The sequence below is a fragment of the Histomonas meleagridis genome (genome assembly GCF_020186115.1).
Source record: "Histomonas meleagridis strain 2922-C6/04-10x chromosome Unknown contig_4, whole genome shotgun sequence".
In the NCBI taxonomy this organism is placed as follows: Eukaryota; Parabasalia; order Tritrichomonadida; family Dientamoebidae; genus Histomonas; species Histomonas meleagridis.
In genome coordinates this window covers 739,726-883,904 of record NW_027150883.1, presented here as the reverse complement: position 1 = coordinate 883,904, position 144,179 = coordinate 739,726, and the positions used below count along the sequence as shown (strand labels likewise).

The following is a 144,179-nucleotide window of genomic DNA, read 5'->3' as shown; positions in this document are numbered from 1 at the left end:
TGAATGGCTCCATCCCATTGAGAAAGCTTTCCAAGGCCATCGTGGGGAGCATATTTGATTTGCTTTTCTGAGAATAAATTATCACATCCTTTTTGATCTAAAAAGATTCCTGTATACTCAACAAACTTAAGACCGCACCACATTTGAGGGTTGTGTGATGCTGTAACGATGATTCCACCTGCTGCGTTCCTATCTTGAACAATTAATTGAACAGTTGGAGTTGGAACAACGCCAATATCAAGAACATCGACGCCATAGGCAAGAAGAGTTCCCATAACAATGTGTTTGATCCATTCTACGGCAGGGCGTGTGTCGTAGCCAAGGATGAATAATTTTCCTTTATTCTTGGTTAACTGTAATTCAGCAAAAGAAGCGACATAGCGAGTAACAATTTCTGGTGTAAGGGAATCGCCGACAATACCACGGATACCGGAAATAGAAAGCATAAGGGTTCCTGCAGGAGCAGTCATCGAACAAAAAAGTGTCAGACATAACCGTCATGTCAGAACTGCTATCGGCGGATTAAATTCTGTTCTACAACCAATCGTTGGGAGTTTCAGAGTGACGATATCTTTTTTCTGTGGTAACAGTTTCCTGGTAACATCAAAAATTATAATGGCTTTCTTCAAGGTCGTGTATGTTATAACCTGTTTTCATTATAATTGAAAACATTTGAGCAAAACATTTTGCAATTTATGAAATTTGGTATATGCAAAAAATGTTATAAAATTTTTTTAACATTACATTTATATTGGTATAATATAAACAAATACATAGATAACTAGAAAAGATATTATCTTGGCAAATCAAATAAAAGCTAAAATGCATTTGCTTCAACATTTCGTTTGCATCTCTGTTAATTATATTTTCAGTTTTCTCTATGAGTTCATGCTATGTTAAATTTAGTCAAAAAATTGATATTTATTTAAAAAATGATTTTGGATATGTTGACAGTTGATGGAATTTTTGGGCTTCATCACCAATTCCGAAGCATTCCAGCGGCAATTTTGGCACAGCCGCCAAGTAATCGTTACTAAACATTTCTGTAGCAGAAGGTATAAACTTTGAATCATCAATATCTACCAACTGATGACACATTTGTTGTTTTCTGTTTCCCGGTCTTTGGAATGCCATTAATGTGTTAATTCTTTCATTGAAGACAGTCTTATCAGGGAACTGTTGTTGTCCCATACTATAAATCTTCTGTGCGGTTGCGAAATCGCCTCTTCGCTCATATGTCAGTCCAAAGTTTAGCATTCCTTCAATCGATCCATTATTTATATTAATCGCCTTTTGGAACGCTACACTCGCATCATCAATTTGATCATTCCGATAATATAAAACGCCTAATCCGCACCAAAATGATGATGAGTCGTTACAAAAGTCAATGCAATACTTAAAATGTTCATATGCCGTTGCAATGTCATCACATCGCATAGCTATACGAGCAGCAATAAGTAAAAGAGTAATGTCATTGGGATATAATGAAAGAGCATGACTAAGATATGGATAAAGTTGACTAAAATCTGTGCCATTAGATTGCAAAAATAGAAACAAACAATACTGCTGAAGAAATGGTTGACTGTTAGGATACTCAGCATTGATGCTCTGATAGATTTCTTGGGCTTGTGTAGGATTTCGATTGAGTTGATGTGTATATGCTATTTGCATAAGAACATCTTGGGCTGTAAGGCCATTGGGTGAATATTGAATGGCTTTCTGAAAATAAACTATGGAATGGTCATATTGACCTTTTGAACGATATAATATTCCGAGTCGAAAATTAATGTCGTTAATGTAAACAAAACCAGGAGAGGTTTGAATGACTTTGACAAAGGCATCACGGGAATGATCTATGTATTTGTAATGTCCATAAACTATACCCATTGCATACCAAAAATTAGGATCTGTTTGATCTGGTAAAACACGCTTTGCATGTGAGTAAAGTGCAAAGGCGTTGGGAAAATCACCAAGGGTCAAATAACAGCATCCTAAAGTTGTCCAGATATCAGGGTTTTTCGAATCTTCTTTAAGTTTATTTCCGTATTCGCCAACTAACTTTGTAATTCCTTCTATTATTGGTGCAAATTGTGGAAATAAATCTAGGATAAATTCTGAGTTTGGATTATAATTAAAAACACGTTTGGCGCCTTTAAGGCTTTCATCATAACACCCCATTTCATTCGCAATCTCTGATGCAATAGCAAAGCTGCGTTCAAACTCAGAGTTAACGCGCTCTAGAAAGTTGATTGTATCAGACATTTTCGATTAAATTTGGTCCCTACAAAAGAATACGTTAATTACGATATGGCGGCATTTGACTGAAAATATTTTGAATGGATTTATGGAAAGATTTTTTGAAAACCATTCTCTTTAGTTTTTATCCAATGAAAAACGATTTTAATATTCCGTTTTAAATATTAATTTTTTGACGCAGAAATTCTCATCAAACTTATTCGATTTTGAAAGAAAATTAAAAAGAATATAAGCAAAATTATGGGGAAAAAATATTTCAAATTCACATTATGATTTTTTGAATAATTTTTATTGAAAATCAAATCAGAAAGCAAATTATAATAACACCAAATTATAGTTTATTTTGAATAAATATTTTTGCTTGGTATTTGTGCATTTAATGCATTTTTTGCCAAAAATTAATGAAGGCAAAAAAATAAAAAGTATAAAATGGCGCCAAATCTTTTACAACATTTTTGAAAAGTTTATGCAATGTCAATAAACGGCACCCTAAAGCTTGTTAACAACAAAAAATTCTTTTCGCTTTTTATGGCAATCTTTTATATCATCAAATTATTGTAAGTCATTTAAAGGATTTTGTATAAGGAATGAGTTCATGGGAAAATATTTAATTAAGTATTTGTTATAATATTTATGTAAACCAAAAAAATATAAGTAATGATTAACTTAAGCAAACATTTTTACTGTTCCAATATGTATTTGGAAAATTTATTGGATCCACATTCATGGATTCAATTTAAATTTTAATTAAAATGAAATATCTCTAAAACTGTCAAAGGGATTTAATTTTAGTTGTGGGTAATTATTATTCATATAATTTATTGCAAAAATTATTTAAATCAGAAAAATACTCGGATTGATACATATATACTTTTTGAAATGTTTACTTGCGGTTAATCCCAAAAGAGAGTCTTCACCTTTTCAATTTCATCTTGGATGTTTTCTGGAGAGGGGCCATAATTATTGTGTTTTACTTGGCCATCACTCATGTCCCATCCGCACATAAAGTCAGTGGTAAACATATCTTTTTCGACTGTGATATATTTTTTTTGGGAGAAATCATTATTCAGAAGAATATAAACTCTACGACAATGTGGCATCTTCAACGGCTCAGGCATTGTTAGCGTTACAAAAAATTTATCATCAGAAACTTGGGTGCGAGTAACATCATAATCGTTAGGTGAATAAGGCATTTCAATGCCTTTAACTTGGCAAAGCTCAGACATCAAATGGTATAAGATTTGACCCTGGAGTTCAAGAAGGCTTTTTATAAACTTCCCGTCCTCGTCTTGCTCAACTAACATCGGAAGCATTCGATGCTCAAAAGCATACCGAACATGGTCCGACGCTTCCCTGTTCTGAGTAAAGTCGTTGATCATTTTCGAGATCAAATCATTTTCATTTTCGCCCATTTTCTACAAAAAAGTGAAGTGATTTTTGAAAACGACTGAATTGAATTTTTCTGAAATGTCATTTTATGTTGTAAATTTATTTGAGTTCAAATTTATCGTTAACCCCCAATCACAGTTTGATGCTGAGATAAAAAATCAAAATTAACAATTGTTAATGACAGTCCTATGCTCTAACCATTTTTTCGGATTTCTTCTCATTTGTTAACAATTTTTATTTTAAGAATCCTTTTTGAGGCTATCTTTGTTTGACATTCAAAATCGATCGGTCTCATATTACAGATTCATATTATAAGATCAAAATTTGAAGAAGAATCGTAAACCTTCGTAGCTCAACGGTTAGAGCATAGGACTTTTAATCCTGGGGTTGCGGGTTCGAATCCCGTCGAAGGTGGATTTTTTTTTTGATGGGGAGTTCTATTTTTGCTGAGGATTCGCCTTTAGCTCCGTTACATGGAGAGAAATCGAATGATATACTTTTCTCAAAATTCGAATTTTCATAAGATAGATTATTTGGAAATTCAAAACTTCAGACGAACAATTTTACAGGAATAGAGGATCATACATTTGAATTATGATCAACAGAAAACGAATCTTTAATTACGAATAATTATGAAGATATTTATATTCTAAAGTTCGACCATGTATTACAAGATAAGACTAATAAATGAAATATTAATGAAAATTATCACAGAAATAACAAAGAAATTATTACAGATCGAACATTACAAAACTTTTTACAAAATTATATAATTAATGAAGATTTTCCCAACAAAGTAGAAATTAAAAGAATTATTAGCAAAGCAATCAAGAAACAAATACCAAAGCCTAACATTTGGTTACAACAAAATTTATTAATTTATAATTTTTTAAATTCCCCAATTTTTCAATTATTCAAATTAAATGAATTTCGTGAAATTCCATTACCCGAACCATTTTGTTGTTCATTAGTTCCAGAATGTAATTTTTTCACAGAAGATTTTCAAATACTATCAGAACATTTTTCAGATGAACATGGTATTGACCCTAATCAAGAATTACTCTTTCACGGAAGAATCATACAAAGATTATTGACTAAAAACAAATATATCATGAAATCAAAATATTATAAAAGATTCTGTCCGTTTCCAAATCGTTATAAAATTATTTCTGACAATTTTGAATTAATCAACCATATAAATCGAGACCACAGTTTAGAAATAATTATAAATTTTTTACAAACCGTCGGGTTATTTTGGACGTTAATCTTTTCATGGACAAAAACTTACGGAAAATTACCGACAGCATTAAATTTATTAAAAACACAAGTTGATTTTGGAATATTCGATAATATTAATCCAGATGCTCGGAGAGAAATTTATTTGATTAATAAACATTATGAAAACAAAGATTTTACTGGAATTGATTTTTTATATTCGATATTAATTATCGAACAAAATAACATTAATATTGAGATCCCAAATATATGTTTTTATCGAGGTTTAATTTTACCACCAGATACTTTCCGAATTATAAATAGAACATTATCAATCAGACCTGACACATTATAATTCTTGAATAATAAAATTAGACCAAATAAAAACATTTCTCATGTTACACAAGTTAAACAATATCCAGTTAATGTTAATGTTTTTAATTTCTCTATTACACAGAAAAACATAAATTGTGATTTACCAGTAGTAAAAGTTGAAAAAAAAATTATTGATATTCCAGACTTCAAAATCAATAATGAAGAAATTAATGTCGTTATACCTTATTACAATAAAGAAGACATGTTAATTACAATTCCTGATTTTGAAATTAATAAAGAAAATTATTTAATACCAATTCCTAAATTTAAGAAAGAATTGGTACCTATTAAAATACCAGAGTATGAGAAACAAACAAAAAACTATGTAATTCCAATACCTAATTATTAACAAATAGATTACAAAATAGACATACCGAATTACCAACAAAATTCACATAATTATACAATACCAATATCTCAATACAATCAAGAAAATTTTTTAGTTAATATTCCAAATTATCAAAATCAAATACAAAATATTAATATTTTAATACCAAATAATCAAAATCAAGTACAAAATATTAATATTTCTATTCCGTATTACAATAAAGAAATTGTACCATTTAATATTCCACAAATTAGAGTTAATGAACAAATTATAGAAATACCAAAAATTAAATTTGTAGAAAAAGATATCAATTTTTTAATATCAAACTATAGTTTACCAAATATTAATATCAATATGAATCTAAATAATAACGAAACTCAAAATCAAAATAACAATAATAATCAAAATCAACTAAACTCAAATATTACATTATTAGGATTCAATAACAATAATATACCACAAGAAAATCAAATTCAAAATCAAATCAATAACATCAATTTAAATAATAATAATAATCACAATAATGGAAATAATAATAATATTAATGATGAAGAAGATTTAACACCAGAAAATTTATTAAATGATATTAGATATGCGAATACTAGAGAAGAAATTAAATTAATAATTAATAAATGAAAGAATAAAGATTTAAACGAGAACTTATTCATGTGCAATAATAATAGATTCGAAATACCAATTTCAAATATTATAGCATTCGAAAAAATTTGGCCAGGTTTAGGACCTTTTGTATGTACACAAGGAGATGGAGAAGCATTTACATGTGTACCTCATTTGAAATATCATGAGAAACAAGTACATAATAAAACATTTCCAGGTTGTACAATGTTAGAATTTTTAAACTTTTTAAGTATAAGAGAAAGTTATTGGGAACAAGTTAATTTACAAGACCAACATCAGAGTTATCATAAGAATCTTTATTTTTGATTCTGTCCAAATTGTGATTATTTTACTATGAATCAGGGTTCATTTTCTTCACATATGAAAACCAAACACAAATATATAGTTGATAAAAAATCAGAAATAGGATGGGTTTGGGCGACTATTAAAAAATATTGGATAAATCAAGTTAATAGAACACCAAATATTAAAGAATTAATGAAAGAAAGAAATGGTTTATTATGTGGTTATTGCAAAAAGACAATTACAGCTAATGAAGGAAACTTAAAATTACATGCATCTTCAATGCATAGTGATTCAAGAATAAAAGGAACAATTATCCCAAAACAAAAGATTAAAATTAAATCCACAAAATTTAGAATCCTGTTACAAGAACAAATTGATGAGATTGAGAATGAAATTAAAGTTCAAGAACAATCAACAGATGATAACAATAATAATCACTTCAATTATAGAAATATTATTATTAATCAACAAATTAATGGAGAAATTAATAGAAATAATAATATTATTATACAAAATCAAGATCAAAGAGTCATTCAACAAGAACAACCAAATAATCAAGAGGTACAACAAAATAAATATCTAGAACAACAAAATAATAATCAAGAAGAACAACGAGAAGAACAAATAAATAATAATCATAAAGAACAACAAAATAATAAACAGGAACAACAACAAATAGAAAATACAGGAATGACTCAAGAAGAACAACAAATAATTTTAGAAGAAAGAAATAATTTACTAATAAAATGTAGAAAATGGTTAAATAGGGTAGAAATAGAAGAACAAAATGAGATTCATTTACCTAAACTTACTAAAAACTTTAGACTTTTTGGTTGATGCATTATTAATATCGGATTTTTTAATAATTCTTAAAATGGAATTTTCTCAAAATTATTAAAAAATTTATTTTAATTGTGCCATTAGATTGCGCTCACAATAGCAGTCACACATAAATTATGAATTTGCTTGAAGAATACCAAAATAATACAAGAACTTGACAAAACAACATAACGATCAATAAAGTTCAAAAGTTGTCAAAGAAACGACAATAAGTGATCAAAGCGAAAACACGCAAATGATTCAAAATAAGACCAACACGAATACAACGAAAGATATAACAGCCCTTTCTTCATTGGAAACTTTATGTTCAAGTTCAGTTACTGCTGTAAATTTTAAATGTATTCACAAATCATATGATGCGCTATAGATTGCATCTGCATTCAACTTAATTTGTGACAGTATTTCCATATTGCAACAAACGTGTGCAAACTCCAAAAGTTTCGTGTAAATTCGATATTTCATATTAAAAACTTATCGTTAAGTTTGAGATAAAAAAATCAAAAATAACAATTGCTAATTGTTTAGAAGCACTTGCGGTGAACAATTCCTGGACCAGCTTCGTTGTATTCGTCACGTGTGATAACCATTTGTGGGAATGTGGCAAGGGAGGCAAGGATGGAGCCACCGATCCAAACTGCGTACTTACGTTCTGGTGGGGCGACGACTTTGATCTTCATTGTTGGTGGTGCGAGGCGGACCATTTCCTTCTCCATACGCTCTGGGAGACCTTCGAACATTGTGGTACCACCAGAGAGAACAATGTTAGCGTAGAGATCCTTTACGGACATCGATATCGCATGCCATGATGGAGTTGAAGAGGGTTTGGTCAATACCTTCGAATTCGAAGCCATTGAAGTGTGGCTTGAAAAGAAGTTCTGGGCACCTGAAGCGCTCGTTGGCGATGGTGATGACGTTACCATCTGGAAGTGTGTATGAGATGTCGCATTCGGATGTTGTAGCGGCCTTGTTCATTTCTTCGTCGAAATCAAGTGCAACATATGCATGCTTCTCCTTGATATCACGAACAATTTCCTTTTCGGCGGATGTTGTGAAGGTGTAACCACGTTCGTTGAGGATCTTTTGGAGGTAGGCTGTGAGATCACGACCGGCGAGGTTGATACGCATGATGGCGTGTGGAAGGGAGTAACCTTCGTAGATTGGAACTGTGTGGGAAACGCCATCACCTGCATCGAAAACGATACCGGTTGTACGACCTGATGAGTAAAGGGAAAGAACGGCTTGGATACCAACATAGAATGCTGGAACGTTGAATGTTTCGAATTGGAGTTGGATCATCTTTTCACGGTTGGCCTTTGGGTTCATTGGGGCTTCTGTAAGAAGAACTGGGTGTTCAGCTGGGTCAACACGTAATTCGTTGTAGAATGTGTGGTGCCAGATCTTTTCCATATCGTCCCAGTTGGTAACGATACCGTGTTCAATTGGGTACTTAAGGATAAGGATACCTGCCTTAGCGCATGCTTCATCACCAACATATGTATCCTTGTTTTGACCACCAGCGATTGTTTGTACATACTTTGGACGACCAACAATGGATGGGAAAACTGAGCGTGGTGCTTCATCACCAGCGAAACCAGCCTTGCACATACCGGAACCATTATCAATAACTAATGTTTGAACTTCGTCTTCAGCCATTAGATGAAAGTGAAATGAAATTTAATCGGTGGACTTGCGGACAAATGCAGCATTCAACGATAGAATATTTGAGATATAATTAATTGAAAAAGTGCTTCAACTTTTGAATCAAATTTTCTCAAAAAGTGGAACTAGTTAACATATATAATATATTCTATGAGATAATTGAAAAAGTGTATGTGCTTAATAAACTACTGAATACATAAACATACCTTCATTAAATGTGAAATATTTGTTAACTCATTAATGTATGACTAATATTGATGTCTAACTAAACAAAAATTTTTTTTGATTTTTTTGAAGCGTTGAAGTTAACCATATAAACAGCATATATGTATGCATTTAAAACTGGTAACACAACAATAGTGGTATCTTGAAAAAGAATAAATGATATTAATGTTACAGATATTAAATTTTTTAATCAGAAATAAATTTATTTTTATAATTTCTGATTTCAGAATTCAGGTGGATATCATTTGAACAGCACTTATGTTGATATGTTGAAATGGTTAAACTACTTATGAGCCAAGAAGGTATTAATATTAATATTCATGCGTTTTATTTGTTATTTATATTATAATTTGATGTTTCAATATGATATTTGGGAATTATTTAAGTTATTTGATACATCACTTGATTTGACAATTCGAATCAATTATTGTGCAAGTCCTTCTGAGTTAACATTATTTATAAAATACTGTTATATTATTGTAAGACCCTATGAAACAGTTCAGTTTCTCAGAACTGCCAAAATGTTGATTTTTTTAATGTATTTTATTGTCGTTATGCAATTTATAAAAATAATGACTGAAAATCATTCATTTATTAATGAAAATTAACATAATGAATATGCTGTAAAAAATAATAAATCATCAATAATCCAGTATTATATGAATATTTTATGAAATCACAATAAACATATAATTATCGGAATTTTTAGTCCAGTCGCAAGACGATATCTTTAAACGTTCATCCCCGTTCAAATTCAAGACAATGATACCACTTTTTGTGGTAAACTGTAATCGGTCCATAAGCCATTCAAATGAACTCCTTCATCAAAACAGGGATTGTTCTCGCGCTTTTAGCATTAGTTACAAGCCTTCTTAACTCTCTTGTTCTCTCAATATTTTATGCAAGTAAAGGCCATGTATTTGGAATTATTGCTCTCATTTTAACATTAATTATTGCAGGCGTTCTTTTATTCTTTGCATTTTTCCACAATGATGACAGCAAGAAAAGGTGGGTATTCGTTTTTACAGCAATATTTTGTATTGTTGGTGGTATAATCTTCATTTCAATCCCAACAAGATTCCACAATACAAAATCTACTCTTGATAGAGCAGTTATTTACATGATACCTAGCATTGGTGTTTCCTCTGCTCTTTCCATTTGTTGGGTTTACGTAACAGGTCTTATCATCAGAGATATTCTTGATTCTGCTAAAATTGATACCTCCCAGGAAAGGCTACTCTATATCACTGCTAACCTTGTGCAAGCATTTCTTGTTGCTTTCATGATTGCCTGTACCAAACAAACCTTTGATCTTATTGAAATTCCAAATATGGGGGTCTATGGTCAAGGATTTGTATACTCCATTCCCATTTGGATACTTAATGCAATCGTATTCTTTGGACTGGCATACTTCATAACCAAGAACAACGTTGAAATTGCAGCAGATTATAACTCTGTTCCAGAGCCGATTCCACAAGGAAACTACGACAACACTCCATAAATAGTATGAGTTATTCCTTTTTTATTCTAAAATCAAATATCAAATTTTGAGCATGAGATTGTACAAGAAATTCTCTTTTTTATGTGCTAAGAAAACATAAATGGTTCTGTTGAAAAAAAAAAATAAACAGAAAAACTTCATCTAAAATACCATCTTTGTGTGATACATAATAATTTAAATGCACTCAAACAATTACCAGGATATCAAACACTGTATTCAACTTCAATAATTCCTTTTAATACATAAAGAAGTCTTAGTGATCATTTCAATAAGAACAAGATATCAAAAAATTGTATTAAATTTCAGTACATTGAGAAGAAGTATTCAAATAAATTTCAATTTTCATGATTATAAAATAAACATTTAGAATTAAAAAGGAGATTTTACTAATTCAGCAAAGGTGAACCTTCTTGCATACGTTAAGGTTAGAAAGTCCATTTCCGATCCACTTGATGAGGCTTGGGAGAGCGCTTCCGACGAGTTGCTTGCAGATGCCTTGTGCGATAGCTGGGACCTTGTTGCAGAGCTTAGCAGCAGCCTTAGCGATTTGTGATGTGACCTTGGTGTTCTTCATGATTGAGACGACGCCAGAAACGACTGTCTTGCAGACTGAGCAAGCTGATGCGTTGTCGAGGCCTTCTGGGATTTCGATGTAGATTAATTCGTCATCGTCTTCTTCTTCGATTTCGAAGTCGAGTTCTTCGACATCGTTACCCTTGCAGTAGCCGAGTTTGGAGCAGATCTTTGATTGTGAAAGCTTCTGGCCGAGCCATGTCATGATTGGGCCGACTGATACCTTGACGATTGTCTTGCAGAGAGCTGCGCCAACACCACTTGTGATAGCGCCGCATGCTGCTGTGGCTGCTGCCTTGACGATTGCTTGGACAATGCTGTTCTTCATTGCTGCTGAGACAAATCCGACAGCCTTCTTGCAGATGGCGCAGTTGTCAGCGTTTGTAAGACCTAATGGAAGTTCGATTTCGGTGACATAGTCATCATCGTCCATCTCAAGATAAAGTTGAAGATATGCATCATCATCAAAGTCGTTGGAGTTGCATGACTTGAGCTTGTTGCAGATTGTGGAGGCGGCGACCTTTTGGCTGAGCCAGTTCATGATCTTTGGAAGATACTTGGAAATAAGGCTGTTGCAGAAGTCACGTCCAGCTTTTGGTAACTTGTCGCAAATCTTCTTGGCTTCAGAAGAAACCTTGGATTGAACTTTGGTGTTAGCAAGAATCTTGGCAACAGCAGCAACAAGGTGCTTGCAGACTGAGCAGGCGATACCATTTTCAAGACCTTCTGGGATTTCGATGTATTCGATTTCGTCTTCATCATAAAGATCAAGATCATTACCCTTGCAAAGACCAAGCTTGCCACAGATGTTAGCCTTGGAAATACCTTTGGAAATGTAGGAGATAACCTTTGGAAGATATTCGCCAACAATTGTCTTGCAAAGATTTTGGGCAGCATCATTCTTGAATTTCTTGCAAAGTTCGGATGCTAATTGAGCAATAGCGGATTGGACTTTGGTGTTGTCCATGATGTCTGTGATTCCGGCAATGACGGTCTTGCAAACTGAGCATCCGTCGGCATTGGAAAGACCTTCTGGAATTTCGATTGGTTCGATATAACCTAATGCGCTAATCAAAAGAAGAGCAAACATTTTTGTGATATGAAAACGATAGGTTTTCAGCCGCTTTACGGCACATTCAATTGGTGGCAAACTGACATTCGACCATATAATTGAGAGCACAGATATTTGTGTCATATCGAACAATTGCATTGAAAATTGAAATAATGTTAAATTTTGTGTGAATTGACTATACTGTGAATTGACTAAATTTTCCTCAGAATTTTCAATGATTTGTTCGTAGAATAAGGCCCCCCAAGAGTTTCCAGACTTAAGTCGTTGATTCAAGAAAATAATCAAAAATACTGCCTCATGACATATCATTTTTTAAAACATGTTTTAAAATTAGCGTACTTTTTTTGTTTGAATATGAATATTTTGGTCAACTTATAAAATTTCATAAATCAAATTTATATTGTTAAAACATCCAATTAATCCATAGAACTTTATGTATTTGATCTTACACAATGAGCAACAAATGAACTTTACTTATTTGTTTTTATATTATATATTTTAAATTTCATCTGATGGAGTTTATTGCGTTTGTTGGGAAACTAATTCTTGCTTTCACAATTTAGTTCTAACGATGTTTTAATGATGTCTTAAATACTTCATCATATTATGTTTTTCAACTTATTATATATATTTCATCCCATTACCCTGATTATTTTTTCTCAAAAATATTATAGAAATTAATAAATGTTTAGCAGAGATGCAAATTCAGACATATTTGTTCGTTTGAGGTTCCGTTATCAATCCACTTTATGAGTTTCACAATTAAATTACTCACAATTGCTTTGCACATTTCGTTTGCAGTTTTTGGTAATTTGTAGCAAAAGTTGGATGACAAAGATACAACTTGAGCTTCGACCTTTGACTTATTTCTTATCGAACTAACTCCTTCCACAATGCTCTTACACACTGAACAACCTGAACTTGCATCGAGGCCTTGTGGAACCTTAACGAAAACGAGTTCTTTTTCTTCTTGTTCTGTTACATTTTGTGTTTGTTCCAAACCATTCGAAGAATCGCATTCGTTGATTTTGCTGCATACAACAGAAGGTGAAAGTCCCATAGCGATGGATGCGGCCATCTGTTCGAAGTATTTGTTTACAAATCTTCTGCAACTTTGAACGTACCAATCTCTCGGTTCCATCTTATCAAATTTATCGCATTGACGATGAGCAAGCGAAGTTGAAACAATTATTACCAATCCACTTGACTGGAAAAGTGGTTCAAGTAAAGGAATTATATTCATGCATAAATTACATCTATTTAGATTAATATTTGGAATTTCGACTTCTTCTCCGATGCTATTCGAAGCTTGGCATATGTCAAGGAGTGTGCATATTTTTTCCTTGGAAAATCCTTTTACGATAGCTGTTAAGATTTGTGCAAGAGATTTTTCAATAATAGCCAGACAAAGTTTTTGAGATGAATCTACTTTGAAATTACATATTTTATTAACCATATCATCATAAGGTAATTGTCCATTATTGTTAATTAATGTAATATCAATCGAAGAAATTACTGTTTTACATACAGCGCAAGCATCATCATTTGATATTCCTATTGGTATTTCAATTGGCTGTAAGTCGGCACAACTTAATATATTAACCAGAAGGAGAGCGAACATTATTATTGATGGAAGGTCACATCCATTTCAAATGCATTCAAACAATTCAATTCATATTCAAATAATTGATCAATCATTTGACAAAGTCTGTTCGCATTGACTCAACATCACTTCACGAGGCAAAACATGAAAATTTTTTTAATTATTTACAGCTGTTTACAAAAGTAAATGTACGAAATTGAGTTCCACAGCTGTATCAAACGAAAAAAAAATATTTTTAAGATCCAATCAATTTATTAAGCCTGTAAAAGTTGTTGAAAGTTCATTCTTAAATAGTTTCCTATTCTTAAATCGTCTGCCTTAAATAATATATTTGCGTTACCATTCCCATCTTCGACAATTTCTGCCATTACTAATACATTTGGCGGCACCATGAATGAAATATACGTTTTGTTATTATTTTGAGCGATGACGAAAACATTTCTTTCTCTAAGCGCATCTTCGTTAGCGATGTTATCAATTTGTATTACACAGTTTTGCGATTGGTTCATATTTGCCCATTTCATTCTAAACTCTTCTTTATCGATTCTTCCAGTTTGTAAAATGACATTTTTCAGTGGAACATTTATATTAGCGAACACAGTATTCGTTGGCGATATACGTAATGCCACATCTAAAAGTCCGGATTCGAAGTTACCCAATTTATCACTCGAATATATTATTGGGATTTCTATTTCAGTTGTTTCATTTGGTTTTAATTCTGATGGAAATGATGGCGTCGTAGCGAATGTTAATCCAATTGGATTTTTATTTAATGCTATCGCCAAATCCTTTAACGATACGTTTGACAAGTTCACAATTTTGATAAACATTGAATTTTGATCAAAGTCTATGTAAAGTTCTATCGGCGTCGCTTCATATGAATTTGGACTTTTCAGTGGCACTTTCACGTAATGTTTGGAATCGTCAAAGTTAAGGAATGAACTGTTTATATTATCTTCGACTGTATTACAGATTCTATTCACGAAATCACTTGGTACAATATGTAATACACCTGAAACGGTTCCCATATTCCTAATTAATTCTGATAATACGTTATCGTCGAATTTAATTCCTGAATCTTCCACATCAATTTTATCGAATATTATAACATCTTTTGCTATGTTACCATTTGAAGATAACAATCTCCAATAGATAAATCCTCGATTTCTTACGTCAGGATTTACGTCATTTTTTGTCGCTTCATTTAATATACATTGTAATAAATCTTTAGTTTGTTCAGGCTTATATAAATATAACTTAACAAAAGCTGTTAACAATTGTAATTGGACAACTGATGGCTCTTCAATGAATGTGTCCAAAAACGGATCCAAAATCACATCGACGTTATTAATAACATTACAATATTCGCCTAATATCCAAATTGCCGCTGCTTTAGATTCAGCAGAGTTTAATTGATCAATGTTTTGGCAAACTGCTGCAATCACTGATTCAAATGATCCTGGAAAACGTCGTAATATATCTGAGACAACAATCACTGATTCTTCAATTGCATATTCAGCTTTACCATTAACTAATGTAACTAAAATGTCGACGCAAAGATTCGCAGCTTTTGGTATACGTATTGCGATTTGTCCAATGGAACGAACTGACTTACGTACAAATGATACATCAACGCCATTACAATATTCGGATAACTCATCAAGTACAATTTGCGCTGTTTCTTCAGTACATATTGTAACTATGATGTCGAGTTTCTCCATTTTAACATATGATGGATCATTATACTTACAAAAGAAAATACAAATCTCTTTGGAAAGTGCTCTTTTGTACTTTTGGACAAATAATGATAATGTCCTTAACACTAAATATTGGATTTCATATTCGGATGATGTAATTAAAGTGATAAATGGAGGTAATATGATGGGGAATAATTCGCGTGGTTTACGAGTGTCATAATCCATAAATAAGAATATGCATTTAAAGGCTCCGACAACTACGGCGGGATTAGTGTTCTTTAACATGGGAATTAACCGATCAATGAGAAAACTGGCATCTTCTTGTGAACTTGGAACACTCTTAGAAAGAGCATCAAGAAGAAGTGCTTGACACCATTCTGTGGATGAGGTTAAGGCAGCTAATATGGGAGATACTGTATCTTGTGTAAGTCGAAATATAGGACTGGATCGATGTTCATTGATCTCTAATAGAGCTGCCGTGGTATTGGATACAACCATTGGATTCTCATCATGAAGTAATTTGATGAGTTCTGGAAATATATTGGAATTCTCAATGGCTTCAGGAATTATCTCATATAGCTTTACTACACTAATAGCAGCAGTTTTACGAACATATGGATGTTCATCTTGAAGAGCTTTTTTAAGAGGAACAATCATATGTTCAGCAACGCTTTCAATCTTGATACGGCACATGGTACGAACTGCAAGAGCACGAACTAATGGATTTTCATCAACTGCATCTTGAATAAAAGTATTAACTATCATAATTGACTGTTCAGGTTCTGTGGAAGAATAACTAACAAGATAAAGATATACAAGCTTTTTGAGTTCAAGATCATTTGTTTTGGCGCAACATAACATATCTGAAAAAAGTGGTTGGACATTTTCGCCTGCACGCATTTTAGAGATTACAGCAGAAACAGCTTCCTTTCGTTCTTTTGGGTAACTACTTGTGAGTTTATCGCGTAATAAAAGAATATCGTTTTTAGTTGTTTTGGCGAAACTCATTTTGATCCAACCCGATGAAATGTCACGTGAAAATATAGACTTGTCAGCTTTTTTTTTGAATTAATATTGATCGGAATATAGCACATTTTGCATAGTTGTATAAAAATGTTGATATGTGTGAAATTATGAATTTATTAGGTGTTTTTAGGCAAACCAATGAAATTAATTCCATAGTTCATATTTAATTCGTTGATAATTTCCCAAGGATAAAAGAGTCTGACGTCACACCTCCTGTCTATAAACATGGAATTGGGTTTCCGCGTTTATGCATTCTAGGAAATTAAGATTCACACAGTCATTAACATCATCACGAACATGATCATAAACAAAAGAAAAAAAAAATCTTGAAAAAGAAGACACACTCAAGCGACAAGAGCTACGAAAATGAAGCTATATCAGCTGAGGCAAGTTCTGAAGCAAATGACAGCAACACAATTTCTTCAATTGAAGCTTAAAATAATTTATTTATATCATATTTTTGATTAATTTTCTTTTAAATTTATGATTTAGCTTAACCCTTTGAAACAATAGAATTATATCCGACAAATTATGATTAAATATGCAAATGGTGATGATATCATTGAAATGACATATGTATTTATTATAAATGAATAATTGATAATGGTATTCATATAAGATAAAGAATATTTTACTGTTATTGAACATGATACTGTTGTATAAATTCCAATAGATTATTTATAAATGTATTTGAGTTTGTAAAAACATATGATTTGATGCTGTATGCTTAAATTGAAGTGTAAGCATTATAGAGAGACCAGAAACTGGATCAGTAAATAAGTTAAATCCTCCAAATGTATTGCATTGATATGAGTAAAATACCATGTCTTCGATACTAAATGAAATATAAAAAGCTTATATTTTCTCATCCACTAAATGCAAAAATATCAAAACTAATAATAATATTTTCACTATTGATAATTGTGAAGATATTATCTTCCAAATAGTTACATCTTGAAATGCACCCCTTTTTACAGTCGTAACTAAATGTCGAATTTCATATTTTGTATCCCTTTATACAATATTGTATAATTGTAAAAAGTTGCACTTTTATATCAATAAATACACCATCATCATTAAATTACAAAAATTGTTTTCTTCTACTTTATAAAATTCTATATTATGATAACCATTTTAAGCAGAATTACCAATTGAATCAATTGTAGCTGGAATGGTTATGTTCCTCAAAGCATTAAAACTCTGAAATGAACTGACATCATCAAATAAAGCTCTCTCTTTTTTTTAACAATAATAATAATAATCGATGCAACATTTTGATAATATATATGTCAAACCTGTTGCTTTTAATTTGGATATTCCAAATATCTAAACAAAGATTTTAAATCAATAAGTGAAAATGAATCTGATCTAAGAACTTAATTCACTGCCTTCATACATGTGTAAAAATTCTTCAGATTATCTAATTCGAACAATATGCGCATTAAAGATTTATATGTTACAACATTATTTTTATTTTATTTTTTACAACCAAACAATCTGAATTACCCACATTTAAAAAACATAGGTCAAATCGAACTTAGTTCCCTTTGCATAGTCAAACAAATTTTATCCAATTCTTCGCAAGTTGAACCATCTGTAGCGATTGATACCAAGCAATTATCTGTGCGATCTTCTACGTCATACTGAATATGTATATCATCATCAGGTGTATTTAGAACGGCTTTGTGAATTCCATTTGGTGAGTCCGAAACACAAAACTTTTCATTCATTAACACTTGGCGTACATCATCCATTACTTGTCTTCCTTCAACTTTAGTTAATGTAAATGACTTTCGATGCATACATTGTGGTGACACTGGTATTAATGGTGTTTCCATCATTGGACATGAAGATACTTCGATGATTGCATCATTTTCGGGTATATCTTCTTTACCATATAATCTGGTATAATTCATTATATAAAATATTTTTTCTTCTGAGATACCATATGATCCAAGTTTAAAGGCAATACTACTGATGTCTTCTTGGAGAAGTTCTGACATACGACGAAGAATATTGCAATCCGAATTTGATATTGGTTCATCAAAATCTTCAGTGGAATTTTGAATACGGTTGTGTAAAGTTGAGAAAAGTGGATTTCGGCGAAGTTCACTGGCGGTTGGTCGTTTGTTTGGGTCAATTTGAAGAAGTGATCGAATGATAGGACGCACATCTTCAGGAATGCGTGAGTAGTTAATGCTATTTTCATTAAACTTGGAAAAATCTTGGGAATCTGGAAAAGGGCAATGATTTGAATAAAGTCGATAGATAAGAACGCCTAAACTCCACATATCTGCTTTAAGACCATCGTACTCATCATTAAGAAGGACTTCTGGAGCAGAATAACCAATTGACCCTACTTTTTCATGGCAAGGATTAACAGCAAAACAGGCAAAACCAAAGTCACATAGGTATATATTTTTGTCATCATCAACTAATATGTTATCAAGCTTGATATCGCGATGACAAATGTAATGTGTATGGAGATATTCAACTGCTGAAAGGATATCATCAATAATCTTGATGTAAGCTCTCGGAGGGAGTTTAGCTCGCCTGAGATAATAAATTAAATTGGTTTTAGCAAGCTTCATGACTTGAAATATTTGCCTTTGACTTTCAAAAGTTTCAAAAATTGGAACAAGATGAGGGTGGTTAAGAAGAGGAGCTAGATCTTCCTCTGCAAAGAGCATTTGCTTATAATTTGTGTTCTTTATAATTTTCCGTTTTGAAATTAACTTGATTGCGACAGGGCTTAAGTTATCTTGTCTGTAAGCGCTTCGGATGGTGCTGAATGTTCCTGAGGCGATTGTTTCGCCAACAAAGAAGTTGTACACTTTGTAGAAGGTCATTTACTGGCTCTGCTTTCTCAAACTTTGTTTGTGCTTGAATTTACGGTTTTTTCACACTTGTTGTCAATTTTGATATAAGCGATAAAAATGAAACCGTCGTTTTAATTTTAACTCTGAAAAAGTGGGTTGCGTCGATTTCAAATGACATTTTTTAAATTCAAACAAAACGAAAATTTGCACTTTTCAAACAATGGAAAATTTTGGGCCCAGAAAACCTCGGAAAACAAAAATGTATTATACCTTAAAAACAAACTAATTGTACATTTAGTGTTCCTCAACATTTTAATCTGTTTTCAAATGAAGGAAGAGATATTCTTTTTTTGTTGGATTCAAGAACCGCGCCGTTTACACTTTTCATTTGTGTTAAATTTTTGGTACTTGAATAACGATGGTTTTTATCTTGACTTTTTGAAATATTTACCACTTTTTGAAACAAATAAATTCGACTTTTCAAGTGATTATTTGGTCAAAATAGGACAAAGAACTGTGGGTTGGGGCAGTGACCGTTTAGGGGACCGTGTGTTATCCATGGGAAAAGTGTCACCATTGAAATGGATGGCCTTCCTTTTTGAAAAATGTCTCACAGAACAGAGATTGACGGATTCTCAGGACACCAATTTCACCCAGGGCATGGAATTATTTATGTTCGTGAAGATAAACATATGATGGCATTCGAATCTAAAAAAACTTTCCGTATGTGGGAACGTAAGAGAAACCCAAGAAAGATCAGCTGGACTGAGCATTACCGTTTTGATCATAAGAAGTCCAACACTGATCAAGTCGAAAAGAAAGGACGTGTTCAAAGATCAAAGAAGGTTACACGTGGATATGCAGGCGTTTCAGTAGATGCAAATGCTAAAATTGCCACTACAAGTGTTAAAAGGCGTGTACAACAAGCTAAGAAAGGTGGAAAGAAGTAATTTCAATAAATGAATAAATATCTCATTTCGAGATTTGAACAATGTTTTTCAATAATGATGTTGTTGAGTGGAAAGATTGCCTTTGTTAATAAAGATATGTAAGCTTCCAATTAGAAGCTAAGAATTGAAAAGTGACATATAATACGTTATTTATATCTAACCAAATGTCTGAAGTTGATCAGATCCTCAGAAGAATTGAAGGAAATAAAAGCGTTATTGGAACACTTGTTCTGGATGGTAAAAATAATGTAATTCATAGTGCTTTTAAGGATGTTGATCCATCTCGTTATGCCAAAACATTACCACCTCTTGTTGAAAGAGCTCGCTTTATGGTCCGTGATCTTGACCCTACAGATGATCTCACGTTTCTTAGAATTCGTGCTGACAAAACCGAAATTATGATTGCTCCAGGAGATGATTACACACTCATTGTTATACAAAATGTTGTTCTTATTGATCAGTAAATAAGTTTTTATTTTGAAACAGAAATCATTTTTTGATCAAAAAGAAATTAGGTAAACTATATTTCCAAATTCATTTACATTTCTCTTTTAAATTTTGTTTACCACTACATTTAACATATTAAATGATATCAAATGTATAACTTTGAAACTAATGATCAAAATGCAGGTTAAGTGAAACTTATAAAAAAAATTTGCTGCAAATTTTAAAATTACGAAGATGATTTATACAATGAAATAAGGAAAATTACATTAAAAAATTCTTTTATGAAAATTCTAATTTTAACTTTCACATCACATGTCATGACTGAAGCTCTAATTTCCTCTATATTTTGTAATTCTATGAGAAGCAGCACGTAATAACCTATCACGTAATGAGCCAACTAACTCCTGATCATGTTGGTCATTTTCCAAACCACTGTTTTTGATATCTGCAATAATGCAAAACTTTGCATTTGGTGTTACTTCGGCCTCTCTTAGGATGTCATATACTTTGTTGATTGCTTCTGCTACGCATCCGCATGGTGACAGATCAAAATATCTAATTGACTTTGATGCAATTGGTGCAAATTGCCTATGGAAATCAATGATTACTGTTCCTTTTGGAATTTCTTTTTCTGCATCTTCATCATCGGAAATATAACCTAAAACAGTTTCAAGGTTGGGTGAATAATGTTTAAGCTCGTGGCCTGGTGATGCAAGTTGCATAGTTTTGTTTGTGATTCCACTAACATTTCCAGGAGATATCTCTTCAAGTTGTCCTGCAGTAACAAAACCGGGTCGTAAGACAGTAATTGTTTTTCCTTTAAGACGAATAACTGTAGATTCAATACCAATAGTAGCTTTACCGCCTGAAACAATTAACAATCCTTCTGTATTTCCAAGATCTTTGTAAACATGATCAACTGTGGTTGGTGAAACATGCCCAAAAAGGTTGGCTGAGGGTGCTGCAACTGGTTCGCCACAAAGCTCAAGAAATCGATGACAAATTGGATGAGAAGGAACACGAACTCCTACACAACCAGTACCAGCCATAACCAAAGGAGGCACAGCTGATGTTGCTGGTGCTACAATTGTGAGTGGACCAGGCCAAAACTTTTTTGCGATTTTATCAAAAATTTCTGACTCTTCATCAGTAAGTAAAAGATATTTTTTGGCATGCTCTGGTGTATCAAAGTGAGTGATTAAAGGATCACTATAAGGACGATGTTTTGCTGCAAAAATTTCTGCTAATGATTTTTCTTCAAGGTGTGCCCCTAAACCATAAACTGTTTCTGTTGGAAATGCTACAAGGCCACCGTTTTGAATCTGTTTAGCTGCAATAATTAAATCTTCTTCAGATGTTCCAATGATTTTGGCCATTGGAGTTTTGTAAAATTTTCGGTTTTGTTGCAAACATTCAAATTTTCAGAACGAAATTCGCCTGACCAACATTAAACGGTCGCAAAAGTTTCACACAAAACGTTCGTTTTTTTCTTCTCTGCGAATAAAATCATAATTTCATTTGAAATGCACAACAAAAGAATAACAACATGATACCCGATTTATATAAATTATCATTGAATATCACAACATCCGCCACCACCACCATTATTATTATTAGAGTCATCACCATAATTGGATTCTGTTTCTCTGGCTGCACTTTCTTGCGCGTGTTGTATCAAAAGCTTATGAAAATCAGCAAGAATCTGTCCAACAGTTACAAAAAGCTCTTTCACCCCTTCGCCTGTCTTAGCAGATACACTTGTTACAATTGTGTCTTCTGTTTGTTTAATTTTTTCTATTTCTTCATCTGTAATTTTTTTCTTTTTGCGTTTATCAATTTTATTAATTACAATTATTATTTTCGATAATGATGTGGGTGATTTTTCTTTTGCAAGTTTGATCCAATAAGGTAACGAATCATAAGAATTATGATTCGTTATATCAATAACGATAATAACAATATCAACATTATTCATATATATTTCGGCCAAATTTCGCATCAGAGGATCCCCACCTACATCCCATATGTTTATTTTAAATTGAAAACCTTGGTCAGTGAGATCGATTGGATAATAACTTGCAATATGAGTTGTTCGCAAAAAGTCTTTGAATTCGAGTCCTCTAATATATCTAAAGATAGAAGTTTTGCCTGTTTTAGAATCCCCACAAAGAATAACCCTATCTTTGAGCATAATCTGAAAACGATAAGATTATTTAACTTTTTCAATGAGATCCTGTGTTATAAAACAGTTTTTTTCTTCCCCAAATATTTAATGAAAACTCAATATTGTAAAAAACATATTTCTTCTATAAAATTCCTTTTTTACTTTTACATGAGCCTTTAAACATTTTCTAAATATTTTATATATCTTGCTAAAATAAACACATGTGTTTATTTTATGGCAAATATAATTGCATCATTTGGCGTTAATATGTGGTCTGGCCAGACTAAAAAGTGGCAGTGTGGGTGTGTTGACTGTGCTGCTAAAAAATTCACAACCTTCAAATGGACCTGCAAAAAACAGCTAACATCAAAGCAAACTCACGGTTAAGACCAGCAAAAGATTTGCACACAATTTACTCAGAAATGCTAGCAAATAAGGATCCAGAGCAACTTCAAAAACTTAAAGCAAAGATGCTATGCATGATTGATTCTGCTGAAATCGAATATAAAATTCTCACAGATGAAGTTAACAAAATGGATAATATTTTTGGCAAATGGGAAAAGGAGCTTGAAAATTATGACAATCAATTTCAAATATTAGAAGAAGAATTAGCATATTTAAACCAAGAAAAAGACGAAATTGCATCTCCAAGAACGCAAGCAAAAAGAGGCGATCTTATAGAAATGAAAATCAAATTAGAAGATAAGAAAAATTTCGAGTATGAAGCAAAGACAGCTAAAACTATAGCCGATAATGCAAAAATCATGCAAGAAATTCAAGACATAGATGCTGCAAATGTTCAAAGGAAAGAAGGTTTTGATATGATTATTCAAGGATTTCAGAAATTCATGCTTGTTGATTCTCCATCAGAAGAGAATCTTACAGAATAGGAAATATAATAATATCCTCTGTTGTTTATTCATAAAATATAATTTGTACATAAATATTATAATATTTTTTAAAATATATTTTTATAATTCTTTAAAATGTATTCAGTTTAACAATTTTGCTTTATAAAGACACCATGAAAAACTGTCTGCTTCCATACAACTAAGAAGAACTGCTTGAAAAAATATATATAATGATCTTATGTCAAAAGATATTTATTGCCTAACACTAATACATTCATATGGTCAATTTTTTGTTTGAATGTTTTTTCTTCATCTGCTTGAAATCAAATATCACCAATTCTTGGAAATTTAGAAAAAATTATACATTAATTACTTCCATTAAATGATATTTCTATTTAATAAATGTTTTCCTTATTTATAAGTATACTATAAAAATTGGTATTTAAAATGATTAATATACTTTAAGATGGTTCAAACCAGAAATAACCATACAAATTAATTTTACATAAGATCATTCAAAGAAAACAAACACAAACACAAAAATTTGCTTTACAATGAATAAATTGTTTTGTTCTCTTATTTCTCTCTATAAACAAGAAACATTCTTTAATATGAAAAAGAACATTTATTCTTCGTCATCAGGTGAACGCGCAGATTGATAAGTTGGAATCATATATTGAATGTTAATGAATGCTTCAGGTCCACCATTTAGCTCTAAAACTTCCAATGTCTCATTAATGAGGTCTCCAATATTTTGTCTTTTCCTTTGTCCATATTCAATTTGGTCTCCTAAGTTCTTGTTGCACATTATAAACTCATTTAACACAGGAAGAAGCTGTCGGTAATGTGGAATGAGTGCTTCCCCTGCTAGATCACATGATTTTACAATCTTTTGCATTGTACGAAGTGCAACAGGAAGAATTTCTAAGTCGCGAGTATCTAATGCTTTTTTCAATGGGATGACTATTTGTGGCAAAACTTGTAAAACTCGTGTACCACCTTGTTTCAGGAGTTCCCATGTTCCTTTTCGTGCAAAGAATTTATATGGTTCTTCTTTTTCACGAAGTCCATCTACAAATAAAGGTAAGTAATGTTGATAATCCAGAAGTGATGGTTCTACTGACCAAGCTATAGCATTTTTATATGTAGTATGAACAAGGCGAACAGGAATATCACCGCGATCATAAAAACGTCTAAATTCTGTATGTGCATTTTTTGGTGCTACTTTACTAAGTTTCCTTTTTGGTCTTCTCACAGGCTTTGTATCAGGTGGTCTTTTTGCTGGTGTTGGTTGAACTAATCTTGGCGGACGTGTTATGGGAAAACGAGGCAATTTTCCACTCATTTATAAATAACGGATTTCGAATAACGTATTTGTGAGGGTTACATAATGGGGTGCCCTTAATTTTTATCTTTCTGGGGCACTCCAAAATGGATTCCCATGCAAGAAGGAATTTTTATTCTACCTGATCATTTGGGTAATGGGGGAATTACTTTATTTTCGGGTGCTCAAGAGGTAGGGAATCCAATTGAAATCAATGGATTTTCTTTAGCTCTTTTAACAAACCGTCTTGATAATAATTTTTTTCCGTTTTACACAGTTTTCATTGAAGACACACAAAAAACAACAAAAGGAATTCCAGTACGATTTGTCTCAGATCCGCCTGATTTTTTTTCATATGGTTTAAGTACAAAACAAACTAATGATGGAATTGTAATCTATATGACTTCATTATCATTTAGTTTACTAAATGGAAATGAACCTCAAGTTATTATTAAAGAAAATGATTGGATTGAAAACAAAGAAAAATATCACAATCTTGGAAAATTATATCATTTGGGAATTTTACAAGATCTTCCAAGTGTTATACGACCACATAAATTTGAGTTCGAAAAGTACATCACAGTTCTCAATCAAACATATGGAACAAATGGTTCTCTTGAAGAATCATTTTCAACAATTTTTGAACGAGTTAAATTTGCCTCTTTTTTTTTCTGTCTTGACGAAGCATCTTCTGCAATTAGGCAATTACAAAAGTTTGATACGATTTACTTTGGTTCTCTTTTATCCCCAATATCAAATTCCATGAAAACATCAGGCTTTCAAAGACTTCTTCCATCATTTCAAGAAACTGCGTCCCCCGTATTCACACTTCTTAGCTTATTCAAGTATATTTTTTCTGCAATCAAATTTCTTGATTCATCGATCAAAAATATTGAATCAAATCAACAAATTATTAATTTTGTTCATGCGTTTCAACGCTCAAATAACTTTAATATCGGTAATTGTGATTTAAAGACAGCATCAAAGATAATTGAAAAGGCAAAAATGGCAAAATCGCAACAATTGCCATTGTTTAGAATGGCCGAAATCGATATTTCTGATTGTATTGAACCAGATTTTCCACAAATGCCATTAATCAAACTCAAAGAAGACACCAACGACGATACAGAAAAGATAATCAAAAGCTTAAACGATGTAATTATGTCAAACAATGACCCTATATCAAAGATAAAATGGATGAAAGAAGAAATCGAAGAAGGAAGAAAAGAAACCGTCCAAAAGGCCATTGAAATATTTCAGAAGGTTCAGAATATTGAAAGGAGAATAGAGGTTTTGGCTCAAAAAGTTCGGGAAAACAAAGAAAATTTAAACGGCGCATCATTAGTGGTGAAAGATGCAGCAAAAAATTTAGAGGTTGTTCATATGTGTCAAATAAATATACAGAATAAGTACGGCGAATTAAAGAGATCATTAAATGAGGAACAAAAAAGAACTCGAAGAATATTAATTGTCGGATTGATTTTTTTGTTACCACTTTTGTGTATACAAATTTTTGTTAATAAATTATAATAACTTTGTTTTTACTTTGGTGCTTCATATTTATATTGATTTTGGTGAAATAAAGAAATAATATTACTGTTTCAAAAATAATTGAAATCGCTTCATGTTCTCCATCAAATAATGAACTATTATGTTTACATAAATAAATAATTTCATGACTTCCTTTTGTAATTACATATATACTTAAAATATTTACATTAGAACCATTTTATTGAATGTCTAACCCATTTAATTGATCGAAAACTGAATTTTGTTTAAATTAGCTGATAATAGTAATTACTCAAGTAATGTAATTGTAATAATTTTTTTCCTTTTGTTAATCCTATAGATTGTTGCTTCACACTAAAATATTATTAACGATATTTATCCGTTCCATAATTATTTGACATTAAATTATATGGAAAATGTTTTTTAATGCAAAATATTAAAAAAATAAGTTTATTTTGCAAAATTTTCCCAAACTTATTTATTAGCAAAACAACCAACAAAACCATTTATTACTTCTTTTTTACGCTTTGTGGATTTAATCAAAATCTCCCCACAAAGAAGATAAACTTATTCAGCCATAAACTATAAAAATCCAAAGTTTTTGCATTAGATTTTACAGGAAATTTATTATACCATCGTGAACATGTTCCAAACAAAGCGTTTTCATTTCCTTCTGCTGGCGCATTTACATTTTAAACAGATAAACACATCGACATTCCAAACAAATCGTTTTCATTTCCTCATTCACATTTCAAACAGTTAAACACATCGACATTCCAAACAAATCGTTTTCATTTCCTCATTCACATTTCAAACAGTTAAACACATCGACATTCCAAACAAATCGTTTTCATTTCCTCATTCACATTTCAAACAGTTAAACACATCGACATTCCAAACAAATCGTTTTCATTTCCTCATTCACATTTCAAACAGTTAAACACATCGACATTCCAAACAAATCGTTTTCATTTCCTCATTCACATTTCAAACAGTTAAACACATCGACATTCCAAACAAATCGTTTTCATTTCCTCATTCACATTTCAAACAGTTAAACATTTCGACATTCCAAACAAATCGTTTTCATTTCCTCATTCACATTTCAAACAGTTAAACACATCGACATTCCAAACAAATCGTTTTCATTTCCTTCTTCCGGCGCATTTACATTTCAAAAATATAAAATTTCGATATCAAAGTTTTCTTTAGTCGTTAACCGCGACCTGCTTCAGCTTCATTGAGAAGCTTGCGAACGACGGCTCATCTGTACCCAAACTATCAGCTCCTCTGAATCCTCCGTCGTACGAACTTGACGAAGAAGGCACGCACCTCACCAACAGGTATCTTTCTAGCCCGGAGTCCTGGTCGCATTTCACCAACAGCGGCGTTGGGAATCTTTCGCTGATCAGCGCCTTTGCTTCTTCAAGTGGCTCCTCGAGGATTGCCTTCAAGTTTGCGTACTCGGGCTGGTTCTGGTATCCTGCGTTTCTCCATGCAGCGATGTCCTTTCCGTGCCACACCAACACTCTGAAGTAAGTATCCAACAATAGGACGCAATTCCTTTGTAAGTTTGATACGTCCAAGACGACAGCGCGTGGACTATTATCTAAAGTATATTGCATCAAAGTTGGCTGAATCATAAACAATGAGTTCGTCATATCTTCAGTAAGTAATGCATGTCGAAGTGACGTAGTGTTATCAGGCGAAAAGTTAAATGTTGACATGAATGGCGATCTTCTAAAGTGATACATAAATTGTGGAAAGACTGAGAACGATGAGCCTAATGAAAATGATGTAGGATCGCCTTTGTTATATGTGCCGAATTTTCGACAGAATCGAATTAATGTTCGATCAAGTGAATGGACGACATCGACGAGATCTTCATTACGAACTTTCCACATAGCATAACGAGCTAAGATAACTGTTGCTGCTTCTTGATCAAATGATTGAGCTATTAAATGACTACCAGTAGCTAAATCATTAAATCGAATAGCAACTGTAGTTACACGAATTCGATATGTGCCAGTCATAAAGTGTCGATACTTTGTGACAAATTGGATAAAAGCTGTGGATCCGGATGGTATTGGATCTGCTTTAGACGCTGCTATTTCGATGAAAAAGGCTAATGTAGTCGATGGTAATAATCCACATAATTTCCATTCTGTTGTGCCGCCATTACCAATGACTTTCTCACTGACCATATCATTGGAATGATTTAATGATGAGCATGGGCCAATACAACCTGATAACTTAAAGTTCTTTGTGAAATTAACAGATAATGTACAATCATTACCTGCAACTTCATAGATGGTGGTAAAGAACTTCTCAAAAGTTTCAATGATATTAGAATCAGTCCATGATTCACATGATTGCATCCAGCCACCTGTCTTAAGGATACATGGCTCCATTTCATAAATTCCAGTCTCTTCAAATGACGCTGGAATATAGTTAATGACAATGTTGGACTCAGACGCTTTGTTGCCTAATTCAGTGAAGAATTGAACAGCGGATGTAGTAAGTGGAGCTTTGTCTTTTTCGATGTCAGAATGTTGACGAATTGGCTCAATAACTTTGGGAGTGGCCATAGTACCCGGTCCTTTGGTGATTGGTCCGGATGATAATAATATGATTTGTCCACCAGTGGTCGGGTATAAACAGCTTAATAGGGTTGTGGCAATGTGAAGAGCTGTGCCGGTACAACGTGGTGAACGAATTGAATGATCAGTATTACTTGTATCTCGTTCCATCTTCTCAATGACCGTGTTAAGCATAAGCTCGGCACTGTCAACAGTCATAATAAATGGATTTGTGGAATCTTCGACTTGACGTGTAAGATTTAACATTTGTTGAAGTGCTGATGGTTCATAGGTTTTGTTGCCTGAAAAAACATAAGAACGTGAAAATTCAGAGAAATTAAGTTCATGAACATAAACATAATTGCCATATGTAATAAAACCAACATAGGCATCTGATGGTAAAAGAGCTACAACTTGAAGAAGAAGATCTTTGAGTGGTTGGAATTCTTTTTCTGTGGTACATGTATCAACAACAAATAAAAATATGGGTGGATGTGAACGTGAATCAGTAGTGCGTTGAAGTTCATATTCAACAGTTGTGTAGTCAGGATGAAGTTCAGCTGGTAAATTCGTCTCAGTCATTTGGTGATAAGACTGTGGAAGTGGATTACGTCCTTGACAAATTGGACAAGTCCAAACTTTTGTGTTAAAGTCAACATGAGAATAACTATTAAGAACACAACGACAGTTACGACATAAAACTGGTTCGTATTGAAGAGGAGTACGATCTGGGATTTGTTTAAGTGGTGTATAAAGACAGCCAATTGGGACGCTACAAGTTACAGCATCGATTCGATTGGTAGGCCAAACATTCCATGAAAACCTAATTCCATTGAGATCTTCTCTTTGGTTGAAATCCATCAAATGTCACTTTTTTGTTCATTTGGTCAGATAACAACTTTTTGAATATTTTAAATCATGTTTTTGAAAAAGAGTTCTAAATAAAGTAATTCTTATTATATAAGATATTTATCTTAACACTTTAATCAACATTGCATTAGGGGCTTATCAAATTGGAATATCCAAAAATTAATATATATATATATAAAATTGAAATTATCAGAAATTTATTTTTACAAATGTTGTGATATAACAAGATGTTTTCATTTGAAAAGAGTTGACCTCTCTATTATACTAATCATCTTGAATTTTATGTTTTTAAGTGAATTCATTCATTTATTTATTTTTTGGATATTCTTGTTTTTTAATTTCAAAATAATATTTTATAAAAAGGGGAACTTCAATTCTAAATTCCTCAATAGTTTTTTGTTGAAATTCATATAAGCAACTTCTGGCATTGAGTTTATATATACATTTCTTGTAAGTTCGACAGCTGTGTTTTGATATCTGGATCTGATCAATTTTAGTTCGTATTTTTTTCAAGAAGTAAATTTACTATTTTTGTATATCCTTCTTGTTCTGCAATTTGAATTGCAGTTAAATATTGTTAAAACATATTATAAATTATTCAAATAAATATTTTCTGTAATAACATCAATTCCTTTATCTAAAAGTAATTTTACTATTTCTATATTATTATTTCTAACTGCTATATGAAGTGCTGTTTCAAATTATTAAAACATATTCTAAATTATTAAAACATATTCTAAATTATTAAAACATATTTCAAATTATTAAAACATATTTCAAATTATTAAAACATATTTCAAATTATTAAAAAATATTCCAAATTATTCAAATAAATATTTTTTGCATTAACATCAATTCCTTTTTGTTCTAAAACATATTTCACAAGTTCAATATTTCCTGATTCTGAAGCATATTACAAAATATTTTTTGGAACTTGATTATTATGAAGGAAGCATTTAACGAGATATAAATTTCCTTTTCTTGCTGATTCGTTTATATTATCAGCATTAATATTAATTCCTTTTTCTTCCAAAAATGCTAAAATTTCATAATTATCTTTTTTAATACAAAAACTTACCAAATCATTTGTTTTATCTTTAGACATTTTCGGTATTGATTGTATTTTTTTTATTTCGTTCTCAAAAATATATTTAAAGATATCATTTCGATGGAATTCAATTGTTGCCTCATACTCACCTTCAAATGATGAATGATATTGTTCACATAAATGAATGATTTCTTCATTTCCACATGCAACGAATATTTACCTGTATTTTCTATACTTGCACCATTCATAAGTAAATATTTAAAACATTTAACTGATCCAAAAAATGCTGCATAATCAATTAATGTAACATTCTTTTGATTAATGAATGAACATCTTTCATAAATTGATGGCTCAATTATTTGATTAAAATCGAAGTTTGATTGTGATGATATTTCTTGAAGTTTTTCTATTTCATCATTTCGAATTATTTTCGCAATTTCATTTGGATTATGTCCTTCTTTAATTAACTTCTTATGAAGCTCCCAATCATTCTTTGAAAGTTCTTCATAATGATCCATAAAGTATCTTTCTATTGGATCATTTCTTGCCAGTTGGGTTTGTCTTTGGTTTTCTTCTTTTGCTTTATAATGAGAAAAATATTTTGAATTAATATTTTTAGTGATATTTTTATTAATTAAATTTTGTTCAATTAGTTTCTCGATTAAATAATATGATTCTTGTGTGTTCATTGTAGAGATACGTTTGATAAATATTGATATTAGTTTAACGATATTTTGATTAATTTCTTCTTCTTTCGTTTGAAGTGTTTTTAAAAAATTTAAGTAAACATCAATTACTTGTTTTCGTGACGAAAATGAATTGTAAACGATGTTACTTATAATAGTATTAAATGTATAGGGATAATTTAGATCAAAAAATCCCAATACTTTTTTAAAAGAAGACTGAAGGCTTTCTTCAGTTAAACTAAAAATAGTTTTTTCAAGTTTAATTAGGGATTTCAAGCATGTTGATGAATGATTCAAATTTTGATCTCCTGTGTTTATGGTAGTAATATCATCATTATGTATGTGATTTGACATTACAGTGTTTTCAACTAATGCACAGTTTCCCAGCTTTTTAAAGAGCGAACGACGGTTTATTTTTTAACTGCCATTTTGACGGTTAAATTCTAATCGTTTTTACCTTCATAACCGTTGAAAAAAGGGTAATTTTACCATATAACCACTACGATAGAAAAGAAGCTCGGCTAGTTAAATATGTTTTCACGAATTTAAATATCTCACTAAAAATCGAATATAATTCATCAAAAACGTCTTGAAAAATGATTTTTTCGATATTCTTTTTAAATTTACAAAATATTATAATAAAACCATATATTCGAATAGGAATTCGATTAATTATGATAATTTTCCACCAATACAAGTACTTGGACTTCTTTTGAGCTTCCCTAAAAAAGTGTCTCCATCATCTTACTAACTTTTTTAATATTAATGAATGATGTAATTTACATGTTGATCTTCATTAACTTAGAAAAAAACAATAATTAATAAAATATTATTAACTTATAAAACATAAACTTTTAACTATTTATAATATGTATGATTTTTGTGAGAGATATAATAAATAATGTAGGAAGAAATGTTAAGACATATATAGGGACTGATTAAAAATAACATTTATAATTATTATTTTGTCAATTAACAGAAAAATCATCTTGTGCATATATTTATAATGGGAGGTAAATCATTAAACTAAAATAATCATAATGCTTTTGATTTATATTTTTATAATATTGAAGGGGAATGATTTTTCAGGAATATTCGAAATAATGAATTTAATAAAAATTAATTAGTAAAAGTATGTAAATTAATAAGTAAAAAAAAAATTTTATTTTAAAATAAAAGAATAAAGGATAATAAAAAAATTAAGAGTGAAGAAAAGAGAAAAAAGAAAGAAAAAAAAATAAAAAAGAGAATATTAGTATATGTGGGATCTCGCAGCGTGATCGACCTGTTGACATGATATAGGAAAAAAGTGCACAAGTAAACCATTAAATTTGAAGAGTTTTAATCAGTACACGTAAAGAATAAATATCAGAAAAAATAACCGAAAATTTACAGGAAAAACTGGAAGTTTCTCCGATAGATAAAATTGAATGATTTTTTGAGAATGAACTACGGTTAAAGTGTCAGCCGTCTGTTTTGTTCTTGTATATCATAATAAAATGGATGAACAACAAAGTGATATAATTTTACGTTTAAAAATACTTCATGATATTATTTCCCGACTCAGTTATTTCAATATTCGTCCATCTGTTGAATCAACTATTGAAATATTTGAACATGATTATCCTTTATCTTTCAACTACACAATTTGTCATATAATATGTGTTTATTCTATGACTCAAAAAAAAGACCCAGATGTATATTTTCAATATATGAAGGAACTTGAATCCAAAGAAAGAGAAAAAAAACTTATTGATTGTGATTTAAGCAAAATTCTTTTACACATTATCAATTTAATGAATTCAATGGGAACAGATTTTCTTCTTGAAAGAATGATTGAACAAGGGATAATCCTTTCTCATATAGTTCGCAAGAAAAGTTCCTTATATTTTGCACATTATAAAACAAATGAAGATATCATAAAATTGAAAGATGGACCTTTCTTAAATCAATTTTCACCCAAAATTGAAATTTTATCAGCCGATAATTGGAAACTTCAAAGGTTGTTAGCTCATTTTGGAGTCAATCATAAAAAAATTGCAGTTATTATACGGAATGATGATTTAGATAAATTAAGTGAAATTTCCAAAAAACATAATTTCAATATTAACCAAAAAATTCCTTCTCTTTATGAAAGGTTTTATGAAGGTAAATTTGATTGTGTTTCTTTAATTGATTATGCTGCTTTATATGGGTCATTAAAATGCTTTAAATTTTTATTATTTAATGGCGCTGATACATCTATTGTTACAAAATATGCTGTTGCAGGTGGAAACTTAGAAATTATTGATCTTTGTCGTAAATACAATTTGTCTTTTGATCATACACTTAAAATAGCAATATATTTCCACCAAAATGAAGTTTTTAAAAGTATTTTTAAAAGTGAAATAGGAAAATTTAAAAATTTAACTTCGTTGGGAAAGAGATGTATTATATCTAATAATTACGAAATTTTTTTCTATTTACTTAATAAAGGAATGAAATTAAATAATGTTCTATTGCATAGTGCAGCAATCATTGGAAACACTCCACTTATTTCATATATACTAAACAAAGGAATTGAATTACCAAAAGATATTTTTTTATCAGCTGCAATGTCTGATAATATAGAACTTGCACAATACGTTTTTAATAATATTGAAGTTGATATAAATGCAAAAGATATTTCTATTTTGATATTAATGTTTATTTTTATAGTTCAATATTTTTTGGTTTTATTTGGAATTTACCAAATTAATTTCATACTGCACTTATAAAGGCATCAGGCAAAGGTAATACTGAAATAGTCAGGCTAATTCTTTCTCATAAAGATGTAAACATAAATGAAAAATCCGTTTTTTTATATTTTATGTTAATGTCTATAATATTCATTAGAAGTTTTTGCTTAATATTTGGATTTTTTTGTTTCATTTACAACTGCACTTTTATGTGCATCTAGTTCAGGGAATACTGAAATTGTGAGATTACTTCTTAATCAAAATGAAATTGATGTAAATCTAAAAGACAATGAAATATAATTATGATATTAATTCCTAATTTATATTCAAGATCTACTTAAATTTTATGCTGCTCCTCTCATGTTTGCAGCACAAAATAACCACATAGAAATTGCTAAATTGCTTCTTAATCATTCGGAAATTGATGTTAACGTTAAGAATATTTTCCAGTTTTATTTGATGTTTATGTAAAGATATTATTGTTTTACCATTTTATTTGGACTTATTAGATAATATTTGAAACTCCATTAATGTATGCATGCGAAAGAGGTAATGTTGAAATTGTTAAGTTACTTCTTAATCATCCAAAAATTGATATAAATGCCAAAAGTATATTTGGAATTCTTTTGAAACATATATAACTGGACTTTTATTGGCTGTTCGATTTGATTTTGTACGAATAGTTGAAATGCTACTTTCACAAGAGAAAATTGATGTTAATGCTACGAACCTTCAATTTCTTTATTTAAAGTTTTTTTCATGTATTTTATGTTTAGGTCGTATTTTTGATATTTCGTTAAAAAATTTATGCCAGCTCTTATGATGGGTTGTATATATGGGTGTACTGATTCTGTTAAGCGACTTCTTTCACACAAAGCCATAGAAATAAATTATATTAATATTTAGTTTATATATATAGAGATGATTAAAAACATCTTATAGATTTTATTCACAATATTTAATACTGCACTTATATATGCATCTAATTTTGGGTATCAAAAAATTGTTGAATTACTTCTTAAAAAGAAAAATTTAAAAATCAATGTTAGAAATATTTTCAGGCTGTTATCAATTTCTCTATTTTTAATTTGATGTCTTATTAAAACTATTGGATTTTATTATTCAAATTTGACACAGCATTGACTTTGGCATGCATAAACAGAAACAAAGAAATTGCACAATTACTTTTGAACCAAGAAGGAATAAAGTTGAGTGAAAATGATATTTGTTTACTTCAATTAAAAATTCAATTGATATTTTAGAGTTTTTTTGAAGCTTTTTTGGTTAATTCCATCTTTAACTTCCTTTAATGTTGCAATAGTTATAAATTTAATTATCAATAAAAAAATTATATATAAATTTATATTATCTGAAAATATTTTTAAAAAATCAAATATATGCCATTTCTCATCAATTTACTTTTTTATTAAAATAATTATAAATTTAAGAAAAAAATGGTAACAATTTTTTCACATTGCAAGCATAATACGAATAGCATTCTCTTTGATGTATCTTTTATAATTTTGAAAATAGACTTCGAATTAATCTTTAATGTTAAAAATGCATTTTTGGATATAAACACTCAATTTCATAATAAAGATAACAATATTTTATTTATTAGTTTATTATAATTTTGATTAAATATTGATCAAACAACAATTATAATACAACGACTTATGTTGATATAAATTTAAGAATCCCGATTTTAAATTTGATTTATGATATCATAAATTATTAATTTATCTTTGGAATTAAGGAATTAAGCCAAAGATTTGATTATTCAACTCGGAGAGCAACAAGACACATAAACATGTAAGTTTGGTTATTTAAATCTTACTAATGAAATATTAAACACATTCACTCTATGACTTAAATAATAAATATATGTTTAAAAATAAGATATGAAATGATGAAAAGTAGCTTTAATATCGAATTTATTATTTTTATTGATATGTTTCATAACAAGTAAATTTATGTTTGTTCAATAAATTTATCTTTTTGAAAATCTTCTGCAAAAGGATCTTCTTGGATGCCAGACATAGACTTTCCTGTTGTAAATGTATTTGTGGTTTATTTATCATTACTATTCTTATTTTCTTCTATATTTTCATTGAAATTATTACCTGTTGTTTTATTCCGGAATATAAAAAAAAATGAAGTGTAAATGACAATTGCTTAATGAAAAAAAATTCTGTTTCAAGATATGAAATCGTTGAATCACTTAAATATAATGAAAATTATTTCTTTGTATTTCATAAATAGTTAAGAATGAAAGTGAAAGCCAAACCACTATGAAGTGATATTGTAAATGAATTATATATTGTGAGTGTAATAGAATTTGAAATTGATAATGATTTTGTTGGAAATTATGCACAAACATCTGCATTATATACATGATTGACTGAAAATATATCAAATGTTGTTTATTCATATGTTAAATAATCATAACATTAACTGATGAAAACATAGTTTCTCCGATGTTTGGTTCTAAATTATCATAATAATAAATACACTGAATGTAACTATAATTTTATAGATAAACATCATTATATGAATAGAAAATGCTTATCCTCATAATAAGAATATTATAGTATGTCCCACATTATCGTAGAATCTCAATGAATAAACAATATTAAAATAATCGTTAATTATCATTATTTTATTCAGCATGAAAATATTCACCATTGTGCTCAATTATCCAGTTGCATCTTATCTCCCATTCTTTAACAACTTGAATCAAAGTTTCGTGTGAAATTTGAGTTGAAATTTCGGTATCGCTTCGAAAAGATTATCTGGGGTATCGAATGAATGCCCTTTGAGCTTTTCTTTTACATACCCAAATAAGAAGAAGTTGGATGGGGCAATATCTGGGGAATGAGATGGGTGAGGGGTTATTTTATATGGAGATTTGTTGATAAAAGTTTTTGTACGTCGAGAATTGTTAACTTCACGATTATCGAGATGGAGCCATATTTTATGTTTTACCCTCCCTGGCCAGATTATATTACTTTTTTCATTCAATGGCACCATAATATCATCAATGAAATATTGGTCATAATATGAAGTACCATTTGGAGTCATGTTTACGATGTGAAATCCCCAAACATCCCAAATTATTGTGAACATAATTTTTGAAATATTAATATCAAAATTGTCTTTAATTGGTTTCTCCTTTCAGAATTAATTTTGATATATATATATAAAAACCACGATTGATCCCCTGTTATAAGGTTATCGAAAGAATTGCGATTGCATGAATTGATTATGCTTAAAAGTTTTTTGCACTTTTGGATTCTTACATTTTTTTGATCAATATTTAAAAAGTGGGTAAGCCAACGTGTATGCCTATATACTAGCTTAAGATGTACTGTCATGTAGCGATGAATTGTGCATTTGGGTGTGTTAAGAACTGATGCAATACTTCGTATTGATGAAAAAGGCTTATCTTCTAATATTTGCTGAATTCTTAATAAAAGTTGTTCGTCTATGGTATTTTTATCTTCTTCTTCATCGAGACGACAATTTGCAAGTGGGAGATTGAACTTCGCTTCTTTCATCCATATATATATTGTGGATGACTTGTAGGCACTCTCACCAAACTTCATTTTATATATGTCTGAAATTTGTTGATGATTGCACCCTTGTTTGTATAGATTAATGATGATATCCTTTGACTAATATTTTTTTTTACCCTCAACGGTCTTCGTACTAAATTTAAAAACACATTTTCTCAATATATAATAAAAATAATTAAATAATATTTATAGCATTTTAAAGATAATTCATTCAAAAATTATTTGATATAACGTCGTGATTTTACTGTTTTCTTTTATGCATTGAGATTCTACGAAAAAGTGGGACCCCCTATTATAACATAAATATGTTGCATATATATAAATTTTAATAGAATAAACAGTAAATATTGTTTTTAGAGTATTTCTCACTCTTCAAAATAAATTTTTTGCGTTTCAAAATGATTTCAATTAAAAAACATTTCTATTTATGATAACATGAATTCTATTAATTTATTCTAAAACATTAATATTGAAAACACGATCCTTTGTTATATTTGATTGAAACATTTTTCAATTTTTATTGGTTTATTAATCTCATTTTTAATTTTCATACAAGCTTTTTCTAAATATGATACAATGTTATGGCTATGATATTTAACAGATACTTTTTTGGTATAAACGATATGTATATCATTTGATCGCCATTTAAGTTAATATATTTATTTAATAAACTTGTTGGTGATCACCGAAATTAATCAATTTTATTAAATATTATATTACTTAATTGACAAAATGGTCTTCCATTCATTTCGATTTCGTATAGAATATTTTTCTTTCATGAAATGAAATAAAATGAGGCATAACAGCTTCATATTGATGACAAAATTTATTATTTTATTTTCCAATCATTTTAGTACATTTATAATTTTATGTTGCTTTCTTCTTTTCTTTTTTTCACCAAACTTCGGGAACAAAAGGAATTGTAGAGTCAAACATTCAAATTTTCATTGGTTTACATTTTGTTCACAAGTTTACAGAAAATCGAATTCACTCATTAGTTGATAAAAGAATGGAAAACCCGCTTGATATTGTGTAAAATTTAATCGTATTTAGGGGGTCTCAAAACAAAAACGTTTTTGAAGTTGTTTCCACAAAAATGCAAATTCACAAAAAATCCACTCATTAAAAGATAACAAAAAATATTTTAATAAATTTGGAGTGTTATTTTACAAAGGTTTTTATAGTTCCATTTTGGAAACAAAAGAATTTGATTTTGGAATTGTATCTTCTCTTATCAAATTTTCTTTGCTCATTTTCATTTCTTCAATCAGTTTTTTTGTTTTCCTGGCAGATTTTAAAAATCTTTCGTTCATAATTTTTGTATTAAGTTCAATTTCATTAATTTCATTTCGAGATTGTTCCGAAGCAAAATCCAATAATGCCTTAGTACTCTTGTCATAATCATTTATTTCGGAATCAGATGAACATTTAAGTAAATTCAGGCCAATATCAAAAGGTATTATGCCTTCATTTATTGGCAAATGAAAACCCGAGTTATTATTCTTTGTTTCACTAATTTTCTGATGTAAGCTTCTGATGATTTCGATAAGGGAAATACATATCAGTTTTCCATTCGATTTTAAATCATTTCCATTTAAATTTTGAATTTTATCTGTTAATTCGTTCGCCCATTTGTCATCACACTTTTCACAGTCTTCACATATCAAATCTGTAATGTCATTAAGTAATATTTCTGATGTTTCTTTTTTTTCAGGAATATCCTTAATTATAGCTGAAGATCCTTTTTGCAAATATACTCCAAAAATAGCTTCACCAATTTCAGCTAATGGAATCCCGTCGAAATTGTTTACTTCTTCGTTTTCAGTCATACTCCAGTTTCTTTTTTGATGTGCATTCCCGTTCCATACGGAAAAGTGCATCAACACACGGGCATACAGAACTTGTATTAAACATAATTTTAAGAATTGTTTTTAGTGCAACATAACGAAGTGCGTGCACATTTTTTTTTATCTATCATTCTCTCATATATTTTTCATTTGTAAATTTTGATATACCCTAAAAATGAATTTCTTTTAAGAATAAACAATGTTTCCTTTGATGATTTGGATTAATTAATTAAGCTATGAAATTTTAGAACTTTTCACATATTTAATTAAATTATTAAGAAGAAAAAAATTAAACATTTTATTTAAGCATTTCTCGAATTGCATAATTAATTTCTTGATATTCTTTTCCCATAAAGTGACCATATCCATCTAACTCGTGATATTCGAAGTTAGGTTTGTCACCAAGTTTTTGCTTGATCAATATTTGATGTTCTTCTTTGATTATTGGATCATCTTTACTATACATAAGTACAAATTGAATTGGTAAAGAATGAACATTATCCCATTTAATATCTTCATCGTAAAATTGCATGTATTCTGGTCGTTTTGTTGACGAAGATCCTACTAAAATAACTCCTTTGATTGTAGTTACCCATTCTTCATTTGCAAAGTTTCCAAGAAATCTAAGGAGAAAATATCCTCCCATTGAGTGGGTTACAAAATATAATTCATTTCCTTCCCAATTTTCTTTTAATATTGGCAAAAGCATGCTTTCCCATTCATCATATTTAGGATCTTTAGGATTTGGAAAAGAAGGAGAAATGACTTCAGCCCCCATAGATTCTGCAACAGGTATTGCAGTTTTGAACCATACATTTGTTCCAAATCCATTTTTCCCGTGTAGAAAGATTAAAACTTTAGGCATGAAAATTAGCACTTTTTAGAGCCAACAACTTTTTGAATTAATTTCGATCGTCAGCATAAACAAAAAATTTCTTTTACGACAAATTTATAAATTTATTCATTTAAATATTTTTAAAATTCATCAAATTCTTCATCTTCAAAGTGATCTGTATCATCAGAATTTGATTTTTCGCTTGTATCTTTTTCTGATTTATCACTCTGTTCATTTTCATCTGATTTATTACTTTGTTGATGATCATTATCTGATAATTCTTCATTCTGTTCATTTTCCATTTTATTATTTGTATCACTTGATATACTTTTTTCACTATTTTGTTCATCATTTTTTTCTTTCTTTGATGATGAACTTGATTTACTTGAACTTTCACTTTTTTTATCATCATTTGATTCATTACTTTTATTTTCATCTTTATTCGATTCACTATTTTCATTTTCATCTTTATTTGAATCACTTTTAATACTTTTATTATCACTTGAATGATAATTTTCTTTGTTTGAATCGCTTTTATCATCATACTCATTATTATTGTTACTATTATCTGAATAAGAAGTTGAACTATCTTCACTTTCACTTGAATCTTCTTCTTCAACATCTTCAATATTTTCATATTTCTGTTTAAGATCATCAGCATATTGATCCATTCCAAGGTTTTCATATATCTCAGAAGCTCTTTTATAATTTTCTTTTGCCTTTTTCATCTTTTCAGCAAATTCACATGCTTCGCTCAATTCCTCGAACAATTGCGCAGTTTCTTCTTTCTCTTCTCCATTATTTGCTTCATCAAGTGCATTCCATGCTTCTTCATATGAGTTAATCGCATCATCGAAATGTCCGCGCGTTGCATATATTCGGGCTTTAGATATATCTCTTTTATAACGAAGCATTGGATTTTCGATGTCGCAATCTTTGTATTTGGAAATAGCTCTCTCCGCAAGGTTAGCGCGCTTAATAGAGTTACTTTGCTGGTTATTACGTAATGCAAGATGCGCTATGGCTGTTTCAACTGCAATAACAATCGATTCTTCTTCTTCAATTTCAACCATCTCTTCAAGTTGATGCGCTTTCGAAAGATGGCGTAATGCGGAGTTTGGCCTGTAGTTTTGGTTGTAGAAAACGCCAAGAGCAGTATACGAACGAAGCGCTTGAACGGAATTTTCCCCATAGATTATAAATCGTAACGCTTTTTGCTGAACAAGAAGTTTGAACTTCTCTGGTTGCTCAACGTCTTCTTGTTCAAGCTTTTCTTCAATTGCTTTGAGTTTTTCATCTGGTTGTGTGGAATCTTTGGCATCTGGATTTTCACGAAAATACTTTTCGGCAAACGATTCGGCGTTTTCACGTTGAACTGCTTTGTTTGGCGCAAATTTTTGGGGAACACGAGATAAACGATGACTTGAACTATCAATGTCTTTGCGTGATAACTTTTTCACGGGCTTTTGTGAGCTTCGTGGTGATATGACAGTGGGCTGAATCCTTTTCGTGTTCTTCGTTGTTTGTATTCTGCTCATTGTTGTGCAGAAAATACGTTATGCCAATGAAATATCATGTGAAATGGAAATACCAATTTTGGAATGAATTATCTCAATTAATATTTTGAATTAAAGTGAATCAATATTTACATAGTTTATTTGAGGTTTTTTCCGATGAATGATCTTCCAAGTTTTTTTTATAAAAAAGATGTCTTCGGTGATAAAATGCATCCTTGATATATTTTCTTAAAATCTTATTCAAGGTTCCATCAAAAAATAGAGTTAGGCACTAAATTAGGGATTCTTTATATTCATTTCAATTTTCGAAAATATATTACTTACCTTTAATGCAAATATCACCAACTACTGAGAATAAAAAACACAATTTTGAATAATTCATTTTTTATTCGATCGAAGAGATCATCAAAATCACATGCCAACTCAATAAATTCTTCTTCATCTTTCTTTTCTTCTTTTGTGTTGGAGGTAGGGGAGCAGCACACCCATCAACAACTGTGAGTTTGGATGAATTCATGTAAAGCAAAAGTGAGTGTGCAAATAAAGGAAGCATTGAAATGTTTATAATTTCTTGCAGGGGTTAGTCAAAAAAAATAATAGAAATGGAGTCAAAATCGAAGAAGTAAATATGATAAAGATAGAATCATAATAAAGGATAAATATAATAAAGAAGTAATCAGTATAAAGAAGTAATCATAATGAAGTCGTTAATAATCGCAGACAAGCTGCTCCGCTACGCATTAAGTAATCTACTAACAATCAATTAATAAACAATTCACTTTATCTACAACTAAATCTATCAACAAAACATTTCTCCATCTATTTTTTCCCAAAATATTCTTTTTCAAGATTACTCATTTCACCAGGTCTATTTGCTCGTATACGAGGTATATAACTGACAGGAATGTAATCAGTTCTCCACCAATACTAAATGAATTATATGCGAAAAATCACAAATATCAGTATGCTGCATCAAATGATCCATTTATATATGATTTAGAATGTTTACAAGGACTTTATGACAATCTTGGAGATTTTTTTGATATGATAAGTAAACAAGAAGTAATGGCTAATAACTGATAAAACATACATGACAATTTCATTTTTTTATTACTTAGGAATGTTTGCGTCACAGAATCAACAACCAAACGTGATTGATGCAATGTCTGAAAATTTACGAGACTGGTATAATGCTGTTGATGAAGCTGTGAAAGCTTTCTAAATTATTCCCTGCAATATTAAATACACTACAGCTACTTCGAACAAAAATGTTGAAGACATTAACGGAGGTGACACAACTTATGTCGACATATTCACAGATGGTTTTAAAATTATTGATTTAGATAATAGTCATATTACTTTAATATTACTTTAGAACAAGAAGTTCAGATAATTGTACCATCACAAACAGGCTAATTATTTAAAGAGTATTATGTCGGATATAAGTGCTCGGCAGATGCTTTGGATCAGTATAGAGTCTATCTAAACACAGATAAAATTCAAGATGTTCATAATGCTAGGTATGAATGGTTTATGTATTACAATTCACTATCCGATGAAGCTAAAGCATTAAATGATTGTTTTGCGATTATGAAAAAAATTCGTAATCACGATCCAATGGTTCCGAGAATTTATTGTGATTTTAGTGCTATTACTTCATCTAAAGAAGTTATTGTAAAGAATTTTTTTAAGAATTCCTATTAGAGTACCTAGAAAAATGGCTTATCGTAAATCCAGGGCAAAAAAGTGCCCGACTTTTTGAATGGATTATATCCACTTTTTCATAACTAACCGTACCGATATAGGGCAAAAATGTTACAGCAATAATTTTTCATTCAATTTCATATTTTTAAATTGAATCGCCTCGTCACAAATGAATACTCATTGAATAATTTTGGTTGTAAAATATATTTGAATGCATTCAAATAATTATGTGTTAATACAATTTCTTTATGTAGAGTGTCAAAATATTCATGTCATCGTCGAATGTCATTTTGCTCCGATTATTTATGAATGAAAACTATTTTTCCATTTTCATCAAATTTTCAATTGTCGTGATCTCAGGGCAAAAAAGTGTCATACGAATCAATAGTAATGAATATTTTCTATTAGTATTTTTATGCCAACGAATTGAATATCGTCTATTGATTAAGAATTTTGCACTTTTATACTGCAATTCAGTAAAGCAATATCAATTGATTTTTAAATATAAATTATTTTGATAATTTATGTGAATCTATAATAGGGTTTGCTGTAAATATTAAGAGTTCCATAAAACGAAATTAATGTTCACTAAGTTCTATTTTTTATGAGAATATTTTTACATGGAAAAACATTGCACATTTCAAATTTTTCCATACCCCAAAGATGAACGTTTTATGGTATCTCTCAAAGCGTTGATTCACATTAACTCAAACAAAAACACTCAAGTTTATATTAATTTATACAATCATATTCATATCCAATCGTCCTCGTCCGCTTTCGCCATATATCCGATGCTTCCACTGATCTCTTCGACAAGCTTTGTACTCGACGTCGAGTGTGTCTTTGAATTCCATTTTTGCCAATGACTATTTTTTTTCCTTATTGCTCTGCACCAAGAAGACAACGATGCCGGCAACGATAGCCACAGCCGACTCGCAAACAATACCAGTCAAAGCTGGCGCCGATATGCCGCCAGCGGATGAAGGGGAGGCCTGGAACACGACGGTGAAGAGTTGCGTGTAGAATCTGTAGTACGAAGAGATTGCAACGACTCTGTGATCATAGAAGACGAGCTCACTTCGAACGTTTGTAAGTGACGAGGTGACGACGGTAGGAGAAAGCGAATTTGTGTGTATGGCACATATAGTTAGCGTGTACGTGAACGACAGTGAATGCGTTAGTGAATATGAGCGACAAGGTGGCGTCGCTTCGAAGCGATTCTATGAATGCTATTTTTTTGTGTTACTCCATATTTAAAATTTCTTTGGATGTAAAAACTGTATTCCCCCACATTACGTATTAAGTAGAATGTATGAGAGAAGAGGGATTTTAATCACGAGTCAGAATTGAATATATATAGGAAATCCGTTCCCAAAAAAATTAATGGTTATAAAAAAATGTGAAAACATCACGGTTTAAATCTGAACTTTATTATGTTGTTCAAAACAAAGCCCACACGATTGTGCTTTATATCAATTCAATATCAAACAGGAATCTAAATAACATAAAAATAAAATAAAATCACAAAATAATAATTAAAATAGTAATGAGTTTATATAATGAAATGAAAATTATATCTGATTGACGAATTTGGTATCCTTGAAATCATTAGCAAATGGATCTATTTCGATGCTTGTGCTTGTCATCCCAATTGTGAAGGTGATCCCAGTTTCGGAAACTTTTTTTTCAAAATGTATTAAATCTTGTTTTTGTTCTTGATCGCTCCTCATTTGTTTATTGTTCCGAAAACGAATCAATACAACGGCAAGCAGAGAGATCATGATGGCAGCAGCAACAACAGCGCAAACCGAAGTGATAATTATCCCATTGTTGTCGCTCGCTTGTGACTCATTTGGATATACGACAGTGTAGAAATTTGTGTAGTAGCTGTAGCACGAAGAAAACACAACGACTGTGCGCTCGTGGTAGACGACCTCCGTCTGGATGTAAGTGAGCGACGTGCCAACAGCGGAAAGCGAAAATGAATTTGTTTGTGTACCACATATAGTTATTGTATCGTGACTGACAGCAGATACGTCAATGTGAATGTAAATGATATAGTTGCATCACTTCGAAGCGATTCTGTGAATGTGTCTGATAGTATAAATGTATTTGATTCTATGAATGTGTTTGATTCTGTGAATGTGGAAGTTGGCATTGCTATTCTCGAGTTTCTAGAAAATTAAGTTGTTTAAGTTTGATCATAGATCAAAAAGAAAGAAAAGAACTATAAAAAACAAATGATATCAATTCACACTCATGAATCGCAATCAATTGCTATTATCAGCTAAAAAATTCATAAAAAACAAATATTGAAATGAATTTATTCAAATATAAGTTGTGATTGTGCATTGATGTTTACTTTCGCAAGTTCATCTAAATGTTTTTTTAAACCTATATTTCAGCTCGATAATTTCGAAATTCAAAAAATAACACGAAGAAACTGTTAATGTTATGCTTATTGTTGCTCAAGCTAAACTTCTCGAAAAATTGGCGATATTATTAGAACAATTACTATTATGTATTTTATGAGCGTTTATATTATTATTCAACATTATGAAGAGATGTCGTGATTGTCGAAACCAAATGCATGAACTTTTTAGATCAAAATTAAAAATCATTATATTTGCTTAGTTATGTTGTTTTAATAATTTGAATATTATAAATCTTAAAACACAACATTATTCGATGAGATATCGTATTGAAAATAAATATTATAAATGATAACGAAAAACGTATGATATCTCTGTTTCTTATGTTAAACCATTAAAATAATTTGGGAATAGAAAAAAATTATATAATTTCATAATTTTATTCATTTAATATAATTTTCAATTCGTTTTTATTTTTCTCTTTTCCTTGTTCATTTCTTATACGATTTTTTATTGATTAATCTATTATTTTTTATGTGTATTTTCACTTAATTTATTTTTTATAGCAATCCTATCTATCTTAATTTTTTTTGTTTATCTTTAATCATTCTTTTCGCTTATTTATTCATTCTTTTCTCATTTCTTCTATCATCTTTTTTGTATATCTATCATTATTATTTCCCTCCATATTTATAATTCTTTTTCTTTATCTTATATCATTCTTTTCTCTTTACTTTTGTTATTCCTTTGTTTATCATCTAGCATTCTATTTGTTTATCTTTCATCATTCTTTTCTTTTTATCATTATTTCCCACTGCTTTATATATATCTAATTATTTCATTATAGTTTACATGTTGCTGAGTTATGTCCTTCTTTTCCACATTTATGGCATCGATATGTTCTCTTCGTTTTATGTGCACCGCATTTTTTATGATCAACAAAGATTGTTTTGTGATTGGTCGACCTTTCTGTGCAATAAATTCAGGCGATCCTGTGGAACATGTTTTTAAATTGTTAAATTCTATGAATAGATCGTCAAATAATTTTCGTATTTCTGAATTTCTATATGCCTCTGCTCCTATTGAAGATATCATATCCATAAGATTTGTATCCTTATACATATTATAATTATTATTTACTGCAACTTGCACGGTTTGAATTTCTGTTTTTTCTGTGTCATCAAAATGCTGTGTAAAATAAATGTCTTGAATATCTTCTTCTTTAGAAAAGAAATAGATACGCACAGACATGAAAAACCAAATATCAATATCTCCATAATAGATGAGGAACTTTATTTTTGTATTCATTATTTAATATGTATTTTTATTTTTAGTACATTATATTAACCTTATATGTTGTTATAGTTCAGAGTGGTGACAAATATTTATATTCATAAAATTAGAACGTTATTTTATAATAGAATCAAAAGACGTTTATTAATATTAATGAAGAAGAAACCATTTACCCAAACATTAATAATGGATAGGCTCATGGAAGCATTTGTCGAATGCACAGAAATGAACAACAAAATAGTGCGCATCCCATCAGAAGAAACTTCAAATGATAACCATTTTGATTCTTATGCTCTATTAAGCATTTCAGACAAAATAAATTACGAATTAAGAAGTATAGGACTTACGAATCCATCGCCCAAAAATGACACAATCACACCATCCAATTTTATTAATCATTTAAATAACTTGAAAGGAAGAAACACATAATCATGATGACAAATATTCATAAATAAATCATACTCATAGTGAATACTCATCAATAGATTATACTCATGATGATAAATATTTATTAAGTGATCAGTGATTCAAACAAAGTTGCCTTAGATTCTTATCTCGACATTAAATCAATTCATTTTGCATTAAGAGATCTCAAAAAAGGAAAAAGAATTAATCCTGGATTCTTTCCATATCTAAATAAAACAGATAGCGATATAACAAAATTCGGTATATTTAATTAAGTAAATAATGATAAAATTAATGATTCGAGCATTAGAGGCAAGCAAATTATCTTCAAAAAATGATATGAATATGTTATGATCATTTATTATAACAAGAACTGTTCCTCGTAGTGAGTTAAATGAAATTTCAAATCTGTTAAAAGTTAATGTTTACTGTAAGATCAATAATTCACACTGCAGTTTTGGCGAACAGTACGATAAAAAGATAAAATTAATTATTATTGATGAGAACTATATTTTGTGTGATAATGTTAATGTTAGTGAATTTTACTTAAGGAATTATGATAGGATTGATGAAGAACCAAGATTTAAGAACCATCAGCGGAAAATGATGCTATTAAAATATGATGATAAAAGATATTTATTCAGTAAGAAAGGCTTAAGTATCAAAAAATTAATACATAAAATGGAAAAAGAACAATTATTGGTTCCAATGAATCAAATAACATTTAATAAATTGTGTTGGAGTTATGAGCGGGAAAGCGAAAAATATAACAGTATCCGAAAAATTGTTATTCCTGATAAAAAAGAGTTACCGTCATTCGTTAAGAAAGTAAATCAAACGAAGTCATTCTCTGGATATACTCCTGACGAGAATGATATGCATGAACGTTTACAAGAAGTCCTTGTACAAGGACTAGTAAATTCATTAGGTGTTAAAATCAATGTTGGCAGCTATTATAAATTTGCTGATTCAATGCGAAAGATCATGTATGAATACGGATGTTTTGATGACGTTTATGAATCATCAGGAAATATAGCAGAAAAGATTAGATATGAATAAGTATTTCCACGTACTATATGGAGTAAAATATATTTATCACAGAAATAATATAATATCGACATAAACGGAGCTTATATGTCAAGTGTAACAAGCATTCCGACAGGTATACCGGACGAAGAAGGAAACTTTAGCGAAGAAAATACAAAAATAAAAGAACTTATCGAATTATTATGGATAGCATTAACGATGAAGTGCATGAAGTATTTGAAAATAAACAATCACAGGATACAGTAGAAAATGCCAAACCTGTTATTAAATCAATTTTGCACGTTTTTGTTTTAATGTGTTTCCATGTGTTCTTGATATATATGATATCATGACTTCCGACTGGCTATTTTTAATCATTTTTTAATTCTATCAAAAAAAAAAAATGTGTTATGCTGAATCCGTTATTAATGCTAACGTCGACGATGCCGTCAATGAGCCATGATCATTTGATGCATCATACTGATATTTAGGATTCTTAGCATAAAATTCATTTAGTATTGGTGAAGGGACAATTTTATATTTTTCATTAATTGAAGCCTTTACTAATTTTAACGCTTCGGCGTGACTAGCTAAATTATTTCTTGCTTTTTTAATTGTGCTTTCATGTATTTAACTTGTGAAACGATGGACGCATCATTATTTTCAAGCATATATTGTGCTTTTTGCTGAGCAACACTACTTTTCCATAATTCTTCTTTAGCTTTTAATTAATTCTTTAATTCTTCAGTCTTTTTATCCTCCATTTTTCCACAAAAACAACAATTGCCTTTTTTGAATACTCGCCTGGATCTAAAAAATCATTGTATTCATCAATTTCAGTTACTTTATCTAATGACGCGTTTAGATGTATTTTTCGCATCATTTCTTTTTCAAGTAATTGTCGTTGTTTAATATATAACTTTCGGTCAAGCTCTTTTTATCTTATCGATTGCTCTAATCTAATGTTCTCTTGAATAGCAGCAGTAATTTTATTTTTTTCTGCTTCATTTATCTTATATAGTGCCAGTTGTTGATATACCTTTTTGGAAGTTTTCACTTTCTGCAAATGGAAAGACAATATTAAGATTACTATTATCTCAATATATCCAAACTCTTGTTTCAGTTATAACACTATTATCATCAGACTTATATTAATCAAAATACAATTGTAATGATTTCTTTAGATCCTCATTTATACTAGATAATAGACTGCCATTCAGATTAACATATTCATATTTTTATCATAATCTACTGTAATATATTATAGTCTTCTCTTGTATACATTTTTAATCAATATTGAATCTATAAGAATGATGTGGATATAAAAAACATGTTATGCTATCTTGATTTACACGAAATACTGTGAATAAAGTATCGCAATGTTCAATACTATATATTTATATATAATATTAATACTTATAGCAACAGTATCTATACAAGTTTTATCGCTGTGATATTCTTGTGTAAAATCTTTTACCTGACATAGATGTATGGGGGAATAATAATGGAACTTGTATATATTTAGGAGTTAATTAATTAGAAATATTTATTCCTAATGAATATTCTGCTAATTTTATTTTGATGTTTTACTTTTCGCTTGCATTGATTAATGTCCTTACATTGTCTTCTCCAACAATTGCCCATGTTAACAGACCGCAGTTGATGATTCTGTCAATAATTTTCTCATTTAATTTATCCATTCTTTCTCTTTATAAGGTGAAACATTTGGTCGGCGCTTATAATGTAACCTTTTTGATGTAAATTTGTGTCTGCTTTTGAGCCGGCATCGCGATCTCCGGCTTGTTGTACGTTCTAAAAGTCTGCAATAATACCATCTGAACAGATGAATGGCTTAATATTTTCATCTAATGCATGAATGTTTATATAGTATTCAATTGCAATTCCTTTGACGTCTTCGTTCGTAAATAAGTTCCCATTTTCAATTAATGCCTGAAATGTACGATACAAATTCGTTTTCTTCACTATCAGAAAATATCCTTTTATTTTTACTAAAATAATTATTTTGAGGATATCAGGCAGAATCATTCCTATAGCATTTCCTCCATGTATAGAGTGTTGGAACAGGTATTCCGTTGAGGCGCTAAGAGATGGAATTGATTTTTTATTCTGAAATTCTGCGCACATCAACACCAATAAATCACTGTTGATATGTCGCTGATGATTCCTATATGGAGTTATTGTGTATAACTTCGGTAAACGATTCATTAATAAAATGCCGTAAAAAACACAGAAAAATAATGCATAATAATGATGGGTAATAACGACAGAATACTATCTTACAAAACAAATGATCATTAATATTAATAATATTTGATATAATATATGCATTCTTTACAGCTGCTGATACAGCATTTTAATCTGAATTCGGATCGCAAAACATCACTCAAAAGAAATATTCCGAATAGGAGATACCATCAAACAAAATATTTTTATTTATGATCTATGAATTCCGCAACACATGGTGATCATTATTTTGATGTGAATCCATCGAAATATAAAATTGTTAGTACTGTACTTTATGATCAATTAATATTAGATGATGAAACACCATTAACGGCAAAATTAAATAATATTATTAAATCATTAATCACTTGATTGTTGGAAAAGTTACTGGAATCATTAGTGACAACATTATTGCTGTGTTTCGCGCGGGAGCGCTCATGAACCGAGAGGTTAGGCACTCGAAGCTTCCAGAACATTTTTCTATTTTGACTTATTTTCGAATAATTCTACAACTGGCATTGTGCCAGATAAAATGGAATAGCTGAACTTTCTGAAATTGTTTGGTTTAGCTTTTTCATTTACGAAAATAATGAAATACATGACAAAAATAATTAATGTCAAAAATGTTTAATTATTTTTTCACAGTTAATCGTAGTTCAGACAAGCATTTTTCTTTATTCATGTCATGTTCAATCGTTTCTTATACAGAAATTGAATCTTCATCAACATCATCTTCAATATTATCAAATAACAAACAATATGTCTTATGTGATTCAGAAATGGTTGACGTAGTGTGAAATCATCTGATTTATTTTCATTATACTTAGATCCCTGGTAAATATTAATCATATTGTTTGTCATCAATTTAGAATCGGAAGCAAACCAGTTTGAATATTTCGATATTATATGATATAATGTTACTTTAGTGTTTCCTTTGAATGGCTTGTATAAAGAAAGCTCTTCACGAATTTTTGTTAGTGATGTTTCTCTAATATATGTTTGATCTTCTTTTATCTCTCTAATATAGAATCTTGATTTAACAAAACCAATGACATCACGTAGATTAGTTACTAATATTGGAAATTTATGTTTTAATAAGTTTCTCTTTTAATGTTTCTATAATGCCAGGTTGAATTATTAATATTGACTGTAGAGTGAACGAGAGAGAACTATATGGCCATTTATAGTTCGAAATACTTGTGCCTAACATCTTCCAATAAATGTTTTATCAGAGAATAGAACCATTTATTTATTAACATTAATGTTTTGACTCATTTTTAATGATATAAAGTGCTTTTTTAATATAATTAAATGGGATTAGGAAGAATATTCGGTGGAATAAGAAAATTTATACAAGGTGCAGGTAGATTAGTCAGAAAAACCAGAAAAAAGAATAATTGGAAAAGTATCTCCATATGTTAAGAGATGCATCGAAATGATTCTTAAATGCCAGAAGCAATACAGACCGTTAGAGACAAAAAACAGCAAATAACAGATAAAATAGATCAAATAGTAGATATGGTGCCAGATAGTAGACTTAAAGAAAAAATAAGACAAGCAGTTGATAGAAGAAAAGAAATTGTTGATAGAATAATAGATACAGGTAAAAAAATATCCGACAAAACTCAACCATGTATTCAAGCGGGAGGAAAAATTTATGGTCAATTAAAACCTGCAGTTGTTACAACAGGAAAACATTTGTAAAATAAAACAGTGAAAATTATTTATTTTACGAAATATAAATAATGATTGAGACGAAGACATAAATAATTGTTGAAGCAGTCACGCCAGATTCGCAGAAGCTCATCCATTGGATTGAGGATCGAACCTCACAAGGTTCGGAAAAAGATGAGCCTGAAGAGATTAATATCACAAATAAACCAGTAAAAAATCTGACGAGAGAAGAAAAAGATTTTTCAATCAATAATGCTAAAAACGGTGTTATAAATGAATTTTTTGACGTCAAATTCTTTTAAAATGTACTAGAGTCACAGCGAAGAAACCAAAAACTCCAACGATTGATCAAAAATAATTAAAAATAATTCTGACGGAAAAGTTTATTTATAAAATGATCAATTATTATTATATTATATTATATTAATCATTATATTATATAAATGGAACATATTATCGAACTCAATTCCCGATTAGATAAATTAACAGGAAAGCATAATCAATTAAAAAAGAAATACCATCGTTTGAAGAGTGACATTTATGAAGACGTTGATGCTGATGAAGAAGTTACACAACAAGTGGAATCAACAGTGAATACAAGAGAGAAAAAGATGATGAGCTAGCACGTAAAAAGTATCTTGATTAACAAGAACAAAAGATGAAAAAGGCGACTAAAGAAGCTGAGCAAAAATATAATGAAGAAAAGAAACAGCGCGAGATAATGGAAAAACATATTGAAGAACAAGAAAAACAGTTGCGGAAAGCTGAACAAGAAAAAGAAGAAGCTAATCGTCTCACAGATACATACCTTGAAATGACGAAGAAGTACCTCACTGGGTTCGGTAAGCCTAATAGAAATTCAAAATGATCCTGACGTCAAAGTTCATCTATTAAACGATCAATTATTAATGGAACACATCATTGAATTCACGATCAGATGAATCAACAGCACAAGAAATTGAATAAAAAATATCATCGTTTGTAGAATGACATATATGAAGAAGATGATGTTGATAAATAAGTCCAAACAAACGAATCAATGAAACAATAAGAAGTTCAGATAAGTTTTTCATGAATAGCTCAAAGAGGATGGCGTTCGAAAGTGAAATATCAAACAACATGAATTTTTTATTTTCGCTTCATAATAAATGACTATAATCAATCGAACGTAAAATCAGAAAAAATAAGAAATAAGATTGTTCCACAAATTTCAACAGATCATTTTCATGTTAGTGTAAATAGTAATATCACCGCAAGTAAAAATAATGTTACCAAATTCAGCAATATCACAAATGTAAACAAATATGAATTTTTCACTATCAATAGCTCTATCACAAACACCATAAAATATTAATTCTGATGCTACTCATCATATGAAAAATTCAAATTAACTCCTTCAACAACAAATAAATGAATCTAAAAGAGAAAAAGATGATGAGCTCGCAAGTAAGTAGTATTTTGATGAACAAGAACGAAATATGAAAAAGTCGACTAAAGAAGTCGAGAAAAAATATATTGAAGAAAAGAAGCAACGCGAAATAATGGAAAAACATATTGACGGACAAGAAAAACAGTTAAGAAAGGACTATGATCTAAAAAAAGATATTGTTGTAAATGTAAATAACCAAAAACGATCGAACATAACAAAAGATTAGCAGAAATAGAAACAGCAGTCGATTAGCATATATTATTATATAATTCAGCTAGTGATTCATGGTGAAGCATCACAATCAGTAAAAGCCGCCATTAGTGAAAAAAATAAAATTGTACCTCAACCAATAATAAATGAATTTAATGCTAGAAATTTCGAATATCAGTATGCTGCGTCAAATGTTTTATCTGTACTTGATTCAGAATATCAACAATCACTTAATGAAGATCTTGGTGATTCAATTGATATGAAAAGTAGACAAGGAGAAAAGGCGAATATATTATAGAAATAGATATGAAGCAGTAAAAGCTTTTGAAATTATTTTCGGCAATTATGAATACACTACAGCAGCTTTATATAAAAATGTTGGATACATCACCAAAGTCGATACAACTTTTGTGATATTTTCACCGATAGATTTAAAATCATTGGTTCAGATAATGATAATATCAAAATTATATATTATTTGATTGATGCAATGTCTGGAAATTTACGAGATCGGTAAAATTATTCATAATAATGAGGGAAATTGTTTGTTGAGTTCTCACATTTGGATGATTTCGTAATTTGGAGATATTGAAGAAAGGATGATAATATCGTTGTATAAATACCAAAAAAATGCATAGCGTCATGAAGAGTTTTGATCTCATCAACATTACTATATTATGCAATAATCGGTGGAATATCATAATTAATTCGTTGAAGTGAAATATATCCTATCTCTTATAAATCTTGAAGAGTAATAGCGCGATTACGATCCATTGTGATTTAAGATTATCTGTGTATGATATAAGAGATTCAAATAATTGTTTTGTGATATCAATTTTGGCGGGTATAATATTATTGGCGGGTTTTCCAATTTTCGGCGGGGTTTTACCACGGATTAGACCGTTTATGACGACCGTTATGCCCTGGGAATAAGAATAAGAACTTCAAGGATTGACAATCGCAAATTTTGCGACAAGATTTTGACTTTAGTCTGATTCAACATAAGTACAAGCAAAATACAAATTTTTTTAATAATAATATGTAAGTTGATGATATACTTACTGGAGAAAATATATCGAAAGATGCTTATATTACTGAAATATTCAGTAATAAAGTGTTAGACTTATACAACCAATTTGTAAAAATTACTGAGGTACCTTGTACCAAGTTCTAAAATAAAACCTAGTTGTAAAGAAAATCATTTTTCTCATTTTTGATCAAATACCAAAAAGATTGAGCAAAAAAGTTTAAAATTGATCTGAAAATTATGAATACCTTTTACCGATAAATTTTGTTTATAGACATATATCAACTTCGCTCGAAGTTTATGAGGAACAATATCAAAATCATAAAAAATTAAGTGTTAATCAATCAAAATATAAAATTTCCAGATAAGGTTCGAATATATTCATGATAAATCAACAGATGAATGAATCTTACGTTAAGTGATAATTAACCAAAAAATAAACATTCACTTGAAGGTTTCAGTAATAAGAAAAACGAATTTCTCAAAAATGAATCGGAAGATCTCAAGAGTAGAGTCTACAATTTAACAAATAATTAAAAATTCAATGAAACAAATAGGTTTCACGTTTGAAGACAAAGGAAGTATTGACACATTATTTTCTGCGTTAATGTACGCGATTGAAACAGCAGCGCCAAAAATTAATAAAGATATTAGAATGACTTTAACTGATTAAGACGGAAGAAAGCAGTATATGCACGCCGATAAAATAACCGTTTGGTATTTGAGTGCTGGTTCGGATAATGATCAAGTGTGATTACTCAAAATCATTTTTTTTTAATGTAAAAGTGTCAAAAAAGAAAAGAGGATAAATTATGAAATTTTTTCTAACATCAACACGTCAGATATTGATTTATAATAATTTGTAATATTTTAAAATATTAATGACGATAATATGTATGAATCATGTCTAATTCGAGCATTTATTGCTTCGGAAGTATTGAAGAAAAAAAAAATGAATTAAAAATGTTGAAAACTTTTATTCAAACTCGAACGGTGTCATGAAGTGAGTTAGAGACGATTTTTGATTTATCGAAAATGAAAATTAACGTCAGAATATTATATCCATAAACCTAACATATTGAACCATGTGAGGTTCGAGCCTTTGGCAAGGCGTGTGTCAAGTCATTCGGTAAAAATCACAACAGAGTAATAAAACTAATAATTAGAGACAATCATTATATGTCAAATTTTGAAGTTGATGTATCGGAATGTTATATGAAGAATTATGAAACGGTTGATGCTGATTTAAAAATCATAACAGAAAAATTATGTTATGAATATCTGACATATAATATATTTTATTAAAAAAATGTTCGAGTATAATAAGTTTAATATACTTCATGATACAACATGAACTGTAATTACAATTAATCAACAAACAATAAATATACTTAAATGAAGTTATAAGAAATCAAACGTCAAAACATTTAATATTTACAGAGAAATATCTGTATTAAAAATTTTTATCAGTTTATTCTAAAAAAGTCAATCAGACAAAAAGTTACTTCGGATATTCAAAGAAGTATAACCGTCAGGTTCCATTGCTCTAAGATCCAATAATGCATCTTCAAAGTATATACCTGTTTGTGCTATATAATCGACATTGCGGTATTAGCTGATCGATCATTAAATAATTCAATTTGAACAGTTCCAGTTGTTGATATGCCACCATAAAATTTACTCCACCAGCAAATAATAATCCTCTGAAGAAATTACTGTTATTTTTGAGATGCCATGCTCTATTACGGATTGACTCCAGAAGAATTTTATGTATTTTTATGATAATACGGTCGAGCAGAAGTTTTAATATGTTATCTTTTGCTCAATAACTCAACGCGCTTCCGTTTAGATTTACTGCATCAAGAAGCATATTATAATTTCCTAAATTAGTTTCATAAGCTTCACTTGGATGAATTTTATCATCAATATTAAAACTATATCTAATTTGCAAATTTAAGAAACACGTGTTCACGTACGTGAATATTGCGATTGTCTGAATACAGTAAACATTGTATCGCAGTGATTCAATTCGATTGTTGCAGCAGTATTAAATGATGTTGGAGCTGTTGTTGAATCATTTTCTATAGATTGAGTGAAATTACTGACTTGATAAACATGTATCGGAAATAGCATCGGAACTTGAATATATTTAGCAGCTCAAGCATTAAACACATTTATTTCTAATAAATATGTTGCAAGCTTGATTTTAACATCTTTTGTTATTTGTGCATGACAAACAAATTGCTGTGCTGCATTCATAGTAGCGTATATTAAGGTATCTGTTCCTGATACTTTGATGTTATATGTTGCCGATTTGTTTATATCTTTGAATTATAAATATATCTATTATAGATCTCACTAATAATATCCACCGATTACGATATTTGCGGCAACTAATGATTTATGATCGCATACAGGCGCAATAACAAGATTCTAATATGACGGCATGAGTGCGATAGAAAGCTTTATTCATTAGATAACAAAGATAAATTAATAAAAATTCGTAAAAAAAATTCTTTACAATAACTTCTTTAGATGAAGTAATAGCACTAAAATCACAATAAATTCTCGGAACCATTGGATCGTGATTACGAATTTTTTTCATAATCGCAAAACAATCATTTAATGCTTTAGCTTCATCGGATAGTGAATTGTAATACATAAACCATTCATACCTAGCATTATGAACATCTTGAATTTTATCTGTGTTTAGATAGACTCTATACTGATCCAAAGCATCTGCCGAGCACTTATATCCGACATAATACTCTTTAAATAATTAGCCTGTTTGTGATGGTACAATTATCTGAACTTCTTGTTCTAAAGTAATATTAAAGTAATATGACTATTATCTAAATCAATAATTTTAAAACCATCTGTGAATATGTCGACATAAGTTGTGTCACCTCCGTTAATGTCTTCAACATTTTTGTTCGAAGTAGCTGTAGTGTATTTAATATTGCAGGGAATAATTTAGAAAGCTTTCACAGCTTCATCAACAGCATTATACCTTGAAAGCTTTCCAATTTATTCATATTTTTTCCTATGGAATAACGTAAATTTTAATGTTTTTTATTTCTAATGGAAATCAACAATTATATTTATTCTAAAATATATTTTTCATCTATAATCCTTTTCATTGCCGAAGTTTCGGGCAAAAATAAAAAATTCATAATTATCAGATATTAAAAAAAGTTAAAATACAATGGTTTCTTAAAATTATTTTTTTAATTTCTGGTGGCTATATTTGTGAACTTATGTACTTTATTCCAAATCAAAAATTAATATTTGTACAAAATTTTCTTTTTTTAAGCAATTTGTTTTTTGCATATAACTTTTTTTATATATAAAAATTTCTACTGAATTTTTGATATTTTATTCCTTCTCGAGAGTCTTAAAATTTCTTCGAATTAAATCAATAAATCAACTTGGAAAATATATCCATTACTTGGCCGCTGAAATAACGTTTGAACACGAATAATCAATTAAAAAGATAATAAAAATTTGGGTATCAATTAGTTGAGTATACAAGTTATAAAAATTATCTCTATTAATAGCACAAGACCAAATGTTCAGCAATATTGATTTCAAAGACCATGATCGATTAATTTTTCGAAAATTGATATCAAAGATGTTTTTCATTAAAAGGGCATGTTGCACAATTCTGACCTATTTTATGACAACTGCTGATGGAAGCTGTTGGTTGAGCTCCTGGGATAACAAGAACATTCTTGGCATTTGGGTCGATTGATATTTTTAATTTCTCAACTTCATCAAAAACGTTTTTTATTAGATTCCGTGCAGTTTCCGAACGTTGTGCTGCATCTGCTGAATATTGCATTATAGACATGATGAAGTTGTAGCTCCAATTTACTTCTTTATTAGATTGTACAGTAATTGTCGAATTAAATGATGGTTTATTTTCAGAAATCTCATTAAAAAAGTATATATATATTATATTTCTACTTATCTGATGAATGGATCATTTTTTTGTATGATGCTATTCATTAATAATGTGAATACATGATAAATTTTTTCTACGATCACATTTTTTTAATTTATAACATGCATGTTATAACGAATAATCTCAATGTTGGAATTGGAACATATCCTCTTGCTCCAGTAAATACATTTTTAAATCTACTTATCAACGTAATTGCCAAAATACTATTCTTAATACTGTTATATACTTTACTCTACTAGTGAGTTCAGCAAACTTCGCCGATGACATCGCAAAAAAAAAAAACATCCAATAAATATTCCCGCCAATTCTTATTATATTCTTCACCGTCTTTATTAGGAGCTCGTGTTAATAATTTCTGAATCTCATCATCTATAATCATTTGTTTTGTTGAATTGTATTCAGATGTAAATACACCGTCAACATTAACTATACCATAAGTGTGACCGCTATCTTCAAACATGATACTATTAGCATTTGGGGAATTAATCAACAAATTGTTTTTCGTAATTCCCTATTCTGTGGTATTATCATAAGTTGATACATTAATATCATTATCGAATAGTACAACATCTCCGATGCTCAGCACCCCATCTTCTATAAGTGCTATGTTATCAGTATTAATATCATCAATTGTACCATTAACAATAAGATCTTGATTAATTACAGTATATTTTACATATATATCTTTTTCTTCTTCATCAACTTCTATAAGTTCTTCATAATAATAAATGCCCGTTATTCTGTTATTAATATTTTCTAAATTAGCACTCGTTAAATAATCAAGATGTATATGATCTATTATAAAATATCTATTGTCATGATTATGACTTGTTAAAGATATGTTATCGATATCGATACCATTAATTGTAGTAACATTCATGTAACCATTATTACTAGAACTTATTGTACTTCCACCTCTTGCTTGAAAACTTAATGTATCAGTTATAGCTCTAATCCTCCAAGTATTATATTTATTATAATTATCTTTATAGTGAGAATCAATGTATTCTTCTACTTACATTACACCATCTGATTTAATAGTCGCGATTGATGGAACATTTATTGTTAAATTAGAACCTCCGCCAATACTATTTAGAATATAATATCCGTTAATAAAATTTGCTACAAGACTACCGTTAATTAATGAATCATCATTAATAATTTAATGCGTATGATTTAATGGAGAGTATTTATTGTAACATTATTATTATACTTAGTAATTTTTACAAATTGTTTATATAAGTTCAAAACATTACTAATATTACTGAACATTTCAATTATATATGCATGTACTATTTTCTCCAGTAAGTATATCATCAACTTTAATATTATTATTGATATACTTTAAATTTTTTATACTATTATCTAACGGAGATATTACAACATGATTTCTTCCTGCCATATGTGGAACCAAAACTTTTATCATAACTGTTTATCTGTAACGTACAAATATAATTTGAAAAAGTGTCGGATGTTTTGCTGTGATTACTGTAAACAACACTATTTTCATTCATTAATGCAGCTAACTATATTCTCAATTTTTTCGAACTGTGAATTCGACATTTTAATAATATTAAAATGTTCAAAACTGAAAATCAATTTAGCAACTGCATTATTGTACAATATCCGATTGAAAATAATCATATAAATCTCGACATTGATTAGTATGATACACTTAACAGACAGAAGTAATCAATATCATTTCAAGTAATGGCACACTTCATATCGAAATCTTAATAAGACAATCAACATATCAAAAATTGTTTTAAACATTAATAACTCATTCTCAGCAAACTTACCGATAATAGTATAGAAGGCTGATTTTGAGATTGAATTAAACAGTAATGATTTATCACATTTATAATTAACATTAGTTGATGCTAATTTTCATGGAGTTCATTTATTGTATCAATTATACATCACCATAAGCGTCCAAGGTCTTTCTGATGAAGATTTATTCGTTATTGAGCAAAGCGAAAGCGATCGAACGAAGTAAAAATAATTTTTGTTCAACACTGTTCGATAGAGTAATTATTAATATTGACACGTCTCGCCTCAATGTAGATGTTAAATCTTGCATGAGGATCTGTGATTTCAGAATATTCATTACATAATTTGATTTAAATTAGATCAATTTATCCGAGTCAAATATACTAGCAGCTGATTCTTTCATGAGATCATTGTCATATTATGAAATAAAGTGAAATAAAACGATTGTCTGACAATGTTCTTTTGATAACTTTTAATATACTCTTTGTTGTTTGAACACATATTGGAACATTTATGTTAAAATGCTATAATCAGTGATAAAAATATTTTTTTACGGTAAATAAATGTCAGATAGATACCAAGAAGTAGTGTTTTTTCATGTTCGAAAGGATTTTTGGCAAAAGTCGGAACAAATCTTGATTCTTCAAAACAAAGTCAAATCCAAAACGTCAATGTTATGATCAATCCTTACAAAAGAGAGCCTGTTAGCTATCCTGATGTTAAACCAGTCTCGCAAGAAGAACCCAAAATTAAAGAACGAAGTGTTGAAACAGCAAATGAAACTCTAGCAAATCTTGGAGAAGTGATTCATGATAAAGATATGTTGATTGGTCTAATGTTTGAATATTTTTTGGCTATATCTTCCGTTGTTTCGTTCTGTAAATGATTATCTAAAATATATTCTGACATTTGATTATAAAATCTTTCTGTCGATTGTTGAACTGCACGCTCAATTTCTTCATAGATGTTATCCATCATTTCTATAATAATAAATGAATGAAATTATAATATTAAAATTAGCTTCATTTTTTGATATCTTGTTCTCCCTCAGTTTTGCCATCAATTTATCATTAATAATATAATAATTATTATTATATTAATGCTTAGGATGAATTTAGCTCAGATATTATTAATATAAAATGTGATGTTTTTGATAAAGAAACCACGACTAATTTATCATCTTCATGATCATATTTTTCATAACCTGTTATTAATTGAATTTTGTCATATTTAAGTGCATTAATTTCTAAATAAATGAATGGTGATGATTCAAAATAGCGAGATATTTTTGAAATGTATACAGCGCCTAAGTCGAAAGACTGCCGTTCAAGCTGTGCATTAAATTAGTTTTAAAATTAATTTTACGAATGATTGTTTCCGCATCAATATCTTTAACATCTATCTGAGTTCTCATGTAGTGTAAGAAAAATTCCATATATTCTTTGATATAAGGAACTTGTTTGATAGGTTGAATTGGCTTGCATAACTCATCAAAATATTCTTTGTTTCCACGATATTTATTATTCGCCTCTTTATATATTATTCTTCGATCTCCTTTCTCTTCTTGAACAGACTTAGAATTATTTGTGCTCATCAGATTTCATTATATAATTTACTCAAGAATCTATTTCAATTTGATCAACTCCTTTAGTTTCCGCAACTGTTCGTTTTTGTGTAAGTTTTGATTTTATTTTACCGAGATACTTAAATTTCTCCGTAGCTTCTGGCGGCTCATTAATGTTAATCACTATATGACGACCAATCAAATTATTAAATTTACCGACAACTTTATTTACGTCAACAACGTTTTTCAGCGCAAAGTTACCGAGCAGTTCGCAAAAGCACTTAACAGGAAAGCTTTTCCCTGAGTCTTGAGCTCCATGAATAATTGGCATTTTTCCATTCTAAACGGTAATGTTTTGAAAGATGTTATATGTTAGTCCACCATTTCATAAGATAGTCGTATTTGTCTTCTTCATCATGACAAACGATATGTTTTATGTGATCCAGTAATGGTTGAAGTAATGTGAAATCATTCGTTTTGTTTTCAGTAAACTTAAATCCTTAAAAGATGTTTATTATATTAGCTTTATCAGGATTGCCATTAATTTAGCGTCGTCATAAGCAAACCAGTTTGAATATTTTGATACAACATGATATAATGTTACTTTAGTGTTTCCTTTGAATGGCTTGTATAAAGAAAGCTCTTCACGAATTTTTGTTAGTGATGTTTCTCTAATATATGTTTGATCTTCTTTTATCTCTCTAATATAGAATCTCGATTTAACAAAACCTATTACACCAAAAAGATTAGGTTTAACAAATTAGTTTTGGAAACTCATATGTTTCATAAGTTTTTCTTCTTATATCCTCATGATGCCATGTAGAGTTGTTAATATTTACTGTAAAATCAATTGATGAATCACGATACAGTACTAAATACTTGTTCCTTGTCTTCGTTTTGGTAAAAAATGAAACCACTTCTTTGTCATTTCTCTCAAGTAATAACGGTCTGATATTTGATCTATGATTAATTTCTAAGTCGTGCTGATGCTCTGTTTTTGAGTACTCTAATGGTACCATTTAAGAAAATGTTGGCGAGAGTGACATTAGAAGTGTCGAAATCGAGATTAAAATAATTTTATAACTCTTTCACTCGTTCATCATTAGATATAATTAATTGGTCTTCATAATCTTCATCATTTATAATTTAACCGTGATTCATTTTATTCTGTGGATCGTTGGGTATAAATATTTCATCAGAAAAAACGTGCCTCATTACTTGTCTTGATAACTAACCTTCTCTTCTTTGAACTAATTTATATACGTTTGGATCAAATAATTCATGAACACCATTCATGGCAAAACTTTATTTCTTAGTATGTTTCATTATTTCAACAATATCTTTTGATGCGATTTTTGTCTCATATAATACAACATGAATCGATAAATAATGTTTGTCATCAGGAATAAGTCTAAATTCATATGCTTCCATTTCCCCATTATTACAATAACCACCGTAAAAGTAATCTCCGAATATATTTTTTAGTTGTTCAAGCAATTCATAAACAGATATTAATTTATCTTCTGATTTAATAGTAACAAAATCAAAGTACCGGTGCACATAATCCTCATCAATTATAAATTCATTAAAGCTTTTACTGAAATCATAATCATTAATCTCGTCAAATGATATTTATTGTGTAATGAAATTATTGGGTTTGTTAAAAGATATGTCATATTTAATTTTATTTCATTTAAAGGAGATCCGTCAACACTTAGTTTAGAATATTTACAATCACTTGATAAAGATCTTAGAGCTCTTATTGATATGAAGAGTAACCAACTAAGAGTGGCGAATAATTGAGTATAGAGATGTGATATTTTTTCGTTTTTTACCACTTAGAAATGTTTGCGCCACAGAATCAACCAAACGTTATTGACGCTATGTCAGGAAATTTACAGGATTGGTATAATGAAGTTGATGAAGCAATTAAAACTTCTGAAATCATTCCTGGCAATTATAGATACACCACAGCTACTTCTTACGTGAATGTTGGAAAAATTAACGAAGGTGACACAACTTATGTCGATATTTTTACCGATAGGTTTAAAATTATTGGATTAGATGATAGTTATATTACTTTGAAACAAGAAGTTTCGATAACTGTTCCACCACAATCAAATCTTCTGTTTTAAGAATATTATGTTGAATATAAGTGCTTAGCTGATGCTATTGATCAATACTTTATACTGAAGTCTATTCAAATATGAATAAAATTCAAAACGTGCAATATGCCAGATATGAATGGTTTATGCTTTACAACTCATTATACGATCCAAAAGTTTATTGTGACTTTAGTGCTATTACTGCATCTAAAGAAGTCATTGTTATAATTTCTTTTAGAATTCCTATTAATTTATTTTCATCATTATTTAAGATGAGATATTATCCTAACTGGATCGGAAAGCCTTCTTATGAACTAATGCCATCATATCATAATATAGTTATTGCGCCTGTATGTGACCACGAATCACTTGTAGCAGCAAAGTCAGTCGTCGAAGGTAATTATTTATGTGATCTTGAATTTAGAAAGATTAATGATACAGTTAAGAGTAAATTAAAGCAACAACAGAAAGCGGTACTACAACTTACGCAACAATGGATGTACCACAGCAATTTGTTCGTCATACACAAGTTACAAAAGATGTTAAAATTAAGCTTGCTACATATCTCTTGAAAATGGATGTGTTTAATTCGCTTGCTGCTGAATATATTCAAGTTCCAATGCTATTTCCAATACATGTTTGTCAAATAAGAGACTTCACACAACCATTAGGAAGCAATTCAACATCATTTAACACAACTGCAACAATAAAATTGGAGCATTGTGATACTATGTTTACAGTAATTTGTCAATCACAATATTCAAGAACACGCTTCTTAAATCCACAAATCAGATATAGTTTTAATATTGATGGTAAAATTTATCCTAGAGAAGCTTATGAAACAGTCGATGATCCCAGGAATATTAATATGCTTTTGGATGCAGTAAATCTTAACGGAAGTCTTTTAAGTTCTCTGTCAAAAGATCTTAGAACATCTGTTCAACTGTATTATAATAAAAATATATATAACGCATCTGGTGTTAATACTCAATCAAAAGTTTGGCACGGTAAAGATAACTATAATTTCTTCATAGGACTACCATTTGCTGAAGGCGAGGATTTCCAGGGAGGCATATCAACAACAGGGACTGTTCAAGTTGAATTATTCGGTGATCGATTGGCTGACACTTTTATGAAAAATGTAGTATACATTGCTCCGACAGGAATCTATTTTGAAGACGCTTTATTTGAAGGTTCGTTAAATGAAACCTGAAGGTAGCGCACAAATCGAAATCATGAACGCTAGTATAGAGCAGATCATAATGGGATCAGCTTGTTAAAAATATAGTGTTTTAATTAATATTTTTGTCTTCGCCTTCAACAATTGTAATTTCACTATTTTCGGAGTTATACATATAAATCTACCTTGAGCTATATTAGTTAATGGTTCTATAATTTTAACATTAATGTAATCATGAATGTCATATAATAATTTTGATCCGACACGTTTCGCTCGTTTTGATGATTCTGTGCAAACACTAATAACATTTTTATATATTGTCAAATTATCAACATAAAAAATATGTTTAATATTAAAGGTAATCGTTTAGTAGTGATTACTTTATTTAATTTTAATTCTATAATGAAATCATAAATGTCAGTCCTTAATTTCTTCAGCATTCTAGATAAATCCGTTTCCTTTGACAGTGATCGGCAAAGTCATCAAGAATGAGCCAGCAACGGTGAGGATGAATTCTCCACTTATATTTTGCCAACTTTTCTGCAACATATTTTAATCTCTTATTAGAATTATTCGAATTATGTATTGTGATATATTGTAATATAAGTATTATTCGATCTCTTCATTCGTCTTCTTAAAATCACTGTTGATGTATTTAATGATCGAATTATATTTTAGAATCCGTCTCATATATTTATTTAACCAGTCGAGTAACTGAGTATCTTTTACGGCGACGAGCTTACTTTTTTTAATTACTTAATTATAATAAAGTAATACTTATAAGTATTAACTGTTTCATCTAATTTATTACTACTTGTGCTGCAAATAACTATTATCTCGAAAAAAAGCTCTTGGAACAATACTTCTTGCTGAGCAGCTGACTTTAAATATGTATAGCTCTTTCCGCTACCCATTGATGCGATAAACGCACTGATCCCATTCTGTGCGAAATGAAATCTGTCGTGTATCGGCTTGATTAATGCATTGTTTAATACTTCTTTATTAATTTTACTAATTTTATTAAATTGTTTCTCTATCTCGTCAAATTTTTTATTCACTTTCCATAATCTATTTTTTCGCATTATTTTCATTATATAAAAATTATTTTTTTACGGATAAGTAAATGGAAGATTTTCAGGATTATTTAATCAGTGAGTACAAAGTACAAGACTACGCTGCTGTAGAATTCAAATACAACCACTCTGAAAATATTAAATTGGATAAGAAGTCGGAGAAATATAATATTATTCAGCACGTTATTTATTTCGGAGTGAAATTTATTATAAGACATTAAAGTTGTTACATTCTGTCAACATTAAATATGTTAATAATGTTTCAGCATTAGTGTAGATTCTAAAAATATTGGATATGTGATTTTGGTCGTGATCACAGAATCCTGTCATTTTTTATTTGTACGTCAAGCTACACCACAAATTCAATCGGAAGTGGAGAAGAAATATTTCAATCATTAATGATGAAATGAAGCACATTTGGTAGAACCGTCGACGTTAGCATCAATGTTGTCATTACTGATACTCATTACTGATATGCGTCGAATCAAAATTTATTTTTATTTCAAATGTTATCATACTTCCGTCCTTATATTTTTATCTAAAACTCCAGGATTAACTTCCGTCCTTCAATTATGATTCATTATTGAATGATTCTGCATCCTGGCCATGGCCAGGATAAAATGGGGGAAGCTGAACCTTCTGACATTTTTTTGTTCAGCTTTTACATCAACGAAAAATCATAAATGCCGCACAACAAACGAACACAAATGATTGATGACTTGATGGAATGTGGAGAATAATATTAATGGGTATCATCATGATATGATGTGCATCATGCGGTAGCGAGTGAAACGAGCGGACCAACACACCGAAGCTCGCGACGAAGGAGCGGCGAGAGCACAGCGGAGCGAACGAATGCGTAGCACAATATGAAACGAGATGTGTGTGTGTGTGTGTTCTATTGATTTAAAAAAAACTTACAGTTATATTTAAGGATTCTAAAACATAACTGGGTGATGCATACCCGAAGATTGAAAGTGCCATGTTTGAATTATGAGAGTTCTCAATTAATACCTCTTCTGATAATAAACTGTCGACACTTATTTCAAAAACTTAAAATTCATTATCTTTATTATTTCAGAAAATATTTAAATTACAGTGGATGTTTTAAATTTATCTATATGATGATAGTGATATATTTTAATGGTACGGTACCGTATGGTAATATTTTCAAATAATCATTCTGAATATCACATACTGGAGACCCAATTATCACATCCAAAAAATTAAATTTAAAACAAATTTATAAGTTCACACTCGCTTAAAATCATCAAAGAATAAAATAATATTATGATCAAAAAAAATCTTTGAGCTGTTTTTAAAATATGGAATAATTGTGATTATTTTTGATATAAGCAAATTTCAAAAATCTGTCTTGACAAAATTTTTAAAATTGCATATATTTTGAATACGAACCTATGATTTTGGAAAATATATCATATTCATTTCATTCATTTATTAAGAAATTTGAGAGCTTTCATATGTAATTAAATAGTTTACTCGATGTCAGATAGGTAAAAAATTGAGAACATTCGTCACTTTTAATTCAAGTTATATCAAAAATTTGTGGGAATAGGTCCACCCTTTTGAGGTTATAAAATAAAAATATTCTATCTCATAATCATTTATTGCTGTTTCTTCTTATAAGAAATAAGTTTTACTAAGTATGGAATGAATATATTTTTACTATGGTAATCTAATTTCGTATTTTTCCAAAAAAAATCAAAATTTTAACGTTCTCGCGAGGACGTTTATACTTACATCACAAAGTAAAAAAAATAAACATTTTTCTTTATAAATTTAATATTTGATAATTTAATCTCCATGTACTAAAATAATAGTCATATGCGCACATTTGTTATTAATATCTAATGTTTCTCATAAATTTTTGTAAATTTGTTGATGCAATTATGTCTGCTTCAAAAATGTAGCATATCTTGAAGATATATTTTTATCAGATTTACTGGAAAACCTCATTTGTGATGCTTGTATCCTTATCGGATAATAAACGGTCAAAAATAAAATTTTCATCATATCGTTGAACTGCAAAATTCGATGCAAATTCAGATTGTATATGTTATTATATATATATATATATATATATAATATTATGGACTAAATTTACAAGAAAAGGCTATCCTAGGCCGTCCTCTGAATTGATAACAATCAATATGCAAGTGCAATAAAAAATCGTATTGGGGAACACACAATTAACTTTTCAATTATAGGTTTACTTTCAACTGCATATATATTAGCACCTCGTGGACACAATGACTATCATAAACGCCCATTAAAAAAAATTGATAAACCTCAACACCAATTTATCGAAAGTTGGGTAGTTGGATCAAAGATTAACGAATATTCAGTTTTAAACAATGAAGCTATTGATGAAATATTGCAAAAAGGAAATGAGATAATATAGATAAACAAGAAGAAGGTGCCGATGAAGTATTAAATTATTGTTTTTTAGAATCATCATTTCAATTCATAGAAAATCTATCATAAAAATTATACAACTGATAGTACACTGTCAATTTATAAACGGTCGCTAAAAAGCCATTTCTTATTCGATATTTATGATTTATTTAATTGTGCTTTAGAGGTATAATCAAAAAACTAATAAAGTTATATTCACATGCGATATTCCAATATAATTTTATACGTCAATTATATGTAATTTGATTATACAAAAAAAATTATTCTGAATTTTGATCGCTGATATCTCGTCAAAATAAATCGGGTTAAAGTCATCAAACCATCATGAACAATCACTACATTTCATGTACTATAAAAAATATTCAGATTATGAAATTTCATTTAACAGTATTATTTTTCTTCTATTAATCGAAAAATTATTAATTCATATTTCAGTAACTAAGCCCTAACTTATAAATCTGTATTTTGAAAATTTAGGAAATATGTTTAACTATTTAAATATAAAAATTTAGCTTTAACAAATTAATATTGATTTCTCTGAGCAAGCTTTAATTTTTCGTCATTTTTTGGTGCGAAATAAACTTTTTGTATACTTTATGAACGATAAAATGTCTTTACAACGAAGCTCGAGTGGCACAACTTGAATACCGAAGATTTTAGGATCTTTAATCTCCTGAAAAAATTCGACTCGCGAGTGGCAAGTTCAATTTCGTTGTATAATAAGTCGATTTTAACAGAAAAAGAAAAATAATGATGGTTATTTATATACTTTACATGTTGCGGTTGGATGTTTAACACACAAACATCGTGCATGTAAATCAAAGAAAAATTCATCTTTCCCGCCATCATGGAACTTCCTGACCCTGATGTCAATAAAGTTGGAAATAATTACAATATCCCGAATAAATATTGGCATGTTCATGCAGCTAATTTATAGAATAGGTAAAAACCTAATCGGCAGAAATATTAAATCAAGTTATACACACATAATCGGTGAAGAAAGCTAAACACTTGATATCAAAGTCGTTTTATCGTTAGAAAAATTATAAAAATGTTGAATTCATAGATAAAACTAAATTACATTAGTGTTAATTAATTTATATGGATGGTTTCCAAAATTATTAAAAAATAAGATCCGAAGAACGTTTAAAAATGATAAATCACTTTACAAATTTAAATCTATCAATTTTGATATCATTATAATCTGATTTATTAATACATAAATTATCTACGTTGTAATCAATATCATATTATTTTATATTTGGAACAGAAATATTATTCGATTTCGATATACTTATTATTTATTTATTTTCTTCTTGATATAAAAAAGTTTTTTGCCAGAAATTATTGGATATATCTATATTATCAAAAATTAAGTAATTCCTGTATAATAATTTAAATCAGAACTTATTAAATAGTTATAATGTCTATGATTAATAAAACGTTTATATAATATCAATCTACTAATAACATACCAAGCTCATTCATGTGCTGATCTTCTTAAACATCTTTATTATAATACTTCAAATTTTTAAAAATTACATTTATTTCAGGAAATAAATTTATTAAATAATTATCTTCATCAAAATTAGTATTGATATCATCAGAAATGTTCCTAATGAATAACAAGACAAAATATTATTTTTATATTGAATATTTAGAAAACAAGGATATCATTATCCTTATAATATCTTCTATATTATAAAATTTTATTATTTAAAACAGTGTTAAAATATAAAAATCATAAGTGATGATGATCGACCTAATAGTTTCACTCAAAAACTGCACAAAAAAAACTTGTTTGACACTTTTTTATTCCATTTCATTAATTCTTCATAAATATTTTTAAAATCACTGTTAATAAATTTTATTTTCCTTATATATATATTTGAATTCACTTCTCATGTATCACATGGGTAAATTCACTTCACGGACGATAGGATAACGAATACGTTAATTCATATCATATTTTCTCGAAAAAAGAACAAGCTGAATTAAGGGAAAATGATTGATTTACAAATTGAAGAATCACTAAGCAGAGAAACATTAATGTCAATCGATTCCTTAAACCATACGGAAAATTGGGTTTATAGTGGTTTTTTTCTTTTTCTTTTAATTATTAATCTAATTTTAGGGTTTTCTTCACCGCGTCAAGTCACTACCAATTTAATACCTGTTTCAATGACTCCTGTTCATAACAATAGCAAACTAGTTTCAATGGTTATTCAAGATTCTTTTTCGAATTTAAATTGTTTTACAAAAATTGCAATTCAAAACTACATGCTTCAACTTCCCATTATTGCTCACATCCATTTTTATGGTCAATCTAAACAAAATATCACGAAATATATTACCTCAACGAATTCAATACTGTATTCGACGAACTATCTCGAAACATCAACTATTTCATTCAATCTTTTGATTGAAAATTATTCCAAACCAATAAAACTTAATGTCAAATGGGAAATTGGAAATCCATTATATCTAAGATTTCAATCTATTTTTTATGCCATATACGGAGTCTGTTGTATTGTTGCTCTCTTTATGATTATTTCCATGTTGAAAAGTGAACCATTTAGGATATGGCATTTAGAACAAAAGCTTACCGTATTTCTACTTATTGCCACCATACTTTATGACAATCCTTTGTATTTTCTTAGGCTCTTTAACAAATCATCAGTTAACAAGATATACGATAAATTCTTTTTTTCATTATATTTGACATACATTCGTTTCTTTTTGCTCACATTGTTTGATTCCCTTCAATATAAAAACAGACAAATTTCTCAATGGTTTTTCCTTCCAAAGATTATCTTTTTTTCTTTGTTTGGAATCACGGAGACCGTTTATTTGACTTTTTCAGAAATTTATGGATACAAAGGAAAAAACATAATTTTATTAATATTTAATATTATTTTTATTATTTGGTTAATTTGTGTAATCCTCAGATCAATTTTACACATTGACATAACAGAAAGATATAAACTTTTTACGTATTCATTTATATTAATTATTGTACTTATAATTTTTATTATAATATCAATCATCATCAAAATAAATAAAAATAAAAATAAAAATGAACTTAATGGAGTTGTTTTCATGGTTTCGCTTTATGTTATTAATTTTTTCGGATTAATAATGACTGTTCTTCATTGGCCTTATGAATTAATGACAGATCAACAATATTTGGAGCCACAGGACTTCGATAACATAGATGACTTCCTCTCACTATCTGACGAATAAATATATTCTATTTAATAAATTAATCATGTTTTTAAGTAATTTTATTTTATGTTTAAAAGATTTTTTAAATAAGTATTTACAATGTTTATTAATATATGCTATAGCATTGGGAATAAAACCAAAAGGAAAAATAGAATAAAGAAAATAAAAATGAAAAATGAATGGCATTTTGTGCCTTTTTCCATCTTTTGTGGTGTTTGTGTTCTTGAAAATTTATGTGACTTTTTGAGGGGCAGTGATTTAATGTTTGTTGTTCTAGATTTAACATTATTTATTGGTGATTTAACATTAATTGTTTGTGATTTTGAATTGATTATTGGTGAATTAATATTAAAATTAGCTATTGGTGATTTGGTATTAATTATTGGTGAATTAATATTATTTATTGGTGAATTAATATTAAAATTAGCTATTGGTGATTTGGTATTAATTATTGGTGAATTCATATTAGTTGATGGTGAATAAATATTAGATGTTGGTGATTTAACATTATTTATTGGTGAATTCATATTAGTTGATGGTGAATTAATATTAGATATTGGTGATTTGATATTAGCTTTTGGTGAATTCATATTAGTTGATGGTGAATTAATGTTTGCTATTGGTGATTTGATATTAGTTGATGGTGAATTAATGTTTGCTATTGGTGATTTGATATTAGTTGATGGTGAATTAATGTTCGCTATTGGTGATTTTGTATTAATTATTGGTGAATTGGTGTAAGCTTTTGGAGAAATGATACTATCTATTGGCTGCTTATTATTGATTGTTGGAGAATGAAGACAAGTGATTGGAGATTCAGTGGTACCTTTTAGATGTGCGTTAATTGTTGGTGATTCAACAACTGCAAGGTCTAAAGGAGAAGAAGTTAATCCGACAATTATTGAATTTTGAGTTGGAAACACTTGTGTTTCTATCTTTGTGTGAGTGTCAACATCAGAATTACCTGCTAGGATTTCATTTTGTTTTGATGATGAATCATGAGATTTTGCTTTAATTTGAATTTTAGGCCTAAATGATTTTAGAGAATCGTTTGATAAGACAGTGCTGATTGATTTTTGATTTTTGCTGCGCTTTTTCTGTTTTGAATTAATTTGAATTTCTGTTTCTAACTTATTTTCTGATTTTCCATATATATTAAAAGGCGACTGAATTACATTTGCATTATTTTTTGGCTTTTTAACATTTCTTTTTCTGTTTTCAGATGGAATAAATTCTGTTTTGTTTCCTTTTCTCATAGTATGAACGTTAAATTAAACCAAAAAACCTTTTGCTCAACAAAACCTATCATTAAAATGAACGATTTAAAACCTTTAGATTTTATGTTGGGTTTTAAAACATTTGTAATACAAAGATCCATCTTTATTAGACATTTCGAAATGTATAAAATAATTAATGTTTAAATATTATTAAAACAATCAACAAGAACAAGCATTTTAAGGAGTATCAATCAATTGTTTAATAAACACTTAATCGTATTGCTTATGTTAAATTCACATGAATTGAAAACCTTTCATTTGACATTAAATAAAAAGCAACTGTGTGCCGCTCAAATTGCATCAACTCGAGAATATGGAATTTGGAAAGAAGGCTTAACCCATTCACCACATGAACATTGAACTCCCTTCCATGAAAAATGCCCCACTTTGTAATTGCACTTCGGACAGTAAATTGTGTCAGACATTCTTCCAAGTGCATTTAACCATTTTGGTTGTTCAATAAAGAATGATGTACATTTTTGATCATCGCTGAATGTTTGCCTTTTTGTTGCAAATTTTCTAACCTTGGTTGCTTGGTGTGGGATGATATCTGTGGATTTGAACAATGGAACCCTGCATTGATGGCAACGATAAAGAATGACTTTTGGTGGCTCATTACTTTTATCTTCATTAGGTTCTTCTTTTTCTTTGCCTTCTTCATTTGGATTCTCTTGAGCTTCAGTTGGTTCGCTGTTCATTTTTGTTGCTCGACCATTGGTCAATGGGGTGCCTTAAATTGCCATCACCAGAAAACGATTGAAAAAAAATATGGGAGGAGAAGAATCAGTCCCACAAACAAAAATTATAGAAGTGAAATCAAAAGTTAATGAGCCTGAGTTAAATTTGGAAACTAAACCTATTCCACAGATTTCACCTATTGTTCCAAATAATTGGTTTTCAAAATTTCCTGACTTAATAATTCCAAGTGAAAAACTTAATGACTCACAAAGGCTACTACAGGACTACTATAACATACTCTTATCTCATGCTGCTAAAAATCAAAATAAGATTTGTTATTATATTCAGCAACAATCTGATCAATTTCAAACTTACACAGAAAAACTAGATAAAAGAAAAAAGCAACTCAATTCAAATTTAACAGAAATAGATAATACACTTAAATTTATTCAAGATGAAATAAAGGAAACAAATAACTTACTTCAAATCTCAATTCAAAAAGCAGAATTATTAGCTTTGTCTATTGAAGATTCTTCAACTCCTTCTTTTTCTAATTTTTCTTAATTAGGTCGAATTTGCTTAATTATCATAGTAAACTGTTTTTTGTTTTTTTGTATTTCTCTAATGTTCGAAATATCTATATCATTTTAATTGCATATTAAAAAAAAAAAATTGAACTCTTTTGAACTTATACTGGAACTTTTTCTTTAAAAGTAAACGAACTCTTAACTTTTTGAAATGTTATGCGTTTCGGCATTAAACCGTCAGAGATTTTTGGTTCAAAATGACAAGCCTTCTCAGCCATGTAACACCTGAACTTGAATCTTACCAAGTAAAACTGGAAGACTTTCAAATGATGCAAATGATTGGTCAAGGAGCGTATGGACAAGTCTTTAGGGCTAAACATATTCCAACAGGTAAAATTTGTGCAGTCAAGAAGCTTTTTACAGAGGACATTGAAAGCAAAGAATTAGTTGATTTCTGTAGAGAAGTTGAAGTCCTTGCTCAATGTGATGATTTATTTTTGGTTCCATTTTATGGTTGGAAACCATCAATACCTCTTCTTATTGTTACTGAATACATTCCAAATGGATCCTTATTTGGTGCGCTTCGTCATCGAAAAGGAGCTCCATCATTAACTCCAACACAAAAAACAATAATTGCACTTGGTATTTGCAAAGGCATGGCTTCCCTTCATTCCATGGGGATTATACACAGAGATCTCAAATCCCTCAATATTCTTTTAGACAAGAAATTATTCCCAAAAATATGTGATTTTGGAACATCAAGATTAACATCCGAATCAAACCTTATGACAAAGAACGTCGGAACTCCACACTGGATGGCTCCTGAATCCTTTGTTTCCACAAATTATACTAACAAAGTTGATGTGTATGCATTCGGAATTATGATGTGGGAAATGCTGACAGAAACAGCACCATTCCAAGGAAAGGATGGTATCCAAATTGCTATTGCGGTATCACAGAACCAAGAAAGACCGGCTTTTCCGGAAAATACGCCAAGTGAGATCAAGCAATTTATCAATGCCTTATGGAACCAAGACCCTAACAAAAGGCCTACATTCGAACAGGCTTATAATGCCATTGCTACCAAGAAGGTTATGTTCCCAGGAACTGAACCTGCTGCTATTGATTATGTTATTAATGAAATCAAAGATGATCAAATTATCCGTGCTGAGATAAGAGGGAAACGAGAACCTCCTCTGAAGTATAATAAGGCTCAAGTAATTTCTTCTCAAGCTAATCGAAGTCGAAATAATTCGATCAGATCAAAGTCATCTCAGATGAGCAAAAGCTCGGCGGGTGAATTCTTGGATTCTCCAAATTACGATGATATTGTTAATTTTTCGAATCCAAATTATGAGAATAATTTCAAATTATGTATTCAAAACCTAACAACAGAAGTTGCACCAAGGTTTTTCCAATCTTTGTTACGTTGCTTTTCACCAACTACTCCCAAGAGTATAACGGAGTTTGTTGTTGAAAATCTTAATCAATTAATCCGATCAAATGCTAATTACTTTAACATGTTTATCGAATATGATCTTTTACATCATCTCCCTATTAACTCTGAGAAGTCTGTTAAGTATACATTTGAAATTACACTTTTTGTTGTTACTCAACGGCCAACCCTAATTGACAAGCCATTTGTTCGATATATTTCACCATTTATTAACCATGAATATGCTGATAAAACATTACGAATTTTATATCCAATTGTCCAAATGTTCGACCGTTTATCCAACGGTTGGACGGCAAGTGACCACTTAATTAAGACATCAATGAACTTTTTCAATACATCGCCAATTTTATATTTACAAATGTTATATTATTTGATGGCAAATTTTTCCCAATTTAATAATGCCCGATTTGAATATGTTGTACCAGTCTTTAATAGTTATATTTCTAATGCCACCTCACCACAATTAATTACTAATATCTATTCTTTAATGATAATGTTTTATTCACCCAAATATACAATTGATCCGAACATAATATTAAAACATTTACAAAATCCAGAAACTACAACTATTACATTATCATTTTTAATCAAACAAAAATCGATACATTTAACCAAAGAAATTATGAGTTATCTATTGTCTTTATTACCACATAATCAAAATGCTTATTATGTTATCTTATGTCAATGTGATCGCACTCAAAGTGGAGATTCATTAATTGCAAATGGAAGTCAATGGATATTAAATGGACAAATGACTGCAAAACAAGTTATGCATTTACTTTTAGTATTATTAGTATTTCCTGAATTACGTTCAACAATTTCAACATTTCCAGAGATTCCTATTTTCTTATCACAATTAATGCATAGTAATGATACAAAAATGATAGAAACAGCTTCTTCAATCATAGTAAAACTTGTTTCAACACCACAAGAATTAAGTCAATATGAAAAAGCTGGATTCTTCACTAATTACCAACAAACTGTCGCAATGTTAAATGATAAGGAATCATTGTCAACGTGTTTCTTTATGATCGACACTTTATCAAGAATTGGTTTGATTTCGGAGTTCTTAAGATTAATCGATTACTTCGTGGAGTTCTTGAAAACAAATAATTGTTATACGTTAAGCGTCTTGTCAATGCTTTGCTCATTGTGCCAATATAATCAAACAAAGGCAATATTAAAGAACACGAGTTGTAGTAAATACATCGTCGAGTTGGGAAACATTCCTCAGTATGCGCCTTACCTTGCGATATTGAAGAATTGTTTGCAATAATTTGTATGAATTATTCATAAAAATATATACCATCGATTTTCGTTTTATTAATTCATAAATATTTGTGTTTTCAGAAACAAAATCACCCCAAATGCAACAAGAAATGACCTCATTCCATGAATGGTACTTTCTTCAGTTTTAAAATGTAATAACTAATCATCTTCCAATTTGTAATTAATGTTACTTGGAAGTGTTGATACATTGATGTATGGCTTGTTAATAATAGCTGCAACTAGCATCAAATTGAAATTTTGCACATTTTCCCAATGCCCTTTGAAAGCAAATTGAAGTAATGAGTTTCGATTTCAATCACATTGATTCTCAAAATAACCTGAGATGTTAAATGTGCCATTATAAATCTTTTCTAAAAGCATTATACTTGGATCATCAAAGTAAATTTTGAGCGATTTTGATTGATTTTTGAAGTCATTTTTATACAAAGAGAAATTTTAATTAATTTGAGATTTAAACAATTTAAAATTATCTTTTTGTTATATATTTACATTAATAAACATTTTTTATTGAGTGAATTAATTACTCAATAATAACACATTGATAAAAATAAAAAAATGTGAACTAAATGTTATCGAAAAAATGCCATTAATTCAATATAAAGCATTGTAAAAGTGGATATGTTTAAACGAGTTTTAATCGTTCAGATGGATTTAGTTTGCTTTCTTTGGGATTGGACCACGGCGGTAGACACGGCGCATGTGATTTCCGCACTCAACAATTTTGCCAGAGGCGAGGTATTCTTTGTATTCTTGAAGTGTGTATGGTGTGAAACCTACCTTTGATGATACAATAACTTTTGATTTACCTGGGAACTTGAATGATGCACGGCGGAATGCTTCAATTGCATTCTTGAGACCATCTTTTGGTGCACGAACTGACATGATGCATTGTGGGTGGTTAACACGTGAAACCATACCATTTGGTTTACCGAAGGCATGACGCATACCTGTTTGAAGTCTATCTGCACCTGCAGTTGAAAGCATCTTGTTGATACGAAGAACATGGAATGGGTGAAGATTGATACGGATGTGATATGCTTTACCCATTGTCTTCATCATGTAACGGTTGGAGCTAACACGAGCAGCTTCAAGAGCTTCAGCAGAAATGTTTTGTCTATGTTCAAGATAGATAAGACGAACACAATATGGGAAAACGTGTGCTGTGGCTTGTTTTGTACCAGTTTCATAACGTTGAAGACGTGGATCTGGAACACCACGGCAGAAGCGTGACTTTGGATAAGGAGCACTCTTGAAATAACGGTAGCAACGAGCTGGACGACGACCCATTAAAAAGGGGTCAACCAAACCCCTGAAATTTCTTAAGTTTACAATAAAGTCACTTTTTTCGCAATAACCGAAACAAAGTTCTTCAATATTTCGAGGTCGCTCAACTCGACCATAAATCCAATGCAATCTCAAACTATTAAGAAAAAGATATCAAATGAAATTCGTCAAGTGCTTGAAAGCGCTAAAGAAAATAATCACAGATGTTTAATTATCATGGTTGGTGAAAAAGGAATATTTCAAATACAGGTTATTCATGAAATCATGAAAAAAATTCATGGAACAGATACAGAATCAAATAGGCCATTACCGTCAACAATTTTATGGTGTTTAAAACATAAATTACAATTCAGTTCAAATGAAAGAAAACGAGGGAAACAATTTCGTCAACTCCAATCTAAGGGACTTATTATTGATGAGAAAGCAAATCAATTTCAATTATTTATGAATTCTAATAAAATCAGATTTTGTAAGTATGAAGATACACCTAAAATCCTTGGTCAAACATTTGGTATGCTTATTCTTCAAGATTTCCAAAGTATTAGACCTAATTATCTTGCTCGAACAATTGAAACTGTTCAAGGTGGTGGTGCCATTATTCTTCTTCTTGACACAATGCAAAACCTCGAAGATCTTTATAAAGTTTCCATGGCCTATCAGAAAGGCATGCGTAATGATATTTTTGGTACCACGTCAAATCGATTTAATCGGCGATTTTTATTAAGTATCAAAAAATGTGGCAATTGTATATGTGTTGATGATGAATTTAATCTTTTACCATTTGTTAAAGCCACTCCATCCATCCAAAATTTTCAATATGATGAGAACAAATTAAAATCACTTAAAGAAGAAGTTAGTACCATTGATAAAATCGGTTGTATAGTTGATAAAACGCTTACAGTAGATCAAGCGAGTACGTTACTTCATGTTATTGATATACTTCAAGCCCAACAATTAGATAAAGTTGTTGGTATTACAGCATCACGTGGTCGTGGTAAATCTACAGCACTTGGACTTGCATTAGCATATGCAGTATCTATTGGTTATTCCAATATATTTGTAACAGCACCAGCACTTGAAAACCTTACGACACTTTTTAGGTCAGTTCTTATTGGATTTGATGCGCTTGGTTATAAAGAACATTCCGATTATGATATCATTGAAACCACGACAGGTATCAAAAGTATCATTCGTATTAATATTCATCGTGATCATCGACAAACGATTTGTTATATCAAACCAAATGACGCTGACAAACTTGGGCAATGTGAAATTCTTGCGATTGATGAAGCAGCAGCAATACCATTACCATTTGTTCGGAAGCTTTTAGGTAAATACATTGTTTTAATGGCGTCAACAATTAATGGTTATGAAGGCACAGGTCGTTCATTATCATTAAAACTATTTGAAGAATTACGAAGATCACCGAATAAGAAGTTTACTGAAGTCGAGTTAAATGAACCAATTCGTTATGCGCCAAATGATCCAATCGAGAAATGGCTTCACAACTTATTATGTTTAGATGCACAACCAAATGACATTAAATCACTTCCATCACCTGAAAGTTGTGAGTTAATGCTTGTTGATCGTGATCTATTATTTTCAGGTAATAAATATACTGAGAAAATTCTTACGTCAATTGTAGCATTATCAGTTGCATCACATTATAAGAATGAACCCGACGATTTGATTATGATGTCTGACTCACCAAATCATCGAATCTTTGCAATGATTCCGCCAATATCAGAAATAGTGAATGGTGTACCAGATATTATATGTTATATTCAAGTGTCACTTGAAGGACGTATTACACAAGATCAAACATTAGATGCTATTAATCGTGGTAAGAATCCAAGTGGCGATTTAATACCTTGGACAGTCCGTGAACAATATAACTTTAATGATTTCACGCAAATGACTGGAATTCGTATTGTACGTATAGCAGTACATCCACAAATGCAAAGTAAAGGTTATGGATCAAGAGCTATACAACAATTACTTGAATATTATTCAAGTCCTAATGATATGGCGTTAATTGATGATGAATCAAAGCCTATTATGAAACGACTTGTAAATTGCGCACATGAAGAAGTGAATTATGCAGGAGTAGCTTTTGGTATTACTTCAAGTTTATATAGGTTTTGGTCACGTTGTGGTTTCGCACCAATTTATGTAAGTCAAGCTATAAATGAAACTACTGGTGAACATTCTGCAATTGTATTAAAGCCATTCGATGATAATAATGAATGGTTCATGGAAATGAAAAATGAATTTAGAATTAGATTTGGAAGATTACTTGGATATCAATTTAGAGATTTCCCACCAAATTTATGTGATGCAATTTATGCAACTTTAGAACCTGAACAAAGAATTGATATGGATTACATAGACATGTTGACTGAGAAAGATGTGGAACGACTAAAAATGTTTAGAAATCGTCAAAAGGATTTCACTGCAATCGAAGACTTGATGCCAAAATTGGCAGAGTTATTCTTTGAAAAACTGGCAAAAGTGGAATTGTCAAGATTACAACAGACACTTTTGCTGATGATCGGATTCCAAAAACATAATTTACAAGAATGCGCTAATGCACTCGATATCCCTGTGGATACTGTAAGAGTTACAGTGTTAAATATCGTCACAAGGTTCATACAGGCATTCGAGAAATTTGATACAGAGAAAAATGAAACTAAACATAAAACTGCAGAAGCACCAAAAGTCGAATAATAAAAATGTAAAATAAAGTTGAATTATATAATTTATATATTGAATTTTGATTCCAAAAACAAAATTACAATGTTAATATCATGTTAAGGAGTTTGAAAATATCTGTTATTGAAACTAATGATAATGCAGTAATGTCGTTTTTGTGTTCACGACTTTAAAGTTGTATAATCTTAGAATGTATGTGCTATTATTAAATTAATTGAATATGTAAGTGAATTATAAATGTAAGAAATTGTTAATGTTTTGTGTATTTCGATGTATAAGAATTGACTGTTATTTCTGATAGTGATTTCGTTAGTTGTCAGTGTAAATAATAATAGAAGAACATACTTGTGTTGAAAAAGAGCATGAGATTAGATACATATGTTATTAATTTACTTTAAACATAAGTTATTCATCTTATATCACATATTGTTATTTACTTTACAAATGAAATAAAAAAGGGAAATAATTATATAAATTTATTTTTATTATATAATTCAGTCCATTAAATACTGAACATCATTAACGAAATCCTTAAACTTTTGTTGAAACTTCAATTCATCAATATCATTTAACGATCCAGATGAATTTTCCAATATTTCCTTATCTTGTTGAGAGATTTGTAAATTTTTAATGAATTGATATAATATTTTTTCGATGAAATTAGGATTTTTATTATATAATTCCGAAATAAATTCAGTAAAAGCTTTTTTATCATGTTCTAAGTAATTCATTAAAAACTTTTTCATAATCATCTGATTGAGAAAATTGTGATAACGCAAATTGTCTTAGTAGAGCTCTACAGCTTTAGAAATTGCATTATACATGGGCATATTAAATGTATTTGGACAAAAATCTAAACTAATAATGCTAAAAATAATTTCTACCTTCTGATTAAATTTACTATTAACTTCAATCATACAATTCAATTGCTTTCGTGGATTAATCAATATATTTATCAAATTATCAATTAGAGTTTGAAAATATATTTTATACTTTTTGGAAATTGGATTTAAACACAATTTATACCAACTCTTGAGCACTTTTGGAAAATAGGGCGCCTCGTATAACCGCCATGTAATCTTCTCATATTTTGATAGAAAATCGGTTACAAGAGTTTCGTAGTAAGAGTCTTGTTTGAAGAAGTAATTCGAGGCAAAAGGCAAAAAAGTGCGTACCAATGATTTGACATATTCATCTGTAACTTGATCAGTTCCAATTAAAGAGAATTCTGTGTCGAAGAAAGTAAAAACATCCCTCAAAAATGGAATATAAAAATCATCAGTAAAATCGGAAAGCGTATCAGTGCGAGAAAAAAACTCGAAAAGACACTTGTTGGCTTCTAAAGCAATATCATTGTGCTTTTTTTGAGAATAATTAATAAGGATTTCAATCAAATCGAGTGACATGGCACTAAATGGAACCCATTGTACAATCGATTTTAAGAGATCAATAGCTAGGATATCGATTTGATTACTTTGGTTTTCATCTTTAAGAACATTAACAATTTGAGATATTATTTGAGGCCTTGAACTAAAGTATTGCTGGATATCCAATTTTGTTTTGTGGTATATGCTATCTTTTGTTGGTTGGAGCTTATCAGAAAATAATTTGAAAAGCTGTATTACAGTAGGGTTTTTCTCTTTGGTTGCTATATTTTCGTTGAAAAATGATATCCAAAATGTACCTTCGTTGGAGAAATCATTTATCATTAACGTAACAATCATATTCAAAACAAAATTTGTTAGAACTTCATTAAGCACAAATGCTTTGTTCATGAGACAATCAACAAAAAAATTACGAATTTGAAGTTTTGTTGAAGATTCAATATTATCAGAATTAGGACTTAATGTTTTGGGTGTCCAATATTCTGTTATAGCTGTATCAATTATGCAAAGGCCAAACATATTTATTGAGGGATCTGAATAATTATTTAAAAGTTCAAATGCAATTCCTATATTTGAAGTATCTGATTTTATTGCATTTAATTGTTGCTCTATAAGTTTTCTATGCTCTTGATCATCGGTTGAATTTTAAAACTCAGAAACGAGCAAAGCAACATCTTTGGGGTTCATTGTGATAATAACCGCAATTTCCATTCAATTGGTACTCCAAAAAAAATTGTTGAAAAAAAAAGTTTAAGCAGTAAGAGCAGATGCTGTTTGAGCATTGTATTTCCAATTTGGTGCAATTATACGCCTTGATTTATAATAACGTGCAAGACGATGGATACGACTTTCAATGAGGATGAGACGATATTTGCCATCAATGTCGTGGTTAGACCTTTCAAGGTGCTTGCGAACATTGACTGCTTTTTTGATTAAATAATATAATTCCTCAGGAAGAGCTGGAGCTAATCCGTTGGCTTTGAGAATGCGAAGAACTTTGTTACCCGTAACTGCACGAACTTGACCAACACCATGGCTATCACGAAGTTTTTCACCAATTTGTGATGGTCTGATTCCTTTCTTTGCATAATCGCAAATAAGTTGGACAACATTTTCACCTGAAAGTTGGAGCCAATGTGGAGCTGTTCTGCGGTATGGAATTGTTGATCCTGAAATACCTTTGCCTGGAGAGTGAAGGCGACCCATTTGGATAAGGGAAGACCAAACCGCCGATTATTTTTAACGGCTGCTTTTAGGTTTTGTCAAGGAGAAAAATAGCGAATAAATAATATTTTACTAAGATTACTGAGTTACAAATTAACAAATGAAGGAATATGGAAAATATGGATCAATTATCTATTTTTCAAACTTTCAAACACTCTATTTGTCCTATATCAAAATCCAAAGGGGATATCTGCTTTTCATTCTCATCCCATGAAAAAGCGAATCCAAATTTTATTATGCTAAAAGATAAAGAATCTGACATATTTAATATTAGTTCAGGAAAATATCATTGGCATTTCCCTTTGTTAGAATTACCGATTTCATATGTTAAACATTATTTCAAAATCTTTTCTTTAGTTCTTAATCATTTTTCATTAAAAGCACATTTAGCAATTTCAATGATTAACACTTCCATAAAGAAAATGTTCAAATTCATTGAAGCTATTCAAGTTCTGATGTATAACATTTCTATTTTGAAAATATCCGGGATTTTTATTATTTTTTGAAATTAAATTTTTAATGGACAAACTGAAAACAATCGAAAAGAAAAAACATAAAAATATTATAATTTTTGTTGTATTTTTCATAAATTCTTTTCAAATATTTTATGATCATAAAAATTTAACATTAACAATAACAAACACAAATGATTTTAAAGAAATTGAAGAATATAAAAACATCACGCAATTTATAAATATTGGTGAAGGAATTTATTCCATTCCAGGTAATTTATAGAATGGCCAACAGTTATTTCAGTTAATTTTGGTAATTCTATAATGTATATTGGAGTTTATGTGTTAATAAAATGTTCACATTTAGAAACGATTATTTTTTGGGAAAATGTTACACAAATTGGCGGTTCATCATTTTCATTATGTTCATCAATTACAATTTAGAAATTCAGTTACAACAATTGGTGGTTCAGCATTTTCATCATGTTTCAATTTAAGAATATTAACACTTGGCTCTGGAATAAAAGAAATTGGCGATTCATCATTTGGTAATTGTTATTTCCTTGAATGTATTTATTATTATGGTGATCAGGAACCATATCTTGGCGAAAATGCATTTTATAATGTTACTACGACAGTTATAACATATTCAACATATGAAAGCACAACATTTGATTTAACGAAATCTTTTTCATATTTATTAACGATCACATTATCTATTACACATTCATTTACTTATTATGAAATACAAACGAAATCACTTTCACTAATTATAATTAATTCATCGAATATTTATATTGAAACAGAATATATTTATTATGATTCCACAGTTATTATTTATTCGACATATTACAATTATTATTCGAACTTCTTTACATTTATTTACAGTAATGAATTTCAAACAAATGATAATAAAACAACAATTATTATAATAATTGTTTGTGTGATTGTTATTATTATTATTATAATTTCATTACTTATTATATTATTGATTCGAATTAAAAATAAAAAAGAAGAAATAGCTGAAAATGAATTTTCAGAACAACAAAATGATAACAACCAAACTACAAACACATTCACAACAGGAATATCTATTTCAAATATTGAAGAAGATCCTTTTGCAAATGACTTCAAAGAAGATAAATTCATTGTGCAAATGTAATTTAGATAAATATATAATAAAATATAGTCTGTTCTGAGTGTAAATCATTTTATGTTTTTTGTTCTTTCTTTTAAAAATTATTGAGCTGCTCAATTATGTGTAATTTTAACTAAAGTACCACTTATGTTAGTAATTACTTGTTTCAAAACACAGAATTTGCTTGTGTAATATGATACGTATGTCATATAGCACATTTATATAAAGATTAACACTATCATTCAATGCATTTATTTTATGGAGCATAAAATACTTTTTTATTTTTTCTTCTGTTACAAAGCAAACATTTATTTCTGTATATGTATGTGTTAAATCCTAAAAATTTCTGTGATAAATGTTTAGTAACACATGTACAAGTGTCAGTTACTTATCATAATTCTTCTGTTACAAAACAAATATTTATTTCATTTGCATATGGAATAACAATTAATAAAATTTTTATTTATATCATTAAAAACATTTTACATCAGAATTTAATCTTTGTTTGTCCCTTCACATTTGTTTTCTTTTTCTTCTTTTTCTCAACAATTTTTATTTTATCATTTTCCATTTTCTTTATTCTGGACAACAGCAACAAGACTCCATCTATTTGATATATGTAATCCGAAGTTGTTGCCTTAATAACAACACCCAAAACTCTATTACAATTATTACATTTAATTAATTGATAACATTTTTTATCAATTTTACAAAAAATATTTTTTTGTATTATTTGACAATATAAAAATTTTTTCATTTGTCTTCCAACGAATATACAATTTCGATCTTCATTTATATCAATATGTAACAAATTTATTAAATCTCTTTCATGAACATAAACACTTTCATTTGTTTCAATTGAAGGAATTTCGATTATTATATTATTACAATTTAAACATGAAAACTTTAAATCAGTTCCAATAACGAATTTAATTTTTTGAGGAAATTTTTGTTTCATCTCATTAAAAAATGTTATAATGTTTTGTAACACGTCTGAAATTCCATTATTTAACTTAAATGATGAAGATAACCATTGAGGGAAATGATTTATATATTGATAATATTGTTTATCACAAAATATTATTGTTCCATATTTATCCATTTTATCGAAGAAAGAATTTAATATTTTCGTAATCTTTTGTAATGAATATAATTCATAAAATTCACTTTCTGTATTATATTGTCGTTGAAGTTTTATATTTTTATTTTTAATGTTTGGTATTCCATATATAAAAATTGTATTAACTTTCGAATAATTATTAATATCATTATTAAATACATCAATTAATAAACTTGAAATGCCTTTAGATATGTTCTTTTTAAATGTTTCACGTACTTCAAAACAATTGTTTTTGTTCGTGAAAAATATTTGTTTGATGTTTTGTAACGTTTTAATGATTTTCGTTTTCTCCCAAAATTTTATCATTTGATATATAATTTTATGATTCGGTAAATAAAATATTATACCATTTGGTATATTAGGTAATAGATATTCAAATGTAGAACCAAATCCAATAAATAAATTTTGGATTTCTTCATTATTATATTCTTTGGTCGAATCAAAGATAATTCCATTCATCGAATTTGTGATAATAAAACTACAAATTTGTGTCGGATCGATTTTATGTAATGTGGAGATTTGTATTGGAAATTGTGTCTTTAATTCATTTGGATATATTTCCATTGGAGATAATGAATCTGATGTTAATATAATTGAATGAAATTGATTTGTAAGCATCTTAAATAAAATGGAAGAATCAAGACATAATATACCTAACTCATCTTCATTTTCATTTTCAGTTGTTTCAATTATTAATTTAAAAGAATCTTTGTATTCATTATTATTTTTGGATGTTAACGTGAGTATTGAATTTAATGAATTCAAAAAATTAAATGTGTTCTCTGAAATGGGTTCGTTATTTTGCCTTAAAAAGTTGTCAAGCGAATTTCGAACAGACATTGTTAATTCCCACTTGTTTTGGAAAACTTCAAAAATGTCATTTTCAATTAACATTTCCTCACGTGAAAAACGAAGACCGTTTAACCATGAAACAAACCAATCAGAAATCCGTTGGATAAATTGGATTACTTCTTGAAGAGATTGGCTTTTGTTTGTTAGTTTCTCTAAAGAATTTAGTATTTTGGTGATTTTTCCTTTTGTTGTATAAAACGAAGATAATTCTAATGATTTTTCTATGACATAATCAGCATCATCCATTATTAATATATCATTAGATGTGGACAAAGGTAAATTGTTATTAAGAAAAATTTGATTGGTTGTAAATATTAATTCAGCTTTTTGAAGAAGCAATCTAGAAAGATGATATGGACAAATGTTATTACATTTCCCATAGTCAATAAGGTCTTCGATGTCGTATTTATATGAAAAATTGCTTTCAAGTAAATCTAATGGAATTTCTTTTGGAATTAAAAAATTACATCCGGAATTCTCGCAAGGCATTTTTGATCTAAATGCAGCGGAGTTTACGCAAAGAGTTTTTTTATTGCATATAAATCCAATTCTTGAATCAATTTTTATTTTCTTTAGTTCATGAATAAGTTGGCTTAGCTGTGGAAAGTTGGTAGCTGTCATCCATATTTTTGGAATTGTATTTAGTTCTGTGCTACCATTAATTTTATTTTCTTGGAAATTTGTATTCTTTAAATAATTTTGATATGAAAGTGCAGATGCTAATATTGTGGTTTTTCTGTCTTTTCCTGTTGGTGATTCTAAAAGTGCATTTTCTTGATTAGTAAAAGAGCGGATTGAATTAACAATAAGTACTTTTTGGAATTTTTGAATTTCTGGTGAAAATAAACGAACAGGAATACCAAAAGAAACCATTTCTTGGCAGGTTTCATTTGATTCCATAAGGGGATTATGTGGGGGAACCAATTGATGATTCAGTCCGATTGTTCACCAATCTCATATAATATTTTGAAAAGAATATTTTGAATAAATTCAATACAATTGTGATATCACTCCGAAAATGATCATTTTGCCTCAAGATTTTTTTCATTGTTTTTTATCCATTAATGGATTTAAATCCAAATGATTCTTTTTTTCCATATTTTCTTTTCTTTTTTCCCCTAATTTTTCTCATTTCATTCTAATTATTAAATGTTTAGGTGAACGATATATTTGATTAATGTACAAATTTTTTGAATTTATCATATAAATAATAATTATTGTAAAAGTTTATATGTGTTATAATATATATTGTTGGAAAATATTAGAATTAAATATGTTTATTATTGTGTTTAGTTTCAATATTATTTTCACCATAAATCTTATCAAACACTTAATTTGAGAATTATCTTTTATTTTTCGTAATTCAACAATTCTTTACTCAGTACAATTGCCACTTTTCTTGTCTGATCATAAAGTAGCAATCTATTGTCCCTTAACCCATGTGTTGAATAAATTTTTGAATCAATATTGTTCTTAAAAAATGCCACATTAAAATTCAGAAATTTCAGAAATATTGAATATAAAATAATCGTTCTAATCAAAAAGTTCTTTGAATTAATTTTTATTTTGGAAGTTTTCCAGCAATTTGAGATACTGTTTTACAATACTTCTCGATGGATCTATCCTTGATTTCAGACTTAGGTATTAATGAGCGGAAAAGTACCATTTTGCTTGGTTGATCGATAATTGTTTCGACAGTTTTAGATTGGACCAAACTCATTCTATCAATAACCTCATCGACCTTACATCCAATTAATTGCGAGAGCCTATCTAAACTGATGGATGAGAACAACTTTGAGATGCATTCAAGATTATGAGTTTGAATAGATAAATCAAGTTTTGCCTTGTCAAAGCAATGCTCGTTCTTAAGCTCATTTTCGATTTCGTTGATCTTTTCTCCAGTGATAAGTTTGTTCTGAGTGAAAATTTTGAGGAGATTACTTATTGGAACAGATTCTGTCTTTTCATTGGCAAGCATTCTAGCAAAGTGGTTATTACGTGGCATGCTCGGAGGAGCTAAGATTCCATAAACAATGGCAAGGTGAAGTGGTCTTTGTGGATTATTTCGTGTATAAGTGGAAAGTTGATAATATGATTGAGATGCTAAAAGAAAGTCTCCTCTTTCGACGCTGACACCGGCCCTAAGTGCATCGAAGCGCTCAAGGTATTGTTTAGGTGTTCTTAATCTAAATATGTATTTGAGAGCCTTGTTCAAACAGGCATAAGCATTATCCTTATAGTGTGCCTTAAGGTATGTTTCACCTATTAATAAGAAGTGTTCAAGTTGTTCCCATTCTCCATGTGAATCAAGATCATAAGGTTCACCATCATAAAACTTGGCTAAATCATAGTACTTCTTAGTTTCTTCACAAGCACTTATGAAAATTGCTCTTAATTCTTGATAAAGATTCTGGAATGCGTTGAAAGATTCTATGTACTTTAAGAGTGGAAACATAAAATCTGGCTTCAAATCGGAGCTAAGACTTTTAACAGTTTTTGCAACTTCATTGACTGCATCATTGGTGATTTCAGGTAAAATTCTTTGTTCAATTAAGTAATCGAAAGCATCCTTATATTTAGCAGCATCGTTAGCTTTAATAAGACCAAGAAGATAATTCTTTAAGTTTGCTGATGGGTTTTCGCCTTTGATAATTGTTTGTATGTCAGTCATATTATTTGTCACTTTTGGTGTCATTTTTAATCGAACAAATTTTCGAAAAACTTTTTTATGGATTCAAACTTATCTGTTCAGGAAACAAATGTTTAACTGCGAAACATATTATGGTTATTCATTATAAATGTTGGTGAAGTTGATTTTTACTTAGTCAAATGCATGACCAGCAGATCCAAGAACTTCGACATTCTTCCTAGAATATAACTCAATGAGCTTTGCCCTTCCCTCACCTAAGTATTGGCGAGGATCGAACCAATCAGGATGTTCGCTAAACAATCTTCGAATTGTTCCTGTCAAAACGATTCTTGCATCGGAATCGATATTCACCTTACATACGGCAGATTTTGTGGCTTCCCTGATTTGCTTTTCAGATACTCCTACAGCGTCCATCATCTTTCCACCATACTTATTGATCATTTCGACATAATCCATAGGAATTGAAGAAGATCCATGTAAGACAATAGGGAATCCAGGTAACTTCTTTTCAATTTCATGCAAAATATCCAATCTTATTTCAGCTTTTGTACCAGGTGGGAATTTATAAGCTCCATGGGAAGTACCAATAGCAATTGCAAGAGAATCCACTCCTGTCCTATTTACAAAGTCTTGAACTTCTTCAGGTTTTGTATATGTATGAGTTTCTGCAACAACATCATCTTCGACACCTGCTAAGATTCCAAGTTCACCTTCGACGGTAACATAGTTTGGCTGTGAGTGCGCAAAGTCTACAACCTTCTTTGTGAGTTTGATGTTTTCTTCATACGGAAGATGCGAACCGTCGATCATAACCGAAGAAAAACCGTTTTCGATACAACTCTTACAGAGTTCGAATGAATCGCCGTGATCTAAGTGTAAGACAATTGGTATAAGCTTATGCTCAGGATGGATTTCACGTGCGAATTCTACAGCACCTTTTGCCATATACCTTAACATTGTTGAATTTGCATAACGTCTTGCGCCAGCAGATATTTGTAAGATTACTGGTGATTCGGTTTGTACGCAAGCAGTAATTATTGCTTGTAATTGTTCCATTTGAGAAAAGTTGTACCCTGGAATTGCATAGCCACCATTAATGGATTTAGCAAAGAGTTCTTTGGTATTAACCAATCCAAGTTCTTTGTAAGAAACTGACATAGAATAAAAGTGATATTATTGGAAAACTGTCTTAAGATTTGAATAAGTTGCAATCTGTTTAATAAAACTTTATCTCATGTGTAAAATTTCATAAAATTTACAATCGAAAAGTTTAAATCTTCTGTACTTATTTTGACCAATTTGGACACGAGACGTTTTGAGTTAAATAATTCTATTTAAAAGATGTCCTTGAAAGACGGAATTTAGTAATGACAAGTGCTGATATCAAAATAAATGAAACCAAAAAGATTATTATTAAAAATTCTGCATGATTTTTGTCATGTTGTTTACAACAATTTTTTGAAGTTTTTATGTCAACATATTTGTAAATAGGTAAAATGTATAATGTATATACATCGCGATTTTAATGATTTTCATATGTTTGTATGCTTGTATCAACTTTTGCTTTGATACTTTTCTTTCTAATGTTTTCTACCAACATTTGATCTTCGAGTTGACTTTGCTTATGAGCGATACATGCTACATTTCTTATTGAAAATGAAGATTTTATGTTTATCGAAGAAGAATCTGAATTAAAATTTTCATTTGTACTTTTTTCAAGAAGTAAATATACTATTTCCATGTAACCATTTTTCTGTGCAATTTGAAGTGCTGTTTCAAATTATTAAAACATATATAAAATTATTAAAACATATAATAAATTATTCAAATGAATAGTTTTTGCATTAGCATCAATTCCTTTATCCAAAAGTAATTATACTATTTCTATATTATTATTTCTAACTGCTATATGAAGTGCTGTTTCAAATTATTAAAAAATATTTTAAATTATTAAAACATATTTCAAATTATTAAAACATATCCAAAATTATTAAAATGGATATCAAATAATTAAAATATATTAGAAATTATTAAAGCATAAAAAACTTGCATTTTATTGAATGATATTATAATACCAAATTCATTAACTTCAATTGGAAGATATATGATTCGTAGTTGTTCAGCATTAAACAAAATGACCAATCCAAGTTCAATAACAATAAATGAAAAGACTGCTTTTTAATCTTGCCTAGGTTTGGTAAATATCCTGGTTTAGAAATTACTATTGAAGGAGTTGTATTCTCTTGGTGCAAAAAATTAAAAATTATAATAATTTCAAGTTCATTTACATCGATTAGCAATAACATATTTTCTTCTTTTCGAATTATTATTCCAAACAAACTTAATGAAATTAGCTATTTCCTATTTGATCATTGTTCTTCATAAACAAACATTACAAATCAAGATTTAGTTACTTCAATTGAATGTAGTACATTTGTTTGTTGTGCTAAATTTGAAACAATTATCATGGGAAATAATATTTCAACAATTAAAGCTAAATCATTTGAGTACTCAAAGTTTGAAATTAATTTGAATCAATTAGATCAGCACTTACACATGCAACTTCCTGTGGTTCCACTCAAATAGTTAAAATGCTTCTTCAACAGAAAGGAATTAAAGCAATGTTAAAGATATCTATTTAAATTTTATATAAATTGTATTAAATTTTTAGTATTTAAAATTAATTTTTGGAAATTCATCAAATTATTTTGTAATGCACTTATGCATTCCCTAAAAATGTAAAATACAAAAAAATTAGTCAAATCGCTTCTTGAAAAAGAAAAAATAAATATTTATGCTAAAGATGTATACCTAATTTTTTGAATATTTATACCAAATGTATAAAGAAAATATTTGGTATTTATTTTAAGGGTCGCGTCAGATTGTAAAATTCTCGTACGTTAAGGGGTTCTCAATTTTCTGAAGTTTATTGCGCGGGAATTTTTTATTTCGAGTCTATCTCATTATACATAGTGCTTTAAAAAAATTGAAAAATTTTCTCCATATCCTCATATAAAGAACTATTATATGGTATATGGAATCAAGGTTTGCCACATATTGCAATTCCTGATTTACAACCAAGTGAATTTCAATTTGTAATTGCAACTTATCTAGCAATTGAACGCTTGAAAAATCCAAAGGTGACCCAAACATAACTCGAAACATCAAAGCGTGATTAAATTATCCAAAAATGCGATCTTAAATTATTTAGTAATCTTGAAGAACAAAAAATGTTTTTAATTTGGAAAAATAAAATATTTTATTGCGAAAATGTTTTAAAAATCTAATGCATTTTGAATATTTGATATAATTAATGCTAAACTTGGATTTAGAATATTTGATAAAAAGAAATATATAAGGTTTCATGCTCCAAAGATGGAAAATTTTGAACAAAAATTTCATTCAATTTTGACGGTTTATTTGTTAAATTGAGTCATATAAAAAATGCCATTTGAATTTTTCCAAAATATCATATGCCATTTCAGTTCACTTTGCCAAAGAAAATTTCCATGACACTTTTCGATTTATATAGTTTACATACAAAGAAATTCAGAAAATCAGGTGCAATTTGGCCGTTCAATGGGAATGTGTACAACGTTAAATTTAACCCCTTACTTTCAGTCACAGTATACAAAAGTTGCTCACAAATTTGAACGAAAATTTGACAAAAGGTAATGATGATGAACAACGACGATTCCGCCCAAAAAATAAACACAAGAGTACGAAAGCATGTTAATGCTTCTCCCCGGAATCACGAAGGGCGATGGACACAAGAGGAAGACAATATCCTTATAAATTTTATGAATGATAAAAGTGATGACTTTAATGATTGGAAATCTGAATACATTCATATGCTTTTACCAAATAAAAGTACAAAGCAAATCTCCGAAAGGTGGAGGAAAGTGTTAAAAAAAGACATTCATAAGGGATCATGGACAAAAGAGGAAGATGACATGGTAATAAACCATGTAAATATATATGGACCAAAAAAATGGAATCTGTTAGATGGTCCTTTGAAACGTGCAGGAAAACAATGTCGTGAGAGATGGGTTAATATTCTTGATCCAAAATTAAATAAAGAACCATTTAACCAAGAACAAGATCGACAATTAATTAAAGCTGTCGAAGAGCATGGCAAAAAATGGACTTTAATATCAGATATGATTTTCACTGATCGTTCACCAAATTTCCTTAATAATCGATGGAACAGCCTTAACAGGAAGGCCTCTCGAAAAGAACCAATCGTAGGTTTGAAAAACAAAAATAACATTACACATTTTGAAAACAATGAAAATACAAATGGAGCACTTGACATTGACTCCTCTGACGTGGAAGCTGATAGCTCAACCTTGTTTTACTTGGGAGGTGACTTCCTTAATTATGAAGAAAATAATTGGAATTTTCATATATGAATAACAAAAGAAAGTTTTCCTATTATAAACATTCCCACCTTCACTAATATCTTAATTTTCATTTTTAAGAAAGATCTTTTGTAAACAAAATGTTTTGACAGATCTGTCGATGTACATCTTAAATATAAAGAAAATCGTTCAGAGTAATTTATGTAGTCAACCATCTTTTCTCATATTGGAACTTTGGTCTAATTTATTTTGGTTATGATCGAAATGTAATTTGTGAATGAAATTTATTTTAATCATTTTTAATTGAATTCAATTAGGCAAAAATTGGTGGTGCAAAAAAACACAATAAAAGTGATTCAATCAAAACATGGAAATCAACCTTTACCAAAAGAGTAAGTTCAATATCGATATTGAAAGTTAACTTTTTTCTAAAATTTTTGATATTACCTCTTCACAACTTCCATTTTTCTTAAATTCAAACCAAGAGAGGCTATCATCTTAATGGAATGACCTACTCAATACTGTGAAATTGGAGATAAATATCGAAGTTTAATTAAACTATTACTTCTATTGCCAAAGATAAAAAGTTATTAGAAACTTTTGTCAAATGTTATATAACCACTGTAGACGATCTCAGCTCACTTTCAGAATATTTGGACATTGAGTTTAAAATTGAGTTTGGAAATGCGTTTTTCAACAACATTTCTAAGATTGTAAAGTATACATGCTAAAATTATTCAACAAAACGATGATTATCAAAAACTTAATTATCTCAAGATTTAAGTTTTCTTTATTTTTTTGTTGATTTTAACATAATTCCATGTGCCCAAAGATATAATTTTGATATTGTCATTGTGTTTTCAGATAATATCAAAACGTATCAGAAACTTCAATTCTCATTTATTCTTAAGAATATTATATAATTCAAATTATATAAATTTGTATACAAATATTTTCATTTTATTATTTGATTATTAATGTAATTGGATCCATTTTATCAAATGAATATTTCCAAAATGATTTTAAACGATTAATTAATGGTTTAATTGAAATAACTTTAGATAAATATTCGATTCCAATACATATTTATTGGTAAATACACAAGAAAATGATTATCTTTTATATATATATGATTATCGTCTAAACTTTGTGTTTCATCTATTTTATTATTTCAACGTCTTAAGATGTACGTTCTTATTAACTTCTTTACATGCATTACGTAAAGGTTTTCTTTGTTAGGTAGAAAGCATTCAGTCGCTTTCTCTATACCAAACATTGCTATCATTTCTTTATTAATTTATGACCTTTGCCTTTGATTTCCCAATTTGTCTTTTTACTGGAGTTAATTCCAACAAATTGTGGTAATCGAGAAATCAATTTTGTCGAAAATTGTAATGCACTACGAAATACTTCTGATTTGGATTTGATTCAATAATCAAATTTAAACAAATTTGTCCGAGGTCTTCAGGGTTAATATTTTTTGCAAATTTACAAATGATGCATTCAATAGCATTAATTGTAGCACTTTCAAAATTACTTGTGTTAAAGTTATACCAACAGATGTAATAATAATGGTGATAATGAATGGCCTCGTTTTATGAAATCGCTTGCAGTAATATTAATATATATCCACTAGCCGCTTCACGTGTTTTTGATCAATGTTCTTTTATTGCACCAACAATTTGATAAAAAGCTATTCAACATCTCATCATAATTTTCTGTGTTTGGTATTTGTAATAATGTTAACATCAATAAAAAACGATAACTCAATGTTGATGATGACTGAATTTCTGTATTTCATTCATGTTCTATTGGAGTTGTTGTGTTTGTTATTAAGAGTAAACAACGAAGATCAAAATCAAAATCTAATTCAACATCAAAAAAATCAAATTCATCGACAAAAGATAAACAAAATCGAACAGAATATGTTGATGACAACATTAATGAATTTGTTCATCAAAAAGAAAATGATCAATGGATATAATAATTCATAATAAATATGCAATTTTATACTTTAAGAATTAGTTAAATTAGTCCAAGAAAAATGATCAATTTCTTTAAAACATTGGAATCTTATGAGAATAAAGTTGACAGACACTTAACTCAAAGTATTTACACATAATTTGGATTTCAATATATTTTTCAATGATAAAATATACCAAATGTGATGCAAGAGAAAGCTATTTCATACACCACTTTAGACACACTCAATTTTAGGTACGTGTGAATTTTGGGGTTAAGATTAACTTATAACATTTACTCTTTACCATGCAAATGATAGTTCAATCTCCACTAATATCATTATTAACTTTGTAAAAATTGCGTTTTTGATTTAAAGCTTTTTTTTGTTATTGAGAATATATAAATTAATATATGTTTATCTGATTGTAGTGCTGGATTTGAAATATTGCTTGTGTATGACATTGTTTGTGTGGATTAAATTGAAGTGTTTACGAAAAAGTATAAACGGATTCATATTCTTCAAATAAACACTTCGCGAAAGAACAGAAATGGAGAACACCGATAAAATTCGTAAAGAACTTTCTGTTCTTCTTGCACATTATTTACGAGAGAGATATCCAGATATATATAAAGAGTTTGAAGCTCTTCTAAATCAAAATAGGATTTTACCTGAAGGATGTAATTCTATCCAAGAAGCCCTAGAAATTCGTTACAAAAATTTTCCTAACGATCAATTTTACAAGTTAGTTCAATCACTTCGACCAAGTGATGATTTTCCATCAATTTTTCGGCGAATCAATCCATTTACTTTTGAAAAACCATCAATTCCATTTGGCATATTAAACTCAGTTAAGCATATTTTTTGTCATGATGCTGCTATTTTTTGTTTAGCAATTGATCCACTTGGGCGTATTCTTGTCACAGGCTCAGATGATTTTTCACTCAAATTATGGACCATTCCAGACCTTATCCCTATCATTAGATTTTCTGGTCATACAGGAGTAATTTCCCAAGTATGTTTTAATCCTTTATCAACATTATTATTATCTACTTCACATGATCAATCCATTCGCTTGTGGAGTCTTGAGACAGGTAAATGCCAAGCAGTTCTTCGAGGTTTTACTAACGATGCAGTCCATTACGCTGTTTTTTCGCCATCGGGTTCACTCATCGCCGCCGGTTGTGAAGATAAACGTATTCAAATTTGGGTCACCTCAGACGCACTTTTGTCAAAACCTCCGTGCCGCACAATTTTTTCACATGGAAATGGAGCTATTACATGGTTAGCATTTTCTCCTGGTGGTGAGTTTCTAGTTTATTCCAGTGAGCCAAATACTTTAATGGTAATTTCACTCAAAACAATGAGTCAACATTTATTAGAATTTCATATGAGTCCAATTAATTTAGTTATGTTTACTAATAAATTCTTTCCTTGTAATGGAATGTTGTCACCACATGTTATCTCAGTTTCTAATGATGAAGGAATTGCTGCTGTATGGGGAATTGATCAAACAAATTGGAGCATTATCCATAAGTTTAAGAATGGGACACAACATGGGCGTAAGTTTTCCAAAATTTTGGTTTCAGCCTTGGATTGTGATGAACATTTATTAGTATTGGTGAAAAACGGCTGTGCATATATTTGTGATACCATTTCAGGAAACACCGTAGGAGAAATTACCGATGCAACAGCATTTATAGGTTGTACATGTATAGCAGCAAATCCAGTATATCCACAAATTTTCTTTTTTGGTAATTGTAATGGTGATGTAGCGATAGCCGATGTCCAAAACTTAACCATTCTGAATCAAAATAAGATAGGTGGTGAGCCTGAGTTTTTAGATGCAATATGGTCGACAAATGGGGAATGGATATTTGCGTCAGACAACTCTGGGTGCATTACTTCATTTCATTGTTTACGGAAAGATGATCCATTATCACAAAATGATCCTGATTATGAAATATCCGAAATCTATGATATCTCTGAATTTATTAATACCACTGAACATTATTATTGTAATAAGCGTGGGGAACGACTTCCAAATCAGCCACCACCCATAGATCTCCGTAATTTACATTTGCCAATTCTCTTAGCGCAGACACCGTTTATTCGGAACACATCAATGGAATTGAATTTGATTGAAAAAATGAATACTGCCGATCGCCAACCGTCAACGTCACAATCGACTATTATTGGACCACCCCCATTACATATTCATTTATCAGTTGAATGTCCAGTTAATCCACATTTAGAAAGTAATGACACATCCATTGAAGCCACCTCTAATGAAGAAGAAGAACATAATGAAAACATAGCCATTTTATCTGATCAAGATGAATGGAACTTTCAAGAGATAAGTGAATTAGAAACGGACACTGAAGAAAGTTATTGTTCATATTTATTCTCTAATGATATTCCACGTGGCTATTTCAAAGATTATTTAACCATTATTGGCACTACTGATTATGTTTATATACCACAAGTTGGTGATGAAGTTGTATTTATTAAGAACGCGTATCAAAAAATCTTCAAAGACTTTAATGCATATCCGGGAGTTGATTTTATCCGTACGAAGATTGTATCGATAGATATTAATCCGAATGTTAATGGTTTTGTTATTACATTTCTTGAAAATGTCCAAATTTTATATTTTATCCCTGAGAAAGTTTCGTATTTAGTATTATTAGCAAAGTTTTCGACCACAATGAATCAAATTAATAGTATTAATGTTGGTGACACAGTTATTGTACCAATCAGTAATGACAATAATTATTCGATTATTACATTATATAAAGGCGAAATTACAAATAAAAATAATAATTCGTTTGAATCGATTTCAATCGATTTCGGTAAATTTAAGTTAAATGTTTCGCCTTGGCAAATATATAGTGTTAATAATCGACAAATATTTAACTACGAAAGTATAATCAGTGCGAAAATGAAAAGAGTTATGAATAATATGTTATCTGTCATGCAAAAGTTTTCTTCCGATTATCGTTACGACTTTATGAGGAAGTTACCATTGTTAAATAACATAAACGAAATCAAATTTCCAATGACATTGAACTTATTTGCTGAAAGATTGGAAAACGAATACTATCGATCAGCAGAAGCAATAGAAAAAGATATCGATTTGGTGTTGGAAAACGTTTCGATTTGTAACCAGAATACAATAATGAACTCGAAAGCTGAGGATTTGTGTGCGAATTTGAAAAATAATTTGGATTTATTGATGAAACAAATTAAATAAAAAGTGTAAATAATTATTTTTGTTTTGATTGAAAATATTTAAAAATTGTTTCGGATATTAATATGTAATAAATTTGCAAATTTAAATGTTATTAATTGAGTACGAAGAGAGTTCGTAGTTTTGATGAAATGGAGAAAAGATTTTATTCTTTGATATTTTAAAACAACATTTTGTTAAACCACAAATTATTGAACTTAAATTTTTAAAATGTCATATTCGAATTAATTTATGATAAATATAAACAAAATTTCATTCTATAAATAACGAATTACTAATGATTCATGCATAACACCATTAACTTCCATTCCTTTATTTTTAATAAAAAATAATAACAATTCATAATTATAAGAAGAAATACATTTTCTTTAATATATTAAAATTAGTGACTCCAAAAATTTTATTTTCATAAATATAATCAAAAATATCATTTCGATGAAATTCTATTACAATTTCAAATTATTCCGATAAAGATGAATGATGATGTTCACACAAATGAATAATTTCAAGATTTCCACCATTTGCAATTGCATATTTCCCAGTATCATTAAGCGAAAATTATCTAAAATTTAAACATATGGTAAAATCAATTAACCTTGAAATCAATTGACTAATGATCAGATTTATTGAATTTATGAAATTTTTATCAAACGAATTCAATATTTTCAGAGCCGATTCATCCATATTTATTTCGTTTAATTCGTGAACAATTTTTTGAACATCTACCAATTTATTTAGATATTTTAATTGGCTTTCACTTAATTTGTACAAATCCCGGCGACGTTTTGTAAAGTATTCAATTTATTTTTTTGGGAAACACCCCAAAAAGAATTGCACATAAAAAAAAATTCAGCAGTCCAAATCCTTAGATAGGTCTGATTATAAATAAATAAATCCTAAACTTCATAGTTAGTCGGGTTCCATTAAAAAACTATTGCACGATTTTTTTTATCATTAAAAAAATGATAAAAAAGCACCCATTTTTTTAATCAAAAAAATTAAAAAATTATTTTTTTTCATCAAAAATGTATATTATAAAAAACCATATATGTGGAAAGAAAGCAAATCGATCATAGATTATTTTACACATTTAAAATTTATGATTTATTTACTTTTGACATCATTTCTAAATTATTAATTCGGAAAATTGAAATTTAATTTCCTTCAAACAATACATTCGCGAAACAAAATAAAACATTTTTAATCAAAAAAATTTCTATTTAAAATCATCACATAAGAAAAAAATTTGAAAAAACCGATTTTTGAGCACTTTTTGATATTCAAAATATAAATATTCTAATAAATAATCAAAATTATCGAAATATATATATATAAATTAATATTCATGATGTATTTTTATTATAGCTAGAAAAAATAAGATCACCGCCACTTCATATAATTTTTTACTAAGATTTTAAAAAAAAGTGAGAAAAAAATGCAAAAAATTGAATGAAAAAAAATTATGCTTTTAATTTAATGAATTACCATTTATAAAATATAATTTACATCAAAAATAATAAAGATTGGTCACCAAAAATATATATTTGGAAAAAATCGATTTTGAAATTTCGATTTTGATCCGGATATTTTTTTCCCAATTTGAATACAGATTTTTATTCATGTGTTGATAGGGATCTAATAAAAATCAAAAAATTCACCAGGATATGTTTATTTCCTCAGTTTGAGGAACTCTATTGGTAGATTTTCGAAAAGAACACTTTTAGTATAAAACTTAGAATTTACAAAGGAAAAGTGTAATCATAAACTTATCAAAAAAAAAAAAATAACAACAAACCCCTAAAGGGCGACAAACAAATTCATATGAATATGGAAAGTACCGAAAAACCTGCCAAAATACAAAGACTCCAACAACTCGAACAAATTGTATTTAATTTAAACAAAGATAATCTTAATATTTCTGTTCAAAATACAATGATCATACTTGAAAAATATTTTGTTTATTCATACAATTATATTATATGTTCCTTAATTAAACATGCATTTGCTTCTATGAGAGAGGAATATGAAATATATTTTATTTATTTACAGGCAATACAAGAAAAAGAAAAAGAAAAAGAGTACACTGATTTAAAGCTTTTTAAAATGTTTAAGCAAAGCCTTCTGCAAGAAAAATCACAAGAATCGTATTATCTTCTTGATAAAATGATTGAGAAAAAATTAGTTGGTTTAAACATCATAAACAGTCTTCAATCAATATATTTTTCTCATTATAAATTTGATTCACGAAATAAAACTGATAATAATCCATTTTCTTCTATTTTTTTAAAAAATTATGAAGAACTTTCAAATAATAATTATGAGCTTCATAAGAAATATGTTAAAGAAGGACATAACCCAAGCGAAATTGCAAGGATAATTAGAAACGATGAAATAGAAAAACTTCAAGAAATGTCATCACAAAATAATTTTGATTTTAATCAAACAATTGAGCCATCACTTTATGAAAGATGTTCATTAGTTAATACAAAAGGAGTAAAATTAATTGATTATGCGGCATATTTTAGTTCAATTAAATGCTTTAAATATTTACTATTAAATAAATCTATTAATGACAATACATTTAAATTTGCAGTTGCAGGTGGAAATCTTGAAATCATTCATTTGTGTGAACAAAATCATATATCTTTAAAAGAATCTTTCGAAATAGCAATTAAATTCCACCGAAATGATGTTTTTCGTTATATTTATGAAAATAATTTTGAAGAAACATCATTAACCCAATTTGATTTAAACAAATTAGGAGAAGTTTGTATAAATTATGATAATTTTGAAATTCTTGATTTTTTGTATGGTGAAGGAATGAAAACCAACTTAGAGATGATTAATAAATCTGCACGAGTTGGTAATTTCTTTCTTGTTAATTACTATCTTGAAAATTATCCAATTCCATTTAATTTTTTAAAATTAGCTTCTAAATCTAGAAATTTGGATCTTATTAATTTAATTCTTGAATATCAAAGAAGTAACAATTGTATTTGTTTATTTTGTTCAATGTTTATTTAACATTATCATCATTTTAATATAAAATATTTACAGAAACATTTTATTCAGCTTGCAAGAAAGGTTGTATTGATGTTGTCCAAAGTATTCTTAAACAAAACGGAAACAACATTAATGAATATATTTAAAAATACTATTTAAAAATTATTCAAAATATTTAATCCTGCACTTATTTTAGCAATTGAAAATGGTCATACAGAAATAGTTAATATACTTCTTAAACAAAAAGGAATTAATATTAACGCTAAAGATAACATTTATAAAAAAAATATCGTGTTTAAAATATGATATATGGGAATGATTTAAATAATTTAATACAACACTTATTTTAGCATCACAAAAGGGATATATAAAAATCGTTAAATTACTTCTTGAACAAGAAGGAATTGATTTTAATGCTAAAAATAATCTTTATTAAAATAATTTCAAATTTCAAAATAATATTTGGAAATTATTTATATTATTTAACACATTACTTATTTTAGCATCTGAAAAAGGTCATATTGAAATGGTAAAATTACTACTTGAACAAGAAGGAATTGATATTAATGCTAAAGATATTTATTTGTTTTATTTGATATTTATTATAATAATTTAAAATTTCAAAATAATATTTGGAAATTATTTATATTATTTAACACATCACTTATTTTAGCATCTGAAAAAGGTCATATTGAAATAGTAAAATTACTACTTGAACAAGAAGGAATTGATATTAATGCTAAAGATATTTATTTGTTTTATTTGATATTTATTATAATAATTTAAAATTTCAAAAATAATATTTGGAAATTATTTATATTATTTAACACATCACTTATTTTAGCATCTGAAAAAGGTCATATTGAAATAGTAAAATTACTACTTGAACAAGAAGGAATTGATATTAATGCTAAAGATATTTATTTGTTTTATTTGATATTTATTATAATAATTTAAAATTTCAAAATAATATTTGGAAATTATTTATATTATTTAACACATCACTTATTTTAGCATCTGAAAAAGGTCATATTGAAATAGTAAAATTACTACTTGAACAAGAAGGAATTGATGTTAATGCTAAAAATAATCTTTATTATAATAATTTAAAATTTCAAAATAATATTTGGAAATTATTTATATTATTTAACACATCACTTATTTTAGCATCTGAAAAAGGTCATATTGAAATAGTAAAATTACTACTTGAACAAAAAGAATTGATTTTAATGCTAAAAATAATCTTTATTATAATAATTTAAAATTTCAAAATAATATTTGGAAATTATTTATATTATTTAACACATCACTTATTTTAGCATCTGAAAAAGGTCATATTGAAATAGTAAAATTACTACTTGAACAAGAAGGAATTGATGTTAATGCTAAAAATAATCTTTATTATAATAATTCAATATTTAAAAACAACATATAAAAATTATTTCGATTTTATGATGCGGCACTTATTTTTGCAATGAAAAATGGATATATTGAAATTGTTAAATTACTTCTTACACAAAAAGGAATCGATATTAACATCAAAGATAATATATATTTTGATAATTTGATATTCTAAAATAATATTTGGAACTTAATTAGATTATTTAATACAGCATTTATCTATGCATCTAGATATGGTAATCTAAAAATAGTAAAATTACTTCTTAAACAAGAAGGAATTGATGTTAATGCTAGAAATAATCTTTATTATAATAATTCAATATTTTAAAATAAAATGTAAAATTTATTTCAATTTTTTGATACGGCACTTATTTTAGCATTGAAAAATGGATATATTGAAATTGCTAAATTACTTCTTACACAAAAAGGAATCGATATTAACATCAAAGATAATATATATTTCGATAATATGTTGTTTATAAATGATATCTGGAAATAATTTAAATTATTTAAAGAATCAATTATTACATTAATGAAAAACAGATATATAGATATCGTAAAATTACTCCTTGAACAAGAAGAAATTGATACCTACCTCAAAAGCATTATTAATTACAATCAATTATTATTTCAAACTAATATTTAGAAATTATGTAAAAAATTTCAAACAGCACTTATATCTGCATCTAAATATGACTACATTGAAATGGTTAATTTTCTCATTGAACAAAAAATAATTGATGAAAATGTTAAGTGTTTTTCTGCGTATAATACAATATATAAAATTAATATTTGAGAGTTATTCAAAATATTTTGTGAAGCACTTATTTTCGCATCTGAAAAAGGTCATATTGAAATAGTAAAATTACTACTTGAACAAGAAGGAATTGATGTTAATGCTAAAAATAATCTTTATTATAATAATTTAAAATTTCAAAATAATATTTGGAAATTATTTATATTATTTAACACATCACTTATTTTAGCATCTGAAAAAGGTCATATTGAAATAGTAAAATTACTACTTGAACAAAAAAGAATTGATTTTAATGCTAAAAATAATCTTTATTATAATAATTTAAAATTTCAAAATAATATTTGGAAATTATTTATATTATTTAACACATCACTTATTTTAGCATCTGAAAAAGGTCATATTGAAATAGTAAAATTACTACTTGAACAAAAAAGAATTGATGTTAATACTAAAAACAATGTTTATCATAATAAATTTATACTTCAAAATAATATATGGAAATTGTTTAAATCATCTCAAACAGCACTTATTTTGGCATCTAAAAATGATAATATTAAAATTGTTAAATTACTACTTGAACAAGAAGGAATTAATATTAATGCTAAAGATGATATTTATTATAATAATTTGGTATTTCAAAATAATATTTGGAAATTATTTAATTAATTTAATACAGCACTTATTTTTGCATCTCGGTGTAATCATATGGAAATCGTTAAATTACTTCTTGAACAAGAAGGAATTGATGTTGATGCTAAAAATATTAATTTCACATATTATGCGCTTATTTCAGTAATTTTGTGTATAAAAATAATATTTGATTTTTATTATAAAAATTTAAAACAGCATTAATTTATTCTTGCGAGAGAAATCATACAGATGTTACATTATTACTTCTTAAGGAAATAGGAATTGATAAAAATATTGAAGATATTTTTCGATTTTATATGAAATTTATTTTATTTCCATAATATTAAATAGTTATATTCGGTAATTATTTCAAATATATAAAACAGCACTAATGTATGCATATAAAAATTTTAATGCTAAAATAGCCCTCATCCTAAAAGAAGGTATTGATATATCTTCAGGCAATTATTGGTGTGCAACAAATTCCCAATCAAATGGTTGGGGTTCAACAGATTCACTTAATTTCCAACCAAATGATTGGGGTTCAACAGATTCACTTAATTTCCAACCAAATGGTTGGGGTTCAACAGATTCACTTAATTTCCAACCAAATGATTGGGGTTCAACAAATTCGTCTAACTCTCAATCAAATATTTGGGGTTCAACAAATTCGTCTAACTCTCAATCAAATATTTGGGGTTCTATAGACCAATACAATGATCAATCAAATATTTTGAGTGTAACAAATCCATTCAATGATCAACCAAATTATTGGAGGATAAAATAAATCCATTTAATAATGGTTAATAGAATCGTAATTGCCTTTTTGGAGTGATCTTTGGAAATTGAATTATTTGTATATTACCATATGAATCAATCGAAAAGTAATTACAATTTCTTCATTAGATGAAATTTGTTAATTGATCTTTTGTATATACTATAAAATGTAATATTTGATTTTGTTTCTTTAAATTCAGAAAATAATTCATTAAAATTATAATATGTGATAAAAACTCATTATTCATTATTATATTTTCACATTTAAACAAGTTAATTACATAATTACAAATGTATAAAAACAATATTTTACAAACAAAATAATTTCTAATCATTTCCTGTTGCAGATGTCGTTGTACCCAATGCCATAACATGCACAGCATCCCATAGCACTTGCATTTTCGAGTTTAATGATTCCGAGAACACAGCTAACAAAGAATTAATTGCCTCAATCTCAGTACAATTCATAAGCAAAGTATTTTCGACTTGTTGCAATCTCCTCATTGGATTTTGCTTAAAACATTGTAAAGGTGCAGTAAACATCAACTCAATCAAAACTAATATTAAACGTGCTCTTTTGCGTAAACTATTGAATGCCGGGCCGGCCCAAGAACAGACCCGCTCCAAACCGTTTTCACCGATGGTGTCAATCATTTCGTTGGACAACTTTAATGGAGGCGTGAATGGCTTGGTTACATCACCAAGAATATACCCATAATCAATATGTAAAAGACGGCCATCGCGTGTGACAAGGATATTATTATCATGTCGATCTCCAATCTTTAAAACATATGTCATGACACAATATGCTGCAAGCGATTTGGTGAATATTTCAATCTTGGGCTCAATGGGTCCATCCCCTTCTTCTAAAAAGCCTCGTATTGTGGTTGGCCCATTTTTGGTATCTTTTATATCTCGAATCGCTCGTGAGTTCTCAATGAATTCACAACACCCAAATGATGGAGAAAAGGCTAAAGTGGAATAAGCTGTAATTGGTAATGGTAATGAAGCAAGCTCAAAAATATGACCCATAACTTTAAAGAGTTGGATAATAAGTTGATCTTGGCGCATGTCATCACCAATCTTAAATATAACTCTATAACGTGAACCATTATCAAGAATAAATGTAAGCATAACGGGCTTAAGTTTGGATTGGAAAACCTTTACATCGTTTGGGTCAATACCTACAGCAACTTTAGTAGGGTCTAAAGGGAGTCTAATTTTCTTAAAGTGTATTAGATTTGTGGAAAACGATGTTTCTGTTGTAAGCAGCTCTATAGCTTTGTTACGCACCGCATGAGGAGTTCTATTGTTCTTTTGTGCTGCTGTAAGGAAATCAAATATATTTTGTACAAGCCAATTTTGATCTTCAAGCGAAAGTCGGATTTCGGTTGGAACGGTTTTCATCAGCTCCGATAAAAAAGTGTTAATCTCTTCACTTTCGTTTGATTCAATTTTGGCATTCCAGTAAACGGTCGACGCAAAAGTGATGTCTTCTGACGCGTGTCGAATCAGAATTGTCGACAATCCATCGGTATACTTAGCTTTAATTGCTTGCAACAATTGAGGGATATACAAAATAAGTTCTGATCTCGGAATAACAGAAATACAACGAACAGCGAATTCTCGAATCGGTTGTTGTTCATATCTTGGGGTGAAGAATTCAAGTGCATATTCTATCTCAAGAGGTTGACAGTCCTTAAGTTGTTCAGTAATCTTTTTAGATTCTTCTATCTCATCCCAATTAACTGAACGAAGTAAGGCTGGAATCAAAGCAGGATCCGAAAAACAATGTCCGTAATGTATATACAAGAAGCTCCTTTGTTGAGGAAGTAATTCCGCAAGAGGAGGAAGAGCTTTTATCGCATTAAATGTCTCAGTGATGTTAACGTCCTTCAGCAATGAGTTCTTTCCCGGCCCCTGCGCGTGCGCCAGCTCGTGGTAGAGGTGTTGGCATGGGTTGTTGGATAAGTCTAAAGCGGTTCCTTCAAATTCGAGGTCCTTTTGAACAATAATTACGGGTTTATTTGATGGTGATGGAATTTCAATTGTGACAAATTGTGAAATATTAGAGAGCTTATAGGAGGAAGATGGATTAAGAAGTGAACTAAGCAATGTTTCGACATCTTTGGGATGAAGTGTTTCTGATAAAGTGATTAATTGGGGATCAATAAAATCATAAAATGGGATTCTGTCGGTGGATAACTTCCTTAAATGTTTTTGAAATTTGGTTACAGGCATTGCTTCATCAAAAGTTAGAAGAAATTCACCAGTCCGAAATATATTATTCTTATGAGTGAATAGACGAACAGAAGTAGAACCAATCAGTTTTGGTTTGGATTCAGGTAGCTTTGCATAAAAGTTAAAAGAAATTATCGAATCATTTGGTAATTCTGAATACAAAATTGGAATTTCAATTGGTTGTTCCCAATCAAAAGAATAAATATGCCGCATAACATATTGTGATATAGAAATATCTTCAAGCGAGGCAGTTGATAAAGTATATTGTTTGGATGAAAGAGAAACAGGATAAATAATTGGTCTATTATTTGAAATTAAAACACACTCAACTTTACATTTTAAAGGTAAAGGCGTGTCAAATTCCCATTCCTCTATCAGTGAAGGTGGTAAATCTAACCCAAAATATTTAAAAATATCAAATTCTGTATCAATAGCAACACTAACAAAAAAGGATTTAATTTTCACCTTCAAAAATGTTTGAAACTGGTTGGTATTTTGCATATGGAAAACACGAACAAAATCGCTCATGCACAAAACACCAAAGTATTTTAACGGTCATCATTTAAAATTTTCGGTTTATTAAATTTTGATAAGTTTATTCGGAGCACCCCAGAGAAGGCGGATCAATATTAAAAGACCAAGTAATCATTCTTGTAATAAACAACTTATATAAAACAAACAAATTTGATTTTCATGAAATGGCATGATTGAAATTTAAAATACAAATTCGTTTATGTGCATAAAATAAGGTATCGGGTATTTCTGTGAGAAACGATTATTTAGTGATCATAATCAATAGAAATCAACCGTTTTATATTGAATCACCTCACCTTTGCTCGATTTAAAAATCAATTTTGAAAGATTTAAATTTATTTAGACGTTGTAAGTTTGCGAGATTCTGAAAATTATTAACCAAAAGCACAAACTTATTATCATCAGATCAATAAATGTTTAAATTTTATTATTTTACTTCGAAATTTCCGGTTTAAATTTGTCTTTGTCGGCAAATTTCGAGCCGCAAACCGTAAACGTGATCAAATGCCTCTGAATAGGTTCTTTGCAAAAAGTGGATTTGAATACCATTCGCATTCAAATATCGGTTTCAAATTTGCGGATGGGAAGTGAAGAATCTACTGTCGAAGACGAATTAGATTCTAATACTGCTATTTTGAAAAAACTTGAGAAAAAAGGTGTTCTTTTTAAACCTCAAGAAGTTATTCAGTTAATGGATGTTTATCGTGATTTAGCAGGAACAAATAATCTAAATGGAGAAGGTTCCATTAATGAAGATGAATTTATCAAGAAATTGAGGATTGGAAACGAAAGAGTTGGAAAATTAATGTATAAGTTACTTGATGAAGATGGAAATGGAACAATTAGTTTTGAAGAATTTGTCATGGGACTTAACTTCTTCTTACCAGATGCACCAATTGATGTTAAATCTGATTTATGTTTCAGGGCTTACGATGAAGATGGTGGTGGAACAATATCAAAAGATGAAGTTCAATTAATCATTGAAATGTCACTTGAAGGTAACACGCTTATGCACATGGATAATGAACAACTGCTAAAACTTGTTGATGATTTGTTCGATGAATTTGATACATCTGGAAAAGGCGAATTGTCGAAAGAAGATTTCTTTAACATTGTGAAGGGAGCTCCAAATATCCTCGATTTTCTCGAATTTGATGTAGCCTCACTGAAGAGTAATGCATAAAAAAACGTTTATTTGTTTATGTGACACTTTTGTTTTTGATAACTTTATTCCGAATGAGTGAAGTAGATTTCCTTCCTCGATGAAAACAAGTTACAAAGCTCTTCCAAACAGAAGAAACTCGAGAAAACTAATCACACCAGCAAAAGGTGATAATGAATATGAAGTTTCAAATGTGGAAAATCAGTTTTTGTTATGCATTTCAAATCTTCAACAATGTTTTTTAAATAAAATTCAAAATGAAATAGAAAAATTACTTTCACAGTTACTTTGGTTGTCAGATAATCATGATCTCCCTTGTAGTATGATTAATGAAAAAAATGTTTTGGAATTATTAATATCGATTCTTTTTGAAGAAAATTGTTATTCATTATATAATACAATTTTGATGCTTATTTCTAACGTTATCATTTCGCCAGAAGTTGATCTGACAATTCTTTCATCAGCTGATTTCATGCATAAATTATTACAATTTAACAATGGTAGAATTGATGAAAACATTCTTAACTTCTTTTGCTATCTTCTTGATGACAATTTGGAAGGTTGTCATTCTCTTGTAGAAGTTGGATTTGTTGATCATCTCTTAAATATGTTTGATAGTCTTCCTATTTCTCATCAATATCAAATATGTAAAATATTTAGCTTTATCATCACTTCTGAAGTTCGGTGTCAACCATTGGCTGAATTCTTAAGATACCGTATGGATGTAATTGACGAACAAAGTCATTTTACGTTTGAATTATTTATAACCGCTCTCAAAAACGGTTATGACAACGATATAAACGGCTTCTTACTTTTTCAATTGAGCACTTTTGATTCAGAAGAAAAAGCGTATTCGGCTTTTAAACTGATTTCTTATTTGTTTGAAACACATGAACAAGAGACTTTAGCATATTTTTCATGGGGAGCGTTTAGTCAGTTTGTCAAATTCGAACATGAAGATGAAACATGGATATCTTTCTGTTCTATGATCAATTCAGTGTTTAAATATGATACTGCTCAAGCAGAGTTATCACTTAAGTATCATATTGATGACTTTTTACTTGGTGTTTTCCAAAATTCTTCATTTTCATTAAAGGAAATTGCAATTGAAACACTTGCAAATTTAGCTAAAGTCAATATGGAGAATTTGTTGTCCAAAGGCTATGTGACAATTCTGATCGATTTCCTTTGTGTGCCAAATGATGATTTATTTATTCTTCTTGTGAACTCTTTGTTTTATTTGGCATTTTATGCCAAAGGCGGAAAGCTCACAACGGAAATCGCCACGCAATTTGCTGAATGCGAATTGGCCTTGACATTGGAAGGGATACTCAATACCGGATTAAGTGAAAACTGCGAAAGGTTATCTGTTGCGCTGATGAATAACGTTTGCGAACTGACTGAATTTCTGTCATAAATATTTGTAATATCTAAAAAAAAATAATAAATTTACAAATTTACTTTTCTTTTTGAGCTCTAATGTAAAGTTTACTTACAATTCGATACCAAAACTTTTTGGGCGTTTAGAAATTAGTTTCTTTTATCTAAATTATAAATCGTTCGATCGATTCTTTAAATTTTAATGAAGAAACATCTTAATAGGAATATAAAAAATAAATAAAACCATAATGGTTTCCACTAAAAAGAATGTAGAAGCAATTTTGATTCATTGAAATGAAATATAAAAAGTTTATTCAAATTATTTCCTACGCTTAAGAACTGCTTCCATCTTAACATAATACCCATTGGTATCTAACTCTAGAGATTTGCATAGATCTTCAAGTGCTTCACGAGGAATGTGAATTTGTACATATTTGGTTTCTTTACCTGAACGACTATCAGATCTATTCTTTTTCTTTGGTTTGAAATCATCTGCAGTTACTGAATTTGGATCATCAATAATCCCACCTTTCTTTTCTTGTATTACAAGTTCTTCTAAAGATATATCCAGTTTTGAAGGTTGCTCTTTTTCTGGTTTGACATGTGGTTCAAACTTTGGTTGATATGGTACCTTAAATTCATATCCTGTAAAATCGCTCATCCAAATTTAATTCTATAATAATACTTTTGGAGTTATCTGGCCAGAAATTTTCGATAGCACGTTTAACCTTCCACAAAATCCCGCCAAAAATAAAAACACTCAACTTCCTTTCTATTGTAAAAATAGATAAAGCATACATACATATCTTAAGGTATTCAAACTATATAAATATTTTTATGAGTTCAGATTTTAAGAACTTGTTCATTTTTTTACAATCATTATTAACATTACTTTTGGACTAATTTAAAAATAATATTATGTTTAATTATATATATAGTTGTATTAGTTATTGAGCATAAAAGTTAAAGAAAATAATAGCTTGTTATAAATAATAAATTAATTAAATTTTTTATAATATATAAAAATATAATGCGACAATTTTCTATATGTATTTTATGTTTAGCTCATGAATGAATAAAAATAATGGGAGAACTATAAAATTTTATGTAGAAGACCTTTTAATTATTTGTCATCCGTTAAAATACACTTGTCACGCTGTTTAATAAAAGTGACATTCATTATTTCACAAATAAAGCACTGAAAATGGGTAAAATTTAAAGGGGGTAATTCACAAAAAAATGAATCTTCAATTTCTAACTGCGTTTGGAGACCATGTATCACTTAGCCAATTTAAACCTGATGACACCATTTCAACCCTTGCATTCAGTAGTGATGGTCAATTTCTTGCGTCTGGTGATAATGCTGGAAGAGTAGTTTTTTTCAAAATAGGACAAGGACACAAACCAACTGTTTCATTTGCAACTCAAACACATGCTCATAAAGCCGAATTTGATTACTTCAGAAGTGAATTAAGTGAAATGAAAGTTAATTCTCTCAAATGGATTCCATGTCAAACAATGAACCATCTTTTACTATCATGTAATAGCCACGATGCAAAGCTTTGGCGATTTATTACCGACACACGTATTTCTTGGAATGATTTTGATGAATCACAAGAATTTGATACATTTGTTTTTCCAACTCCACGTCAAGTCGACAACAAATATAGCACCGAATGTATCCGTACATTCTTTGATACACAAATAGAGTATATTGTTGATTTACAAACATTATCAGATCAAAAATCATTTTTAATGGTTGATATATCCTGTGTCAAACTTTGGGATATTGAACGTCAAGTCAGTTCAGTCTGTCTCTGCAAAGTTTCGCAACAAGATCCCGAGATTACCACGTCAGGAGTTGATCCACGCAATCCGTCGACATTTATAGTTGGCGATGATTTTGGCTTCTGTAAGCTTTTTGATATCCGCCAACAAGCCGAAGATCTCACACCAATTTTTGATATTGATACTCATAATTATTCAAGTCAACATATGCAACTTGATGGTTGTGAATGCGTTGGCAGCATTGCCTTTTCACACGAAGGTAATTACTTCGCCGTTCGTAGGTTTGGTGATGTCCAAATTTGGGACGTCCGAAACGTATCGTCTCCAGCGGCAAAACTTGATGTGCAATGGTTCCCCAACAAAATGAACTGGCTCATTGAGGACGACTATGTTAAAGACCAATTCCGGACGACATTCACGCCGAAGGGTAAAGTTGTAACCGGATGTTACTCTGCTGACTTCATGACATGGGATTGGAAGAACCAAAAGACGTCGCAACATAAGGCGGTCAGTGCAAGAATGCCAAGGCTCCCGCCCGAGGTTGGAAGTGACTTCAATAAGAGAGTAACTGTTTGCGAGGCACATCCAACGGAGGAAGTGGTGGCAGTGGTATCAACAGCGGCACTTTTCTTGTTTTACGAACCAAAGTAAGAAACAGAAATGTCATAGAGACTATGAATGTGCTGAACACAATAAAAAAATAAATGGATTAATTTTGATATGAGTTAAGCTTAAGTCATTTGGTAATAACCGATTTGAAGGTGAACGTAAATTAATTCTTTGTGAGATATTTATGAAATCTCAAAAATAGTGTTCATAGATATATTCCTATCTATTGTAGAAGTTTCGAGAAATATCCATCGTGAAATTTATTTTGACTGCACTTCTTGAAATCCTTAATCATTTTAGAAAACGTCTGAAGTTATACTAATTTTGGAGACGATGAAAATTCGCAAAACTACTTTAAGTGATAAAATTGGTAAAAAAATATTATCTAAAAGATAGATAGAGTAGCTACAGTACCTTTCATCTAAATATAAAAAAAAAATCATTTTTTATCTGATGTATCATATAATACACACTGCAGTGTTTGGATTGGAAACCGTTTGGAATTATTTCATGATGAATTTTTTTTCTTTGAATTTAAGTGGGATCAAAATGGCATCGAAAATAAACAAAAGTTGATTTGGAGGCTCTGACATTTGGCCATGATAGATGTTACGAAACTTTCTCCACTTTCACCAGAAATTATTGTAAACCAATCTACTATTAATATAGGTACAATTGGTCATGTCGCACACGGTAAAACTACAGTTGTTCGCGCTTTATCAGGAGTTACAACAATTCGAACCAAGAAAGAACTCGAAAGAAATATTACAATTCGTTTAGGTTATGCAAATGCTAAAATTTATCAATGTCCAAAATGCCCTGCACCAGAATGTTATATGTCAAAATCATCAGCAATTTTAAAAGATCCAAAATGTCCGAAATGTGGTTCAACTGTTGAACTTATTCGTCATATTTCATTCGTTGATTGCCCTGGTCACGATGTTTTAATGGCTACAATGCTTAACGGTACAGCTGTTATGGATGCTGCACTTCTTTTAATTGCTGCAAACGAACCTTGCCCACAACCACAAACAAGTGAACATCTTGCTGCTGTCGAAATTATGAATCTCAAACATTTGATTATTCTCCAAAATAAAATTGATCTTGTTCGTCAAGAAGATGCCACAGATCAATATGCAGCTATTCTTAAATACACATCAACTACAGCTGCTAAAGGAGCCCCAATTATACCAATTTCAGCTCAGCTTGGATTTAATATTGACTATGTTGTTGAACACATTGTTAAAACAATTCCAGTTCCAATGCGTGATTATAGTGCTGCACCTCGTATGATTGTTATTCGTTCATTTGATGTAAATAAACCAGGTACAGATGTCAGACAAATTGAAGGAGGAATTGCAGGTGGATCAATTCTTGAAGGTTGTCTTCGTCTTAATGATGAAATTGAAGTCAGACCAGGTACACTTGAGAAGACATCAGAAGGTACATTCTGCAGAATTCGTCGATGTCGAATTGTTTCATTGAAAGCAGAAAACAATTCACTTGAATTTGCGGTTCCTGGTGGTTTGATCGGTGTTGGGACCACCCTTGATCCATCACTTTGCCGTGCCGATAAACTTGCCGGTCAAGTTTTAGGGCGCCCCGGAACACTTCCAGAGATTTACATACAGTTAACGGTCTCCTTCACACTTTTCCAAAGATTACTTGGTGTTGTTCAAGCCAAAGGTCCTGCAGATACAAAGATTGCGCCATTAAGTAACCATGAAATTCTTATGGTTAATGTTGGGTCAACATCTACTGGTGGTCAAATCATTGGTTTTGCGAATAATTTTGCTGTAATCAATTTAAAGGAACCAGTTTGTACATCAGTTGGAGAAAGAATTGCATTGTCACGTAAAGTCGAAACGACATGGCGACTTATCGGGTGGGCAAAAATCCTCAAAGGAGAAACAGTACCTGTACTTCAACCATAAATTATAAATTCATAATTTTATTTATTTATTTATTTCATGCAAACGTTCTCTGCTTGGGGTGCACCAATTTTTCTATACGGTTCAAAGTTTTTGCGAATTGAATTGTGGTGGTTTGTATCGGTCCTTTAGACATCTTTTGTATCGAAAGTACTTTTCGTTTTATGTCTCCAATATTAATCTGAGCACAAATTTTTCTTTTTTTCTCGATTAGTTGTAACCACTTATGTATTGCTATAAAAGTTTTCTTGAACTTTTTCTCATTTTCTTTACTTGTAATATAATCTTCATTTAGGAGTGTTAAAACACATTTGTTAAAGTCGTTATTTTTTGTTGAAAGTATTTCTAAACCTTTTGGTGTTGTAAGTATTGTAGTTACAATGTTTAACAACATAATTCTTCTTTGTAAGCGCTTAACTTCTGGAATATGTCCCATTAACACAGGTAATAGAATTTGATTAGCTTCAACAGGAAGTTTAGTATAAGTGATAAATATTTCTTCTCCAAAATGTGGATGAGTTTTGAATGCAAAATCAGTCACTGCTAAATCAAGTTGACTTTGAAGCACTTTTGAATCCTTTACGGAAAGTGGCAGCGATTTTTTGATTGTTGCCGTTAAAATCTTTTCAAATGTTCTGAATATTAAACGTTCGTTTCTATTTATAGTTTTATTTGAAATTCCTAGAAAAGAAGAAAACAAACTTTTAATAACACCAGCGAAATCGAATGGCAAAGTTTGTTTTTTTGTAATTCTTTTTATAAGTTCAGATAAGGATTGAGCCAATTGAATATTAATATCGAAAGTTTTACAAAACATTGTAAAGAAAGAGCTCAAAAAATTAAAAGTGAAATTACAAGAGTTAAGAACAATATCGAATACTTCGATAGTTGCTTGATTAAAAGTCTCTGGAAGGGGAACATATTCCTTAAAGAATTTTTCTAATTCTTCAATAGGTATTTTCGGCACAACTTCTTTCAAATGCATCTGAAACGCATATTTTATAAGCGGCGGCTCATTAACTTTTTGCGCCGCAATTAATATGAAATCTGTTGAAGGCTTTGCGTCATCTACATCAGGTGGAATCAATGTATTTAATGAAGGTGATGACGAAATACCGGTACATAAATTACATAATTGGAAACATGCATCGAAATGTGAAATTTCGGGATTCTGTAATAACATTTGATATGAAGCTGATCCTTCTATTCGATGCATATCATAATCAACTAAATTAAACCCGAATAAATATAAATGTTCTCTCCAAGTTTCTGTAATATAATTATATAAATCAAGAGTGAGTTGAATATCATTATATAATCCTGATGAGATAAATATCGATCGTAAAACATCAAACTTAAAGGCACTGATTTGTTTGTCATTGACTTTGTCTGATGGCATTCGACGTTTATATTCGAGGAGATCAAGATCAGAAAAGTTAACAATTTGAGTAAAATATGTTCGTAATGTTTGAGGATCACATTTGTTAAATAGTTTTGTATGGAAACTAAAAAAATCTGCATAACGATAATCAATGTATGCAAAATATTGAACAAATAAATTGTTCCGTTCTGTAGATGTTGATAAACTTAAAATATAATTGAAAAAATCATTAAGTGGGACTTCTAACATTGGATTGGTTAATAATGAATTAATCATCTTGATGAAATCTGCTGATATTACAATTTCAAAGAGTTCAGGCTTCAAAATATTGAGAACGGTTTTGACAATGTGAACGATAGACATTTTAACGGTTTTGTCGCCAGTTCGAATTTGTTTTCCAAAGACTTGAGGCCAAAAAACAAGTAATTCATCTTGGGTCGCATCTGTTAAGACTTCTTTCCACACTAAAGAGTTCCATGGTTGTTTTGTAACAAAGGTGGTTTTCTGTAGATTTTCTGCTGTCTTTTCATTGAAAGGTGATTCTTGAAAAGAAGGTGGAAGAGAACTTCTAATTTCATCTGGACAATATTTGGAAACTTTGAACCAAAAAATAAAGGAATCTAATTTCGAAGGAATTAATTGTGCAGTTTCATTTAAATATTTATAGTTGGTGATTGCTTGTAACTCTGCAAGGGCACTACAAACAAATGGATGAAAATTTGGATGAGAAACACCAACCTCTGCAATCCCTTCTAAAAAAGATAAAACAAATTCATCATCATGAACAATACCAGATCTAATGAACATTGTATATAATAATATTTTTGCGATCAAGGCTGTTCTGATTGATGCTTTTTGTGTTTGCTTTTTATTTGAGAATTTGAAATTCAATATTTCATTCACAGTTTCTTCTTGATCAAATCTATCCTTAAACCTTTCTAAAATACACGATAATATTATTGCATATCCAGAACGCTTTTCTGGATTATGACTACATAAACCATGTATAAAATGTTTTATATTTGACATAATAGGCGTTTCAACTTGATCAATTACTCTTATAGCATTGTCAATTACGCTTTTTAAGCTGAAAAGGTCATTAGATGAGATATTTGGTTTTTCTTTGGTCGTTTCCATTTGGAAATCTGACGACAATTTTGGTTGAAAAATTATGTTACCTGATAAGTGTCACTTTTAAACGGATTCATTAAATCCATAAAAATGTCAGAAGAACAAAAAAATCCACAAACTTTAGCAGATACTCTTAGACCATATGAAGAATTTATTTTGCGAATGCAAGAGGTTCTTTTGTTCAAGCGACCTCTTGTTTTAGTTTTATTATTAGTTGGTATTCTTTCATTTTATTTATTTGTTAGAAGTTCAGAAGCCGGATTTTTCGCTGTTATAGCATTGTTCTTTGTTGTTTTATATGGCATTGCAATTATATGGACATATCTTAAAAAATATATATCAAAATATCTTTTCAAACCACTTCCAGCTGATGACCCGTTAGCACCAAATCGTGTTCGTACATTGGAAGAATTCTGTGAATTCATTGAAAAGGCATCTAAACGAATTGCCGGATCTGAAAAACAAACAAAGGCTTCTTCATTACGAAGGATCATCACATCCGTTGTTGCATTTTTCTTTGCCTTTTTGTTCACCAAAGTTGATCCATTTTACTTTAATCTAATATTCACATTTATTATTATTTTACTTCCCGGAACACTTCTTCACCCAATGATATATAAGTTAATCTTTAGGAACAAAATTGAAAGTAGAGATGTTAAGCCAATCGAAGAGAGAAAAGAAGAACCACTGCCACAAATAGTATCAGATCCAGTCGAAATAACAGAACGCGAAGTAAAAATTAAGGAAACAGAAAAGAAAGAAAACACTTCTTCATCATCTTCATCCTCTTCCGATCATGATCATGAAAATAATAATTAAATAATTAAATTTTGATTTTTTGCTTCAAATTGCAACTAAAAACATTGCTAACAATTAGAGTGCAATGAATATTATTTAGTGACCTTTTGGTGCTTTCACATTTATAGCTTTTTTTGATTTTTTCTTTTCTTTGTGTGCAACTTCATCACAGTAAACCATTGAAATTTTGAACGAACTGATTCAGATATTTTTTTGGGTTGACAGGATTTTGATGTGTGCCAGCTTCAGGCAATATTATTGGGACTGAGTCTTCGTTTTCCTTCAAACTATTCCAAAATCACATGCGGTAGGACAGAGACTGTGTGCCTGGCGAATTCCAAATTTGGAGCTTAATAATGTTTCCTGAAATAATTGTTTCCTATGAAGAAAATACCACTTGATTGCTTTGATGAAATTACTTGGTCTCTAATTGCATTATTTAAAAAAATGAACTTTTTGACCACATAAGCTGCATATATGGCAACTCTTTGATGAAATGTAGGATTTGTTTCTTCGAAATTTTCCATCTCGTTTCATTACACTTTTTTAATGGTTTACAAGTATACAAAAAATCATTTCTGTTCGAACAGTTAGAACGAATTGAATTAAAGTTGAGCGTTCATAAGATAATCTTAATCTTTCAAAAAAAACAAATTGTGAAAGCGTGAAGTGAGTTCAGTGTTAATTAACGTCCTCTTTTTAAAACGAATTTATCTTTAACCCAAATGTGTTAATAGAGCCTTTTTTCATAATAAATACTCGCATAATGTATTAAATTAAAGAGACAAAATTGTGTCTAGAAAAACGATTTTTTATGAAATATCGAAATTATAATAAATTATTTTTTTCCCAACTTATTTCGTGAAATTTTTCAAATTGTATCATGCATATGTATAAATATCATATTTTAATTATTATATTGAATTTAAGTTAATAATTATTTAGTTCATTGGGGAATTTTTTTTATAATTTGGTATTTTTTCATTTATATCACTAAATTTAGATGAATTTAATAACTTAATTCATCCCACTAATTAATTCAACTATATATCATTATGATCTTTTTCATAAGCTATTATTTGTGCTGAATCAAAATATTTAAACAATTTCCAAATATTATTTTGAAACACACTATATAACATATAAATATTATTCATAGCATTAATATCAATTTTTTCTTGTTCAAGAAGTAATTTGATACTTCCTTGTACTACAACTTCTAGATGCATACATAAGCGCTGTCCAAAATACTCAGAATAATTTCCATATTTACATTTGAAATTATAAAATATTAAAATAAATTCTAAATCAAACAAATAAATATTATGCGAATTAACATCAATTCCTTGCTCAAGAAGTTGTTTTATTCTATTAATACCACCTGCTTGGGCTGCGCGTAGAGAAATTCATCACAAAATTATAAAAGTGAACTTCAAAAAATATTATCAAATATCAGAATATTATAAACAACATCGAATGAAACGAATGTATAATTTTTTTTCAGGTTTAAATCCAATTCCGTTTTGTGCACGATATAAATTAAATATATCTCCATGTTTGTTTTCAGATGCAATTTTAAGCGCTGTTTTATATAATTTAAATGATTTCCAAATATTATTTTGAAGTATTAATTTATTTTCAAAATAAATATTTCGAGCATTAACATCAATTCCTTTTTGTTCAGAAAGTAATTTAACTATTTATACATACATTTAAAAATGCTTTAATAAGTGCTGTTTCAAATAATTTACATGATTCCCAAATATTATTTTGAAACACTAAGTCATAAATTATAAACAGCATTAAATAAAAATAATATATCGTTTTCGCATTAACATCAATTCCTTTATGTTCAAAAAGCAATTTAACTATTTTATTTTGTCCAGTTATAGAGCCCCAAATAAGTACTGTATCATATAATTAAAATGATTTCCAAATATTATATCGAAATACCAAGTTAATAAAATAGGCATTAAACATAATCAAGAAATATCTTTAGCATTAACATCAATTCCTTCTTGTGCAAGAAGTTGTTTTACTATATCAATATCACCTGCTTGGGCTACTCTAATAAGTGCATTACTAAACTATATGAATAAATTTCAAAAATTATTGTTCAATTAAAAACAACATCAAACAAACCAATAAAAAATTATTACCATTAATATCTATCCCTCCTTTCATCATGGGGTTTTCGCCTTTTAAATCATTTGACTACATTATTAAAAATGAGCAATCAATACTTAAAGCTGGCATTCCTTAGAGTGTCAAGCTTTTGAAAAAATTCATATTTGAATTGAAAGTTATTCAAATTCATTCTCAAAATCGATTCAATTTTTCACAAAATTTGTCTGGTTTTTTTACCCACCTATTTTTTATCCATCAAATTTAATTGTAGCAAAATGACATCCACATTGACAATGTCTGTCTGCAACAATAAACGGTTTCCTAAAAATGTTTATTTATAACAAAAATATATTTTTATATTACATTTGGTAAATGAATCTTTTTCGTACCGATTTGTAGCATATTTATTTCATTTTCTTGTTGGATAAATACTGCGTTTTTTGTAGTTTTAATTTCTTTTATTTGCGAACATCCGATGTTAAATGAAACAATTTCTTTTATTTGTTCAACATTTGCATCATATAATACGCATTTGCCATCACTTGAAGCAATAGCCAAAAAAGGCGAATTCTTGATAAATTCGGCTTTAAACTCATACGGAACATGAATTTTAGAGGAATAAATTTCGGGATATCGAATGTCATAAAGAAAAACATCGTTTTTCCCAATTAAAACAAAATTCGAAGAAAATTCTTCGAAAAGTAAATCGTAAATTTGGTTTTCTGATCGAATACTCGAAATTTCGGCACATATTCGAAGATCGAGTAATGAGAAATTGTTTTCACCAAAACAAAGGACTGTATTGGAGTTCTTTGTCAAGGAAAATGAAGTGATCTCATGATCGAAATTTACAGATGAAACAATTCGATCTTCTTCGGCGTATGAAAAAGTGTTCTCGTTGGCAAAGTAAAGGTGTTTTGAGTCTAAATCGTATTTTTTAATAGGCGATTCAAATAAATACTGATAATAACATTGAGTGTTTCCATAATGTAAATGAAACTTCTTTGAACTATAGACAGCAAATAATGGATCAACAGTGTCGGAAATCTTGAAATTGTTAAATTTTAATTGTTTCTGAATTGTAAATTCAGGAACTTGAGGATTATTTTCTGTTGGATTAATAGAGGAAATAGATCGATTGTTATCAATAAAGTAGAGAAGGCCATTGGTTGAAAAGATTGGATTAGAAAAATTTTGAATTGCTATGCTTTTTTCCCATTTTTTATGGATAGAATAGCAAGTCAAATTTTCTAGCCCTAAAAAAATATACTCATCACCGCATAAAAAAAATAGATTTTTTCGAAAGATAATTTTTTTGGTTAATATTGGCAAGATTTGTTGTGAAGAATCAAATCCTTTTGCTTTATTGGGTTCAGAGTTAATGTCTTTCCAAATTAAATGAGTATCTATTGGATTTCGATTATCCATAAAATGTGACAAATAACCTAATGCACAATTCATTTCGTTAGGTGATATTTCTTGACTTTCCTTAAAGAGTGATTCAACACCATATGTTAAAATACCAATTTCTTCATCAGAAGGTGGAATATGGAGAACCGAAGGAGAATAAATTTTAGAAAGAGATGAGCATTCCTGGAATTCATAATTATGTTTAAGTTTTTTGGTAAGATAATAATTTCTTCCATTTTGGTGTATTTCCCATAATTGCATTGGGCATTTCCTTTCAAGCAAACCTTGTTAATCAACATCAGAACTTTTTTAATGATTTATTAGCAAAAGTGTATCATCATTGGATGAGATCAAAAATCATTCAAAAACTTGGGCCCTATGATACGATAATTTTTGTGCATATCAGATAAAGCGGGCAAGTGTACTTTATGACAACGGTTTCGTCTCAAATTTTTCGTCGTTTTCCACGATATGATGTAGATTTTAGTATTCATTTTCAATCTTGTGTATGCGAAACATATTAATCAACTATAACTCTTACCCAAATATCTACATTTAAAACCTTTGTAATGCACGTATGATTATGGTCGAACCTATAGAATTTCTGAAGATCTCGAGATATTTCTAAAAAATGGCCTTTACTGTAACAGTACGTTTAACCTCATAAACTGTTTATTTTTCACAAAAAATCTTAACGGTTAACTGTGATAAGAAAAAATCGAGCGAACTTGCTCCATCTAAAGAGATAAATTTTAGTTTTTTTTATTTTTATGTTAGCGCAATGAATTGGCACAAATTATATTTATCCGATTTATATTGTGTTTCTTTCCTAAATGAATTTATTTTTCCAGAAATTATCCTTCCTGAAATTGACAGTATTTGAATTTACGTTAAATAACCAACAAACAAAAACAACAAAATTCAAGCTATTTTTGTGTATTAATATATTATTAATCTTACATTAAATACTACAAATAAAATCTATGTTTTTATTCATAAAACAAAAATATTATCTTTACTATATAGACAAGAATTTATGTTTTATTTTTTCTATCTGGATTTTACATTACGGTTTTGTTCAGAAAAATAACAATAAACGGAATAAATTGTCGTTATTAGTTCAAAAAGTGGGAAAGAAAATTACATGATTCCAATGCTCCAAAGAAAAGCGCCGAAATCTGATTCCTTTGAAGACATTACTAAGTTCTGGTATAAAAGGAGCGTTCAAAAAACATCAGAAGTAGTTAAAGAAATTCCCGCATTGAAATCGATTTTGGCTGATTTTGCAGATAAACCAATAGGTACAAAGCTTTTAAAAGGAAAAATTAAAGACAGGCAGACAATTATCGAAAAGCTTGGTCTTGAGAATCCTCCACCCCAAAAAATGTTACAGATTTCAAAAGTGTTATCTGAAAACAAAGCTTTACTTGGAACAAATCCACATGTGTTTGATTCACTCCTTCCAATTCTTAATAAGTTTTTAATTAATTATGTTGTTTATGCTCAAAAACTTTTAACAAATTCAAACATTCCAATTGATCAAAAAGATCTACTTATTGATGGTACATGTATTTTTACTGTTTTTTCAGCTATGCCTCCAGAGTCATCTAAAGATGCACAAGTTATAATAGGACAATTTTATGATTTTCTTTATGGTTATTTAGAAAAGCAACCACAACCTGCATCACAAGAGATAATGTCTTATATAAATGCAGTCACAAAAGTTACGACAACAACTTTAAATAAGAATTCGTCTTCATCATTATTTATAAAACAATATTCTTATATTCTATTAATGTATATACGTATTAATAATCTCTTTGGCACACCACAATATTCACGTGATGAATATAATTTAAGTTATTCTATTGGTAGTCAAATAATAAAATTATCATCAGATGAAGGAAATAAATTCAAAAACGAAATAATCAAACCATTTATCGTTTCTACCAATACCATTTTACATAAGTTAGTAGAAACTCATCCAACTGATGAGAAAGATTTCATATTTGAAAATATTTCAGGTTTCTTAAATTTCTTATTTAGTATCACTAAAATTGTTGATATCACTGAAATCATTTCTGAAAACGAGATTATTTCATCTTTTATCCAGTCATTTCTTTGGGTCAATTCAAATTTCCAATCTTTTTCATCTAAAATCACCAAAATCCCGCATAAATTTCTAGAATTTTCTGAAACAAGTAATTTAGATTATAAAGAGATTCCTGATTTCCAATGGATTAAGCAAAAGAGCTCCAATGAAAACATTGAAATTGACACATCGACGATAGAGACCGTTATGAACCCCACCGATGAAAAAACCGGCATTTTCCTATCAATTATTTCCACTTTCAGCGGTTGTCCGTACAAAAACACGATTATCAAAAGTGTCATCGGCTTAATCAAGAACATCAAAGATAAAGCCACAAAAGAAAACTCATCATTATTAAGATTAACCATCAAATTCTTTTTATCATATGATCAAAATATCTTAAATCAAGTTTTAGTTGAAGAGAATTTTTGGGATCAATTAATGACATGTTATATGTTTGATAAATATCATACATTAGTTTCATCTGAGAATGGGGACATGAAATTTTATCAGAAAGTTCGCTCAGGCATTTTCAGATTAGTATTATTATGTCTTAAAAACTCAAATGAAGAACAAACGATAACAATATTGAATTCCATTGGATCATTAATGGAATTTTCAGGTCCAATTTTAGGTTTATCTATATCCAAATTATTACGTACGATATTACGATTAGAGAATCCAGGATTTTATAATTGTATTTATCAATCGAATATTATTCCATGTTATTTTAATTATATGTATAAGTTACAATTAGTTTTCTTAAGGACTAAAAGTAAGAAACAAAAAGAACATGTCATTAAAATCCGGTTCAATTTATTTTCAATTATTTCAGTCTTTTTCGAACATAAAGAACTTAAATTAATTCTTTTATCATCATTAGGTTTTATGCAATTTATGTTTCATTTATTATATGATGAACAATTTAAAGCACAAGCATTAGAATTATTATCCAAATCAATAATTATTGATAAAGAAGAAATATTAACAATTGATGGAAACAAAATTTTACCATTTCGAAACTTCTTTAAATTATTTGGAACAGTTTTTAATCATTCAAGTGAAGATATACAAAATGAAGATTCATTTTATTTAGCAAATAATTTAATAAATTTATTAACAAAAGGTATTATAGCTAATCGAAAAACATTAGTTAATCAATTTAAGAAATATGATATATTACCATTTTTAATTAACTCATTACAAATCTGTATTAATAAAATTGGACAAAAATCATATGAATTATTATTAAATTTAGTTAAATTAATATTAAATATAACAAAATTTGATCAATCTTGTCAACAATTTGTATATTGTAAACCTTTACGTTTCTTAGATAAAGTTTCGAATTTATTATCACAAATTACATTTGAAGATGAATTAATTAATGTATTATTAGAAACAGTATTTGAAGTAAATATTCGAATAAAACAATTACCTGAATTAGTTGAAACACGATTTTATAAAGCATTACCATATTTACATATGTCTATTATTCATTTACCACAATATCATTCTAAAATTATGAATTATTTATCAGTAATATGTGAGAAATCATTTACGAATTGTTTACATGTATATCAAAGTAAATTATTAATTATTATCTTAAATTATATTCAACAATTTCCTGATTTATCTACAATTAATAATGATCGAATTGAATCGATTTTTTCTTCATTAGGTTTATTTTATACTGTTTCATCATTCATTATTAAGCCTCGAGTATTTATTGAAGCTACTTCATTATTAAAACCTTATGATAATAAACGTGTATGGTGGACATATAATTTAATTAGTGGATTTCATAATATATTAGAACAAGATAAATCACATTTACCTTCATCTTTTATTCATTTCGGTGGAATTGAAACAGGTTTAACTTTACCTAAATTAACTTCAACAAATATATCAAAAGGATTTTCAATAGTAATTAAATTAAATTTAGAATTAGTTAATTTCTCTCATGATAAAGAACCACGTTTATTATATATTAAAACTTCCAATAATTCAATCATCGAAATAATATTTAGAAATGGCAATATATTTATATGTACACAATATGGACAAAAGAAACAAAAAAATGTAACAAATAAAATCGAATTTGAATTTAAGACTAATGTTTGGTATACATTTGGTATGTCATATCAAAATGGAGATTTTAAAGTATTTATTAATGGTAATAAAATCACAACATTTAATATACCAAATTTAAAAATCGAAAATATTGAATCATTATATATTGCTAAATCATTATCATCTAATTATACATTAACATGTAATATTAATGTAATATATATATTTTCACAATATTTAAATACATCGATAATGAAAGCTATAGCAAGTTTACCATTAGATTATATTTATTCATTTTTACCAAGTAATATTAATTTATTTCCATCATTACCACAAATATTATTTAATGGAGATATTGAATCTATTTTATTATTATGTTATAATTCTCGTATGGCAATTGGTAAAAATATATTAAATATATCTTCAAATAATATTAATAAAAATGCTTCAATTGAAGGTGATATAGTACCATTTAGTAGTACATTAGTTAATGATATGTTTAATATGGAAGGAATATTACGTTTTATCCCTTTATTAGAACAAGTAGATATACCACAAATATCTTCTAAAGGTGATACTGATAATTTAAATTTCTTTAATTCATTAATTAATTTATTCATAAGTTTTATATTATATTCAAAAGATTTTGAAGATTTATTCTTTAATGTTAATGGAATGAAATCTTTTTCACATTTATGTTCAAAGATTAATCCAAATAATTTAACAAATGAATTCTTAGATTCAATGTATAATTTATGTTATTCATTAAAATTAGATCAACATAAATCAGAAATGTTAAAATTGTTTTGGTTAAATTATGATATTTGGAGAAAGAAAGATGAAAACTTTCATAATATTATTGTATCTGATGTATTATTAAAGTTTTTAGAAAATTCAACAAATTTATTTATTAATACATTTAATTTTATTGAAATATTTACATATATTAATTTAATGAATGAAGAAGAAAAACGTGAGAAATATTGGCCATTTTTAATATCATTTAGTAAGAAACGATTTGAAATTAATGAACAAGAATTTATATATCAAAGTTGTTTTATTTTAACTAATCTTAAAGTTAAATTAGAGACTTTAAATGTTTTATATATATTATTTACACAACGTATATTTAATTGTCAATTATTATTTTCGAAGAAACAATATATTTCATCTTTTATTTATTTATCATCTGATTTTGAAGAAGATTTTCGTATTATTGGATTTAAATTTATAATTTTAGCTTATCAACATTTAAATAAAGGATTTCTTAATAATTTACCAAATATTAATGAAACTATTAATTCTTATATTGATTTATATAATAAAGAAAATATTACAATTAAAACTTGGAATGAAACTATTGAATTATTTTTTGATACACCTGAATTAATGAAAAATATATTACCTTTTATATCATTTATTTCATATGAATTTAATTCCGAAAATATTTATAATTTCATTAATAAATTATATGAATATTTAATGAATAATGAAAATGAACAATTTATTAATTCTAATTGGTATATTTATATATTTTATTTATTCTTACAAATGTCAAAACCAATATTAAATATTACTGACAACAATTATTTAGAATTAATTATAAATTTATTTGCAATTATTATGATAAAGTTATTAAATAATCAAAATTCAACACATTTTCAATCAATTATTGGATTTTTTCATATTATACAATATATTAAACATTGGAATATGAATTATATATTAGAGAAAATATTTTTGAAAATATTAAATATTTATGATTCATTTATTGAAAATGTTTATAATATATTAATACCTGAAATATTTTCATATTTATTCTTTATCCCGAATTATGATGAATTTTATTATAATTTAGATTTATATAATAAATATAATATTAAAAACCCAATTAAAAACGAAAAAATATTTGATGTAAATTTAACTTTTAAAGATTTTATTAATAAAATCCAAAATTATAAAGAAAGTTTTAATGTTAAAACTTCTTTATCTATTCGAACATTAAATAATTATTGGTATGATAATGAATTAGGTATTAAATTAATAGACATAATCGAAAAAGAAATTCCAATTTTAGAGAAAACTATTATATATAATAAGATATCATTAACAATTATCGAATTATTAACTTATTCCTTAAGTAATGTCATTAAAATGAATCATAACTTAGTTGAAAAAATTACACAAATATTATCAAAAGTATTTTCAAGATTAAATACTGATTTATTTTTAAAGTGTACAACAATTTTTACATCATATTTATATCCTATTACATGTAATAATCAATCAACTAAAATTTATTTAGATAATTTTATAAATCTAATTATACAATCACATCAAAAAGTTAAAGAATTAAATGGATTTTTACCTGATTTTTATGGTATTAATTCATCTGAATGGTTAACAACATTAACAACAATTTCAGAGAATTATAATATCATTTATACACAATTATTAAATAAAACATTACAAAATATTATTAATTCACAAGTAAAAATTGAAAATTTGGATCAATATCCATCAGTAGATGAAGATAGTTTTTATAATATATATGAAATTAATGGATTATCTTATATCCATAATTCATATCGATGTTCTAAAGCTTATGAACATTTAAAGAAAGAATTAAATGCAAATTATGGATATAACTCATTAAATAATACAGAAAACATTAAACAACATTGGAAATTATCCTTAAAATTAGATAATAATTTCCGACATTGTCAATTACAAATTAATGATCATTTTGATTTACATCAAATGGCTTCAATATTAAGAGATTCACGTACTAAAGAAGAAGCAAATAATACTATAGAACAATTAAAGTTAAATAATAATATAATTATTAATAACATTAATGAAACTTCTAATGATAATGATATTGATGAAAATAATAATTTAGAATTAGAAAATTATTCATTTTCATTTGAAGCTAAATTAATAAAATTAAATAAAACATTTGAAGGGAAATTATTCATTAATAAGAATCAAATATTCTTTAATGGAACTTCAAATGAAAAAGTCACAAAATCAATTGAAATTCGTACAGAAGATTTAGATATGATTTTACAAAGGAATTATTTACATATTCCATGTGGATTAGAATTCTTTATTATCCAAAAGAAAAGTTATTTAATAATATTTCCAAATGAAAACATAAAGAAAAATATAATTCGAATATTACAAAAGTATAAATTATTAAAATTACGATATTTCCAAATAAATACAAATTATTCATTAATAGAAGAATCAAATTTAACAGAAGATTGGTTAAATGGGAAAATATCAAATTATGAATATTTAATATATTTAAATTTATTCTCTGGTCGAAGTTTTAATGATTTAACACAATATCCAATCTTTCCATGGGTCTTAAAAGATTATACAAGTGAAACAATTGATTTAAATGATCCTAATGTTTATCGAGATTTAAGTAAACCTATTGGAGCATTAAATGATGAACGATTAGAACATTTATTAGAATTAGTTGAAGAAATGGATGAAGAGAACAAATTCTTATATAAAGTCCATTATTCTAATTCATATTTTGTTACATATTATTTATTACGTTTAGAACCTTATACTACAATTAATATTAAAATGCAAGATAATAAATTCGATCAAAGTAGTCGAATCTTTTCTTCTATTCCAATATTATGGGAAACAGTAACATCTTCAACAATTACTGACTTTAGAGAATTAATTCCTGAATTCTTTACTACACCAAAATTCTTAATTAATTCAGATAATTTTGATTTAGGTTTAAGTGTTGATGGTAATAAAATTAATGATGTAATATTACCGAATTGGGCTAAAGATAATTATGATTTCATACAAATACATCGCGAAGCTTTAGAAAGTGAATATGTAAGTTTAAACTTAAGTAAATGGATCGATTTAATATTCGGTTATAAACAAAATGGTATAGAAGCTAAATTAGCAAATAATACATTTCATCCTTTTACTTATTCAACATATGTAACACCTGAAGTTATGAATGATCAAAATAAACTTCAACAATGTCAACAATTTGCAGCATTATTTGGTGTTATACCAAATCAATTATTTAAAACTCAACATCCTTCACGTGAGAAAACAAATTTATTATATTTAAATATATTCAATTTAAAGAGTTCTGATTTACAATATAAATTAAATTCGAAACCAATTTTCATAAAAAGTAAAAATGATAATATAATTATCGTTACTGAAGATGGGAATTTAAATTATAATAATATAATAGAAACAAAATTAAATCAATGTATTATTAATAATAATGATTTACTTATCGAAAAATCATTTTCTTATTGTAAAGAAAAGAAATTATTCTTTGAAACTTCTTCAATGGATTCGATCATTAGAATATATCAAATTAATGATGATAACATTAAACTAATTAACTCGAAAAGACAAAATTCTTTGATACATAGTATAATTGTATCTTCAACAAAATATTTGGTTACAACTTCTAAAGATAGTTCTATAACTGTTTGGTCATTAAAGAAATCTCAACCAAATATCGAATATCAAATATGTCCACATTCTTCATCAATTGTAGATTTCGATGTTTCATTTGTTTCGAATTTGATTTTATGTGCTTATAAAACGAAGAAAATAATTTTAAATAATTTAAATGATGGTTCTTATTTACATAGTATTAATATGGAATTACAAATTTCAAAGGTTATGTTGACACAAATTCCAAGCGTTGTCATAGTTTTGTTCAATGGAAAGAGAAATATTAAAGTCGTATCGTTGGGTATCGATTTGGAATTAATTAATGAAATTAATTTTAACGATTCTGTTAACGTTGAAATTTGTGAAATAATTTTAAACGGTAAAAATTCGTTATTAGCAATGGCCGATAGAAGACGACATTTGTATTTGTTAAGTTTACCAAAGTTAAACATTGAAAAAGTGGTAGAGGTCGAAAGTAATGTAACAACTATAGATTATGATGATGAAGAAATGGCTTTGGTATATGGATGCGAAAATTATAACGTGTATAAAATGAACTTAAATTAAATACTTTAAGTTCGATTTGAATCAGTAAAAAATTTATCTTTTGAATTTTTAATAATGAATTGAACAAATTTTGTTGTTTTCTGATTTTGGAAATATTTTGGAGTTATGAAAGTGAAATAATTTTTAAAGTTTTAATGTAATTTCATTATTCATTTTTGTATAAAGAGAAATTTTATATATTATAAGCAATGATGAATTCACAGTCGGAAAATTTATATAAATTGCTTAAGTAAAACAAAAAGATTAAAATTTTATTAGTTGTTAATACTTTTTTGTTTCTTTGCTTCTTTTCCTTTCATCAATAACAAAATCAATGTCAGTAAAGTAACCAACGAAATGAACACATTTGCAACCTTAAATATTATTATCACGTCAGCATCTTTTAATAACATCAAAATTATCGAAACACATGCAGAAGTTGGTACTCTCAATAATCCCAAGATATAACCACGCACATCTTTAGGGTAAGTATTAGCTCGAAGTATACGCATGAAAGTTCCTGCGCCCCCATCACTTATCGCAGCGATTACATAACATGTGAAAACAACATTTTTTTTATCGAAAAAGATTACAATTCCATACATACAAAACGTATAAAAAAGATAACAAATAAATAAAACATTTTTCTGTGAAAACATGTTTGAAAAAGCGCCGAATATCTGTGCTCCATTCATAAGCGCTAAACTACTTGTAGTATTCATTTGTGACAACGGAAGTTTTTCCTTTTTATCAACTTGATGAATTCGTAACCAACGCGGTGTATATAATAAAACAAATGTATTATAAAGAAAATCAATAAGTAAAACAAGCGTCAATTCTTTCGATTGTTGGATATGATGGAAAATAAGTTTAACTGCTTGTAAGTAACTTTGTTTACGTGTTTTGATTTCTTTGTTTTTAGTTTCAGGTAAAAAGAAATAAATTATTATCGAAGAAATGAAAAACATGCATGTTGGCATCACAACGCTAATTTGAGAACTCTTGAAACCAAATCTAAGTATCTTTGATATACATATGAACCTTGAAATGTAAGTCCAAGAATAGTAACAAACAAAATGTCGGATCTGGAAATTATTGAGCTATGTTGATTTTTGCCTTTTAGATTTAAACCACTTAACTAACTTCATGATAAATAATTTTTATTATTCCAGAAATAATCTCATATACTACCAAACTCATGAGTACTTATCTGACTTTACGTTTTTATCTCTTTCTTTCTCAATTTTTTAGTCTTCGACAATACATTATAACAAACTCACTAAAAATAATTAAAGCTATAAGGAGTGTTCCAATAGTTACTATGGTGAGAATTAAAATATATCTTTGCTTGTCATTATTCTAGATGTTTTTGTGAAATTTTTTTGATATCTTAGGATTTGATTTTGTTTTGAAGAAAAATAAAACCAAAATCAGAATATGAAAAATGTAAACTGCTTAAAAATGATCTTTCAGGAGTACGATACATATCGTTTATTTGAAATCAAAAAAGTTACATTTTAATGACTGAAAGCATACAAACACTTGAATCAGAAAATGAAGCAAATAATACATCAATTAATAACCAATCTGTACATATGCAAAATTTGATTTCTTTAGAACAGGTTATATTTAATCTTACAGAAAAAAACTTTGAAATTTCTGTTGCAAAAACAATGAATTTATTTGATAAAGATTTTCCTTTTACATTTAATTATTGTATAATTGTTTTAATTTATTCAGCATTTTCATCTCAAAGAGAATCAATCCGAACATATTTCAATTTTTTACAAGAAATTCAAACACAAGAAGAAGCAATTGTTCACAACAATCCAAAAATTATTGAAATTTTTACTAATTATATATCAGAATTTAATACACAAGAGACATATTATATCATTGAAAAAATGATTGAAAACGAATTAATTAATATAAATATTACCAATAACTTTCATACCAATTATTTTTCACATTATAAAACTGAAGAAGAAAACAAGAAAAACGAATCTAAAGATCCATTAAATAAAGAATTTAAAAATAATTATGAAAAATTATCAAAGAATGATTGGGAACTTCATAAGCAATTCGTTAAAGAAGGAGTTAATCCGAATGAAATATCAAAAATCATTCGAAATGATGATATAGAGAAACTTCAAGAAATATCAACACAAGAAGATTTTGATTTTAATCAAACCATTAAACCATCACTTTATGAACGATATTCATTTATTAACAAAGAAAATGTTACATTAATTGATTTTGCAGCATTTTTTGGAGCAATTCAATGTTTTAAATATTTATTAATGAATAATGCAAAAGTCGAAAACACAGGTAAATATGCAATTGCAAGTGGAAATCTTGAAATTATTTATTTATGTGAACAAAATCACTCGAGATTTGACGATGTTTATGAAATAGCAATTAAATTTCATCGAAATGATATCTTTAAATATATTTATGAAAACAAAATCGAAAAACTAGATCAAAACAATCAACAACATTTATTAACATATGTAATTACAAACAAAATTCCATTTAAAAACTTTGGATATTATATAAATAACACGCAAACATTAACTGATATTAAATTCCAAGAACAAATTTATCAATGTATTAATATTGGTAATTCTGAAATTCTTTCATTTTTAGAAGAAGAAATCAAATTTGATGAATATATAATTAATGTATCAGCGAAAACAGGTAATTTATATCTTGTCAAATATTTTCTTGAGCATAATCAAATTCCGAAAAACATATTAGTTTTTGCATCAGAATCAGGAAATATTGAACTTGTTCAATATATTATTAAACAAGAAGGGATTGATATTAATGCTAAAAATATTAATTTGTTTGTATTAAAATATGTTTTAACGTTTTGATATTTTGAAATAATATTTGGAATTTTATTAAATTATTTAGAACATCATTTTCACAGTCATCGCGAAATGATCAAACTGAAATATTTAAAATACTTCTTAAAAAAGAAGAAATCATTAATTATAAAAACATTATTTGTGTTTATTTTATGTTTGTTATAATGAATTGATATTTTAAATATATATTAGGTAATTATTTTCAATATTTAAATCGATATTATATTTTGGAACTGAAAAAAATCACATCGAAATGGTTAAATTACTTCTTGAACAAGAAAAAATTGATATTAATGTTAAAGATGTTTATTTATTTTATTTAATATATATTTCAACAATTTATTATTTAAAAACAATATTCGGAATTTAAATAAGTTATTTGAAACTCCACATATTATAGCATCTGAAAATGGTCATACAGAAATAGTTAAATTACTTCTTGAACAAGAAGGAATTGATATTAATGCTAAAAACAAAATTTATATTAATAATTTTGGATTTCAAAATAATAACTGGAAATTATTTAAATTATTTTGGACAGCACTTTTATATGCATCTGCAAATGGTCATACAGAAATAGTTCAATTACTTGAACAAAAATAATTGGAAGAAGCTAATAAGTTTGGATCAACAAAAAATATAAATGATATTAATTCAAAAGATTTATATTTACTTTAAATGATACTTATTATAAAAATTTGATGTGTCAAGATAATATTTAGAAATTTTTTAAAATATAATAAACAACTTAATAATTCCAATTGATGTTACCATATTATTTTAGTAAATTATTATTTGATTTGGAGATAAAAATGTTTATAACAAGAAAATACGATCAAAAAGTTGGAACATGAAAAACCTGTTCAAATATATTTTTATTATTATTATTATTTATATTTAAATATAATTCTCTTTCATTAAATTAATAACATAAGTATATATATATATATCTTAAATTTAATGAATAATATGTTGATGTTATGATGTTATCTTGTAATTTACAATTGAATTTTTTCTCAAAATTCCTCCAATATCTCTCAATTACTTGATTTTAAATATTTTTTACAATATTTTGATGTTATTTATTTCATTATCATTTCAATTAACAGATGTATTATCATCAGAAAAAAAATTTAATGAAAAAATGCATCGCCCGGGAATCGGACCCGGACCCCCAGCTTGGCAAGCTGAAATTCTACCATTAGACCAGCGATGCTGACTAATTGTTATTTTTCAACATTATATTTGAATGTAAATAATATTTTTTCAATGGGAGTTCATATTCAATATTTCTGTGGGTTCTGTCTGAGAGATTTTATTTGGCCTCACCAAATTCTTTTATTTACTATGGAATATCAAATACCTTTTATTCCAGGACCAACCTCTGTTCCACTATCAATTAGGAACGCATATCTCACAAATTATGGGAGTGCTGACTTAGAAGAAGATTATTTTCAATTATATTCAAATGTTCAAAATAAACTTCGTAAGCTTCTAAACACATCCAATCAAATGGCAATTATGTCTGGAGAAGGTATGGTTGTTCTCTGGGGCGCACTCAAGAGCACCTTAAAACCCAATGACCGTGTTCTTGTAATTTCTAGTGGCCTATTTGGCGATGGCTTTGCTGAGATGGCAGAATCACTTCAGTGCCAAGTTCAACTTATTAAAGGCAAAGAAGGAGATTGTCCTTCCGATGATGAAATATTAAACTCAGCACTTAATTTCAAACCAGACCTCATTACATTTGTTCTATGCGAGACTCCCTCAGGTATTCTCAATCCTATATCAAAAATATCACAAATTTCCAAACAAGTTAATGCGCTTTTTTGCGTTGATTTCGTATCATGTGGTGGTGGAATTCCGATTTTTGTTGACGAGTGGAACATAGATCTCGGCCTTTTAGGTACACAGAAATGTCTTTCATGTCTTCCTGATTTGGGCATATGCAGTGTCAGTTCCAAAGCATGGAAGCGCATTGAGGAAGTCAACTACAAAGGATACGATGCACTCTTCCCATTTCGTGATGCACTTCAAAACAAATATTTTCCGTATACACCAAATTGGCATGCATTAGCAGCATTAAATACATCACTTGACATGCTTTTTAGCGAAGGTCTTGAAGCAGTCTTTAAAAGGCATAATGATGTTGCGAAATATACTCGTGAAGAAGTTAAGAAAATCGGATTAAAATTATATCCAGTGCGTGAAGAGCTAAACTCGCCAACAGTAACAGCCGTATATTTACCAGATAATATGAAATTTGAAGAACTTGATAAAGAATTAAGAAAAAGAGGGATTGTAATAGGTGGAACTTTCGGTGATTTGGCTGGAAAGATTTTTAGAATCGGGCATATGGGATCCCAAGCTAAGATGGAGTATGCTGAAAAGCTTATCTCTGCACTAAAAGAAGTGATTAGAAAAGAATAAACAAAACTTTCATTGATCGGTTTACACAGAATTGTTATTTGAAAAGTGGTTGCGTGTAAAACATACAAACTTTAACGTGCGTTTAACGTTCATTTGACCACAGAATTGCACTTTTTGTAGCGTTTTTCGTGCTGCAATGGAAGAACCACGCTTTTGGACAGAAGACGAAAGAAAAATTACTTGGTGTATAATCACCTTTTCAAGGCGTGGACTCAAGTTAGCAATTTCTCCATGTATTACTTCTGCATTTTATTTACTTCATAAATATTATGCAGATCCAGAAAGAGAACCAGCAGATTTATACTTACTCGTTATTTCTGCTTTGTTTTTGTCATGTAAAATAGAAGATACTTGGCGTCCTTTAGCCATGATATTTCGTGAATTTTTCAAATGCATATTACAAGTTCAGAAAAAAGTCGGGGCTCAAGCAATCATTCAAACCCTTGGAAACAGAAACTATAACGACCCATCTGTAACAGACGATGAAGCACGACTTATTTGTCATTATGAAATACTTTTTTTGAATTTAATCAGATGGAATCTGAATATAGATTCACCTTTTAAACATTTTAATGAGAACAGATCTGTTTTTGCAGAGATTGAAAACGATAATATTGCAAATTCTGATAATTATTTTAATTGTGTTCTCAGAGATCTATGTTTGTTAATAAGAAGTGAATACTATCTTAGTATTCCACCAATAATATCTGCTGCTGCTTCAATGCTTCATTCGTATCAGGGAAAAGATCTTCCCGAGAAAGCAAAAGAATGGATTTCAGAGCTAAAAAGCAGTTATCCAAAAGAATTTCAATGTGCTTTTGATGTCCTTGCCACAGAATCAAAGCAATGCGTTCCATTTTCTTGTCAATAAATATATGTTATAAAAATGCTTTGTGATGAACGATAGGATTTCAATGGCGACATTTTAAAACCGAAAAACTCATCTCAATATTGAATTGAGTTCTTCTTTTGTGCTTATTTTGATGAAAAAAATATATGATATTCTTTGTTGTTTTTTATTTGTAACTGGTATACTACTTAATATTATATCGAATAATATCTGAAATTCATTGTTTAGGGAACAATTGACTTGTTAAATGCTGATCCGCATTTTTTTTTGGCGTTTTTCTGAATTGAAATGTTCACCGGATTTGGTTGTAAAAAAACGATATAATGATTCTAAATACTGGCGGTTATTTTCTTACAACGACGATCATGACGGTTTCATACATTCAATTTTCCCTATCGTAAATATAACCGTTGTTACTGGAAGATGATTTTCAGTTCAAAAAGCTCTATCGTTTATCGTTTCATAAATAAACGGTGTTCCCAACTTTTTGAATGAATAATTACGTTAAGCAATTGCCCTTAATTTATCCATAAAATTTCTTATAAAAAACAAGATATCTAGCTCTAGAGCTTTGTGGATCTTTTCATGGTCCGCTTGATAGAGTTTATTTCTTGCACCAACACTATGGTATGAATGTCGACAAATTAATAGAAAGGTCCCAAAAGACTTTTGCCGTTAATGATAATACAGTTCATTATTATTTCCCTGATTTAAGATTTCCTAAACTATGTCGAGCTAAAGACAAAGAATTTGATGTAATCAAATGATTATAATATAAAAATAAAACAAAATTTCTTCAAATATGAAGAGTTGAGTAGAGGTAATATTAGGGTGCGAATAAATTTATAAATAAAGAAGCTTAATATAATATTATTATCAATTTAGACAAGATGATCAATATAATGAACAAAAAAGGAAAGAAAAATATCATTTTAAATGAGTATATCAATGTGCCACGAGAATTTACAAAACAAATATAGTTTATATAAAGGAAGAAAATAAATTAATATTAAATCATCAAAAAATTAAATTTAAAATGAGATAATATCAATTTAGAAAAATATTTTTATTTTAAAATTTCAATATCATTAATCTAATCTATACATTAAAAAACATAGATAAAAAAGCATCAAAAAGTAACACCAAGTTGACTACCTCTCTCTTTATTTATAACCATCTTCCCAAATTCTCTTTCTTTAATACGAATTTATTGTTTTCAACTCTGGTGAAAATTAATTGATTATTTAATTCGCATCTGTTTATATTCGAAACGAACGAAATTCCACCGTCCCACTTATAGCATTTAGACTTTATGTACAATCCCATAAAGTAATCTGGATAATACATAAACAATGCATTAAAAACATTTTCCTCTCTGACAACGTTTTTACCTTGTGAAAGGTATAAGTCGTGAACTTTAAAGAAAAATTCTTTTGTTTTTTTAATGGATTCTCTTCGACCACCAAAAAATCCGCCAATTACAACATTAGCAAAATTCGGATCAAGTTCTTTTAGTGGCTCATATTCTTTGCCGGAAAGATATTGTATTTCATTAAGTTCGAATAAAAATTGTGGATGTGTTTCAAATATTTTCTCAACGCGTTTTTGATATGGTATTTGAAGTCCTGTGAAATTCGTCTTTTTATTTATCCCGACATCAATCCAAAATATGTATTTATAATCATACGGAAAATTACTTACATCTTCAAGTAAGCATATTTTGGAATTCCATATGGAGCCAAGGTTTTCACTTATAATAATTTTTTTTGAATTGTATTTTTGTGCAATTTGAACATATTGCTTTATGTATTTTTGAATATTACAAATGTCATACGGTGATTTATACGTAAAGTTAATGTAAAGAGATCGTATACTTGTGTTTAGTTGAAGTATTTCTAATCCAAATTCATTAGTATAAAGATAAAAATCAGCTTCTTCTGATATCATTTTTAGAAGTTTGATAAAGCTTTCAGTATAGTATTTTGTTGGATGTCTTTGAAGTTTTGATTCAGGAAAATAATAAAAAGATGAAACATAAGCAATGTTTTTCTTTTTTCCTTTGTTCTCTCCAATTTTGCATATATTAAAAAAGCTGTTTTTATTGGTGCACAGAAATGATAAAATATTATCCCTGCTAAAATCGATTGAAAAAAATTGATACATAAAACAAAACATGATTAAAAAAAGAAGTGGTGGGCTAGAAAAATTGATTATTTTCTGGTGAATCCCTTTAAGATGTTTCAATTCCGTCTGTAGAAATGTTGTCTTCGTCTTTGTTTCTGTTAGATTAAGTAAATTATTCAAAAAATCTTGTGCATAAAAAAAAGTTGGGTAATCGCTTAAATCTATCAACTTTTTAAATATAAATATTCAATATATTATGAAAACTTTTGAATAAAAATTAAGATCTTAATTGAGTGTTTGATCCAGAATTTCTATTATTCGATTAGGACCGCCTAGGATGGCCTTTTCTTGTAGATTTAGTTCATAATATAATATCATATAGAATGTATAAAGTTAATCTTTTTTTGAATAAAAATGTTAAGATAAAATTAATTTTTCGTTGGAATATTTTTAGTGTAATATGTTTTTAAATTGAACGATATAATAAACTATTAAATTTCGAAAAAAAGTGCATAAATTCGTTAGAAAACCAATTTTGGAAATGCAAATACACATGATCGATTTTAATGAATTTTCTTTTACTCCAACTCAACGATTCGTAATATTCAAAAGGAACAAAGACAAATTTTGTTCCGTTCCTGTTACTTTTGAATTTGCATTAATTTTTGCATTTCAACTATATGATCAAGGTTTAATTTTTGATTTACCAAAAGCTTTATCTCTAATTGGGTTTATGCAATCAGGAATTTGGTATTGTTATCTCAAAGAAGAATCAAAAAAATTCTTATCAACCAAAACAAAATCAAAGAAATTAAGAGAATGGTTTGCTCGAACAAATCGGACAGAATACGAAGATTCTATTTTATTTTCAAGTTTATTTAATGGCCCTATACAATATCATCATATCTATATCATTTATAGAGTGATTTAGCTAATTAAAAAAGGATGAAAAAATGGGATTCAATATTAAATGATTATAAAATATATAGTAATTATTTTCACAATAATATTACTTATCAAGAAGAGCTATCGAATAATTTTGATGATCAAACATTTGAAGAAAATGAGGCACAAAATCAAATTTCATATCAAAAAAACAAACCAGGAAATTATCAAACAAAAGAAACAAAATGAAAAAATGGAAGAAATGAGAAAAAAAAGGCAAGAGACATAAATGAAAAAAGATTAAATTCGAAAAGAATTTACTCCGATATTATCACATATAATACAAGAATCAGATTTAAATTTACGTCGTAAACCAAAATATGATGAAATACTGAAAAACTTTTCGATAACGATATAACTTTGGACAAAAAGTTATTAATTTTTTTCAAATTAATATGAAGGGGCCAAGTGCATCTGCTATTTATAATTGGCTTCAAAATGAAAAAATTTCTCATTTTGAAGAGTTTCAAAATGTCGAAAATATAAATTGAATTTCAGATTTTTGGAGGAATTTGTATGAATATAATGATTTAAAGTGTACATTATCAATCTATGCCATGAAACTTGATGAAGATATATATATTGATCATAAAGTTGCAATAGATGGTGTGATTGACAGTAAAATAGTTTATATACTTGAAAATATTCGTGGAGATTAGTCGATGTACTCGAAAATATATAACTTACAGCTTCAGAGAAAGAATATCGCAAATTTTATTTTTATTGTTACTGAATGTCCATTATCTCATATCAAATCCTATCCAACACATATTTATCTAAGTCCAAGTTCATTGGCAGATGACTATGTTCTGAAAATGATAGAAACAATCCCCAGTATTATAAATAAATATAATATAGAAGTCATAGGAATTGGAACAGATGCTTATCCATCATATGAAAGTAATTTTGCTACTTTTTTCGATGAATGGTCAAAATATATTGTAAATCATGAAGGGAATATATTTGATATACCAATCAGCAAAAAATTTTTTACAAACGATTGCCCACACATGAAAAGGGTCAGTTCCAGATTAATCACAAAAACCAGGATTTCTGTGAATAAAAAAGAATAATTAAATTACGAAAATAACTCCCAAAAAAAATAGATCTTGATGGTGTTTCTCGTGTAACTGTAGATTCATCACGAAATCTTAATTAATATATTTTGCCAAATTGGTTTTTAAACGAGGAACCATTGCATCTGAACATTTGTTATCACTTCTGAGGTATGAGTCCGGAAAAGAGCAAACAACCCATGCAATAAAAAATGGTTTTAACGAAATGTAATAAGTTAGATTTTTATTACGTAAAATTAAGACAAAGGTTGTTTTCATCTGCCAAAGTCGAGTCAAATTGTATTCCTTTGCATCCTGAGTTAATCCAATCATGCATATTCACAGCCAAAAAAATTTATATAAATTCTGGAGTGAGTTTTCCAAGGGATTCTGCATATTATGATTCATTTAATCGAAATGAATTGCCAATTGAAGGAGGTGAAAGATTATATAATGAACATATATCTATACTCAAAAGTGAGCACATGTTCACGAAAAAAATGATGTTTCAATTAAGGGGCAAATGCAAGCATCACAAATGAGATTTTCCAGTAAAGCTGGAAGGAATATATATTCAAGATATGCTACATCTTTAATGCAGACATAATTGCACCAATTTTACATATTCAAAAAATTATGTAAAACATTGAATATTGACAACAAATAAGCACAGTTGATTATTATAATGGCACGTGAAAATAAATTTTATAAATATTATATTTTTGAAAAAAAATTATTATTTTTATTATATAATGATATCAGTATAAACGTCCTCGTGATAACGTTAATATTTTAATTTTTTTTAAAAATACGGAATTGAGTTACCATCATAGTAAAAATATATTTATTACATACATAGGCAACTATTTTATTTTATAATAAGGAATAGGAATAAATAATTATAGGATAAGATATTTAAATTTTATACCCTCAAAAGG

At 28.8% G+C, this 144,179-nt stretch overlaps 34 protein-coding genes across 34 annotated transcripts in view; 14 read left to right on the top strand and 20 right to left on the bottom strand.

Moving 5' to 3' along the window:
- Positions 1–470, bottom strand: part of GO595_006009 (phosphoglucosamine mutase) — a gene marked incomplete at both ends in the record, with an annotated part of 1,404 nt that extends 934 nt beyond the window's left edge. Inside the window, one exon of the mRNA XM_067919315.1 lies at positions 1–470. This exon is cut by the window's left edge and continues 934 nt beyond it. Within this exon, the coding sequence (XP_067774045.1) occupies positions 1–470 (470 nt within the window).
- Positions 471–921: 451 nt separating this feature from the next.
- GO595_006008 (TPR Domain containing protein) lies at positions 922–2,262 on the bottom strand (the record flags this gene model as incomplete). The annotated part of the gene is made up of 1 exon (XM_067919314.1): positions 922–2,262. One exon carries the CDS (start codon positions 2,260–2,262, stop codon positions 922–924), a length of 1,341 nt encoding a protein of 446 aa, XP_067774044.1.
- Positions 2,263–3,149: 887 nt separating this feature from the next.
- GO595_006007 (SseB family protein) lies at positions 3,150–3,560 on the bottom strand (the record flags this gene model as incomplete). Its single annotated transcript, XM_067919313.1, has 1 exon — positions 3,150–3,560. One exon carries the CDS (start codon positions 3,558–3,560, stop codon positions 3,150–3,152), a length of 411 nt encoding a protein of 136 aa, XP_067774043.1.
- Positions 3,561–7,848: 4,288 nt separating this feature from the next.
- On the bottom strand, positions 7,849–8,980 carry GO595_006006 (actin; the record flags this gene model as incomplete). Its single annotated transcript, XM_067919312.1, has 2 exons — positions 7,849–8,054; positions 8,110–8,980. The coding sequence occupies 2 exons, from the start codon at positions 8,978–8,980 to the stop codon at positions 7,849–7,851; spliced, it is 1,077 nt and encodes a 358-aa protein (XP_067774042.1).
- Positions 8,981–10,022: 1,042 nt separating this feature from the next.
- On the top strand, positions 10,023–10,712 carry GO595_006005 (uncharacterized protein; the record flags this gene model as incomplete). Its single annotated transcript, XM_067919311.1, has 1 exon — positions 10,023–10,712. The coding sequence occupies one exon, from the start codon at positions 10,023–10,025 to the stop codon at positions 10,710–10,712; it is 690 nt and encodes a 229-aa protein (XP_067774041.1).
- A 391-nt stretch (positions 10,713–11,103) lies between these two features.
- GO595_006004 (surfactant B protein) lies at positions 11,104–12,375 on the bottom strand (the record flags this gene model as incomplete). The annotated part of the gene is made up of 1 exon (XM_067919310.1): positions 11,104–12,375. One exon carries the CDS (start codon positions 12,373–12,375, stop codon positions 11,104–11,106), a length of 1,272 nt encoding a protein of 423 aa, XP_067774040.1.
- A 670-nt stretch (positions 12,376–13,045) lies between these two features.
- GO595_006003 (surfactant B protein) lies at positions 13,046–13,978 on the bottom strand (the record flags this gene model as incomplete). The annotated part of the gene is made up of 1 exon (XM_067919309.1): positions 13,046–13,978. The coding sequence occupies one exon, from the start codon at positions 13,976–13,978 to the stop codon at positions 13,046–13,048; it is 933 nt and encodes a 310-aa protein (XP_067774039.1).
- Positions 13,979–14,214: 236 nt separating this feature from the next.
- GO595_006002 (Adaptin N terminal region family protein) lies at positions 14,215–16,665 on the bottom strand (the record flags this gene model as incomplete). Its single annotated transcript, XM_067919307.1, has 1 exon — positions 14,215–16,665. The coding sequence occupies one exon, from the start codon at positions 16,663–16,665 to the stop codon at positions 14,215–14,217; it is 2,451 nt and encodes an 816-aa protein (XP_067774038.1).
- A 1,544-nt stretch (positions 16,666–18,209) lies between these two features.
- GO595_006001 (CAMK family protein kinase) lies at positions 18,210–19,532 on the bottom strand (the record flags this gene model as incomplete). The annotated part of the gene is made up of 1 exon (XM_067919306.1): positions 18,210–19,532. The coding sequence occupies one exon, from the start codon at positions 19,530–19,532 to the stop codon at positions 18,210–18,212; it is 1,323 nt and encodes a 440-aa protein (XP_067774037.1).
- A 575-nt stretch (positions 19,533–20,107) lies between these two features.
- On the top strand, positions 20,108–20,452 carry GO595_006000 (60S ribosomal protein L24; the record flags this gene model as incomplete). The annotated part of the gene is made up of 1 exon (XM_067919305.1): positions 20,108–20,452. The coding sequence occupies one exon, from the start codon at positions 20,108–20,110 to the stop codon at positions 20,450–20,452; it is 345 nt and encodes a 114-aa protein (XP_067774036.1).
- A 164-nt stretch (positions 20,453–20,616) lies between these two features.
- Positions 20,617–20,916, top strand: GO595_005999 (dynein light chain roadblock-type 2; the record flags this gene model as incomplete). Its single annotated transcript, XM_067919304.1, has 1 exon — positions 20,617–20,916. The coding sequence occupies one exon, from the start codon at positions 20,617–20,619 to the stop codon at positions 20,914–20,916; it is 300 nt and encodes a 99-aa protein (XP_067774035.1).
- A 312-nt stretch (positions 20,917–21,228) lies between these two features.
- On the bottom strand, positions 21,229–22,275 carry GO595_005998 (Sua5/YciO/YrdC/YwlC family protein; the record flags this gene model as incomplete). Its single annotated transcript, XM_067919303.1, has 1 exon — positions 21,229–22,275. One exon carries the CDS (start codon positions 22,273–22,275, stop codon positions 21,229–21,231), a length of 1,047 nt encoding a protein of 348 aa, XP_067774034.1.
- A 1,129-nt stretch (positions 22,276–23,404) lies between these two features.
- On the top strand, positions 23,405–23,953 carry GO595_005997 (uncharacterized protein; the record flags this gene model as incomplete). Its single annotated transcript, XM_067919302.1, has 1 exon — positions 23,405–23,953. One exon carries the CDS (start codon positions 23,405–23,407, stop codon positions 23,951–23,953), a length of 549 nt encoding a protein of 182 aa, XP_067774033.1.
- Positions 23,954–24,539: 586 nt separating this feature from the next.
- Positions 24,540–25,259, bottom strand: GO595_005996 (parkin coregulated protein-like; the record flags this gene model as incomplete). The annotated part of the gene is made up of 1 exon (XM_067919301.1): positions 24,540–25,259. One exon carries the CDS (start codon positions 25,257–25,259, stop codon positions 24,540–24,542), a length of 720 nt encoding a protein of 239 aa, XP_067774032.1.
- Positions 25,260–27,955: 2,696 nt separating this feature from the next.
- GO595_005995 (Sec23/Sec24 trunk domain containing protein) lies at positions 27,956–30,187 on the bottom strand (the record flags this gene model as incomplete). Its single annotated transcript, XM_067919300.1, has 1 exon — positions 27,956–30,187. One exon carries the CDS (start codon positions 30,185–30,187, stop codon positions 27,956–27,958), a length of 2,232 nt encoding a protein of 743 aa, XP_067774031.1.
- A 10,180-nt stretch (positions 30,188–40,367) lies between these two features.
- GO595_005994 (uncharacterized protein) lies at positions 40,368–40,934 on the bottom strand (the record flags this gene model as incomplete). The annotated part of the gene is made up of 1 exon (XM_067919299.1): positions 40,368–40,934. One exon carries the CDS (start codon positions 40,932–40,934, stop codon positions 40,368–40,370), a length of 567 nt encoding a protein of 188 aa, XP_067774030.1.
- A 110-nt stretch (positions 40,935–41,044) lies between these two features.
- On the bottom strand, positions 41,045–42,442 carry GO595_005993 (uncharacterized protein; the record flags this gene model as incomplete). The annotated part of the gene is made up of 1 exon (XM_067919298.1): positions 41,045–42,442. The coding sequence occupies one exon, from the start codon at positions 42,440–42,442 to the stop codon at positions 41,045–41,047; it is 1,398 nt and encodes a 465-aa protein (XP_067774029.1).
- A 23,259-nt stretch (positions 42,443–65,701) lies between these two features.
- On the top strand, positions 65,702–66,421 carry GO595_005992 (uncharacterized protein; the record flags this gene model as incomplete). Its single annotated transcript, XM_067919294.1, has 1 exon — positions 65,702–66,421. The coding sequence occupies one exon, from the start codon at positions 65,702–65,704 to the stop codon at positions 66,419–66,421; it is 720 nt and encodes a 239-aa protein (XP_067774028.1).
- An 8,268-nt stretch (positions 66,422–74,689) lies between these two features.
- Positions 74,690–75,097, bottom strand: GO595_005991 (dual specificity protein phosphatase 12; the record flags this gene model as incomplete). The annotated part of the gene is made up of 1 exon (XM_067919293.1): positions 74,690–75,097. One exon carries the CDS (start codon positions 75,095–75,097, stop codon positions 74,690–74,692), a length of 408 nt encoding a protein of 135 aa, XP_067774027.1.
- An 833-nt stretch (positions 75,098–75,930) lies between these two features.
- GO595_005990 (TKL family protein kinase) lies at positions 75,931–78,336 on the top strand (the record flags this gene model as incomplete). Its single annotated transcript, XM_067919292.1, has 1 exon — positions 75,931–78,336. One exon carries the CDS (start codon positions 75,931–75,933, stop codon positions 78,334–78,336), a length of 2,406 nt encoding a protein of 801 aa, XP_067774026.1.
- A 665-nt stretch (positions 78,337–79,001) lies between these two features.
- GO595_005989 (putative 60S ribosomal protein l10) lies at positions 79,002–79,637 on the bottom strand (the record flags this gene model as incomplete). Its single annotated transcript, XM_067919291.1, has 1 exon — positions 79,002–79,637. One exon carries the CDS (start codon positions 79,635–79,637, stop codon positions 79,002–79,004), a length of 636 nt encoding a protein of 211 aa, XP_067774025.1.
- Positions 79,638–80,147: 510 nt separating this feature from the next.
- On the top strand, positions 80,148–82,361 carry GO595_005988 (RNA cytidine acetyltransferase; the record flags this gene model as incomplete). The annotated part of the gene is made up of 1 exon (XM_067919290.1): positions 80,148–82,361. One exon carries the CDS (start codon positions 80,148–80,150, stop codon positions 82,359–82,361), a length of 2,214 nt encoding a protein of 737 aa, XP_067774024.1.
- A 2,120-nt stretch (positions 82,362–84,481) lies between these two features.
- On the bottom strand, positions 84,482–84,937 carry GO595_005987 (40S ribosomal protein S13; the record flags this gene model as incomplete). Its single annotated transcript, XM_067919289.1, has 1 exon — positions 84,482–84,937. One exon carries the CDS (start codon positions 84,935–84,937, stop codon positions 84,482–84,484), a length of 456 nt encoding a protein of 151 aa, XP_067774023.1.
- A 5,141-nt stretch (positions 84,938–90,078) lies between these two features.
- On the bottom strand, positions 90,079–91,188 carry GO595_005986 (COP9 signalosome complex subunit 4; the record flags this gene model as incomplete). The annotated part of the gene is made up of 1 exon (XM_067919288.1): positions 90,079–91,188. One exon carries the CDS (start codon positions 91,186–91,188, stop codon positions 90,079–90,081), a length of 1,110 nt encoding a protein of 369 aa, XP_067774022.1.
- A 150-nt stretch (positions 91,189–91,338) lies between these two features.
- GO595_005985 (fructose-1,6-bisphosphate aldolase) lies at positions 91,339–92,325 on the bottom strand (the record flags this gene model as incomplete). Its single annotated transcript, XM_067919287.1, has 1 exon — positions 91,339–92,325. One exon carries the CDS (start codon positions 92,323–92,325, stop codon positions 91,339–91,341), a length of 987 nt encoding a protein of 328 aa, XP_067774021.1.
- Positions 92,326–98,038: 5,713 nt separating this feature from the next.
- GO595_005984 (tetratricopeptide repeat protein) lies at positions 98,039–100,741 on the top strand (the record flags this gene model as incomplete). The annotated part of the gene is made up of 1 exon (XM_067919286.1): positions 98,039–100,741. The coding sequence occupies one exon, from the start codon at positions 98,039–98,041 to the stop codon at positions 100,739–100,741; it is 2,703 nt and encodes a 900-aa protein (XP_067774020.1).
- A 6,892-nt stretch (positions 100,742–107,633) lies between these two features.
- GO595_005983 (Phosphatidylinositol 3- and 4-kinase family protein) lies at positions 107,634–109,547 on the bottom strand (the record flags this gene model as incomplete). The annotated part of the gene is made up of 1 exon (XM_067919285.1): positions 107,634–109,547. One exon carries the CDS (start codon positions 109,545–109,547, stop codon positions 107,634–107,636), a length of 1,914 nt encoding a protein of 637 aa, XP_067774019.1.
- Positions 109,548–110,661: 1,114 nt separating this feature from the next.
- On the top strand, positions 110,662–111,264 carry GO595_005982 (EF hand family protein; the record flags this gene model as incomplete). The annotated part of the gene is made up of 1 exon (XM_067919283.1): positions 110,662–111,264. One exon carries the CDS (start codon positions 110,662–110,664, stop codon positions 111,262–111,264), a length of 603 nt encoding a protein of 200 aa, XP_067774018.1.
- Positions 111,265–111,961: 697 nt separating this feature from the next.
- Positions 111,962–112,660, top strand: GO595_005981 (uncharacterized protein; the record flags this gene model as incomplete). Its single annotated transcript, XM_067919282.1, has 1 exon — positions 111,962–112,660. One exon carries the CDS (start codon positions 111,962–111,964, stop codon positions 112,658–112,660), a length of 699 nt encoding a protein of 232 aa, XP_067774017.1.
- Positions 112,661–112,942: 282 nt separating this feature from the next.
- On the bottom strand, positions 112,943–113,284 carry GO595_005980 (uncharacterized protein; the record flags this gene model as incomplete). The annotated part of the gene is made up of 1 exon (XM_067919281.1): positions 112,943–113,284. One exon carries the CDS (start codon positions 113,282–113,284, stop codon positions 112,943–112,945), a length of 342 nt encoding a protein of 113 aa, XP_067774016.1.
- Positions 113,285–113,862: 578 nt separating this feature from the next.
- GO595_005979 (protein phosphatase PP2A regulatory subunit B) lies at positions 113,863–115,062 on the top strand (the record flags this gene model as incomplete). The annotated part of the gene is made up of 1 exon (XM_067919280.1): positions 113,863–115,062. One exon carries the CDS (start codon positions 113,863–113,865, stop codon positions 115,060–115,062), a length of 1,200 nt encoding a protein of 399 aa, XP_067774015.1.
- A 557-nt stretch (positions 115,063–115,619) lies between these two features.
- Positions 115,620–116,954, top strand: GO595_005978 (Eukaryotic translation initiation factor 2 subunit gamma; the record flags this gene model as incomplete). Its single annotated transcript, XM_067919279.1, has 1 exon — positions 115,620–116,954. The coding sequence occupies one exon, from the start codon at positions 115,620–115,622 to the stop codon at positions 116,952–116,954; it is 1,335 nt and encodes a 444-aa protein (XP_067774014.1).
- Positions 116,955–119,553: 2,599 nt separating this feature from the next.
- Positions 119,554–120,282, top strand: GO595_005977 (uncharacterized protein; the record flags this gene model as incomplete). Its single annotated transcript, XM_067919278.1, has 1 exon — positions 119,554–120,282. One exon carries the CDS (start codon positions 119,554–119,556, stop codon positions 120,280–120,282), a length of 729 nt encoding a protein of 242 aa, XP_067774013.1.
- A 16,902-nt stretch (positions 120,283–137,184) lies between these two features.
- GO595_005976 (alanine--glyoxylate aminotransferase family protein) lies at positions 137,185–138,267 on the top strand (the record flags this gene model as incomplete). The annotated part of the gene is made up of 1 exon (XM_067919277.1): positions 137,185–138,267. One exon carries the CDS (start codon positions 137,185–137,187, stop codon positions 138,265–138,267), a length of 1,083 nt encoding a protein of 360 aa, XP_067774012.1.
- Positions 138,268–144,179: the final 5,912 nt, after the last annotated feature.